Source organism: Emys orbicularis, chromosome 12 (assembly GCF_028017835.1).
Source record: "Emys orbicularis isolate rEmyOrb1 chromosome 12, rEmyOrb1.hap1, whole genome shotgun sequence".
In the NCBI taxonomy this organism is placed as follows: domain Eukaryota; kingdom Metazoa; phylum Chordata; order Testudines; family Emydidae; genus Emys; species Emys orbicularis.
In genome coordinates this window covers 28,345,183-28,487,559 of record NC_088694.1, presented here as the reverse complement: position 1 = coordinate 28,487,559, position 142,377 = coordinate 28,345,183, and the positions used below count along the sequence as shown (strand labels likewise).

At 47.9% G+C, this 142,377-nt stretch overlaps 4 protein-coding genes across 5 annotated transcripts; 2 read left to right on the top strand and 2 right to left on the bottom strand.

The window, feature by feature from the left end:
* Positions 1–31,055: 31,055 nt before the first annotated feature.
* E2F1 (E2F transcription factor 1) lies at positions 31,056–46,916 on the bottom strand. The gene is made up of 7 exons (XM_065414822.1): positions 46,677–46,916; positions 40,652–40,742; positions 39,249–39,468; positions 36,931–37,083; positions 34,949–35,063; positions 34,231–34,435; positions 31,056–31,306 (listed from the first exon to the last, which is right to left on the bottom strand). The coding sequence occupies exons 1-7, from the start codon at positions 46,914–46,916 to the stop codon at positions 31,056–31,058; spliced, it is 1,275 nt and encodes a 424-aa protein (XP_065270894.1).
* Positions 46,917–54,637: 7,721 nt separating this feature from the next.
* On the bottom strand, positions 54,638–60,350 carry PXMP4 (peroxisomal membrane protein 4). Its single transcript, XM_065414400.1, has 4 exons — positions 60,127–60,350; positions 59,412–59,474; positions 58,470–58,668; positions 54,638–57,671 (listed from the first exon to the last, which is right to left on the bottom strand). The coding sequence occupies exons 1-4, from the start codon at positions 60,348–60,350 to the stop codon at positions 57,408–57,410; spliced, it is 750 nt and encodes a 249-aa protein (XP_065270472.1). The 3' UTR covers positions 54,638–57,407.
* A 4,004-nt stretch (positions 60,351–64,354) lies between these two features.
* ZNF341 (zinc finger protein 341) lies at positions 64,355–93,196 on the top strand. Of its 2 annotated transcripts, none has more exons than XM_065414732.1 (15): positions 64,355–64,403; positions 71,885–71,995; positions 72,994–73,181; positions 76,667–76,819; positions 77,614–77,853; positions 78,950–79,130; positions 79,434–79,518; positions 80,388–80,578; positions 81,482–81,675; positions 83,722–83,930; positions 84,975–85,071; positions 87,573–87,705; positions 89,121–89,232; positions 90,574–90,644; positions 92,084–93,196. In XM_065414732.1, exons 1-15 carry the CDS (start codon positions 64,373–64,375, stop codon positions 92,593–92,595), a joined length of 2,508 nt encoding a protein of 835 aa, XP_065270804.1. In that variant the 5' UTR covers positions 64,355–64,372; the 3' UTR covers positions 92,596–93,196. The 2 variants fall into 2 exon arrangements, with proteins under 2 accessions (XP_065270804.1, XP_065270803.1); XM_065414731.1 differs by having other exon boundaries at positions 78,950–79,145.
* Positions 93,197–101,483: 8,287 nt separating this feature from the next.
* On the top strand, positions 101,484–135,239 carry CHMP4B (charged multivesicular body protein 4B). The gene is made up of 5 exons (XM_065414423.1): positions 101,484–101,674; positions 128,315–128,492; positions 130,644–130,758; positions 131,171–131,297; positions 134,306–135,239. The coding sequence occupies exons 1-5, from the start codon at positions 101,485–101,487 to the stop codon at positions 134,371–134,373; spliced, it is 678 nt and encodes a 225-aa protein (XP_065270495.1). The 5' UTR covers position 101,484; the 3' UTR covers positions 134,374–135,239.
* The last annotated feature ends 7,138 nt before the right edge of the window (positions 135,240–142,377 follow it).

Below are 142,377 nucleotides of genomic sequence, written 5' to 3'. Positions count from 1 at the left end.
CCCATTCAGTGCTCTAAGAGGAGGATAGCCATGTCTGTCCAGGCACCCCGATCGACCTCACCGAGGTCTGCCAGCTGAGCGGGGCTGAGCGGGAACCCGGCTGGCAAGAGCCGGCGGACGGAGCCCCAGACCGGCAGCGGGCTGAGCCGCTCACCCCGCTGCCGGTCTGGGGCTCCGTCCGCTGACCCGCTCAGCCCACTGCCTGCCTGGGGTTCCGATCATCCAGGCAGGCAGCGGGCTGAGCGGGTCCGGTGACGGGACCCCGGAAAAAAGGCACGAAACAATTGTCTGCCATTGCTTTCACGGGGGGCGGGGAGGGGGGGGCTGATGACATGTACCCAGAACCACCTGCGACAAAGTTTTTGCCCCATCAGGCACTGGGAGCTCAACCCAGAATTCCAATGGGCGGTGGAGACTGCGGGAACTGTGGGATAGCGACCCACAGTGCAACGCTCCGGAAGTCGACGCTAGCCTCGGTACTGTGGACGCACTCCGCCGAGTTAATGGTCTTAATTGTCTGAAGTGGGGACACACACAATCGACTGTATAAAATCGATTTCTAAAAAATCGACTTCTATAAATTCGACCTAATTTCGTAGTGTAGACATACCCTCAGTCACCATTGCTGGGGAAGCTGTAGAAATGTAACAGTCTTCTATCGGAATCACTCTTCAGTCCTGTATGGTACAATAGAGAATTCCAGCCTTGCCACGGGATTTTTGAAGCATCCTACAGAATTCCCTGGCAAGGACAGAATTCGCTATCCAGTTCTAGTGGCCAGCTCAGAGGTAGCACCGCCGAGTGACTAGGGCAGGGACGGGAGTCAGGAGACCTTGCTTCTATTCCCAGCTGGAGACCCTGGGCAAGTCTCTTTTCCCTCCCTGGATCTTATGTCTGTCGTGTCTAGCTAGCTGTGAAGATCTTTGGAGCAGGGCTGTCTCTTGTTATAGGTATGTGCTCCAGCACACACCAGCCTAACACAGGAGCCAGTCTAGGGCAACGGGCAACAACTGAGCAGCTGCCATTTGAATTCATTCCACAATGATGAGGCTTAATAGAAGCGACCAAGTTAAAAGCCAGGGCCTGCTTCAGTGGGCAGAAAGCCTCTGGTTTTACTGACGCTACACCACCATTCCCGCCAGATCTTCAGCACTTTACAATTAATAGGCTATTGAGAGTGAAGGCCAGGGACATTAAAAACGAAAGAGGTGATGCTGAGTGATGAACAGCTTTAGGATGTGGTTAAAATCAATGGCGCTGCCTTTAGCAGGAGACACGTGGTCAGCTGAATCATTTTAGAGAGGCCACAAGGATGGTCCTGAGTTCACAGGGAATTGCAAATGCCATTTAACTGTTGTGATTTACTTCTCCGACAATCCCGACCCTAGACCCTGACTTGTTGGCTTGGCTTTGCATTGGGTTGCCCCCTGCTGGTACTGCATCCACTCTGCAGGCTTTATTTTCCCTCGCAGTCCACAGACCATGTCTGACTCTTGCTTTTACATCGCTAGTCTGATCATTAGGGGCTGGGCTAGATCTGGTCGGCCACCAAAATTTCTGCTTTGCAGGAAATGCCATGATTTCAAATTTTGTTTCAATTCTGAATCGGGACACAATGTCAGCTTTCCAGATTTCCTGCAAAATGAAATGGTCGGAAAAAAATGGGTTTGGGGGGGGAGGGGTCAGTCGAAAAGTTTCATTTAGACAAAATGGAAACATTTCGTTTTGATGTAATCAACATGTTTCATTTCTAACTGGAGTATTTAAAACAAAATTAAATAATATTTCATAATAAAATAAAATGTGAAACTAAAAGTCACTGAGAAACAAAATGTCACATTTAGATTTTTTTGGTTCAAAACAAAGTTTTGCTGAAATCAGCCCACGCCTGTGGAACATTTTGATTTGGATGAACAGAGATTTTCTGATGGAAACACCTTCTGTCAGAACATTTTCAACCAGACCTACTAAGGTTCAGCCTCCAGCAGCTGGTACTGCTGTAAGGCGAAGCGTTCCACGGCTCCGCTAGAATACAGCTAATCTCCCCCTAACTTCAAACTACAGCCAGTCCCCCCACCGCAGGGCCAAGACTTAGAGAACATTACCTGAGGCACCTAAATGTCAATGTTTGGGCCCAAATTTCTAACCTTTGCTCCTGTAGCCTCTCTATCCTTTCCGCCCATCATTTAACAGTGCTCTGAATGGTACCAATGTTTGCGGAAGTCACTGATAGAGGGATCTGAAGGTAGCTGGATCATTAGTGCATCAACTCTTTCACAGAACCAATAGGGGAGCAACTAAGCAGCAACAAAAGTGCTTGCAACTGCCCAAGGAATCAACTTAATGTTCAGTTCTACAAACCAAGAGAGAACATGGTTACAAAACAGCCCTGGAAATGACAGTTTGACATCATCTGGCCAAGAAAAACAAACCATTTGCCTCCAAACCACTTCCCCCCACGGTCCTGGAGCCTGATAAAGTGACGGATGTCACTAGCTGTGACATGTGGACTTTTAGCAGAGGGCAACCTAATAATAGTCCCATTATCAAACAGGCTGACTCACTGCGCTGGCTGATGAAGATTGGAAGGAAACCCTGGATTATTACCTGGAATTGGTGCCACATTTACAGACCCAGAGACAATGGGCTCTGGCTTTAATAATTGCAGATGGAAAGCAGCTAAATCATCCTACTGAAAGAGCCACTTATAGTTTCCAAACCCTATAACCCCAGACATGCTGCATTTCATGACCCCAGGTGCAGGCCTACTAACAGCTGCCTTCTGAATTCAACCTTGGGGACCATGTCTATGAAATGGAGACCCAGAATTTATATCCCCTTCATAGCTCTGGCCAGCTCCTAGCTTTCTGCGTCAGCCTGGCTGTGCCTTTGCCTCCTCCAGGAGCTGAGTCCTTCACCAAAATGCTGGGAAGCCAGGAAGCCACTAGCTGGAATCTGTCAGCCCAGAAAACCCGAAAAGGATGTATGCTGCCTAGGTGTATGAGGAGACGATCAGTCACTGACCATCCCATCCAATAAGGGAGAATGCCCAGAGGTTTGTTGATGTAGCCGTTCTTGTTATCAACCCAGGAACTATGCCGGCAATTACATCCCACGGTGACGGACACCTTACAAACGCCTAGCCAGATAGACGCTCCTCCAAGGACTGCCATGCTATGGTGCCATCTCTAGCAGCATGCCAAGCAGAGCTGATGAAGTGGTTCAGTCTGTAACACGGCATGTGCCAGCGGGGGCCAGGAATCCTCCAGCCACATGTTCCAAGCATTGATGGCAAAGGGCCTCTTTGGAATGGACCAAAGGGCTGCATCTTATACCCATTGTGCCACTTCCCTCTCCACAATCTCCATCGGATATGGTGGGGTTGGGAGGAAGTTTGCCTGACCTCTATCCACAAAGTAAAGTAAGTGAGGCAGGGGGAAGGGAGAATCAGCTGTGGAGATCTGGGAGAGGTCTACATTACAAACTTACATTGGTATAACTGCGTCGCTATGGGGTGTGAAAAATCCACACCCCTGAGTGATGTAGTTATACTGACCAACCCCCGGTGTAGACGGTGCTCTGTCGCTGGGTGAAGTGCTCCGGTTGACACAGTTTCACTAAAGCGCTACAGCCGCGCGGCTGCACTAGTGTAGCTTTGGAAGTGTAGACCGGCCATTGGGTTAGCAGACAATACAGGACTGCGCCACCCAGGCAATATGACAGGCAAGGAAAACCTCAAAAATAAGCCTCTGGCTTGGTTCAGGAGAAAGCAAAGGGTGCAAAACGGGGGGAGGCCTATTAGTTAATAGAGAATACTTCGAGTACTTAATATACAAATAGCTACAAATATCTTCTCCTCCAACAGAAGTCCCACTCAAACCTAAAATTATCATTAAGAGTAATACAACAAAATGTTATTTCTGAGACCATTGATATGGGAGAGAAGCTGAGCCCTGATTAGGGGGTGGGGCTTCTCTGACTAGGGGTCCTACAAAGGTAGCCAGCCAGTCAGGCAGCGGCACAGGAGCCAGCAAACAGAGAGCTGTAAACGGGGGAGTTTGAGTGGGAGTTTGCAAGGGGAACTTGAGGGGAAGACTAGGAGAACCAGGCAGAGGAACAGACAGGCTAGTGAAGGGAGTGTGTGCTGTTCAGGCAGTGTTGTGGTGCTCGTTGGGGATTTGTTTTGCTGTGGGTGGTGGTGGTGTGGTGTGGTTTGGTTTGTGTTTCCCGGATTTACAGGATTTAGGTGGGAAGCCTATGACAGATACAGAGGCAGCAGTGGTAGTGACCCAAGCAGTGGAAGACACAATGAAGATGACTGGATGTGGAAGCTGTGGCATGTACATGATCCTGGAGGGGGTACCTGAAAAGAGTTTTGTCTGCATGAAGTGCCGCCTGATAGAGCTGATGGAAGAAAAGATCCGAGGACTGGAGATGCAGGTGGAAACTCTGGTTGAGTTTAGAAGGGGGTTCGAGCGGATGATGGAGCAAAGACATGAGGAAGCTGAAGGGAAAAGCTCAGACTTGCAGATGGAAGCAGGCCCAAAGAACTCTGAGGGGAGACTGCTGGGTGAGGAAAGTGGACAGTGGAAACATGTGACTAAGTGAACCAGGCAGAGGAAAAGACGGGCTAGTGAAGGAGAAATAGAGCTCAGGAACAGGTTTGCCGAGTTGGAAAATGAAGGAGCACAGCAGATGGTCGCTGAATGTGAGAAGGCAAGGAAGAAGAGAAGAGCAGCTAGTCCTATAGGAAGAGCGGAAGAGTCAATGGAGATAGCAACACCAAATATGAGCCACAGGAGAATACGGGATGGGTTGCGGAGGATTGCAAGGGAGAATAGGAATCGAGAGGACTTGCAGCGAGTGGGAACGGGATAGACCAGAGAATCGCACCATCACCAGGAAAAGGCAGGTCTATGTGATTGGGGACTCCTTACTGAGAAGAATAGATAGGTTTGTAACCAGAGCTGATCCAGAGAACTGAAGGGTGTGCTGTCTGCCGGGTGCTAAGATACGGAATGTGGACCTGAAGCTGAAGAGGATCCTAACGGGAGCAGGAAAGAATCCACTAATTGTCCTTCATGTGGGAACAAATTATACAGCTAGATTCTCGCTGGAACATGTCAAGGGAGACTATGCCAGGCTGGGGAAGATGCTTAAGGAAATCAAGGCTCAAGTGATCTTCAGTGGGATTCTGCCTGTTCCTAGAGAAGGGCAAAATGGTGTGACAAGATTATGGCGAGCAACAGATGGCTCAGGCAGTGGTGCTATAAGGAGGGCTTTGGGATGTATGGCCACTGGGAGGCATTCATGGACAGAGGACTGTTCTCTCGGGATGGACTTCACCTGAGTAGGGAGGGAAATAGACTTCTAGGATGGAGGCTGGCACAACTGATTAAGAGAGCTTTAAACTAGGAATTGGGGGGAGATGGTTGGGAGATGTCCAGGTAATCTCCACGCCGATTTTAACATTGAGAGGGAAGAAAATGAAGTAAGAAAGGATACAGCCGTGGGTAGGAGAATGGACATAAGGAGGAAGGGTAGTGTAGATACCAGTCTAATAGGTGATACTGGCAGCAGAATGTCTGGGCCTACTCAGGTAAAGAATGTGAGCAAAGCCAAACAGCAAAAATTAAGATGTTTGTACCCAATGTGAGGAGCCTAGGTAACAAAATGAAGGAACTAGAGTTACAAGTGCAGGAAGTGAAACCAAATATTATAGGGATAACAGAAACATGGTGGAATAGTAGTCATGACTGGAGTACAGGTATTGAAGGTGTATGTGCTGTTTAGGAAAGACAGAAATAAAGGCAAAGGTGGTGGAGTAGCATTGTATATCAATGATGAGGTAGATTGTAAAGAAATAAGAAGGGATGGAATGGATAAGACAGAGTCTGTCTGGGCAAAAATCACATTGGGGAAGAAAGCTACTAGAGCCTCCCCTGGGATAGTGCTTGGGGTGTGCTATAGACCACCGGGATCTGATTTGGATATGGATAGAGACCTCTTTAATATTTTTAATGAAGTAAATACTAATGGGAATTTTGTGATCATGGGAGACTAACTTCCCAGATATAGACTGGAGGACAAGTGCTAGTAATAATAATAGGGCTCAGATTTTCCTGGATGAATAGCTGATGGATTCCTTCACCAAGTAGTTGCTGAACCAACAAGAGGGGATGCCATTTTAGATTTGGTTTTGGTGAATAGTGAGGACCTCATAGAAGAAATGGTTATAGGGGACAACCTTGGTTCGAGCAATCATAAGCTAATTCAGTTTAAACTAAATGGAAGGATAAACAAAAATAGATCTGTGACTGGAGTATTTTATTTCAGAAGGGCTAACTTTAAAAAATTAAGGAAATTAGTTAGGGAAGTGGATTGGACTGAAGAACTTGTGGATCTAAAGACAGAGGAGGCCTGGAATGACTTCAAGTCAAAGTTGCAGAAACTATCAGAAGCCTGCATCCCAAGAAAGGGGAAAAATTTCATAGGCAGGAATTGTAGACCAAGTTGGATGAGCAAGCATCTCAGAGAGGTGATTAAGAAAAAGCAGAAAGCCTACAAGGAGTGGAAGATGGGAGGGATCAGCAACCTTATTGAGGTCAGAACATGTAGGAATAAAGTGAGAAAGGCCAAAAGCCATGTAGAGTTGGACCTTGCAAAGGGAATTAAAACCAATAGTAAAAGATTCTATAGCCATATAAATAGAAAGAAGAAGTGGGACCGCTAAACACTGAGGATGGAGTGGAGGTTAAGGATAATCTAGGCATGGCTCAATATCTAAACAAATACTTTGCCTCAGTCTTTAATGAGGCTAATGAGGAGCTTAGGGATAATGGTAGGATGACAAATGGGAATGAGGATATAGAGGTAGATATTACCACACCCGAGGTAGAAGCCAAACTCGAACAGCTTAATGGGACTAAATTGGGGGGCCCAGATAATCTTCATCCAAGAATATTAAAGGAACTGGCACATGAAATTGCAAGCCCATTAGCAAGAATTTTTAATGAAACTGTAAACTCAGGGGTTGTACCGTATGACTGGAGAATTGCTAACATAGTTCCTATTTTTAAGAAAGGGGGGGAAAAGGTGATCTGGGTAACTACAGGCCTGTTAGTTTGACATCTGTAGTATGCAAGGTCTTGGAAAACATTTTGAAGGAGAAAGTAGTTAAGGACATTGAGGCCAATGATAATTGGGACAAAATTCAACATGGTTTTACAAAAGGTAAATCGTGCCAAACCAACCTGATCGCCTTCTTTGAGAAGGTAACAGATTTTTTAGACAAAGGTGGATCTAATTTACCTCGATTTCAGTAAGGCATTTGATACAGTTCCACATGGGGAATTATTAGCTAAATTGGAAAAGATGGGGATCAATATGAAAATTGAAAGGTGGATAAGGAACTGGTTAAAGGGGGGACTACAACGGGTCATACTGAAAAGTGAACTGTCAGGCTGGAGGGAGGTTACTAGTGGAGTTCCTCAGGGATCCGTTTTGGGACCAATGTTATTTAAACTTTTTATTACTGACCTTGGCACAAAAAGTGGGAATGTGCTAATCAAGTTTGCAGATGACACCAAGCGGGGAGGTATTGCCAATACAGAGAAGGACCAGGATATCATACAGGAAGATCTGGATGACCTCACAAACTGGAGTAATAGTAATAGGATGAAATTTAATAGTGAAAAGTGCAAGGTCATGCATTTAGGGATTAATAACAAGAAGTTTTGTTATAAGCTGGGGACGCATCAGTTGGAAGTAACAGAGGAGGAGAAGGACCTCAGAGTATTGGTTGATCACAGGATGACTATGAGCCGCCAGTGTGAAATGGCCATGAAAAAAGCTAATGCGGTCTTGGGGTGCATCAGGCGAGGTATTTCCAGTAGAGATAAGGACGTGTTAGTACCGTTATACAAGGCACTGGTGAGACCTCATCTGGAATACTGTGTGCAGTTCTGCTCTCCCATGTTTAAGAAGGATGAATTCAAACCGGAACAAGTACAGAGAAGGGCTACTAGGATGATCCGAGGAATGGAAAACCTGTCTTATGAAAGGAGACTCAAAGAGCTTGGCTTGTTTAGCCTAACCAAAAGAAGGCTGAGGGGAGATATGATTGCTCTCTATAAATATATCAGAGGGATAAATACCAGGGAGGGAGAGGAATTATTTAAGCTGAGTACCAATGTTGGCACAAGAACAAATGGATATAAACTGGCCATCAGGAAGTTTAGACTTGAAATTAGATGAAGGTTTCTAACCATCAGAGGAGTGAAGTTCTGGAACAGCCTTCCAAGGGGAGCAGTGGGGGCAAAAGACATATCTGGCTTCAAGACTAAGCTTGATAAGTTTATGGAGGGGGGTGGTATAATGGAATAGCCTAATTTTGGCAATTAATTGATCTTTGACTATTAGTGGTAAATATGCCCAATGGCCTGTGATGGGATGTTAGATGGGGTGGGATCTGAGTTACTACAGAGAATTCTTTCCTGGGTGTCTGGCTGGTGAATCTTGCCCACATGCTCAGGGTTTAGCTGATTGCCATATTTGGGGTCAGGAAGGAATTTTCCTCCAGGGCAGATTGGCAAAGGCCCTGGGGGGTTTTCACCTTCCTCTGCAGCGTGGGGCAGGGGTCACTTGCTGGAGGATTCCCTGCACCTTGAAGTCTTTAAACCATGATTTGAGGACTTCAATAGCTCAGACATAGGTTAGGGGTTTGATACAGGAGTGGGTGGGTGAGATTCTGTGGCCTGCATTCTGCAGGAGGTCAGACTAGATTATCATAATGTTCCCTTCTGACCTTAAAGTCTATGATTCTATAAATCACAAGGTGGCTTTGTGAGGCGATGGTGGCGTGTCTGACGTCAGATCAGAAGGCTGTGTGCTCAGATCATGCTAGTGTCCTGTGCTGCTGCTTTGTTAATTTCCCTGCCGCCCACCCCAGGTGGTTTGTGCTCCTTTCTCACAGTGTTGGGGCGGGGAGGGGGATGCTGGGGGCAAAGGAACCAATTTTCACATAGCTGGTCCATGCCAGGGTGATGTCATCCTCTTTCATTGCTCCATTGAGCCAAAAGCAAGAGGGTTTGCTCCACTGGCATCCCTTAGCACTTGTATCAACTGGGAGGGAAACACACCAATAAATGAATAACTACATCTGTCAGTCAGTAGACAACAGGCTAGCACCAAAGGTAGCTGAGAGGGCAGGAGTGAAGGGAAAGAAAAACAGCCAGACAGGAATTGCACCTGAACTACGGTCAGATACCTTACACACTGTGTCACTAGCCTACCACAAAGCCAGCCTCTCCTCCGCCAGATGGGCTCATAGGATGGGAAGCCAGACTCTCCTTGCTCTCCCTGAATAAAGTTCTTCGGCCAGCTAGGGCATTAGGTGCCGAAAGCCAAGGTCTTCATCAGTGTTCCCTGCCGACAAGGTGACCATGGCTGTTTTCTGAATCAAGAGCTGGGACAGTTTTGTGGGGACAGCTTTAGGGGCTGAACTAGTTGCTGACCAGACAACGTTATACTCGGTTGAAAAAGGCGAGCGTGTGTCACTGGTGGGAATTCGGACTGAACAGGGAGATGTAAAAGTGGAAGAGTGGAAGCTGGTTTCCAGGAAAAAGTTTCTCCTGTCGCCCTCACCAGGGGTGGTTAGTGTTACCGAGGTAATCAAGCAACTCTGCTAGCACGGTCTCAAGAGAATGTTTTCTTTTCTCCAAACACCGTTCAGCTGACTGAGCCCTCATTCCCCTGGACTGTTTGCTCCTGGTGAAGATGGAGCAAATGCTGCTGGTTTCAGAATGTACGTGGCAGACCCACGTGAACAGCTGTGAAGGTTTGGATAACTGACATGACAACGCATGACCGTTCAGGCATCCCAAATTCAGCTGCTGTGCCAATGGGACATGATGTGACTAGCTGTGAGTTTCGGTGAAGAAGCAGGACTTATGGTGAGTTTGCCCCCATGAGGCATTGCAAACCCTTCCCAAAACACCCCGCGCTAGATGGTGGCAAGTTGCACAGTGGGATAGGTACTCCCGGCGCACTGCTCTCTGCACCGATGCAAGCGCTGCTAGTGAGGACACAAGCTGCCGACACAAGGAGCGGAGAGTGGACAGGCAAAAGCGATTTAACTACTGTGGCGGCTGTACGTTGACATAACTTAGGTTGATTTAGTTTTGTAGTGTAGACTTGCCCCAAGTGGTCTGTCAAAAGGCTGTACTTTCCCGCCTGCACGTGGCTGGAGCAAAGAGCCTCCTGCAGGGCTATTGATGGGGTGCTGTTGAACTGTGGTGGTCTGGCTGTTTCTTCCTCCTCCCTTTGCCTGTGGAGTGAAGGAGGCTGAGGCTGGGTAAAGGTTTAGTGCAGTTTGGATGCTGTATTAATCCTGTTGCTCAGTGTGTAATGTGGGATTTGGTTGAAGGTGCCAGGAATCCTCAAGTCATGGGCACCAAGCACAACCCTCTTTGCAATGGAGAAGTGGGCACAAAGGGCTGCTTCTAATGGCGGTCAGTGTCTCTTCACACCCTCTTGTGTTTTCTGTGATTGGGAAAGGGCTTTGCCTGACTTCTAGCCACAAAGGCTCATGGGGTCAGAGAGGAGAGTACATGTTGGAGATTCTCTCCCAGAGGGCAGAGGCAAACTAGCAACATCAGTGACCTTGTGGCACAATGGTAGCATGTCTCACTCCAGATCAGAAAGTTGTCTGTTCAAATCACGCCAATGTTGTGTGTTTTCTTCTGCTGCTTTGTTCTTTGGTTTTTAAAATTTCCCTGACTCCCACCCCACCTTGGTGGTTCATGATACCATCTCATAAGAACGGCCATACTGGGTCAGAACAAAGGTCCATATAGCCCAGTATCCTGTCTTCCAACAGTGGCCCATGCCAGGTGCCCCAGAGGGAATGAACAGAACAGGTAATCATCAAGTGATCCATCCCCTGTCGCCCATTCCCAGCTTCTGGCAACCAGAGGCTAGGGACACCATCCCTGTCCACTGTCTCACAGTGTTCGTGAGGTGGGCAGGAGCACAAAGGGTGGGGTGAAGGTACCAGTCTTCCAGGCTGTGAGCTGGGAAGCGAGGTCATCCTATCCCATTACCCCATTGAGCCAAAAGCAAGCACTTGTATCAGCTGGCTGGGAAATAATTCATAAATGAATAACTGCATATGTCCATCAGTAAATCCTAGGCTAACTCAAAAGGTGGACTGCTAGGGCAGGAGTGAAAGGGAAGGAAAGCCCTCACAGGCATTTGGGACTCCAACCAACACTCTTCAGAGCTAAGGAAGATCCTTGTGAAGCTCAAAACCTTCTTCCATCCACCACCAGATGTTGGCCCAATGAAAGAGATTCCCTCACCCACCTTGCCTCTCTCCTCATTTACAGTCAGACAGCTTCCCAAGCAGGCTGTTAGCTCAGTCTCATTAGCGCAGAGGAAGAAACATGTTACAGATGGAAAAAGCCCTGAAAGCTTTAATTGCTGAAATGAAAGCACCTGAGTGTTCAGGGATCCTGACAGCAGTTCCTGGGTCACCAGAATGTGATCTGACAGGCTGCGACTTTCTGTTAAGAAGCAGCAAATGGTGCATTTAGCTCAAGACCGAAGCAGGAGAGCTTTTTCCTGGTCTCAAACCAGGAACCTTTGGCGTGCAAGGTAAAAGTGATACTCACAGCAATACAACCACAGGGCAGCTGCTGTGGGTTCCGAGATGCCCTCTGCTGGAGGGGAGGCATGCTGTTGTTTTGGTCTATTCCACCCTCTCCTACCCCTAGATCCCCTTGTGATTCCACTAACCCACCAGCTTCCCTTACCAGACAGACCCAGCATTAATGGCAGCGCCTCGTTATGTGCCCAGCCTGCACTGACAAGCAGCAGGAGTTGGGAATGAAGTTGGTGTGAGGAGCTGAAATTGTGTGAGGGAGGGACACTCACTCCTTGGCCTCCTTCAGGTGAGGGCTGTAGAACGTTGTGGCTCAGGGGTAGAAATCTCACCTGGCCAGCTCTGGTTCCTGGTCAGCACACTGGGCACTCCCAGCTCAGCGTTATCGCCTCCAGTTTTCTCCAAGCTGTGCTGGTTTGGAAAAGTGTTTGTGTTCTGGAGAAGCCATTGTGATGCTCTCTGCTTCTCCAGCTCTGCTCCCTCTGGACTGTGGCTTAGGTTTGGGGCAAAAAGCTGTACTTTCCTGGCATGCGGCTGGAGCAAAGATTGTCATGCAGGGGCTGGTAAGCTGTGGTGTCTGGCTGCTTCTTCCTCACTTGCTCTGTGGAGTTCAGAATGGCCAGGGAGGCTTCAGGTGGGTAAAAGTTTGTCGCAGTGTTAAGCCCCAGCCCTCCCTGTATGGCATTTGCCAGCAGGGCCAGGAATCCTCTGGCCATGGGCACCCAGTGTCCATGGCAAAGACTAGCTTTGGAATGAAGAGGGCACAAAGGGCTGCCTCCCATGGCTATTGGTCCCTCTTTGTACTCTCCATTGTATGTGGTGATGGGGGAACAGGCTTTGCCTCATTCCAGCTACAAAGGCAAAGGGGGGATAGGGGGAGAGGGAAAATAAGTTGTAGTGATTTGCTTTGAGAGAGACACGGTAACCAGTGATTTTGTGGCACAATGGTAGTGTGTTTGACCCCAGATCAGAAGGTTGTGTGTTCAAATCACACCAGGGCCATGTGTTTCCTTCTTTGACTTTTTAATGTCCCACCCCACCTCTGGAGGTTTGTGATGTCTTCTTGCAGCCTGGGGAGGTATAGTGGGAGTTGTTGGAGGTGGGTAGGAGTTCACAGACACTCAGGATGGAGTACAGCCCTGCCGAACCTGGCATCCTCCCTGGTTTGGAAGACGATCGCATAATGCAAGGTAAACGTGTGAACCGAAGACCATGTGGCAGCCCTACAAATGTCCTGAATGGGGACATGGGCCAACAAGGCTTGCGCCCTGGTTGAGTGCGCCCTCACAATCGGCAGCGGGGGGACTCCCGCCAGGTCATAACACATACGAATACACGAGGTGACCCAGTTGAAGAGCCTCTGAGTGGAGCTCGGCTGACCTCTCATGCATTCAGCCGAGGCGATGAACAGCTGTGAGGACTTCCTGAACAGCTTTGTACATTCCAGGTAAAAAGCTAGAGCCCGTCTCACATCCAGCATGTGGAGGCGGCGCTTCTCATTGGACGCATGGGGCTCGGGCCAGAATGCAGGAAAATGTCCTGAACCACATGGTAGGAGGAGACCACCTTGGGGAGGAACGAAAGATGTGGTTGGAGCTGGACCTTGTCCTTAGGGAACACTATGTACAGGGGTTCAGGGGTCAGGGCCCTGAGGTCTGAGACCCGTCGAGCAGGAAGGCTACCTTCCACGAGAGGTGCGACCAGGAGCATGTAGCTAGCGGTTCAAATGGGGGACCTGTCAACCTGGTCAGCACCAAGTTCAGGTCCCACTGGAGGACTGGGGGCCTAACATATGGGAAGAGACAATCCAACCCCTTAAGGAATTGGCCAGTCATAGCATGGGAGAACACCGTGTGGCCCTGAACCAGCGGGTGGAAGGCCGATATGGCTGCCAAATGCATCTTGACGGACGAGGGGGCTAGGCCTTGGGCTCTAAGGTGAAGGAGGTAGTCTAAAAAGCTGAATCGGAGCAGCCACAGGCGAAACTCCCCGCTCAGCTGCCCACGGGGAAAACAGACCACTTTGCCAGGTAGGCCCGACGTGTGGAGGGCCGTCTGCTTCCCAGGAGGCCATGCTGAACCCCTTCCGAGCAAGTCCTCTCCTCCCGGCCTAACCATTGAGCTGCCGCGAGGTTGGGGTGGAGGAGGCGGCCCTGGTCCTGGGATACCAGGTTCAGTTGGGATGACAACGGCCATGGCGGGACGACCGCCAGGCTTGTGAGAGTCTCGTACCAATGTTGCCTGGGCCATGCTGGGGCAATCAGGAGGACCCGGGCCCTGTCCATTTTTATCTTCTCCAAGACCTTGCCGATCAGTGGGATCGGGGGGAAGGCATAGAGAAGCTGGCACGACCAGGACAGGAGGAAAGCATCAGAGATGGTGGCCGCGCCCAAGCCCCCCGGAGCAGAAGCAGGGACACCGGCGGTTCTGCCGTGTCACAAACAGGTCCACCTGGGGAGTGCCCCACATTTGGAAAATCCTGTGCACCACCTCCGGGTGAAGTGACCACTCATGCTCAGAGGAGAAGTCTTGGCTCAGGCGATCCACTCGAGAGTTCTGGGCAACGGGTAAGTGGTGGGCTTCCAGGCAAATATCATGGGCTATACAGAAGTCCCACAGCCTGAGGGCTTCCTGGCAGAGGAGCGGACCCCCCCTTGCCTGTTGATGTAGAACATCAAGGCAGTGTTGTCCGTGAGAACCCTGATCACTCTGCCCTCCAGGTGTGAGCGGAAGACCATGCATGCCAGACGGACCGCCCTGAGCTCCTTGACATTTATATGTAGGGCAAGGTCCCATGCGGACCACAGACCTTGGGTCTGAACGTTCCCCACATGGGCTCCCCACCCCAGATCTGATGCGTCGGACACCAGCTCCACGAACGGGACCCCATGGAGCATGTTGCCCGGGGAGGACCACCAACGTGGAGAGGTGAGGACTTTGTCCATCCTGTCTCTGGACTGGGAGAACACCGAGGCCAATCAGAGTTGGAGGGCCCTCATCCTGAGCCTGGCGTGGCAAACCACATACGTGCATGCCGACATGTAACCCAGGAGGTGGAGGCACGCTCTGACTGTGGTCACGGGGAACCTTGTGGTTGTGCTGATGAGCTCCCTTAGGGTCTCGAATCTGTCCGGTGGGAGGGAGGTCCTGGCCGACGTCACGTCCAGGACTGCCGCAATAAACTCTATGCGATGCAGCGGGACTAACGTGGACTTGGTGTCGTTTATCAACAGGCCCAGAGTGGCGCACATGGACAGAAGGAGCGCCACATGATCCCGCACCTGCGACCTGCCCTTGACCAGCCAGTCGTCAAGATAGGGGAAGTCTGGACCCTGCGACGTCTGAGGTAGGCTGCTACCACAGACATGCACTTTGTGAATACCCTGAGGCCAGTGGACAGGCCAAACGGGAGGACTGTAAACTGGTAGTGTTCCTGCCCAACCGTAAAATGGAGGAAACGTCTGTGTCCCTCGAATATATGAATGTGGAAGTAGGCGTCCTGAAGATTGAGGGCGGCGTACCAGTCCCCGGGATCCAGGGAGGGAATGATGGAGGCCAGAGAGACCATGCGAAACTTGAGCGTTATGTACTGGTTCAGGCCTCGCAGGTCCAGGATGGGCCTGAGCCCCCCTTTGGCCTTCGGGATAAGGAAGTAGCGGGAGTAGAAGCCCTTGTGTCTGAACTCCTCTGGTACCACCTCCACTGCTCCTAGGCCAAGGAGCCACCCCACCTCCTGCTTGAGCAGGGCCTCATGAGAGGGGTCCCCGAGAAGGAGCAGGGATGGAGGTTGGGCGGGCAGGGTAGAGGTAAATTGGAGGGTGTAGCTCTGGGAGACGGTGTTGAGGACCCATCGGTCTGAGGTCAGCCGTGACTACTCCAGGAGAAAAGCACACAACCGGTTGGAGAAGGGAAGCTTTATTGCAGGTGGATCCCTGGTATGAACTGGTACGTCACACCTCGGCATCCTGTCAAAACTGACGCTTTCCCGCCTGTTTACCCTTGGAGCGCCCAGGTCAGGGCACAGACCGGGATTGCCTCTGCGGGCGTTTCTTATAGTCCCTTGACTTTTTATAAGGGGGCTCATATTTAGAGTGGGTGGCCTGGGGGGGGGGGGGGGGAGCCTGCTGCAGCTTAAACTTGGTCCTGGCCGGGGCCAGGACATAGAGGCCAAGGGTCTTAAGTGTTGTGCAGGAATCTTTCAGGCCGTGCAATTTCATGTCCATCTGTTCCACAAACAGGGCCTTGCCATCGAAAGCAAGGTCCTGTAAGGAGTTCTGCACCTCGCTGGCCCGCCCAGACAGCAGGAGCCATGACGCCCTCCTCATAGACACCGAGGAGGCCATAGCCCGTGCAGCCATATCTGTAGCATCTGAAACTGGCTGAAGGGCCACCCTGGCAGCGGCCGTACCTTCCTCCACCAGAGCCTTGAACTCTTTTTTCCCACGCTCTTGGAGGGAGTCCTCGAATTTGGGCAGAGAGCCCCACAAATTGAACTCAAATCTCCCCAGGAGAGCTTGGTGGTTTGCCACCCTCAGTTGAAAACTCAAGGACGAGTCAACCTTCTTCCCGAATAGACCCAGCCTTCTCTAGTCCTTATTCTTAGGAGTAGGGGCTGGTTGGCCCTGCCTCTCCCTGTGGTTAACCGACTCGAGCCCTAGGGAGTTGGGGGCAGGGTGGGTGTAACAAGTATTCATGCCCCTTGGAGGGCACGAAGTACTTCCATTCCGCCCTCTTAGAGATGGGGGGCAAGGAAGCTGGAGTTTGCCACAAGGCGTTCGAAATTTTTGCCACCCCTTCATGGAGTGGGAGAGCCATCCTGCCCGGTGCCAAAGCCAAGAGGCCATTGAAGAAAGAGTCATAGGGGTCCTCCATCTTCTCAGGATGAACACTCCACCGACTCCCTCCTGGGAGGCTGACCGTCTCTCCGAGGCTCCGGCCACCGAGCGAACCACCACGGGGGGCTGCGTCGGGGGCCACGGGGCCCATTGGCACCATGGTGCCAGCCTAGGAGCCCGGTGCCACTGCACCTGCTGTGGCACCGGCAGAGCAGGGTGTTCAGCCTGACTAGCCTGTCCCATCGACTGATGACTGCGAAAGGAGGCCGGGCTGGCATACGACCTGCCGCTATCCTGGGACCAGGACGAGTGGTAGTGTCAGGAACGGGGCCAACCACAAGACCGTGATCCCAGCGTGGAGGAGCGGGAGTACTGCTGCTAGCAGCTGCTCCATGACCGGCTCCGACGGGCAGATCCGCGAATGCAAGGTGCCGGTGATCGAGGCCTGGGACTGCGGGAGCGGTGGCGCGGCGGGGACCTCGAGTAAGACGAAGAACGGGAATGGCATCAATGCCCGTACCGCAAAGGGCTATGGTAGCCTCTCTGAGACTAGGACCTCCGGTGCCATCTGTCCCGGTCTCGACGGGGCATGCTCTCCTCGTGAGGTCTACGGTCCCTCAAGGCGGAGCAGTGCCTGGAACCCCTGCCAGTCAGTACTCAGCCAGACAACCTGGTGGGGGGCGACAGGGACCGGCACAGACTGCGCCCGGGGCGGTCGCTGAGCGGAGAACATTGTCGGGAACATTCCCTAGACCGCGAATGGTACCGACCAGGTGGCGACTGAGGGGATCCAAGTGGTGGCTTGCCTCTGGACCGGGGAGCCAACGGTGGCGGTGCCCATGGTACCAGCCAGGGAGGTTGGCGCAGAGTGGGTGCAGGCTGACTCAACCTGAGTCAGAGGCCGGGAGGCTGATGGGGACTGAGAACTGCCCAATGCAGGTCTAGTCTCTCCTCCGGTCTTGCTCCAGTGTCTTAAGCCTTTTTGGAATGCCCGTGGACGGGGAGAGGTACTGAGTGGTGGAAGGCACCAAAGGGTCACCGTGCACCAATGCCATGATACCGACTTGGAGCAGCGCAACGGTGTCGGGGTCAAGGCCGACTCCATCAAAATGGCTCGGAGCTGAATGTCCCACTCCTCCTTGGTCCGAGGCTTGAAGGATCTGCAAATCTTGCAGCGATCGCTGAGATGGGTTTCCCCCAGACAGCGTAAACAGTCCATGTGCGGATCACTCACGGGCATCAGCTGCTTGCAAGCGTCGCACGACTTAAAGCCTGGGGCACAGGACATGCCCCGACCTGGGTGCACTAAACTAAACTACTTTAACTACAGGTACTACTAACTCTGAACTAACAGAGTCCAAGAGGGAAACTGCAGCCAAGCTGGAGCAGAGCAGTTCCAATGCACCTTCACTGGCGGCAAGAAGGAACTGAGGGTGGGGGGAGCGCGCAGCGCCCCTTATACGACACCATGGAGGCGCTACTCCAGGAGTTGCTAGGGTGCTCCCCTATGGGTACTGCTAGGGGGAAAACTTCCGGCACTGGTGCACGTGGCGAGCACACACACCTATTGTGGAATGCACATAAGCAATCACTCGAAGAAGAAAGATTAGTTTCAAATGTAGCTTGTCGAGCATAACACAAAAGCACTAAACCTTGAATTTCCTTTTTCTTCAAAGTACAGTGTCACTTTTGTCCTCTGGAAATTTTTGCTTTACGGTACGTTTGTAATCTTCATGGTAGGACTCTGATTCTCCCCCACCCAAAACAATCCACGGTTTACAAATCTCTCAGCCAGAGTTTGGTTTGAAAGCCACCCATGCCAGGAAAACACACACCAGATGCATTTTTAACAGCTGATGCAGTGACTTCAAGTGGCCCTGATGTCAATAAGGTTTCTCTAAGGACAGATCAGTCCCCACTTTGCTCATGTCTATAAAGAGTGGCTGGCTGAGAAAGCTTTTATTTCTAAACTACCAGCCTCTCTTCCTATCGAAGTTAACTTACCCAATATTTGACTATTTTGAGCCTGAAGTCATGCTCAATTCCTTTCATAAACTAGATGCTATTGCTTTCAATAAAATAGCCAACAGACCCTGGAAATAGGGTCACAGTGGGAGAAAATGTTACAGCCATTACAAAAAAGTCAGTTTTGGAGAAAATATAGGGAAGCAATTAAACATGGAGTTCTTAAGGATTCTACAGCTTTGCATAGGCAAGCTTTAGTATTTCTTTCCGCTAATTAAAGCTGCAATAGTTGTATGTTTGACTTTCTTGTCTCTAAAGCATTGCCTATTTTAAAAAAACATTCTTCACCTGCGTCATCTCCCACGCTGACACCATGTCCCATTTTTAAAAAAATTTATTAAAGCCTGTCATAACTATAAAGGGAAGGGTAACAGCTCTCCTGTGTACAGTACTAAAATCCCTCCTGGCCAGAGACTCCAAAATCCTTTTACCTGTAAAGGGTTAAGAAGCTCGGGTAACCTGGCTGACACCTGACCCAAAAGACCAATAAGGGGACAAAATACTTTCAAATCTTGGGGGGCGGGGGGGAAAGGCTTTTGTGTGTGCTCTTTGTTTTAAGGGGTGGTTCGCTCTTGGGACTGAGAGGGACCAGACATCAATCCAGGTTCTCCCCATCTTTCTAAACAAGTCTCTCTTATTTCAAAATTGTAAGTAAAAGCCAGGCAAGGCGTCCTAGATTTACTTTGTTTTCTCAACTTGTAAATGTACCTTTTACTAGAGTGTTTATCTTTGTTTGCTATACTTTGAACCTAAGACAGAGGGGGGTCCTTTGAGCTCTTTAAGTTTAATTACCCTGTAAAGTTATTTTCCATACTGATTTTACAGAGATGATTTTTACCTTTTTCTTTAATTAAAAGCCTTCTTTTTAAGAACCTGATTGATTTCTCCTTGTTTTAAGATCCAAGGGGGTTTGGATCTGTATTCACCAGGAGTTGGTGAAAGGAAGGAGGGGGGAAGGGTCAATTTCTCCTTGTTTAAGATCCAAGGGGGTTTGGATCTGTATTCACCAGGAGTTGGTGAAAGGAAGGAGGGGGGAAGGGTCAATTTCTCCTTGTTTAAGATCCAAGGAGTTTGGATCTGTATTCACCAGGGAATTGGTGAAAAGTTTCTAAAAGCTTCCCAGGGTAGGGAATGGTGGCAGCGGACCAGAACTAAGCTGGTAGTTAAGCTTCGAAGTCCTCATGCAGGCCCCTACATTTGTACCCTAAAGTTCAAAGTGGGGATACAGCCTTGACATGGTGGCAGAGGTGGGATCGTTTTAAACCCAAAAGCCAGTAGGATTTTTTTTTCTCCTTCTAGCTGCTTGGAAAGCAGAGCTGAAGGTAGATGCATATCTTATCTCTCCTTGCCTGAAGGCAGAGGTATTAAGTTTTTTTTAACAAGGTCCTTTGTTAAGAGAAGTGTTCAAATAAGCAAACAAACTTTGACTGGTAAAGGCAATTTACAAGCTGAATTGTTTTTTTTTTTTCTTTTTACATCCTCGGGAGTAGCTCTGTTAACTCAGCAGCAGCCAGAGCTAAGTACATCCCAGTTTCAGTCAACTGCAGAGGGGTGTGACCCAGCACAAAAAAACAGGAAAATAACTACCAAAGAAGTAGCTAACAAAATAGAACTGGCCAAACTAGAAGCAGAAGAAAATAAAAGAAAACATCAAAGACTGCTTCAAATTAAAAAACTTGAAGAGGAGGCCAAAGAGGAGGCCCATAAAAGAGAAGAAAAAGCCAAAGAGGAGGCCCACAAGAGAGAGATGGAGCTGAAAAAAGCCAAAGAGGAGGCCCATAAAAGAGAAGAGAAAGCCAAAGAGGAGGCCCACAAGAGAGAGATGGAGCTGGAAAAAGCCAAAAAGGAGGCGAGAGAAAAAGAAAGGAAGCATGAACTGGAAGCAGCAAGTGCTAGGCAGGATGCATCAGACCATCCTAGCAACTCCACTCCAGGTGCCACTTCCCATCCCAGGAAATTCCCCACCTACAAGGCAGGCGATGATACTGAGGCCTTCTTAGAAAATTTTGAAAGGGCCTGCCTTGGATACAGCATCACTCCAACTCAGTACATGGTAGAGCTGAGGCCGCAGCTCAGTGGACCCTTAGCAGAGGTGGCGGCTGAAATGCCTAAGGAACACATGAACAGTTATGAACTTTTTAAAAACAAGGCCAGAATCAGAATGGGGCTAACACCTGAGCATGCCCGTCGGCGGTTCAGAGCCCTAAGGTGGAAACCCGATGTGTCATTTACCCGACATGCCTACCACATTGGAAAAAATTGGGATGCCTGGATATCAGGAGCAAATGTTAAATCTACGGAAGAGTTGCCCTTCCTATTGCAAATGGAGCAGTTTTTAGAGGGTGTTCCTGAGAAAATAGAAAGGTACATCCTAGATGGGAAGCCCAAAACTGTAACCGAGGCGGGGGAGATTGGAGCCAAGTGGGTGGAGGTGACAGAAAAGAAAAAAGCTAGTAGCAGTTGGAGCGAATATCAGAAGGGGCAAGCCGAAACAAAACTTTACCACCGGGGACAACCCAAGGCCCCACCCACATCCCAAGGGAAACCCCAGACGCCTTCTCACCCCACCACACCAGTCTCCATCAACCAACATCGCCCCGGTGATACCTTAGCAGGGCGATGTTTTAAATGTAATGAACTGGGGCATATAAAGGCTCACTGCCCCCAAAACCCCAACCAATTACAGTTCATTACACCCCAATTACACCAAAGATCCCCAGACGCCTCTCTCATACCCTCGGAGCGAAGGGAAACCTTGAGAGTGGGCGGAAAGAAGGTTATCGCTTGGAGGGACACTGGGGCACAAGTGTCAACTATCCACCAATCCCTAGTGGACCCCAAACTCATCAACCCGGAGGCTACAGTGACAATTCAACCCTTCGTGTCACAGTCTGTAACCTTGCCTACAGCCCAGTTGCATGTCCAGTACAACGGCTGGTCAGGAATGTGGACTTTTGCAGTCTATGACAATTATCCCATCCCCATGCTGCTGGGGGAAGACTTGGCCAACCATGTGAAGCTAGCCAAGAGGGTGGGAATAGTCACCCGCAGCCAGGCTAAGCAAGCTTCCACCCCCATCCCTGTTCCTGAGCCGTCCACCAGGGCCCCGTCTGTGTTACCAGAGACCCAAACAAAGGTGGTGGAACCGGATCCCCTGCCAACGACTGCAACAGCCGTAGTGGATCCAATCCCAGAGACCCAGCCAAAGCCAGTCCCAGAACCGGAACTGGCAACGCAACCAGCACCAGAACCATTGCCAGCACTGAGTCCAGCGCTTGCAAGCCCGTCTACAACTCCAATGCCAGAGGGCACCAGCGAGTCTAAACTGGTGGAAGCAGCAGATAACCCTACCCAAGAGGCTCAGCCAGAGCCTGAAATACCACATAGTGCACCAGCAGACAGCGGTTCACAGTCAATGGAAACAGCCCCAGCACCTGCATCGCTTCCAGAGGGACCAAGCCCCAGTCCACAGTCCAAGGAGGAACTGATGTCTCCAGCATCAAGGGAACAGTTCCAGGCGGAGCAGGAAGCAAATGACAGCCTTCAGAAAGCTTGGGCGGCGGCACGGAGCACCCCACCGCCTCTCAGCTCTTCTAACCGATCCCGGTTGGTTGTAGAACAAGGGCTTTTATACAAGGAGACTCTTTCTGGTGGGCACCAGGAAGACTGGCATCCTCAAAGACAGTTGGTAGTTCCCACTAAGTATCGGGTAAAGCTCTTGAGCTTAGCCCATGATCATCCCAGTGGCCATTCTGGGGTGAACAGAACCAAAGACCGGGTGGGGAAGTCCTTCCACTGGGAGGGAATGGGCAAGGACGTTGCTAATTATGTCCGGTCTTGTGAGGTGTGCCAACAAGTGGGAAAGCCCCAAGACCAGGTTAAAGCCCCTCTCCAGCCACTACCCATAATTGAGGTCCCATTTCAGCGAGTAGCTGTGGATATTCTGGGTCCTTTCCCAAAGAAGACACCCAGAGGAAAGCAGTACGTACTGACTTTCATGGATTTTGCTACCCGATGGCCGGAAGCTGTACCCTTAAGCAACACCAGGGCTAACAGTGTGTGCCAGGCATTAGCAAACATTTTTGCCAGGGTAGGGTGGCCCTCCGACATACTTACAGATTCGGGAACTAATTTCCTGGCAGGGAACATGAAAAACCTGTGGGAAGCTCATGGGGTGAATCATTTGGTTGCCACCCCTCATCACCATCAAACCAATGGTCTGGTGGAGAGGTTTAATGGAACTTTGGGGGCCATAATACGTAAATTCGTAAATAAACACTCCAATGATTGGGACCTAGTGTTGCAGCAGTTGCTTTTTGCCTACAGGGCTGTACCACATCCCAGTTTAGGGTTTTCACCATTTGAACTTGTGTATGGCCGCGAGGTTAAGGGGCCATTACAGTTGGTGAAGCAACAATGGGAGGGGTTTACGCCTTCTCCAGGAACTAACATTCTAGACTTTGTAAGCAACCTACAAAACACCCTCCGACACTCTTTAGCCCTTGCTAAAGAAAACCTAAAGGATGCTCAGGAAGAGCAAAAGGCCTGGTATAATAAACATTCCAAAGAACGGTCCTTCAAAGTAGGAGACCAAGTCATGGTCTTAAAGGCGCTCCAGGCCCATAAAATGGAAGCGTCGTGGGAAGGACCATTCACGGTCCAGGAGCGCCTAGGAGCTGTTAACTATCTCATAGCCTCCCCCACCTCCAACATAAAGCCTAAGGTATACCATGTTAATTCTCTTAAGCCCTTTTATTCCAGAGAATTAAACGTTTGCCAGTTTACAGCCCAGGAAACAGATGACGCGGAGTGGCCTGCAGGTGTCTACTACAAAGGAAAAAGGAATGGTGGCGTGGAAGAGGTGAACCTCTCCACGACCCTGGGACGTCTGCAGCGACAGCAGATCAAGGAGCTGTGCACAAGCTTTGCACTGATTTTCTCAGCCACTCCAGGACGGACCGAACGGGCATACCACTCCATTAACACAGGTAATGCTCACCCAATTAGAACCCCACCCTACCGGGAGTCACCTCATGCCCAAGCTGCTATACAAAGGGAGATCCAGGACATGCTACAGATGGGTATAATCCGCCCCTCTACCAGTGCATGGGCATCTCCAGTGGTTCTAGTTCCCAAACCAGATGGGGAAATACGCTTTTGCGTGGACTACCGTAAGCTAAATGCTGTAACTCGTCCTGACAATTATCCAATGCCACACACAGATGAGCTATTGGAGAAATTGGGACATGCCCAATTCATCTCTACTTTAGACTTAACCAAGGGGTACTGGCAAGTACCACTAGATGAACCCGCTAAGGAAAGGTCCGCCTTAGTCACCCAGGCAGGGGTGTATGAATTCAATGTACTCCCTTTCGGGTTGCGAAATGCACCCGCCACCTTCCAAAGACTTGTAAATGGTCTCTTAGCGGGATTGGGAGAATCTGCAGTTGCCTACCTCGATAATGTGGCCATTTTTTCTGATTCATAAACAGAACACCTGGAGCACCTGGAAAAAGTCTTCAAGCGCATCCGGCAGGCAGGACTAACTGTTAAGGCTAAAAAGTGTCAAATAGGCCAAAACAAAGTGACGTACCTGGGGCACCAGGTGGGTCAAGGAACTATAAATCCCCTACAGGCCAAAGTGGATGCTATCCAAAAGTGGCCGGTTCCAAAGTCAAAGAAACAGGTCCAATCCTTCTTAGGCTTGGCCGGATATTATAGGCGATTTGTACCACACTACAGCCAAATCGCCGCCCCGCTAACAGACCTAACCAAAAAGAAACAGCCAAATGCAGTTCAGTGGACTAATGAGTGTCAAAAGGCCTTTAACCAGCTTAAGGCAACACTCATGTCTGACCCTGTGCTAAGGGCCCCAGACTTTAACAAACCGTTCCTAGTAACCACAGATGCGTCCGAGCGAGGCGTGGGAGCAGTTTTAATGCAGGAAGGACCGGATCAAGAATTCCATCCTGTCGTGTTTCTCAGCAAGAAACTGTCTGAGAGGGAAAGCCACTGGTCAATCAGCGAAAAGGAATGCTACGCCATTGTGTACGTGCTGGAAAAGCTACGCCCATATGTTTGGGGACAGCGTTTCCAACTACAAACAGACCATGCTGCGCTACAGTGGCTTCATACCGCCAAGGGAAATAACAAAAAACTTCTTCGGTGGAGTTTAGCTCTCCAAGATTTTAATTTTGAAATACAACACATTTCGGGAGCTTCTAACAAGGTGGCTGATGCACTCTCCCGGGAAAGTTTCCCAGAGTTAACTGGTTAACAATTGTTCTTGGAATAGAACATATTGTTAGTTTTTATATAATCAGTAGTATGTCTAAAAGTACATGTGTCTTGTTAACTCTGTTTTCTCCTAGAACTCCAGGAAGAAATCACAGCCAGTGTGGAACCGAACGTCCAACACTATCTGTGATTTGGGGGGCGTGTCATAACTATAAAGGGAAGGGTAACAGCTCTCCTGTGTACAGTACTAAAATCCCTCCTGGCCAGAGACTCCAAAATCCTTTTACCTGTAAAGGGTTAAGAAGCTCGGGTAACCTGGCTGACACCTGACCCAGAGGACCAATAAGGGGACAAAATACTTTCAAATCTTGGGGGGGGGGAGAAAGGCTTTTGTGTGTGCTCTTTGTTTTAAGGGGTGGTTCGCTCTTGGGACTGAGAGGGACCAGACATCAATCCAGGTTCTCCCCATCTTTCTAAACAAGTCTCTCTTATTTCAAAATTGTAAGTAAAAGCCAGGCAAGGCGTCTTAGATTTACTTTGTTTTCTCAACTTGTAAATGTACCTTCTACTAGAGTGTTTATCTTTGTTTGCTATACTTTAAACCTAAGACAGGGGGGTCCTTTGAGCTCTTTAAGTTTGATTACCCTGTAAAGTTATTTTCCATACTGATTTTACAGAGATGATTTTTACCTTTTTCTTTAATTAAAAGCCTTCTTTTTAAGAACCTGATTGATTTCTCCTTGTTTTAAGATCCAAGGGGGTTTGGATCTGTATTCACCAGGAGTTGGTGAAAGGAAGGAGGGGGGAAGGGTCAATTTCTCCTTGTTTAAGATCCAAGGAGTTTGGATCTGTATTCACCAGGGAATTGGTGAAAAGTTTCTAAAAGCTTCCCAGGGTAGGGAATGGTGGCAGCGGACCAGAACTAAGCTGGTAGTTAAGCTTCGAAGTCCTCATGCAGGCCCCTACATTTGTACCCTAAAGTTCAAAGTGGGGATACAGCCTTGACAAAGCCAATGTTAAAAAAATTATATAATACAGAGGTTGGGAAAAGAGTGTCTGTACATCTGGGTATAGCGCTTAGATTATCCACAAATACAAAGTTTGTTTTTAAAGTCATATGATACATAGAGTACATAAATCAGCAATAACCCAAATTTAGGTGAATAGATTTAAGAATACAGTTTAGATATTAGAATCCAAATACTCAGGTGCGTCACTCATGAAAAATTGTACAGAGATTTGGTTGTGGAAAGCACAATATGTCAATGAGTGGAGATTGTCCCTCAGTAATTGAGAATTAGATTGTATTTTCTAAATGGACAACCAATCCATGAGGAAAGTTTGTTACTTTCCTGACTGTGCTTCTCATTGGTACTCCAGCTCATCCCTCCTGGTATTGCTGATGTCCAGTGAGGTGTTCTATGTAGATGTCCCTCGACCACCTGATGGCATCTGACACGATGAGTTTCCTTCAGTAAGAGGAAAATCTTTTCAGCAATAGCCATTTGCCCAAAGTCAATGCAAAGAGCCGGTCAGGGTGCCTGCCTGCAACGGTCATTGGTATTTGTATTACCATAGTGCTTAGGCTTCCCCATCATTGTACAGCACCTACCACGAGGGGGTCCGGAGCAAGCACAGACCGAAGACTCTTCATCTCCAAAGCAGCTATTTACTCATCCTCGCTACCCGACAGCGAGTGTGCTGCAGAAGATCGGGTACAAGAAAGGGCATTAGGAGACCTGGTTCTTCTCCCGTGTGACTATGGGCTGGTCACCTCATCGGTGTACCTACAGTGCACCCAGCTGTATGATGGAGATAATGAAGCTGAATCCCTAAAGCACTGAGGTCTACAGCGGAGAAGCACCAAGGTTACCTCAGAGGAGGCGGGTGGGCGTTCTAGAACAGTAGCCCAAGATCAAGTGCATGACTGCAGGCCAGGCATAGCTTAGCTGTGCTGAAGTCCCTGGGACTGAACGGAGCTGCCTGCATCCCCATACGTACAATAGTTTTTCAGCAGGGGACAGATGGGCTCAGGCTGATAAGTGCAGAGTTTGAGGCTCTCACAGGACACAGCACAAGTGCCAAAGGGCCGTCCCCCACTCCCTGTGGACTGCTGCTTCCCCAGCTCAGACCCACAGGGGCTGGGCACTAGAATTGTACAAGCTGGGGAGTGGTCAGAGAAATTCTACAGCACTTTGGTGAGCCAGCCTGGCCAGGGCCCACTCCAGCCCTCTGGCTTCTCAGCAGGTGAGGATTTAGTCCAGTGACCTGCCATGCCCCCCAACAGACGAACAGACACTGGCCCGGAGTTCAGAGACTCAGTAGAAATGTTTATTAAAACACAAAGCACAACAGTACACAAAGCTCATTAAAAGGCAGTAGATGAAAATGCGTTTCCACCTGTGGATTCGATTGTTCAAAGTTCAGGAACTGCAACAGTTCATAGGAGTCCGGGGATGCGAAAGGAAAACCAGCTGCCCGAGCAGGAGAGGCAGCGCTGCCCAGGCACTTAAGATACAAGGGGGGAAACCCACTTCTGTTTTCTTCTGTCCTTTCTTCTCCCCCCCAAACATACATTTGGGTCTTTTCCCTAACCCTGGACCTCCTCTTCCCCGGTACCCCAACCTGCAACACAGAGATCCGTTCCAGTCCTATAATCCCCTTCGGCAGAGGCCTGTGCCACCTTCCTCTTTGGCTGGGCACTGGAGCTGGAGGAACCCTTGTTCTGTTGTGCTTTCAGTTTTATTTAACACCACAACAAACTGTTCACTGGCTAAGCCTGGATAACTCCCTGATAGAGGGGAGCAAGGGCACCAGCACAATTCTCCAGACATTTAGGCCAAAACAACACCATGGATTCTATCCTCTTCCCCCCACCCACCCCCAAAAAGAAAATCATAGTCTACAAGGTTTGGTCAGTTTCTGTTCCAGTGCATGTCAGGAATGTCAAAGCTAATTGCATTAGGTTTGCATTGGGATGGGGACCCAGCTGGTCCTCCAGCCCTCCATGACATCCAGGAAGGGGACAGGCTACTGGTGACAGTTCTGGCAGGATGAGATTTACCCAAGACCCACGTGGAAGCAGCTTGGAGATGCCAGCACACCCATTTTTCTGAGCCTCCATCCATGCTTTGGTCTTGATCCCCAGCTGGAATCCTGTGGGCGACTCTGCTCACAGCACTCTAGGGAGCAGAAAGCACCTGGGAATCCCATGAGAACCCAAAACCGTGCATGCTTATCTGACCCCCCAGGGATCACCCATCCCTACACTAAAATAGCCAGCGAGTCAGCATTACCGTTCTGCCAACCCCATGAAAGCTTTGGTTCATGGCCTGTCCAACTCTGTCAGCAAAGGAGCTGCCCCAGAACAGCCTTTGTATCGGTCCCACACGCTCTCAGAATCCACTCCATACACAGGAACCCACTTTTGAAGCAAGGGGGGGGAACCCCACCACAACAGTTACTTCAGCCAACAGAACGTGCTGCTCACTAGGGCTACTGGCAGGGTCAGCTGCAGTTCCCTGTACTGGGAAGTGGATTATCCATCTTCCTGAGTGTGGGATGGCTCCGGGACTCGTGCAGCCAGGATGGGTCATACCTGGTTGTTAGTTGCTTAAGCTTTGGTGCAGCAGCCTCACAGCCCTACTAGAGTTTGTGCCAGGAGAACTTATCTCCTCTGCTCTACTCAGGCAGCTGATAGCAGTGTAGGAAAGGTACAGAAGAGAACGGGTGGCTGCTCTACATGGTAGAACCAGGTCCAGTTATGGCACTTCCAGCCTGCCTCCCTCATGCAGCCAGGACTAGCGAGAGTTTTGGGTGCTCATGACCAGCCACTCCCTCCAACTCTGCCAGGAGAGCAGGTGGGGGCCCTGCAATGGAAAGGGCCAGGTCTGTGCAGCCTCTCATCTCTCTGTATGAGACGTTAGGAGAGTGAGCCCATGGCCTGGGTATGCTGACGCCAGCACGCAGTGAGAGGAAACGGAGGCAGATCAGAGCTTCCCCTACCCAAAGGATCCTTGTCTCTTTATAAGTGAGAAAACCCCTGCCAGGCCAGGGCCTTGTCTGCCAGATTTCTCTGGCAAGGGAGGCACAGAGCCACACAGGAACTGCACTGGCTGCCATCCCGCCTATGCCCAATGGACAACTGGGCACGAAAGGGTCCGACTTGGTGGTCACCACTCGGCATGGAACACAAAACCCTCCAAGGCTTCCCTGGAGCCTGCTTCGCTTTTCCTTTTAATTATTTCTTCACCCACTTCCCTTCTGTGACTAAGTTGCTTCCACTGCGCATCCCCGGCATCTCCAGGCAGAGATTCCCTCCTGCCTCAGATTCACCTCCCCACCCTTCCCCTCTATCAGACACGTCTGCTACTTGTTTCTGGTCTACAATAAATAGCCCGTTCAGCCCACCAGCTTCCCTTCCCACCAGTCACATATATTTTACCTCACAGAGATGCTACGATGCCCCCTGTTCCGGTCCAGTACCCAGCTAGTGAGCTCCCACACTGTCCCCCTCACCTACCAGCCGGCTTTGCAAGTGGTTTGTATGAAAGGAGCTCTGCGACTCTGTATTTAACAGCTGGCACTCTCTAGACTAACAGAACACAAAATGGCCTCCTTCCCACCCACAATTCCTACTTCTGGCAGTCGCCCACTTGGGGACACACACGTACACATGCACACACACACGCAAGCAAACAGAGACCCCTTCCAGAAGCCTCACATGGACCTTCTAGACCATATAAATAATAAATAATAAACTGCACTTGCCATCTGGACATCCCACAGCGCTTTGCCACAGGTGGGGCTATCTCCCGGGCTCTGTTTGGCAGGGGGAGACAGAGGCACCGGGAGGTTAAGTGACATGCCCTAGCACATCTGTGGCAGAGCTGGGAATTGACTCCTAGCTTTGTGTCAGGATCTCTAGACCACAGCTGCCTTCCACTTCGAAACAAAATCCCCTCAGTACTAACAGCTCCGCCCTGGGAAAGCATCACGCTATTTACCTCCTAGCAGAGCGCTAATTCCTACACAACACAGCTCAACCGCACACATTCCACCTGGGAAATCAGAGCTGTCCCCACGGGAACAAACACACATCAAATAAATAAAATCAATCTACACAGGACTCTCCTTAAAGCTCTAACAAGGAACCTTTGAGAACCAAGAGCCAGTGTCATGCTGTATCTGGCCTTCGCACGCCCCTCCCCGCTTGGATCCAGGAGCCCCCAAGGCCGGTCTGGGAATTTCAGTTCTGCACATTTCCCTTTTACATGGGGAGCCAGAAAGTGGGGCTCTGCCACAGCCAGCTGGCTGTTAAACAGACCCCACCCTTTTTTTTTGAAGCATAAGCCAGACCCTGGTCACAGGCACTACCCAACGGGCAGACATACATACAGTGGTTCCCCTGTACCCCACACCAGCCTGGCACTCCTCAGCAGGCCACCCTGTCACTACTATTTACATTCCTGAATGAGGGCATGCCTTGCCAGGCAGAGGCCAAGAGACAGCTTACCACCATGGAGGCAGCTCTGGCCTACAGGGAGATACCTAAGCAGCAGGGAATTGGTGCTAGGTTGCAGCTAAGCCAGGAGACACACGTCTCCTGCTGCCGATCCCACAGCCAAGTTAGGAGACTAGCAGAGCAAAGCCTCCTTGCCTCTGGTGCTCTAGAGAGGCTGCATCTGCAGGCCAGGTAGTTGCTCCTCAGTGGAAAGATCAACATCACTCACAATCATTAAGGCAAGAGGGGGGAAAATGGCTCCTGCAGCAGGAGGGACGTATCTGGCTCTGCAGCTCGAGAGAGGAGCCTGCCCACAACAACAGAAGCTCTAAGGCAAGAGTCTGAGGTGGTTAGGGGAGAATAAGTTAAGCGGCCTTTGTTACTATGGCAGCGGCCACACGGGCTATCCCCGCAGGGGCATGGACCACAAAGCAGAGCTCCCCGCAGGGGAACGGGCTTGTGGAGGAAAGGCACATGCGTGAGGTGGGAGGAGACAGCGACAGCACTTCGCATTCCCAGGAGGGCGCGGAGCACGGCAGGGAGAGGCGGTGAGGTTTCCCACACCTTCCCCCCTTCCAGCAAACCCCACCCATGCAGCCATTTACCAAAACGCTCACTACCCACAAACCCCATTTGCTTCAGCCCCTGTCTCCAGCGCGTCTGCTCCCGAGTCCCAAGCCTCCTCCAGCCACAGAGCCGGAGTCAGCTGCAGCATCACATTCAGGCATCAGCACCCAGGAGGAGCGGCCCCACCCAGCTGTGCGCTCGTGGCACAGCGGCTCCACGGGAGGCAGTCAGAAGTCCAAGGGTGCAAAGTCCCCGAAGTCACAGTCGAAGAGCTCGCTGATGCCCTCGCCCTCCTCCAGGCCGAAGTGGTAGTCCTGGGGCTGGGGTGGAGACAGGTTGATGAACTCGTCTGGGAGGAAGCTGGAGAAGTCATCCTTGTTCTGCTCCAGCAGAGCATCTACAGAGGCCAGCGGTGAGAGACTCACCTCATCAGCCACGCACTTCAGCGGCAGCGCATTCTCCCCAGGCAGGAGGGGCTCTGCAGGGACAGGCAATGGGTCACTGAGATGGGGTGTGCAGAGCTGAAGGACAGCACTTTAGAATAGCCCACCAGGCTACCAACCCCACCCCAGAGGGCTGCTGCATTGTCCCAACCCATGGGGGCTACAGCATCTTCCTACTGGGCCATCAACCTCCCCATCCACCACCCTGTGGCTGTTGCGTTATCCCATCAGCTACCCACCCCCTGCCCAGACAGGTCTGATCACTAGTTAAAGCCCCACGTGCTCAGTGCTGTACAGACACACACAGGCAGCTCTGCCCCCAGGAGCTCACTACCTACAAGCAGATCCAGAAGAGACACAATGGCAAGCAGCAGCCACCACCAGAGACTTGTGAGTTTGTTTTCTCCCTGCACATGAGACTGCAGCTTGCTCCTGGGGGAATAACCTGGCCCAGGGGCCATGCCTGTGGGGTCTTCCAGGAACACAGGCTTGGTTTAAAATACATGAGGGAAGAACTAGCCTTCCACTGGCTGGAGCGAACGGCTAAGGAAGAAATCCGGAGACCTTGACAGGTCCTATTCACTCGAAGGGTTAAAGAGTTGCATTTCTCAATTCACATGCAGACCTAACCCCAGCCAGGAGCCTGCTATGTAATTAATAGCAAGTGTCTAATATTAGCACCTGTCAATGCTCCAGCAGAGTCATCAGTTCATTTGCAGCAAGGTGATGGTTTTAATTAGAGAGGGGCCGGATCTGGCTTTGGGAGCTCAGCCCTGGGTTATCATTCCACAGCTAAAGTCCATTCCTAGTTTGAATTCTAGCAGCTCTGAAGCAGGACAGGTTACTGCTCTTCACATTGGATGTGCCAGTCCTAGCAGGATAGCGTCCCTCTGCTGGGGGAAGGTTACGAAGAAACCTGTCGCTCACGCTGGTTTGGCATTACCTGGAGCGGTAGGTGGAACTGATTAAGCAGAGGTACTGCCTCAGAGCTGGGCAGCTGCTCTTCTGCCCCTCAGATGGTCTGATGTGGAGTATCGCAAGGATCCTTCACTGCTCCATGTGTGTGCAAAGGCCTGGAGGGAGGCAGCTGTGGGTGGGGCAGTTCCTTGGCTCTCCTAATAACCAGCTGAGACTGGGGCCCGGGCAAGGATCCATCCAGGTAAGATGGAGGAGCTGCCAGTAGCCTGGGGTGGTGTCCAGAACAGACGTCAACACTGGTATTTGCCCCACCGAGGTTTCCACACCTTTCGTCAGGAAGGAGTCAAGTGTGGGGCCCACGACTGCTTTGAGAATACTGACTGAAAATGCCTTTTCCTGCAGCTGGCTGGGCAATCAGCATCCTTCCCTTCTGCGTGCCAACCCCTGGCAGTGACCCAGCATAGCCATCTCCACGATGGGCCATGGTCACCTGCCCAGCAGAGAGCAGGCAGATGCTGCAGGGCCCTGCCCTTGGAGCATGTGACAACGCATGTTAGAGTATCTGCACCGCCTGCTCCTATTTGTGGGGACAGCTCGAGGTGTTCCTTCAGATCTCATGCCCTGAATGGTCTCCTCCCCCCCACCACCAAGCCATTGGGGATAATCAGAGTCCCCTTGTCATGGGCACTGGAATGGGGAGTAAACACCCCCCCCCACCCCCCCGCATGTGGTTAAACAGCTTTGCTAACAGGGAGGAAGCACACCTACCACTCCTCAGAGGAGCAGCACAAGCGTTCAGCCAGGGCGGGGGTGACAGCAGGACTAAGGAAGCAAGCCTTCCCAGAGAGAGCAGGCTGGGGCCTCGCTCCCAGGGAGCAGTACACACGCAGCCTGCACCTTGAAACCCAGGGGGCCGGACAAAGTTAGACTAGGGAGAGGGACGCTGAGGCAGGGAAAGGGAATCTGAGGCTAGAGCAGTCAGGTAATTGGCCCCGAGCATTACCATCTCCCCACCCCCAAAATACTATCAGTGTTCTTAGCTAGTCTGGCTATGCCCCTAACTGCAGCCAGGCTCAGAGGACGGGGAGGCACGTACCCAGCCAGGCACGCCTCAGCCACTAGCACAGTTCTGGGGCCCAGCCCTCCACCAGTCTCTACCTGCGATAAGCATAGCTATGATTTAGAGGGCAAGGCAGGTGAACTCCACCCAGGAGTGACTGTGGCCGAGGGCAAACCTGGCCAAACACACGCACCAGGGGTGGCTCAGGCAGAGCCAAGCTGCGGAGCAGCTCCACCGCTACATACCCAGGCGTTGGGAAAGAGCAGCATTCTCGAGGGGGCTGGGTTTCCCCTCTGGGATCCCAACGTGCAAGCCGTGCTACAGCTAAGGTGTCACTTTCATTCCAAGCCCCTACCAGGGCTGGAGCTTCCAGCCCAACAGGGAGTTTTCAGAGTTGACTTAGAAATCAGTCTCCTCCCAAGTCTGAAGAGCCATGATTTATAGTCCTGACTAAACCTGTTTGGCCGTTTGAGTCATCCAAGTGGGTGGGTGAGGGTTGGGCCACTTGCCAGGTCCTCTCCCTGAGCCATGGCAAGTCCACTAGCTGTGCTTTGGCCCGCCAGACACAGCCTACCAGTCATGGGAACCAGGCACCAGAGTCCGTCAGACCCTCCCCGCATCTGCGATATCACTACAGATACAGTACACAATACCCATCTGCAACTGTCACCCCCACTGTGCAACGGGGACAGTATTTCCCCCCCCATCCCCATTAATTCCCTGTATATTTACTATGCTGCGTTTCTGGTCTGAGACACACACTGTGAAGCTGAGCGTTATTTTGCCTGGCCGGCAGAAGCGCAATTGGATTGTTCCAACCCTGCAGCTCCATGAGCAACCAGAACCAACCCACCCACCGCTGGGTCCCTTTGAGCTGTGTCTAGTGCTGAGCCCACCAAGCCCCTCCACATTCACATTGCACTTCCCCCACTGCGAAGCAGGCTCTGAAAGCCAGGGAAGATGCCCTGTTCCCATACACACCTTGCTCACCAGGCAGCAATGGCAAGTTCACGTCCTGGGTTGGGTGCAGGAGCGGGGACGCTGCTGCCTCAGAAGAACCAGGGGACGATTCCTCAGCAGTTGCTTTGAAAGGACTCTTGACTGGGCTACAGACCCCAGAGCTGTCTTCTGGGCACAGGAACACGTCGATGGGGCCCTGGGTGCTTTTCAAAGAAACCTGGAAAGCCTGGAAGAGATGAGCAAAAAGAACCACTAATAGCAAGGGAACACGGCCTTCATGGGCTTGCCAAGGGCAGAGTGCTTATGTAGGCTGGATGCCCCACAGCCGCGCCAGCTCACGTAGATCCGGAGAGCAGAGCAAGGCATGCCAGAAAGCACAGACCTGACAGCTTCCACCGGCCCCCCAAAGGGGGAGTAAGCCACCAAGCAACCCCCGTGGGTAACGGCCTGCTAAGCTCAAGAGACCAGCCCCTCGTAGGGAATTCGGGCCCCTGCCGGGAGTAGCAGCACGAACGCAGGCAGCGTGAAGTCACCCAGGCTGCCAAGGTTGAGAGGTTAGCGTCAGGTGAGCAGTTCTTGGAGCAGGAGGCTTTATTCCCCCTGCTGATCCAGGCACCTACGAACAGGGAGCCCTGCGCACAGCAATGCGACAAGGTGGGATAGCCGGCTGCAGAAGGACGGCCCTGGGCACTGCACCAGGAAGAGCTGCAATGGGAAGGGGCATGGGGGGAGGGGTTACCTCTGCTGGGTCTAAAACTTGCAGCTGGGTCTCTGGAGGGGCTTTTATCACCATCACCATTTGCTCAGAGGGGTCTGCGATGCTGCGAAGGTCTTGGCAGGTCACATAAGCAGAGGTGCACTCAGTCAAGGAGTATTCACTAGAAGGCTGGTGGCTGTTCCCTTCCATCCGGACCAGAGACAGCTTTACAAGTTGGATACAATAGCTAGCGGGACTCAGGAGCTGGGGAACGGTCAGACCCTAACCACAAGCAGCTGCCTAAGCATTCAACTCACCAACACGCAGGCAGTGACTTACTCCAGGGCGTGCAGTGATTGGGACAGAGGTACACTTCTGATGCTCAAAGCACTTCCCGTTTGACAGTGCACTCAAGGCAGGAACATACTAACCTCTGCAGTGTTACAGAGATGTTCATGCGTGTCCATCCCACACTCTACCCAATACCCTGGTGGTCATCACTGCTTACAGCTATCCATTGTGTAACTACAGCATCTCCACACACACACAGTATCTGAGCTGTAAGGGGACTTAGCCCCACCCCCCTGGCCATGCCCAAAGCCTATAAACCCCTTTCCACAGCCCTGCAAGAGACAGAAGTTGTCTGAATTATTTGTGCTGTGTGACAATGGCAGATGCCTGATATACCTGGCCGAGAAGCCACTCAAATCCTGAGCCCCCAGCCCCGACTTAGGGCAAGAGATTAGTGATTTAAGAATACTGGCATTCACAGAGGCCTAGATGCAGCATTTGGCATTGCAATTCCCAGCTGCAGTCGTGAACTTCTGACAACAGAAGCACTTGGGCTGCACAGCAGATGAGAAATCAGGTAGCAGAAGGGGATGGGGAATTAATGCAGATCTGCATGCTCACTGCTGGTTGCCTACAACTGAAGCGATCTTCCATGTGACTCTGAATAGCTGCTGCTTGCCAAGGACCTGGAGCAATGGCTTCACCCCTCCTCCCATTCTTCACTAATAGGCACGACTCCACTGCATAGAAATGGCAGCCCACAGACCACTTACAACAAAAAAGCAACGTGGCTCATGACACAAGCATGTAGGACACGTAACAGTTGTGAGCCGTTAAAGAGAAGAGCAGAAGTGCTTTGGGGTTTGCAAGGGAGTATGCAAACACCAGCAGAGCCACAAGCCTAAAGGAACTACACCCTGGCTGCAGACTGGCCAGCACAGGGAAGGAATCCAGCCCCAGATGTTTTGGTTTACTATAAGTTTTACAAAACCTCAACATGAACAGAAATGTTTCCACGACACTAGAGATTTAGATATAATCAATTCTGGCTTGAGCCAAACAACCTGCCTCCCCCACAGCGTTCGCAGCCCAGACCTTGCTGAACCAGAAAGCAAAGCTGAAAGGATTTGCCCATGCTGAGCAAAATGCCCAAGAGCAAATCAATGGGATGAACCATGAGGAGTCCGAACTCTAAAGCCCTTCTCCACGTCAGGCACCATGGGTCACAGTAACAGATACGGACACCGAGACTTTTTAGCGTACCCCCTTTAAGGATAAAGTTACCCATTCCCCGCGGGTTGGGAATCGGCTGGTATCATCTGTACTGTGACAATAAGCAGCTCTGTATGGTTTGAACAAAATGGTCAGTGGAGACTACGCTACGGCGAAAGCAATGACCTCACTCGCACTAGAGCGCATACTCCCAGCCACATGGAGCAAGGAACGCAACTCCTTCGCAACACTGCTGCTCCTTAAGCAAACGGGCCCTGTAGCCCAGCCTGAGATCAACTGTCCAAACTATCTGCCAGGTACAGGGCTTTCCATCAGCTCAGAGGGGAGGCAACAGAGACAAGATACCACCCCTTGGCCTGGCATGTTTAGCTCCTTGAGGCTACCCTGCAGATCGGTAGCTCTGAAGCTATTAGAACAGAGCCACACAGAACAGGCATTGCAGCTCCCAGATCTCACTATGTAGTAAAGCAGCTCCCGCAGCGCCACTCAGACAAGGATATTGCTGATTCTCAGGGTCCTCAGTGAGGAGCTTGAGCTGGACGGTGCACATCTGGAGGAGGTCATCCAGCTGCTGCTCAGCCACCTGAAGGTCACGGATTTCCTTCTCCAGCACCTGGTACTTACTGGTGTTCCCCACAGCTGACTGGCTGCCCCTAGGAAACAGAACACTCGGGTCAGTCGTGTTCAGGTACAGGCTGCCATTGCACTTGCTACGTAACAGAGTGTTCTGCAGAGCAATCGGAGGTGTGGGGATTACACCCATCTGTAGCCACCTGTCCCCTTACCACACCCATGAGGTGTCCCCTCCCACACATAGACACTTGAGGCTGCACTCTCTGGCAACAATTGCTTTGTCAGCTGGCAAGCCAGGAAATGAAGTCATGAAACAGGGAAGGGTGAGGCAGGGAATTCCACCTCCACCATGGCAATCTGGTGCCAGTCAGATAGGCCAAGGCAGAGGACTGGGGAAGGGGCTCTAGCTAGTTTGACCCCAAGGGCCATGGCCACTATTTGTTTTCAGTAGCCCCAAGGTGCTAAGCACCACTCAACACAAAGAAAAGTGCAACCCTTCCCTAAAGCACAGGTCCACACTCCCTCCTGTATCAGTGTCCCCCCCATGCACCCAAGTGCAGGGTCTCCCACACCCACCACTGCAAGCACCTGCCTTCCCAAGGGGCAGCGGCTTTGCATGCTGAGGGGCTGCACCACAGCCTCTTGGGTGATTCTCTCCTTCCCTGCCCAGCCCTGTGGTGAGGCGCTAGAGGCTATCCTCAATACAGCATTCACCCCGCAGCCTCCTCTCTTGCACGGCCAGCCACCAGGGGACACTCACCATGAACACTACCCTGCTAGCCTTGTAGGCCTGACACCTCCGACCACATTAGCCTGAGGGGACAGGCTGGAGCTATCCTTGAAACTCAGATGCTGCAGATGCAAATACAACAGCCACACATGACGTAGGCCAGTCAGTGCCCAGAACTGGGAACTGCCCACAGAGCTCCACCCAGGGCATTATTCAGGTGGACGCTTGGACACAGATTCAATAGAGCCATTCTCCAGTGTTGTGGGGTGAGGGCCCAAGTCCCTGCACCCACTATTGTAAGCAACAGACTTGAGCCATTACTTTAAAACACAGACCAACGGGCTTCCCCGCAACATGTTTTGGGCAGGGTGGGGTAAGTTTATTCTGATTTTAGTTGAAGTCACCCACAGCCATTGGCTCATCGAGCTGACCGCGGTTAAAGCGTGTCAGAGCCAATAGGACACAAGGGAGTGATGCGATGCGGCCAGCTTCATGTCTGAGCCCCTTTGACTGCCCTAACCCAACGGATCAGGTTCCTGTTCAGCAGTTGGGTGAACTTTCAGCGTGGGATTGAGCAAGCCTCGAACCCAGGACCTTCACAATCATAATCAAGTGCCTTAACCACTCTGCCATTGCACTTGAATTTCTGATTTCATGCAAATTAGGACTCTTTTTTTAAAGAGCATTTTATGTAGGAAACTTTAGGGTTAAGGCACTGGATTGAAATTCAGAACTGGGTTTAATTCCAGCTCTGGTCACAGACTCCCTGTGTGACCCTAGACAACTCACTTCCCTGTGCCTCGGTTTCCCCATCTGTAAAATGGGAATGATGCCAGCTCAGCTCCCAAGGAAGTTGCAAGACTTGTCTGTGAAGCTCTTTGAGGCTTCAGGCAGAAGGCACCTGAGGACAGTAAAGGGTCGTTCATGGGTCAACAAAACGTAGAGTTATGTACAAAACTGGCCCCTTCTGAGGTCCAAATGCCCAGGGAGAAGTTCCCAGAGAACTCACTGGAGGAAAGGGGAAAAAAAAGACACTTAGTATCCCAGTGGAAGCACTTTAACACAGTAAGGGCAGTACACTTGGGGCATTTAAACATACAGCCAAAAAATGCAGGCATAATCTAGTACCCTCTAAACTCTGACTCAGCTCTAGAGGACTGCACCAGTTGAGCTCACAGAATGACCAGTGCCGGGGAATACTGAGCATGAAAGGGAACCTAAAGATGTGTCTACACAGCAAGCAGAAACCTGTGGCAATGAGCCTCAGAGCCCAGGGCTATAGCACGAGTGCTAAAAATAGCTGTATAGACATTCGGGCTGGAGCATGGGCTCTGAAGCCAAGCCCACCCCGCTCCCTAGGCTACAGAGTCTGAGCTCCAGCCTGAGCCCAAACATCGACACATTTTAGTGCCATAGCTGCCATGGGTTCTGCTTGCCAGGTAGATGTGCTCAAAGAGCCCCAATCAGTTACACCCATGCTGGCCGCACAACAAAGCGCTTGGTGCTCATACGTACAGCCACTGGATGTTGTTCTTGGATTTCTTGGTGATTAGCTGAATGCCCTCCAGGACATTGGTGATGTCGTAGATCCGCCTCTTCTGCACTTTCAGGACCTCCGCTGCCCAGTTGAGATCCACCACCCCATCTGGTGACTGGCTTAGCAGCTCCAGGAAACGCTTGGTGGTCAGGTTCAGAGAGGTTTCATAGCGGGACTTCTCCCCAGGAGATTTCACACCTGCGAGCAATTAAAGTTGCTTGTTACAGATTTATATAGAAGTGACAACACAAAAACTCAGTGAGTGGAGTCTTCCTTCAGCACACCCACCTGGCACCCACTGGAAAGGGGCTCAGCGCCCAGTCTTGGGGGCTCCCGTGTTTACTCTAACATCAGGATTCACTGTGGTCCATTAACACAGCTTTTTTTTTGGGGGGGGGCCGGCATCTGCAGGTTTAACCCCTTTACTGCCTATGCACCTAGATCATGAATGAGCATCATTTCCATTTGATATCTGGGCACTGACCCCACTATACTGCAATCTCATTGCCATTGTAATCCTTTGCTTACAGTCCTTCAGCCAGTTTTCAACCCCTGTGATAATGCCCGCAGGCAAATCAGTTACTGCTTTAACAACTGAAGCCCAGACCTGTTCCATCAGCAACATTCCTGTCATCCCACTTGAGATGGGGCGTTGCATCTCTAGCCTCCACGTGCTGCACATCCACTGCTGAAGCGCAGGGCAGCCTGGCACAGATCTGGGTAGTTTGTCTGTCCAGGCGAGACTTGTGATCACAGGCTCTGCATAGTGTGTTAATTCTGGTGCCAGTGGGATAACATGATGTCATGAAACAAATGCTCCCATGAGGTTCCCAAGTGCTCTAGCCTCAAGGGGCAGGCCAGAATGCGTGAAGCAGTCTGTCATCACCACCAGGCAACTCAAGAGCCCAAGCCCAATTCCAGAGGTACGTGAAGCACCGCTAAAAACCTACAGCTTGATTCCTGGACAGGCTACTGGAAAGCACAAACCGGAACAGGCTGCACAGGAACTCAGCTGCTGAGGGCATGCCTATTTATGCCCAAACCAGTGAGAAAAGGGCAGGCAGAGCAGGACTTAACACCCAAGAGGCTTGAATTTACACCCACCGTCCTTTAGTAGAGTTGGGCCAGCTGAGGAAGTCCCAGAGCTGGCTCTGCACAGAGGGATGGAGCAGGTCAGAGGCTGCAGTGGGAGAAGGGGTAGATGCTGCAACACTGAAGGCCCTGATCTCCTCCAGAGGGCAATGGACTCCATGACCCACAGTCCCAACCATCATAGCTCAGCTCGGCTGGGGATTCAGCCCCATTAGGCCATTTGGAGGGGAGATGCAGTGGCTGGTAAGGACACTGAGTGAGTAGAAGCAGCAGAAAGTGGTACCTGTACCTTTGACAGGGTTTTTCGCTTTGCCTCGGGATGTCTGGATGCTCTCTGCTATGTACTGGTGATCGGTCTCCAGATCTAACTTTCTCTTCACCTGCAAGAGAAGGAAGGCTTGTGAAGGAACAGAATGCCACAGATCACCTCCTCCTGCAGGTTACCCCTAGAGCAGAGATCCAATAGCACCAGCCACATTACTTCCAACTGAAAGTCATGGCCAGTCAGCTATTGGGCCTATGCAATACGAGTCTGGTCTCAGCCTAGTTCCCAGCGGGCAAATGTCTACTGCAGAAGCCACCATCATGATCAGCAGCTGGGCTGGTGGGCTCAGCATAGACCAGAATGGCTTTGCTGGCATTTAATGGCAAATGTTAACTGCAGAGTGTCACCAGAATTTGCATTATGGAGCCAAACCACCACCCCAGTAGCAATGAGAACATAAGAAACATAAGAACAGCCATACTGGCTCAGACCAAAGGTCCATCTAGCCCAGTATCCTGTCTTCCGACAGCAGGCCAATGCCAGGTGCCCCAGAGGGATAAACAGAACAGGTAATCAAGTGATCCATCCCCTGGAGCAGGACCAAAGGTTTTTAGATAAAGAGCCTTGAACTACAGGCATTTAACCTTTCAGACAGGCAAAGCCAACCAAAGGGAAATCTGCCCCACTCTTTGGCCTAGTTGGAGGGGAGCAACACCTACGAGGGCAGGGAGAGTACTTGAATCAGCGTGGCCTCTGTGCGTTAAGAGACTCTGATCTCACAGGAAGGTCACTGCCTGCCATGTAATGATTTGTTAACAGTGTGTGGGTTGCGCTGGAATGGTGTTCTAGCACTTCCTTTAGGAGCCAGAACAGCATCCCCGTACATCTACCCGTGCCAGGCCAGGCAGCTCCTTTCCCTCCCTGGCTGCAGAGCGTCCTCCAAGCTAGCAGATGCCAGGTCAGCAGAGAGAGAGCCGGGGATGCTGCAGGTGGGACTGGGATGGGCGGCGGGGGGGGGGGGGGGGGGGGAGAAACATGGGGCCAGAGCCGCTGAGAGTCCGGGGAGAGCTGAAGCTGAGCAATGTTGGAAGTTGGTCAGCAGGGCCGACCGAACAGCTGCCCCCCCCCGGTGAACCGAAGCCAAGCAGGTAAGGATGGGATGGATCCTGAGGGGAGTCATTCCCTGCTCCCATAGGCCTCCCCTACTGCCCCTCCCATCTTCCTCCAAGCTCCTCCCTTTCCCCCTCTCAGGGCCTCCCCCTGCCCTGGTTCTGGAACACTGTTTCTTAACTGTGTGGCGCAGGCCTCCTTGCTGCAAGCTTCCACAACTCATTCCACGCTCAAAAACTTAAGGCACCATGGACACACAGGGGCCACCTGACTCAGCAGTCTGTCTCTCTGGTGCTCAGCGCTGAGACGTGAAAGTCCCCCAGAGGGGCTGCGAGGATGCTTTTCTGACTCCATGTGATCACCTAACAACTATTGATATCAGCCCTTAGAACTGTATGCTGGTTACACACCCAGTAACAGGTATATCTACAGCAACCATCACCATAGCATCCAAGTGCCATATGTGAACTGGGCATTCAGCAAACCCTCATCCCATCATCTCGATCATTCCTGGACTCTTTCCCCTTCCTCTGACACTCTGGTGATGGGCACTATTAAGTGTTTAATTTGTGCCAGGGCTTGCCAACGCTGAGCCCTGGCACCTCTAGGCTTGGCAGTTCATAGCCCCAGCATCTCTGGGCTCCCAGCCAGCAGCCACCCAGCTCTGAAGGAAGCACCACTGCCAGCAGCAGCGCAGAAGTAAGTTGGCAATACCATACCATGCCACCCTTACTTCTGCGCTGCTGCTGCTGGCAGCACTGCCCTCAGGGCTGGGTGCCCGGTCAGCAGCTGCTGTTTTCCAGCTGCCCAGCTTGAGCACCAGCATCTCTTTCATTACAAATTAAGCACGGGCACTATTAAAATGCTTCATCATAAATCCATCCTTCAGTTCGGCCTCCGGTTGCCTCTGATGAGAGCTCAGTACGGAACTGGCAGGTGGTTTGGGGTGAGGAGCTGCTCTTCTCCTTGCCCTGGTTTTACATTTTCAGTGCTGTGTGGGTAACACCAAGCTAGAGACCAAAAGCATTTTCCATGTGCTAGAGTTTAGAGGGATCCAATTAGAAAGACACGACGCTGTCTTCTAAGCACATCTGAAGGATGCACTATTCCTCCAATGCCTCAGGAAGCTGCTGAAAGATTCCTGCCATCAGCCATTTGGGAACACTTCAAAGCCAAGGAGTCCTTGCTAAGCAGATGTGCCCCAGAAGAGGAAAAACCAAAATAGGACTGGGAGACATTCACCCACTTGCCTCATGTGAACAGCATTTATAAGAGCGAGCTGTCACGAGTGCTCGACGTTTTATAACTCATCATGCGGCAAACGCCCAGTCTGAGTCACCCACCTTGCAGCCGACAACATTTTCTGCAATTCTCTCGTAACACAATCCCTTTCCTTTCACGCAATTCACAAAGGTACAGATGCAAGACAGCATTATCTATGGGCCCCCATCTGCACGTATTTCATTGGGTGCCTTATTCAGACCCTGCACCCAGTTACTAATGGGATGGGATTGGATTTGTTAGCGGAAGTAGGGAGCTCGGGTCTTTAACTGGTACCCAGCTTACTTGCCACACACAAGGATATAAGCTACAAACCAACTGGTGAAAAGGACCTGGGGATTACAGTGGACAAGAAGCTGGATATGAGACAACAGTGTGCCCTTGTTGCCAAGAAGCCTAACGGCATATTGGGCTGCATTAGTGGGAGCATTGCCAGCAGATCGAGGGAAGCGATTATTCCCCTCTATTCGGCACTGGTGAGGCCACATCTGGAAAACTGCATCGAGTTTTGGGCCCCCCACTACAGAATGGATTTGAACAAATTGGAAAGAGTTCAGTGGAGGGCAACGAAAATGATTAGGGGTCTGGGGCATATGACTTATGAGGAGAGGCTGAGGGAACTGGGCTTATTTAGTCTGCAGAAGAGAAGAGCGAGGGAGGATTTGATAGCAGCCTTCAACTACCTGAAGGGGGGTTCCAAAGAGGATGGAGCTCGGCTGTTCTCAGTGATGGCAGATGACAGAACAAGGAGCAATGGTCTCAAGTTGCAGTGGGGGAGGTCTAGATTGGATATTAGGAAAAACTATTTCACTAGGAGGGTGGTGAAGCACTGGAATGGGTTACCTTGGAGGTGGTAGAACCTCCACCCTTAGAGGTTTTTAAGGCCCAGCTTGACAAAGCCCTGGCTGGGATAATTTAGCTGGTGTTGGTCCTGCTTTGAGCAGGGGATTGGACCAGAAGACCTCCTGAGGTCTCTTCCAACCCTAATCTTCTATGATTCTATGACATCAAAGCTTTCCAGCGTAGCCCCAAGTGGAGCACCTGACTCAATCATCCAATTGTGCCAACAGGCAAAGCTCCAGCTCAGACCAGCGCTCCAGCTATCTACCTGGGACCACATGGGCAGTCAGGAGAAGTTGAAGGTTCAAGAGAACTTTAAAACTTTGTACATTGTGACTGTACCTGCCTCTAGCCTCATTTAGCGCAAAATGATCTAGCTCACGAAGGAGCCATTTGGGAAGGAGACTCGGTAATTGGGGCCTATTTTATTACTAGAGGGGAACAGCCTGACAATGCAGAAACAGATGGATTAGACAACTCCCTCCTGCCCAAAGGCCTAGTGACACGTATGTGGTGGGAAGCATCTCAACTTAAGCGATCAGGGAGTGAGTGAGTGGTTACTCTCACTACCCTAGACAGCTGATGGTCAGGTTAAGATACCTAAATCCCAGTGCACTGCTGGGAAGCACCCATGGGAGCTGAAAAGAAGAGTTCTGCCCCCTTTGCTCATGCACACTACGGTGTTTAGAGCTTCACCACACACAAGCACCAGGCTGCAGCCCCGCCAGAGCTGCTGGTGCAGAACAGCCTATGTGCACCAGGCTGCTGATTGCTTATTAAAGAATCAAAGACTGATTTGAACTTCCTCTGAAACAAGCACTTTGCAAACAGCTGGGAGAAAAGCAGCTCATGTTTTGGGGTTTCAAAAACAAGGATCCTCCTTGAAGCAGCAGTCCAACCACACAAACCAGCAACGCCTACAGCACAAAGGACCAAACACTCCTTTCCATCCCAACCACCCACTCCCCACAAGCAGGGAGACACACCAGACAGGGAAAACTCATTATGGATTCCTGACCCAAAGTTAAAACAAAGGATCAGCTGTAAAGCTGCTGCCCCCTGCAAGCCCCTCAAACTACAGTGAGAAGCCTCTGGAAGATGGCATGTTTAACTAGCAAAGCATGTTGTGGTCTTTTCCTCCCTCACTCCCCCCACCCCCCATCTCTATTGAACTAAAAGCATGGGGATTTTATGCTGGGACAGATCCACTCACTAGCCATGGCCAATGTCAGATGATGGCTTAAAACTCCATCTTAAAATTGCACAAGTAAAGAAGGATCCCACACAATGATCTGCTTGATCCTGCCCTGATAGAGAGAACTGCAAGCCCTTGTTGCTTTAGCCTCAGTCTAATTGCAGATGCTAGTATGAGTCATTTAAGTATCTAACTCAACCTTATGAAAACAATTCAGGAAACCAAAAGAAAGGAAAGGCTCTGCTGGTTCACCCTTGCAGTTCTTGGTGCAAAATCAGGGTCTAACAAGGCAAGGGCAGACTCCTGCTTGGAGCCCCATTGAAGACAACGGGTGTCTGCATGGGTGCAAGGGTCAGCCCTGCATACTTCACAGCACAGTCTGTATTTGTTACATTATAGTAGCATCCAGCGGCTCCAATAACAATGAAGGCCCTCTTGTGCTGATGCTGGAGAAGACAATGCCTTCTCCCCACAGCTTATCCTAATGATTATTTAGAAGTTACATGCCTGACTGTGTATGTATACACTCCCACACTGGACAAGCAGAATTTTTCAAGACTCTGGCTTTAATATCCTGAAGCAGGAAATTAAGCTGTGCATTTATAACACTGCAGACTGCTGCCATGGACATTAAAGGGTCAGCACAACAAAGTGAGATCTGAGAACAATCTGAGAAGTGTGTAGAGACAGAATCCACTCAATGGATTTAGTTCTGAAGTGGAGCTGAGAGACATTTTGATGACTGGTGTATGTCCACTAATACAGCACACCATCCCCCAATTAATAATTTATTTGCATATTTTCATGAGCAATTATCATTCCTCTCCATTCTACCAGGGTATGTCACTCCTATACGTTAGCTAACAGCTAATATTTCAGAACCAGACTTCACATGTCCCATTTGAACCTGTTCCACCTCACTACTTAGCCCCGTAAACGATTAACAGCAGAAGTGCTGAATCAGGAACACACTCAGAAAACTGTACAAGCGACCAGTCTCATGTCAGGCCTCACTCACATAGTACTGCCGGTTCCTCCCTCACTCGGGAGCTTCGGAGCTTTATCACATGAAGCCGGAAGACCAAGAGCAGCAGCCACACCAAGGCCAGCTATATGCCTTATCTAGCACCAGAGAGGGCTGTATCTAGGACAGCTGAATGCAAGAAGCGCCCTCTCTTTCAATGATCTCTAAAACTGAGGCCCTAGCCACAGGTGGCCCATTAAAGTTCCCAGGGCACTTTATTTTCATGAGGGTAGAGCCAATGGCCACAGTATGGGGGAAATTGGGCTATTACATCTGCCTTCTTGGATTACCCTGCACTGACGCAAAGTTTCTCTCCATTTCCTTTCTTTGTTTTATTTCCGGGGCTCTTTAGAGCACCATCAGGGGAGCCTCTGGCCTTGTGCTGTGACAAAGCTGCCACGTTTCACCACACACACAATTTTAGCAGTGACAAGGGGGGGGGGGGCAATACACGCGTAGAAAGAACACGCGTGCTCTTCGGGTAGCAAAGGGCCTGATTTTCAGCCGACCAAGCCCGCCCAGCTACGGGCGCCTGGAGATCCCCTGGGGAAAGTAGTGCTGCTACCGAGCTGCAAACGAGAGCGCTAACGTGGCGTTACCGGTGGGCGTCCCAGCGCCGGTCTCTGCGCCGCCGGGCCCGGCCGGGGGGCCTGCGGGGTGGCGAAGAGCAGCAGCTCGGCCTCGCTCTCCGCTTCAGGCGTGGGGAGCGCGTCCGGCGTGGAGATGATCACAATCTGCTGCTCCATCACGTGGAGGCCCCCGGCGCCCCCCAGCAGAGCCTCCAAGTCGGCCACGCAGGCGCTGCCGTCCGGGGCCACCCCCAGGCCCTCCAGAGACATGGTCCGGGCGGCGGCGGGCGCTCACATCCCCGGCGCCCGGCCCTGCTCCCCTCCCCAGCCGGCTCAGAGGGCCATGGCCCTGGGGCGCGGGGCGGCGGCGGCCCGCGGCAGGAGACGGGGCTGGCCCTGGGACGCGCGTCCCATGCTCAGGGAGGGCCGAGGCCCGAGGACGCGCAGCCAGCCGGGGCGGCGGCGGGGTCCGGAGCGAAGGGCACCTAGGCAGCACCCTGGAGCCTCAACCCTTGCCTAGGGCCGCCGCAGGGCACAGAGCGGGGCTGGCCGCCGGGCCCGCTGCTCGCCCCGCTGGGGGTCCCTCGGCTGCCCACGCGCCCCGGCCCGGCCCCGGGTATTGTCCCCAGCTGGTCCAGCCCCGCACGCCTTTGCGCGCCAAATCCTTTTTGCCGCGAAAGCGGCCGGAGCGGCGCATCCGCGCTCCCATTGGCTACACTGGCGGTGAACCGCCTCTCCATTGGCCACAGCTCCCGGATTGAGGCCCAGCTCCGCCTTCCCATTGGCTACGACCCGGACGGCCGTGAGGCGGTGCGGTGATGAAGGAAACCTTCTGACAGCCGGCCAATCGCAGCGGCTGCGCGGACGGGAGGGGGTGGAGCGCGGCCAATCAGCGCGGAGCTGGGGGACGCTGCGCTGGGCAGCGGCGTGGGCGAGAGGCGGTCGGTCGGTGCCGGCTGGTGAGAGGCGTGGGGCCGGGGCCGGTGGGGAAGTATAGCAGGGCCCGGCTTGGAGCGGCTCTGCGGTGGTGGTGGTGTCTCACCGCGCTCCCCTCCCCGGGGGCTCCCCCTCGCCCTGTGTCCGCGCTGCTCCCCGCGCCTGCCCCCAGCTCCTCGGCCTGCTCTGCCCCTCATCCCACCCGTCTCCCCACCTGTTCCCATGGCGCTGCAGCCCCTCCCCCACACTGGCTGGGCATGCAGAGCGGGATCAAGCAGGGACAGACAGCCCAAGACGTCAAGTGCATTGATCTGCTCAGTACGTTTGTCCACAAATACTTATACGTAGCTTTTCCCATTGCAAAAAGCTGAACAGCCTTGGCTGCCAAAGAACGTTTATGAACATGAATCAGCCTTCCCAACGCCCCGGAGGTGGGTATTCTCTCCATCTGACACACCTGAGAGACGAAGGCCCAGCGAAGTGGTGTGGTTGCCCAACACAGATGGGTGGCCGAGCTGGGGCTGTAGCCCTGCTGTCCCAACGACCAGCCCCTTGCTCTGATTCTATCCCCCTGGTTAGTGTGTGTTGTGTCTCCACTCTGGGCCCAATTCAAAGAGAACATGGGTCTTAGATAGCATTCAGCTTGAGAGCGTGGCTCTTCAGCTCAAGCTTTTAGCACTGGCAATCCCTGGCTTAATCCATGGTGTTGACCGAGACAGAGCCCAGCACATAATCACGAGGCCACACTCTGGAATCTCCTTTCCCAAGGATTAAGTGGTAAGAAAATCAGAGATATGTTGGCTATTCTGTGCTTGTGCCTCCATGAAATATGTATTATACAGCAGGTGACGCGCCAGGGTTGAAAAGGCAAGGTAGGAAAAAGATAACAGCAGACTCCTTTAATATCTGTAAATATGCACTGGGCTCTCGTAATACACCCACAAAACATGGCATAGATAGCAGCGTTCCCTCCGTGTGCCTGCTAATGTGTAGGAAGCTGATAAGCCGTTTAGCGAGAAGGCTAAATTAAAAAAGAAATGAACTGGAAAGCATATTTATGAATTGTAGCTTCCCTGGAATTGTAATAACTTATAGAGACATAAAGGCTTATACATGAAAGAATCCCAAAGTGTTTTATAAAATGCAGGCCAGACTCACTGGAACACAGTTGCCTCTGGTATGGAATGTGGCAGCTATTTGATAGTGCACAGCCACACTACATGAGAATTTAGGAGGAAAAATGAAAAAATATTGTCTCTAACAGACTGCAAAGGCGATTTTAAGGAGGCAAAATGTAATAATCAGGATTGGAAGGCGATTTTAAGGAGGCAACATGTAATAATCAGGATTGGAATATGACTAAGATAGGAGGGTTCACCCCCACTCCTGCAAAAAGTACCATGGGATCTTTACTGACCATCAGTGGTCAGAATCCCCTTCTTCTTCTCTCTCATCTGAAAGAGGGACCTACCCACCACCAGCATAATGAGCCTCTATCACTAGCTGGGAGTACTGGTTCATGGCTAACACAGGAAGAGGAGGACAAAGGAAGCCGTAAAACTAGCTTGCCTAGTAGACAGGGATCTTAACTACAGGCTGAGCAAGATTGTACTGGAAACCTTAGGCGTGCACTGAAGTGGGCTCTTGGCAGAGAGGCTTGTCCATTGCTGGAGGTCCGAGTGCATTACAGAGCCCTGACAGCACTTTGGGAGGGCAGTGCCCTAGTTAATACAATGATACTTGCACTAAAGACCACTCAGGACCAAGAACATGGGACTGAAAAATGCAGAGGTAAAGCGGGTTTCTAAACCTTGTAAGGACTGTGCTGTCACACAAAGCAAATAGTCAACTGCACCTGCTGCCTGATTGCAAACAAGGAAGGGTTTTGATGCAAACACAGGCAAAGCCAGTTGGGTTAAAACAAAACCAGCCTTACCACTGTGAGCTGGAGCCGTGCCCCATCTGTACCGAGAAGGGAGCTGTGTTTGAAATCTGGCTGCTAACAAGTCAGCTGGTCAGGGTGGAGTCCAATCTAGGCTCAGACAGGTTCTAATTTAGCTAGGGCTCAGGCATGACAGCATGTTAAACCATGGCACAATGTGCTTCAGGAGCTGTATTTTAACACTGCAGGCAGAGCAGCTTGCCACTTGCCCACTCACTGACTACCAAGAAAGGCTTCAGTCTTGGCCCTTAGGCTGGAGCCATGCCTCTTTAACTCCAACCGTTTCCATGGCTGGGAGGAGGGAGGCAGGAGACTACCAGGAGATAAGTTAATTCCTGGACTGCTGGTCTAGAATAGAGCCTATGCAGGTCCACTGTTCTTGCGTAACAGGCTTCATGCTTTAGGACTCTGTGCTCAGCACTTTCGTGGTGGGAATAATGCAACAGAAGGAGAGCTGGTGTGGTCTAGTGGACTGAGCACAGAGCTGGGTCTTAGAGGGATTCTTAATCCTAGCCATACCAGTGACTTACGCTGTGGCCTTTGACAAGTCACTTAACCTCCCTTTGTCTCAATTACCTCAGCAATAAAGGGGGCATAGCAACACTTCCCTACCTCAAGGGGTGTGAGGCAGTTGAATTACAGTTTGCAATGTGCTATGGAAATGCTACAGGACAAATTCTCTGCAGATCTCAGCACAGGATTTGGCTGCAGCAAAGAACAGGCAACAGTTAGACCACATGTATGCACATTAATTAATGTTTTTTCCATATGGGAAAAACTAGGGCAAAGTGGAATGGCAAGAGTGCTCTCCTTTCCTGCAGGAGGCTCTGTAACTTTCTTACAGTGATCTGAACATGCAGTTTTGGGGCACAGCTGGTGCACCAGCTGTTGCTGCTAGTGCCACAAAAGATGTCATTTTCCCAGCCAGGCAGATCCAGCAGCAGGAAGCTCAGAAATGCCAAGTGGAATTAAAAAGTTTATTTTCAAATCCATGTGGCAGTTTATTCAGGGTGAGCAGAGCCGCTTAACCTTTGGGACAGACAGAGCGGCAGACCCAGGGAAATGGGGGCAGTGTCTTTTTAACAACGCACTGCCTTGTCGTTGCACAAGGAGGCTATCATTGTACATGAGAGGTGGCTGTGCAAGTTATCTGGGATTTTTATGAATTACAACATTGCGAAGAAAATCCACACTAACGAGTGAATGAATCCCAAACTGCAACTGCAGCAAACTCAGGCATGAAAATAGGGAGGGAGGAAGGAATAATTGTATATTCCTGTTCTCAATCTTTAAGGTCACAGAGGGAAGATGAACCTACCCCTTTCCTGTCTTCCTTGCACCATTGTGATGGATGGAAATGAATCCCATCTCTGCACCTCCTTTGTGTCTGTATCAAGGCAAAATGAACCTCCCTCCCCTCCCTTTCCACACCACAGGGATAAGATGAACCTGCCCCTTGATTCTGCAACGTTCATAACATTTGTAGCTTTGCAGGGTAAAATAAAACGATTAAATCTCATCTGTCGGGGCCCCAGCAGATCACTTGCAGGACCAGGAAGGAATCTTCCCACCCCCTTTTGCACCACAATTGGCTTTATGCACGATCAGTTGTTGAGCTTTGTTTTGTGTCTGTGGGTTTTTTGTTTGCCTTTCCTCTGAAGCATCCGGCATTGGCCGCTACTGGAGTCTGACACTGAGCTAGATGCATGATCTGAAGTGATACAGCTACTCTTGTGTTCCCAGATACTTAACTGGAGGGATGCAGACCTACACACACCAAAGAGCCCTGCTCACTGAATCAGTCCGTGGTACTAACCTGGCCCCATCACCACAGTACCAGAGTGCCTCTCGATATTTAATGCATTCATTTTCCCAGCACCCTTGCAAGCTAGGGCACAGCGATTATGCCCATTTTATACTTGTGCAGTTGAGGCCCAGATCCACAAAGGGACTTTGGTGTCATTGGGGCAGAGAGAGAATGAATCTGTCGTCCGGGGTTGGGGTGCCCCATGGGAGCAAGGTGGGAGACCCAGGGCCCAGTCGCCCTGCTCCTACGATTAGTTAATTCTTTATCCGAAGTGGAATAGCTTCAACAGGAGAGACTGAGGAAGCCCCAGCCCAGAGTCTCCCACAGCCCACTTGTCTGAGCACTCTCCTGAGAGGTGGGAAACCCCTGTTCAAATCCTTTCTCCCCATCAGACAGAGGGGGGATTGGACCAGCCTCCCCATCCCAGCTCAGTGCTCTAACCACTAGGCTGACAGCTATAAGGGAAACCCCATGACTACCTCCTCCTCTGTCCACATTTTGAGCTGGGCCTGATCCAGTAGGTGGGCATGGATCAGCCCTGCAGACAAGATAGGTAGGGGAATGCCTGTCTTCCCCTGGCTTGTGGATCACACTGGGGCTTAGATGGGAGGTGGGCCTCTGGTTCCCTACCGTAAAGCAGTGTGCATGCTCAGAGGCCGAAACATAGGTGCCAAGGGCACTTATAGAGCAGAAATGTAGGCACCGGGTGAGTTTAGCTACCTGCAGGGTTAGGCGACAGCTGAGTGGGGATTTTGTGGATTGCTGTGGCATCTCAATCTGGGGTTTAGGTGCCTCAGGACCTTTGCTGATATTGACCAGAGAGACTAAGTGTCTTGATTTGCCAAAGGTCCTAGAGTCTAACGGGGATGAGAAAATGCCCAGTACTGTTATCAACATTTCAGACATCTCCAATAAGAGCAGATTTCTAAACTACACTGCTCTGATCCCTGCCCTAGCTACCTGCCAGCAAATGCATCTGCTTACAGGACCTCGCTTTAACATTCAGAACTCCTAATGGGCTGGGTCCCACAGCTGTTTCCAGGAGCTTTGAACCTTGCATACCATCAGCCAGCCCAGGGCTGTTAGGTTTGTAGATTTTAAGGCCAGAAGGGACCATTGTGATCCTCTTCTGTGACCTCCTGGACAACACAGGCCAGAGGCGTTCACCCAGTCATGCCTGCATCAAGTTCAGTTACTACTGGCATCAAAATGGAGCATAACTGTATTTTTTAAGATATCCAATCTTGAATTAACTATTTAAAGAACTGGAGAATCCATCATATTCCTAGGCAAGTTGTTCCAATGGTTAATTATCCTCATTGTTCAAATGTGCACCTTGAAGAAAGATAGAATCCTGGTTTAGCAGGCTATTTATTCTCAATGTTCCCAGCTGAGCCCCCTTTAAACTGAGCTTTACAATGCTATTTACCAAAGCTCTTGCCACAACATCACTAATACAGAAAAAAAACAAGAAGGTTCACTTATGTTCGAGGCTGGGGTTTCTTTGTGCAAAATGCCTCAAAGGCATTGGAGTACAGATGTCCTACAAACACAATTAGTATTTAGGTTGCTGCTCTACAGTCTGGTTTCAGTGGCTTGCTAACGTGATCTCTGGCTAACTGGATTATCATATGGATTGTGCGGAGCTGTCACAGTCCTATTTTGCTGGAACTACTACATCAGTTTGGGAGGTGGCTTTCCCAGCTGCTTCCCCTGGCAGAACTTGTATTTACCACCTTTTATAGGAGATTGTCAGAAGCTGACCAATATTACACTCTGGGTCATTTAGGGCATGTCTACACTGCAAAGACCACAGTGTGTCTCAGTGCCTGTGTCAACTGACTCCGGCGTGTGCTACAGGGTTAAATATAGCAGTGTAGATGTTCCCGCTCGGGCAGGAGCCCCGTCTCTGAGACTCACCCCTATCACCAGTTTTCAGGGCCCAGGCCCAGCCCGCTACGTGGCTATTTTTAGCCTCGTGAGCCAGAGTCAGTTGACGCAGGCTCTGAGATTCACAGCCACAGCGTTTTTTGTAGTGTAGATGTATTCTTGAACAACTTGATCAGCTCTAAGAGAATGAGCCTGGAGCTATGAGGCAGGTAGGCCCCTGTTCTAACCCCACAACTGCCACCAACTCCCTGGGTAGTCTTTGACTAGCCATGTCTCTTCTTTGCCCCAACTGCAGCCCTTGTTTTAGGGAGGCAGATGAGATTTTTCTGGAGGCTAGAGTGGTTGTGAGGATCAATTCAGGTTTGTATGGCACTTTGTCCAAGGAAAGCACTAGCCCAGGGGTGGGAAAAATCCAACTCATCTAACATTTCTGTCCGGCTTCCTCTGCCCCCTTGCTATCTCTGAGTCTGGGTTGCCAAAAGTTCCACAGGGCAGTCAGGGGACAGGGAGCGAGGTGGGGGAGGGTTGGATAGGGGGTGGTGGTTAGGGGCAGGAGGTCCTGGGAGGGGGCGGTCAGGGGACAAGGAGTAGGGGGGGTTGGATGGATTGGAGGTTCTGTGGGGGGCAGTCAGGGGATGGGAAGTGGGAGGGGGCGGATAGGGGGCCAGGCTGTTTGGGGAGGCACAGCCTTCCCTACCCGGCCCTCCATACGGTTTCGGAACCCCGATGTGGCCCTCAGGCCAAAAAGTTTGCTCACCCCTGTTCTATGTGCTGCTGTGGCAATTTTGGGTGAATGGACCACTCCACGGGCAGGGCTGATTTAGGCCACAGCTGACCTCTAGCAATTGCTCCTGGTTGCAGCCTATTGAAGACCAGGCCTGGCCATCTTCAAGATGCAGCACAAGACTGATTGAAAGCAGGTCTTTCAAAGCTCCTCTTTGTTACGATTTCCAAAGCTAAGACCTACTGGACACAGTTACACTTCCTAGTCTGTACTGATCATGTGTAGCTCAGGAGAGCCCACCTCCTTCCCTAACGTTAGGCAGAGATGAATCACAGCAGCAGCTGGGCATGTTGCTGCCAACGTTCACAGCTGCTAAAACGTGAGAAGGTTCATGCTACCAAAAATACAGGTACATTTTAACCCCCGCTCATCTCTGCAGCCAGTGTCCTCCCCCAGCCAGCCAGCCAGCCAGCCAGCCAACAATACCATTGTTATGAGTCAGGGAGGTTAACCTCTCCGACCATGTGGTCTAATTGGCACTGGCTACAGGACTGGGTAATGTGCAACACAAATGGCTCCAGGATTACAACTTTTTTCGCATAGTATATCTTTACATAGCATTAAGGATACTCAGCAATTAAACTTCACCTAACTTAAAACCAATTTCAATCACTTAACACAAGAATTTAAAACAGATGGACAATCATTTATTTATTAAAGAATGCAAAACATTATACTATCCAAAGATGCATTATACAGAAACCGTGCTCAGAAGAGGCAAATGGGATATCTGCATGGCACTGACACGTTGTCCATAGGATGGAAAAGATGTTTTATGGCTGTTGAGGCAGATACGTCTACTAACTGCCATCTCTTTCTTTACCACAATGCTATTGTTTTACAAGCAAGCAAGACTTTCCCCTTAGCACTCTAACCAGTATAACTAAAATAAATCACCTGAGATTATGTGCTTAATGCATTCTATATTACCAAAAAATTAGCTAGGGTTTCAGTGTGTGACAGTTTCCCATACAGTAATTGTAAATAAAAATACACACAGCTAGACTGAAAAGCATAAAAACAATTCTCTAGTTACAGCATCTGTTGCACTTAGTGATCCCCCTTTGCCCATGTTACAAGTCAGCCATACAAATGTAGAAAATGGACAGCAAAAGCCCCTCAAGCTACAGAACACTCATTTTAATTATAAAACCCACATAATTGTGTGCATTGAAAATTCACAGCAAGTTCTGCTTTCTCCTGCTGGCTGTATTTCAAAGTCAATATTAGAAATAGCACAGGCATCAGCTTGTCCCAGGAAAAGAGCTTTTCAGATGGCAAATAGGAAACATTTACTGTTTGATATTAAGAGATCACATTTGTATTGAGTCGGTACAAATGTGTTTGGAGAACCGACATTTCTTCTAATAGAAGGGAATTTCCACTAAGGGAGCTGACAGTAAGTGGGCTTAAGTCTACAGACAATGAGCCAAATCCTCAGGACTGAGGGGGCTTCTTTGCCTGCATTACCAGTGTAAGCCTCCCACGAGGGTGGCTTACTTGGCCCAGAAGGATCACTTGAGTGTAGGGGTGATTCTCAGGCAGTGTAGAGTTGATGGAGGGCTGTGGCTGGAGAAAAGGGAACATGGCTGCTGATTCTGGGCTCTGTTTTTGGCCTCTTGTGGCCACTGCAACAAGGCTCGAGTTTGTTAGAGCAGTTTGAGGTCTGCTCTAACACAGAGGGCTAGGGGATAGAAAGTCATACAGCGCTACGATCAGGCCTCCTTTCCACACCACCCTCTGACCTGTGCTCTTTGGCCATTCCAGAAGATCCGGCTCTTTATGTATATATTTAGTATTTGGATAGATACTCACGCTAGTTAGTAGTTAGTATATCAACATGCTATGCACTCAGCATGTTACAACAATTGCAATGTTTGTAAGCACTTCTCAGAATTCTCTCCTGCCTCTAAAGTGGCAAGATCTAAAGTGACAACTGACAAGCAGAGATCTTACCCTTCAGAAATGCCCTTCTGCCCTAGGTACTGTACTATCCAAGGACCAGATATGTTGTCAGTGGCATAAAGTCACTCAAATATCCTGAATCCATTTAGATTGCTCCCCTACTCGCATATACAAACCCTGAAGACATCCCTCTGCAATATTAATGCCACGTCTACACTATGGGGTTATATTGGCATAACCCCAGGACAGTAATTATTCCAGCATAATGGCATAACCTCATAGTGTAGACACAGCCTATACTCATGTGGAAGGGATTTTTCCCATCGGTGTAGGAACACTACCTCCCTCTGCAACAGTAACTAGGTCAATGGAAGCATTCTTCACAGAAAGCTTGGTCTGTGAAAACATTGTTAAATCACGTACTGTTAGGATATTTGGTTTTCCTGAGCATTTAGATGGCTCAGATGTTTAGTTTCCTTCATGGTTTGAACCAATTTGGGGAAGAAGATTTGAGCCAACTTTGAAAAGTGTTCAAGTATCACATTTAAAATGTCCTCTGGCTTCTGTCTCTTTGTTCTGCACATTGATATCCCAGAGATACACCAACCTGCTTTGTTTGCAAGGGAGTCCAGGCAAACCAAGGTCTCATCCCACACAGTGCTGAGCCTTCCCTGACGTCGTGGTGAGTGAGGTGGTAAGTTCCTCACATAATTTTGCCCCTGGTTAGAAGCAACAATCCAACTTTGGGTTGTGATAAACATGAATTGTTTTCATGCATTTTGATTTACAGAGATCAGGACTGGAAAAACAGGGTCTCCCTTTCTCATTCTTGGGTGGCTGGCTGTTTTGCAGATGGTTTCACAACTATCTCCTTATTGCTGTTTGGTTTTAATGCTAATAAAAGGAAGAACACAAACAGAAGACTGAATTCCCCAGACAATACATTGGGGTGGGGGGAATGAATGTAACGTATGTATTCAGAAGTCTGCAACAGACAGACAAATTACTTCTAGTTCACTTCCCAATTACACACTGGTATTGTTCTGTCACATCAGTGGCATAAGGGCTTCATCACCATCTATCTGGCGTTAGTAAGAGTGATGTGTGCTGATACCAATGAAGAATTGTTCCAATTACTTCCCTGGAAAAGGGAGAGACTTGCAGCCTAATATCCTACCCACACAGAGCAGGAAAACAACTGTCTTTAAAAAGCACATAGGGTCTCTCGTAGAAAAGCCTTTTTGAAATCAAATTAATCCAGGAACATTTTGCTCTCGTTGTGGCACTGGGACAGGTTTCTATGGAGTCCCTGTGTGGCCAATAGAGAGTCAAGAAAAGATCATTAGGTTACTCACAACATTTTGGCCAAGAAACAAGAGGGAAATTTGTCGTACAGATCCTAATAATAAAAAGTGCGTCAATCAAGGGCAGCAGAAAATCCTTTCCCCGTTGTTGCTGGAATGAGCCATTATTCAAAGATCGCTGGGCATTAGCAAATTACTTTTGAGCGTTGCTTTTGTTATAAATGAGGAAGTCAGAAATGTCGTGCCATACATTACTGTCGTCATACAGGTAAGTCATGGAAGACTGCAGAGAAGGTTGGAGAGTGTGCCGATGATATTCAAAGAGCCACAGAACAATCCCCCAAGTCACAGCAGCAAAGATCGGGAAAGGGTCCTGCTTGGGTTCTGGGATATAACCTTTCTCCACTGCCAGTCGGGACAAGCCAAACAGAATACGAGACAGCAGGTACATGTTTATCTACATAAAGAGAAAACCCAAGGAATATTAGTCTAGTAACATGGCTAGCAAAACTGACCAAATCAAGCAACTTGGAAGTTAAAGACAGAAAAGGTTATTAGCTGACCATAGTTTACTAGCTAATTGCTTTCAACATTGTAGTGTGTGTTTGTATCCTCCTAACATGATTGACACTCTAGTTCTGCTGAGCAATAGGTTTCATCTGGTACAACATCTATCACTTGGAAGATCAGTTGTATTAGCAGTAGATGCTGCTGCTAATACACTTCACAAGGTGGCGTGAAAGAGCTCAGTCAATTGGCTCTGCATCTTCATTTTAAAATCCAATTTAGATAAACTGCATGGGCACACTTATATCAGTTTCATACCGTTTATATTGGTATAACCTGAAACTGTACATTTTACTACGTCAGTTAAACAAATATAAGGCAGGTTAATCAAATTAAGCGTGTCCAAAGAGAGTTCTGTGGCAGTTCAGCTATATCAGTTTCAAAACACAACTTCAGTTAAACCAGTGCAAGTTTGTGCATGTCCAACGAGTCAGTGGCAGAACTGGGAATACAAGGCAGGTCCCCTGGCTCCCAATGCTGTGTGCACTACCCACTGATGCAAACTGTTTTCCTCTAGGCTTTGACAGTAAGTGAGCTATATATGAAGAGTGGCCATATCACATTACAGCATCACTTACCGCATGTCTCTTTTTGTTTTTTAAATCCTAGTCAAACTAGCTGGTACACAACATGATGTTGTTTTTTGGCAAGGTCAGAAAGATCAAACTCCACAAATACATTTGTTTACCTGGCTGTTGATATGATTGTTTTCACCAAACACTAACCAGCCCCCAACACAGGCTGCCACGAAGGAGTGCAACTGAAAGTTCTTTCCCTGTAGTCGGGATTGCAGCGCCATCAGCCCCTTGTAAGTGAACACAAAATACGCCAGGTTTCGGGAATGAGTGTATGTGGCCTGAGCAATCGCTTTCAGTTTCTCTCTTAAACTGAGCAAAGGAACAAACAAACGTTAGTAAAGCAATAACGTGATCATCACATTGTTCACTCTGCTGGTACCTTGTCTACTTAGACTAAGGTTTTTGGGTCAAGAAGAATCTACCACTGTGTGTACAGGACCTGGCACAATGGGGCCTATTCTTGGTTAGGCCGTAGACACTATTGTAATACTTTTCTTTTCTGAATGGGCTCAACAAAAACAAAGCTGTGAGGATGGCTCATTTCACTGCTAGGTCACTGATCAGAATCCAGTCTAGGTCTCTGTGTACACTAATGATTTACCATCATTCCAGAAATTGACAGCCAGCCATTGGAGCAGCTGCATCAGTAAAACTACCCGGTGGCTTTCCTTGTCTACACAATTTGCACTGGTGCAGTTTAACCCTGCTTGAAACAAGGTAAGCCCCACTGGGGCTAACGGCAGTTCTCCTTGTCCGCCCTAGTTACTGTACTGGTGACTGGCCCTCTGGGAAAAATCCCCAATACTGTATAACCAAGGCCTAGCTCAGCGCTGAGATATCAGCTTCCTGAACCTCTGAAACAACAGGCTGCATTCTGCTTGTCATTTGCATTTTTAAAAAGTCACACTGTGAGATTTTCCCATTTAGTTATGAAAACAAGTATTTGATCTGAACATGTCTGGTGTTTTCAAAGGGTTCACTTTTAAAAGATGGATGGCTGTAGCATGCTCTCATCCTTACAGAGAATGCTAGAAAGGAAGAGCTGTCTGTACCTTCCACTCTTGAAGAGAAAGGTCATCACCAGAGCATGGGGGGCACGGATCTTTGCTCCATAGCTGCAAGAGAAAAATTATTATATGCATACACAATGTTTTCAGAGGCTTTTTATTACTGTAAGCCAACTACTGATCTTTTAATCCTTATATTATAGTGGAAATAAACCACAAGTCATTGGTTGATCAGCTTAAATCAATTTCAATACATCGCCTGATAATTCAATCAATGGGTCGGTAGCTTTATTTTTTATTTATACGGTATTTACAGCCAAACAGCCACAGGCTAAGAAACTGTAACTTAAAAATAACGAAGGTAATCAGACATAACACATTCCAAATGGGAATAAAACCAAACCACCTCAACTGAAGTAAATAAATGCTAGCTCTGAGCACTTGAAAAAGGGCATTAGCCACTTTACAAAAAAAAAAAAAAGGTTATGAATGCATCTATAGAGCCCTGCACAGATACAAAATTTGTATCTGTATCTGATCTGCAAAAATGATCCGTGGATATCTGCAGATTTGCAGGGCTTTAGATAAAAAATTGGGATCCACATCCATCCGCGAAGGAGAGAGCGCCCCTCTCCCAGATACAGCCCGGAGGGGGACGGGGGCGGGGGGGAGCTCCTCCCCCGCACAGGCACAGCCCGGGGAGGGGGAGGAGGGCCCCGCACCGTGGTACGGCAGGAGGTACAAGTGTGCCCCGGCTTACACCGCTCCGTTCCGGAAGCCCTTGAGCACGGCCAGCGCCGCGCGGTATCTGCGCTGCTGCAGCAGGGAGTTGACGGTGTAAAGCAGGGTCTTGAGCATCGCCTGGGCCCCCATTGCCGCGACGCTCCGACCGGGGGGCCGCTTCGGTAGCGCGCAGAGCCAATGGGAACTCCGGGAAACAGGGTCCGTGCGGAAAGCAGACGCCACCAAGGAGAGGTTCCGCATCCGCACAGAGCGAGCTCAGTCCATCACACTCGCATAGGCTGCCTCAACTGTCCATCACTTAAGCTCTATACCGTTCACTTTCTTTTTAAACATCATCTTAATAAAAAAATTTAACCCTGAAAAGGTTGTCTTTTCGTCAATTTTAAATGTATTCTTTCTCTCTAGGCTTGGCAGAATCTGATTTTTATTTTTATTATAATTTTGACAGATAATATCAATGTTTATTTTTAAGCATATTTTTAGATTAATTTTTTGTAGTTGTGTAGAATTATTGGTTTTAAGCTTTTATTTTTATCTATTTACATTTTCACATTTGTAGGAAATTATGGAAGGGGCAGATAATAATTAATGACAGTAAATGCTGAGATTCAAAAAGTTAAAGTTTTATAAACTCTTAAAATAAACTGTTAAAAGTGGCAACATCTATCATGTAAATGGGGCCTAAATTAGGAACACCCAAAGTGCAGCCAGAGGGCCAAATATAATCATTTCAGGATTCTTAAAGAGATCATATTTAGCTCTCAGGTTGAACTAGGGTGACCAGATCACCCAAGTCAAATATCGGGACGCGGGGGGGGGGGGGGGGGGGGAGGGGTGCGTGGAGGGAGGGAGCGTGGCGGGGCAAAAAAAAAAAAACACACACCCTTCCTCCACAAGCGCTGGAGGGAGGCCCCGGAGACGCAGGGCCAGGGTGAGTGAGAGTCCGGCCTGGCCCCGAGCAGGCAGGACTCAGTCGGGTGGTAGGGAGAGTAGGGGGGCGGCCCACGGGGCCAGGCGGCGGCTCTTCTCCCCCCCGGGCAGCGGGACTCGGGAGCAGCCGCTGCTGCAGCTCCCACTGCCGCGGGGGGAAGAAGCGGCCGATGGCCAAGCTCGGCGGCTGCGGCTCTGGCACCTGGGCCCGAACCCCCCGAGCCCGGGCCTGTTGCGGGGACCCAGCAGCGCACACGCTGCGCCCAGCCCCTGGCCAGTCACATCTGGACTGCTGCCCAGCTGGTGCTATCCCGGGGCGGCCCCGGAGTGGGGGCAGCAGGCCCCAGCCCCCCCGTCCCACTTCCGGGCTCCGGAGCATTTCCTTGTTTGTCCAGTGTCCCGACCGCACATCGGTCGGGACGCGGGACAAACAAGGAAATATCGGGACAGTCCCGATAAAATCGGGACGTCTGGTCACCCAAGGTTGAACATTTGTCATCCTCTCTCTATAACTGCCGTTTTTTACTGCTTGAATTGAACCAACAAGCAATTTCTGTTCAACGGGGAAAATACACACATCAGCAAGTATTCTAGTCCTGGGTATCTATTTTTACTAACAGTAAATGTAGCTGATACTGTTCTTGAGCTCCTTGGAAGCCGTCACTGCATCACTTGTTAGTGCTTTGTTGGACATCCCTCCACTAAGGGCCAAATGCTGGTCCTATTAAGGCCGCTGGGACTTTTACCAGTGACTTCAACAGGACCAGCATTTGACTCTAAATGGTCAAGCTGTAGCCTGAAGGGTCCTTCCTGGTGGCCAGCATACTGAAATATTTTGAGAAAGAAGCAGTGGGGGACGGGTGGTGGGAGGGAAGCTGGGTTTTTCACAAAGTGGTCTGCAAAATGAAGCAGTTTGAGATCTCCTATATCATTCACGGACAACAAACTATGTTAAAATAGAACCAAGGTTGAGAATGTATGTATTAGTTAAGGGTAAATAACATTACAGGGATGCTGTACTTATCCCAAAACCAAGCATTATAAATCTTAGCATTATTCAGAATTAAGGTTAAACTTAAAAGAAACCCAAACATGTTAAGATAAGAAATAAGCAACAGAGGGTCCTGTGGCACCTTTAAGACTAACAGAAGTATTGGGAGCATAAGCTTTCGTGGGTAAGAACCTCACTTCCTCAGATGCAAGAAGAAGTGAGGTTCTTACCCACGAAAGCTTATGCTCCCAATACTTCTGTTAGTCTTAAAGGTGCCACAGGACCCTCTGTTGCTTTTTACAGATTCAGACTAACACGGCTACCCCTCTGATACTTGAAGATAAGAAATGCACAGTTAAGACACCCAAACAACCTTAGCTCTGCCCTGTAATGACATGATGCAGTAACCACAATTATGATTAATGCTCTTTGGTGGTTGTAGTTCCCTTCATGCTATCACTAGAGGGCACAGTAGTTATTATTTCAAGCACTGACACCCAAGCTAATATGCAGCCATAGAAGCTGGGTCTTAATCTACCAATGAGAACTTTTGACACACATGTCCAGTCTCACTCGACTGAGTCATTACAACCAGTAGACTTGTTGAATGTCAATTAGCTGTAGAGGAGGGGCGGTTAAACTATATAGGCTATCACAGTGACTCCAATTAAAAATTACCTGAGTTGTTGTCTTGAGCTTGTCTGTAGCCAATACAATTATAGTAATTAGATACAATTGCTGATCACTTAGGGTGGGATCTCTAGAATGGGGCTGCAGTGTGCATGCTTAGAGGCTGAAACATCTGCATCTAGGGCTTTGTACTATAAAAACGTAGGCGCTGAGCAAATTTAGGTACCTACAGGGTTGGAGAATGAGCAGGAGTTGTATGGATTGCAGTGGCGCCTAACAGCAGGACTCAGGCATTTAAGTACATTTGTGGATCCCACCCTTAGCCTATTTATACCTCAATTTCCTCAAATATAGCCTATGCACAAGTTCTGTTATGTTTAACCATATGGAACCTCTGAAGTCTGTTATTCCATTTTTAAGATCATTCAAGATAAAGGGCCTGTTTTTTAAAGGTATGTAGGTGCCTAAAGATGGAGATAGGCACCTAGTGGGATTTTCAAATGTACCTAGGGGTCTAACTTCCATTGATTTTGGGAGTTAGATCTCTGGGTGCTTTTGAAAAAATCCCACTAGATGCTTATCTGCATTTTTAGGCACCTAAATACCTTTAAAATTCTGACCCAAAGAACATACTGATTAGATGCTAAATTTCTTAAAGGACCAAGTTTCTAATTAATTATAACTCAAACGAATTCACAGGTTTATATGTACATTCTCAGCAAATTCATTCTTAAAAAGTGCTGTGAGTTTGTGGAGGAGAGATTCTTTGTTTTTACACACACAACATCCCTTACTTTACTCAACTTTAACTATGGAGTTGTAACCCAGGCCTCCATAGTTAGACCAGTACACCAGCTATTGTAAAATGAATAAACCAATTTCAACAAGTCAGGTTAGAATTCAGGCCTGTGCTGCTGGCATCGTATACTTAGTCGAGAAATCTTAAATTAGGGGAGGCACCAACTTTGGCAGATGAGGAAATGTCCACAAGGTTATCTGCATCCCTGTGTGTGTATCTGGCTCCAATTCCTACAAAGGTACCATTCTCAACTGTTTTCAGCATGAACCATTGGGTTTTCATTCTGCCAAGCGACTGGTTTTTAAAGGGCTACGATTCTGGAGCCTTTCAGTGCTCTAATGTGGATGTTCTCTATTGTAACCACAATAGCAATGCACCCCTCGGAGCTCGCTCCCACTCAGTGCTCTGCATTCTGACTCAATGGTACTGAACGGTCCATGCTGATCACATCTAGGGCAGTTCTGTGGCTGTGACCCTTCAATACCAATGACTTGTCCTTGCAACTGGCCGGCTCAGCTGTACTGTCGGCATAGTTACGTCCCTCCGTGGGATATTTACCCACATATAGATACTCTAGTACCCCCATAAGGGCTTTATTCCCTATAGACATCCCCATCGGGCCTTTACCCCACATCTGGACATCCCATCAGGGCACCCCATTCCCCATAGGAGCTCTACCCCCCATATGGACACCCCATCGCCCATAGGGGCCTTACCCCCCATATGGGCACCCCATCCCCCCATAGGGACACCCCAGCTCCTCCACAGGGGATTTACCCCCCATTTCATGCTCCACCGCCCACCCCCTGCAGACCCCGGCGCGAGGCTCCCCCTGGCGGCCGGCCCGGCGCCTCCAATCCCTTCCCACAATGCCCGTTCAGGCGGCTCGGGCCCGGCCGCCGCGGCTCCAAGATGGCGCAGACGATATTCGAGGCGCTGGAAGGTAGCGGGCTGCGGGGCCGGGCCGGGCCGGGTTGGGCGGGCTGCGGGGCCGACACGGCACCTCCCGGGGGCGCCGCAGCGCCAGGCACGGCCGCGGCTCTTCCGCGCCGGGCGCCTCCCCTCCCTCCGCTGCACTGGGGCTCGGCGGCCGCGGGGCCGCCCCAGGCAACCCGGCCGGCCGGGGGAGGGTTCCTGGAACAGCCGCGCACAGATGCAGGAGGCTGCGCCACCCTCCCGCTGCAGCCGCCCGGAGCAGTGTCACCCTCATCCCCGGGGGAGCCGTCCGGAGCAGTGCACACACCCCCGCCCCATCCCCGGGGGAGCCGTCCGGAGCAGTGCACCCTCCCCCCATCCCCGGGGGAGCCGTCCGGAGCAGTACACCCCCCCCCTTCAGACCCGCCAGCCGGAGCAGTGCCCCCCCCCCCTTCAGACCCGGCCAGCCCGGAGCAGTGCACCCCCCCCCATCCCCGGGGGAGCCGTCCGGAACAGTGTCACCCTCATCCCCGGGGGAGCCGTCCGGAGCAGTGCACACCCCCCCGCCCCATCCCCGGGGGAGCCGTCCGGAGCAGTGCACACCCCCCCGCCCCATCCCCGGGGGAGCCGTCCGGAGCAGTGCACCCTCCCCCCATCCCCGGGGGAGCCGTCCGGAGCAGTACACCCCCCCTTCAGACCCGCCAGCCGGAGCAGTCCCCCCCCCCCCCTTCAGACCCGGCCAGCCCGGAGCAGTGCACCCCCCCATCCCCGGGGGAGCCGTCCGGAACAGTGCACCCCCCCATCCCCGGGGGAGCCGTCCGGAACAGTGCACTCCCCTATCCCCGGGGGAGCCGTCCGGAACAGTGCACCCCCCCATCCCCGGGGGAGCCGTCCGGAACAGTGCACCTCCCTATCCCCGGGGGAGCCGTCCGGAACAGTGCACCCCCCCATCCCCGGGGGAGCCGTCTGGAACAGTGCACTCCCCTATCCCCGGGGGAGCCGTCCGGAACAGTGCCCCCCCACCTCAGACCCGGCCAGACGGAGCAGTGCACCCCCCCCCCCATCCCTGGGGGAACCGTCCGGAGCAGTGCACCCCCCCCCCCCGGCCAGCCAGAGCAGTGCATCCCCCCCCATCCCTGGGCGACCCGTCTGGAGCAGTGCCCCCCCTCACCTCAGACCCGGCCAGCCGGAGCAGTGCACCCCCATCCCTGCGGGAACCGTCTGGAGCAGTGCCTCCCACCCCGGGGGCCCCCCCGAGAGACCCGGCCAGCCCGGGACAGTGCCCCCCACCTCTGTGGGGACCCCCCCCACCATAGACCCTGTTGGGCTGGAGCAGTACCCCCCATCCCCAGGGGAACCATCTGGAGCAGTGTCCCCTAACCGGGGGAACCCCCTGTAGAGACCCAGCCTGCCCAGAACAGTACCCCCCTCCCCTGGGGAAGCCCCCCTGAAACCCAGCCTACCCAGAGCAGTGCCCCCTATCTCTCTGGGGAAGCCCCCCCCCTGAGACCTGGCCTACCCAGAGCAGTGCCCCCCTACCTTTCTGGGGAAGCCCCCCCATAGATTTGGTCTGTCTGGAGCAGTGCCCCCCCCACATTTGGGGAATCCCTCCAAGACTTTGCCCACCTGGAGCACTGCCCCCCAACCCTGGAGACCCCCCCAGAGACCTGGTCCCCCTGGGAGACCTCCCACCCCCTGCAAGTCCCCCTAGAGATCTGGCCTGGTACAGTGCCCACCCCCTGGAGAACCTCCTCCAGAGACCCAGACTGTGTGGTGCAGTGCCCCCAGACCTCCTCAGGAGACCCAGCTTGCCCGGAGCAGTGCTCCCCAGGGAGCCCCCCACCGTGGGAACCCCCCCCCCCAGAGAGACCCGGCCCACCTGGAGCAATGCCTCCCTGGAAACTTCCCCTCACCCATGTCCCCTGCTGGGAGACCCCAGGGCTAGGAAGACCCTTTCCTCTCCTGGGACAGCCCAGCCCCGAGGGCCTGGGAGACCCAGCCCCCAGGGAGATCCTGCTCCTGTATGTCCTAGGGAGACACCCCCCCCCATCCCCAAGTTCCCCTTCCTGAGAGACCCAGCCTGCAGGACCCAGGGGATTGCTCCTGCCCCTTCTACTGATTGACCCAGTCCCCTCCTCTGGGAAGTTCCTGTCTCTAATGAGACCTCCCCCACCCTCTCTTCCTAAGAGAACCCCCCCAGGTTCAGAGAGCAGGACTTACCCCCTGGAGATGCACCTCCCCTCTCCCTGTAGGGCTGGGAGCCAGTTCCCTTTCAGCCCCTCAATAATAAATGTGTATCTTTCATTTATCACTCTGTGACATTGGTGTATTATGTGCTGTAAGTGGCAGTGTGGATCAGGTTGGATGGATGGGGTAGCTAATAGATTAATAGATTCAAGACCAGAAGGGACCATTCTGATAATCTAGACCAGTAGTGCTCAGCCAAGGGTACATGTACCCCTGGGGGTACACAGAGGTCTTCCAGGGAGTACATCAACTCATCTAGATATTTGCCTAGTTTTACAACAGGCTGCATAAAAAGCACGAGAGCAGTCAGTACAAACAAATTTCATACAATGACTTGTTTGTACTGTTCCATGACCTATACACTGAAATGTATGTACAGCACAGTATTTATATTCCAATTGATTTATTTTATAATTATATGGTAAAAATGAGAAAGTAAGCAATTTTTATGTAATAGTTTGCTGTGACACTTCTGCATTATGTCTGATTTTGTAAGCAAGTAGTTTTTAAAGTGAGGTAAAAAGTGGGGTATGCAAGACAAATCAGACTCAGAGTCAGATGCCACCAGCAGAACATTAATTTTCTTTTTTGATGGTTCAGGTTCTATAGATTCCGCATCAGAATGTTGCTCTTTTAAGACTTCTGAAAGCATGCTCCACACCTCGTCCCTCTCAGATTTTGGAAGGCACTTCATATTCTTAAACCTTGGGTCGAGTGCTGTAGCTATCTTTAGAAATCTCACATTGGTAGTACCTTCTTTGCGTTTTGTCAAATCTGCAGTGAAAGTGTTCTTAAAACGAACAACATGTGCTGGGTCATTTCTGAGACTGCTATAACATGAAATATATGGCAGAATGCAGGTAAAACACAGAGCAGGAGACGTACAATTCTCCCCCAAGGAGTTGTCACAAATTTAATTAACGCATTATTTTTTTAACAAGCGTCATCAGCATGGAAGCATGTCCTCTGGAATGGTGGTTGAAGCCTGAAGGGGCATACAAATGTTTAGCATATCTGGCATGTAAATAACTTGCAATGCCGGCTACAAAAGTGCCATGCAAACACCTGTTCTCACTTTCAGGTGAAGTAAATAAGGAGTGGGCAGCATTATCTCCTGTAAATGTAAACAAATTTGTTTGTCTTAGAGATTGGCTGAACAAGAAGTAGGACTGAGTGGACTTGTAGGCTCTAAAGTTTTACACTGTTCTGTTTTTGAGTGCAGTTATGTAACAAAAAAAAATCTACATTTGTAAGTTGCACTTTCACGGTAAAGAGATCACACTACTGTGCTTGTATGAGGTGAATTGAAAAATATTTTTTGTTTTATCATTTTTACAGTGCAAATATTTGTAATAAAATAATATAAAGTGAGCACTGTACACTTTGTATTCTGGGTTGTAATTGAAATTAATATATTTGAAAATGTAGAAAAATATTTAATAAATGTCAATTGTTATTCTGTTGTTTGACAGTGCGATTAAAACTGTGATTAATCGCAATTAATTTTTTTAATCACTATTAAGTTTTTTTGAGTTAATCATGTGAGTTAACGGTGATTAATTGACAGTCCTATTAAAAATGTAATCTGGCCCCCTTCACAGACTGAGCTTGGCATTCCTAGCATGAATATTAAGACAGGAATTAGGTTTTAAAAATTCTTGAGCTTCAGTAATTTAAGGTGTTTTAATTATCAACATAAACTATTAAAATAGAATTCTAGGTGTCCAATTCTCTTCTCACTATTCCTGCTGCTTGCTTATTTCCACTTGGACATTGCAATAGACTTGTAAATTTCACACTCTGGTTCTGATGCACTAGCAGGAGTCTGCAGTGTTTCCCTTGCAAATACTGCAGGGGAATAATTGTAAATATATATGTGTATTTTAAAATATTGGTTTCTCTTGAAATTAAACAAAACAACACAAAACATGCATGCTCCTGCAATATTCAGTTCCCTACAGTATGGAAAGGAACGCATACTGGGTTTGTAAAGGAGCATGAATTGTATAACAGCTGCTTTCCCCTCCCTTCTCTGGAGCTGCAGAGCCATGCTGTTCTCAACAGTCTTCCCTCCTATGTGAATCTGATAGAGGAGGGGAGTATGCAGAATCTGCCACTGATGAGAAGAGGTGCAGCTGACATGATGACTTATAGATAAGGCTAAGATTTTGTCACGGATATTTTTAGTAAAAGTCACGGCCAGGTCACAGGCAAAAAGGGAAAATTCAGGGAAGCTGTGACCTGTCTGTGACTTTTACTAAAAATGTCCGGGACAATATGGGGATCTGCAGATCCCCACACTGCCTGAAGCAAGGCAGCTGCGCAGAGGCTAGGAGCTGCCTGCAGCAGCTGGGGGCTGTGGGGTACCCCCCCACACACAGTCTGCAGCTCTGAGGTCCCACGGCGCCCAGGAGCTCGGGAGTTCCCTCGCCACTGCCCACGAGTTCAGGGGTTCCCTGCCACCCGGGAGCTTGGGGGTTCCCCTGCTGCTCCCAGCTGCCACCTGCCAGCTCGGGAGTTCCCCTGCTGCCCCTGGTGGCTGGGAGCTTAGGGGTCCCTCCACAGCCTGGGATCTTGGGGGTTCCCCACAGCAGCTGGGAGCTGCAGGGTACCCCACGTCCCACTGCGGGGTCGCCAGAGGTGCCGGGGGTACCCTACAGCTCCCGGCCCCGCAGGCGGCGGGGAACCCTGCAGCTCCACACTGCTGAAGTCACGGATTCCGTGACCTCCATGACTAAATTGTAGCCTTACTTATAGATATGCTCCTGAGGGGAGTGAGGGAGGGGAAGGCTCTCCACCCACCCTTCTCACCTTTATTCATAGGGGTACTTCTGAAACAAATTGCCCAGCCTCCAGCTGTGCTGTCTGCCCAGCAGGTGTAGGAGATTCTTCACCCTGCATTATGCCTACACACATACAGCAACTGTACTGGGATTCTGGGGAGTCCCATCCCGCACCCTACAAGCTGCCTTCTTAGAAGGGGAAATGAGGAAGAGAGACCGTAGCTCATTAGGCACACAGAACTGTGGCAGAACTGGGACTCATCCTGTCTGCTTCCTGATGGGAATGTGATGAATAAAACAGATCATGCCTCAAAATCAGTTTCTGGGGCAAGGGCTGCAAAATGGGTGATCTCATCTCCTATTTAACAGTTAAAATAATTGCTTAGAAAGAACACCCCCAAGCTCCCACTAGGGGTTGGTGTTAGATACATTGTTATTTGTTGCAGTGTGATGGGTACTTTACAGACACAAGTAAAGAAACAGCCCCTGCTCTGCAGAGCTTATGATATAAGGTCCCAGTCCTGCACATGTCACTGAATGTAGTGCTTGGACTATGAGTAATCCCATTGATGTCAATGGAGCTACCCCCAAGAGTGAGTACTATGCTTGGCAGTAAATGTGTGTAAGATGGAGCCATAGGTTCAAATGAGACACAACAAGGAAGGTTAATAAACAAAAGGCAAGGAAGGGGAGAAATCGAACGGGTCACAGGCAGACTGATCAGGTTACTCAGTTAAGGCATAAGCCGCATTTCTTGATGGTTCTGTTACTTGAGTATATTAACTAGCTCCATGTGGGTGATGCAGAAGTAGTGAGTTCTTAGCTAATCTTTAAAGTGATGTGTATGTGTGCAGTTGGTGAGAGTCCCTCTCTCTCCCTTGTGGAGGCCTCTTGGCACCTGGGATGTCACCCTGGCAGTCCTGGAGAAGTATATCCTGCAGATCTAAATACTCTCCTTGCAGTTTCTGTTGCACATTATGTTCTTCACTTCCTGCCCTAAACCCTGGCATGGAGGGGACCTGTAGGAGGAAAGCAGAGCAGCTTCTCTGTGATGATTCCTTATATCTTTGCAATCAGTTGCAGGATTTTCAAGCCTCTCCTCATGCTGTTTACTAATTGGCTTCTCATCAGGATTTGCCCGTTAGCTGTACTATTTGAAAATTATTTTACCTTGTAAGATTATTTGCTCTTTTTATTGTGGTGCAGCAATAGCATCACCATAGTTAAGACTGTGTTAAGGTTCAGTATTAACAGGAGCATTAAACCTTTAGTTTGTAAAAATCTCATTGAAATGGCAAAAAGCCCAAACATAGAATATAAACTGAGTGCTGTTCGAATTTTTCAGGGTTTGATGAAAAATGAATTGAATCACCCCTTTTGGGCAGTTTCTTCACCCCTTTTACAAGAAATCTAAATCGCTCTGGGAGCTGTCCTCTGGCTGCTTTTTGTTCCTAGAGTATCAGTTATACATCATTAGTGTTTGTCTACAGAGTTTTTAAATAACATTGTAGTTGCAATGGAAAAAATATTTGTGCTAAGGTGAACCTGCCAATTTTTAACTGAATGGCAAATCTCCCTCAGTGTGAATGGCATCACTGGCTTCTGGGGTATGCTAAAATGGGAAAGACACTGAGGAATTCTCTAGCTTAAGGGAAAGTTCCTTGAATTGGGAAAGCAGAGACCAGGAGTTCAAATCTTACCTCTTCTAAATGCTGTTTCAATTCCTATGCAATTCCCTACCCTTATTATTGACTCAAGCCATGAACCTTGGCCCAGAAGACAGGGAAGAACTGCTGCACATTCCTGCCCTTTTAAAAAATACGTTAGCAGAGCGTTTATGCAAGCTCACTGCAGGCCCAGAGCTCAGGTCTGTTAACACAACAAACCCCAAGTCTCAGCCACTGCACCACATGGCTTGTGAGTAACTGTACCGGCCTGAGTTACCCTCTGTGTGACGTGGTGACCTTAAACTAGTCTGAGCTTAAAATCTATGAAATTCCAAATGTTCTTGCACTTCCAAGTGGCAAGTGCCACTGATCAGACCCCCTTCTGCAGCTAAAACTCTTTGCTCTCCCTGGGAATAGCTTCCCCAAAAACCAGCTCCTTCAGCTGCCAGATCTTCTTTTGCCTCTTCTTACCCACTCCTCCCATGACCATATAAAGAAAGATGAACTGGCTTTCTGCTCTTAGGATCTGTTTTCTCTCTTAGGATAACTAGCACATAGAATAGGTGGTGGCGGGGGTGGGGGTGTGGGAGCTCAGTGAAGGAAGAAGAACTAAGCGGGAGATATGGGGCCACTGAGGGGGAGCCACTTTTCAGCGTTACTCGTTTAAGTTGTGTTTACTGTAGGATACATTCAGATGGTGCAGAGTGAGGTTTTAGACTCAGTGAACCAGTTCTTGTCCCGGAGGGCCTGCTTGGATGTCCCAAGGTAGGGTTGTGCTTTCCTGTTAACCCTTGCTTCTGTCTGTCTTTCAGGAATGGATAATCAGACAGTGCTGGCTGTTCAGTCCCTGCTGGATGGTCAGGGAGCAGTTACAGATCCATCCGGTCAAAATGTCAACACCTCCACCACCATCCAGTCCATGGGTGAGCCCCTCTCTTCCTCCCATGTGCAATCAGAAAGAGACTCTTGTGGGCTGCCTTTCCTGCCACGCCCTCTGTCCCAGTGGCCATCAGTAATGGTTTGGCAGAACAGTTGTCTGCAGACTGTTGGTGGAGAGTCACTGCTATGTGCTAATTCCTAAGGACTCACGGTCTGTTTAGTGAAACAAGGCAGAACATAAGGGGAGAGAGGGACAATACAGAACATACTGTGTGGTGCCTGTCACAGACTTGGTGCGGTTGCCCAGAGGAAGAGAGGGTGGGTTGGGGTTGGTCTCAGCAACAGGTCCAGACCATGCACTTCAGGAAAGGCATGAAGGGAGGGGCACTTTCTGCATGTCACAAACACCTCTTGCTGCAATGAACACTCAGGTTGCTCAATTATTTGGGGACAGTGTAGCTAATTTAGGTGAGCAGTCATGGTAGTTGCTGGCTTAAATGCTTATGAAAGTCTGGCTTTTCACTTCAGCCCTTTATCAGCAATACCGGGTTCCAGAGCTGCTCTCCTCAAAACCGGAAGGCGTAGGCCAAACAGTGTTTTATCATGGCTCACTTGGAAGATGCAGAATTATTCTGTGACCTTTCCCCAAACACATGCAAGTGAACGCTGTGTAATCAGCCTCTCCCTCCTCCATGCATTGCGGCTGATTGTTCTGTCTAAAGACAGCTCAGTCTGATCCATGTGAGCCTTTTTGACGTACTCGGAAGGAGCTAGAGGAATGCAAAGTTCAGTTACTTATTTCTCATCCTCTAGGATTTTCTGCAGCTAGAGCTCAGCTGACAAAATAGCTGAAGCTGCACAAGGCAGAATAGAATTCAGCTCACCCTCCCCTAGCTATGACAGCTCGGTGGGGCTAACAGCAGGAAGGCACCAAATTGTATCGTCCCTTTTCTGACCCTAACTGTAGTTGAGGTAGCTCCATAGTCTGAGGAGGAGAAGGATCCTGAAGCCAAATCAATGATCTGTTCCCTTCTGATTCCAGATGACGAGGACGTGTTCCTGTGTGGGAAGTGTAAGAAGCAGTTCAACTCGCTGCCAGCGTTCATGACCCACAAGAGGGAGCAATGCCAAGGAAACACCCCTTCACTGGCCACTGTCTCATTGGCTACCAACAGCGTGTACACTCCGTCCATCACGTCCGTGCAGCAGGCTCAGAGTGCCAATCGGCAGGTAGCTACATGGCATGCTTGGGGGTCTCTGCGCCACTGACTTTGGAGGGCAAGAGAACCCAGGGGTGAACGTTTACTGAATCCAGTTACACCTGGCTAGTGATCTCACCCTAAGGAGGCTGGGTTGGCCCCGCCTTGTTCTTACCTCTTGGAATCTATTTGCAGAGTCCATATAATCCCTTTACTATGGGCTTTCCTTCAGAACACTGTCACTGCTCTTGAACAGCGGGTCAATAAAGAGTTTAATCTTTTATTATAGAATCATAGAAAGGTAGGGCTGGAAGGGTCCTTGAGAGGTCACCAAGTGCAGTCCCCTGCACTAAGGCCAGACCAAGTAAACCTAGACCATCCCTGACAGATGTTTGTTCCACCTGTTCTTAAAAACCTCCAACAATGGGGATTTCACAGCCTCCCTCGGAAGCCTATTCCAGAGCTTAAGTGCCCTTCTAGTTAGACCGTTGTTCCTATTATCTAGCCTAAAGCTCCCTTGCTGCAGATTAAGCCCATTACTTCTTGTCCTACCTTCAGTGCACATGGAGAACAATTGATCACAGTCCTCTTTATATCAGCCCTTAACATATTTGAAGACAGTTGTCAAGTCCCTCCCTCTGTCTTCTTTTCTCAAGACTAAACATGCTCAGTTTTTTTAGCCTTTCCTCATAGGTCAGGTTTCTAAATCTTTTATTGGTCTTGTTTCTCTCCTCTGGACTCTCTCCAATTTGTCCACATCTTTCCTAAAGTGTGGCACCCAGAATTTGACACAGAACTCCAGCTGAGGTCTCACCAGAGCCAAGTAGAGCCAGACAGTTACCTCCTGAGCCTGACATACCCCAGAATGATATTAGCCTTTTTAGCAACTTTATCACATTGTTGACTCATATTGAATGTGCAATCCACTGTAACCTCCAGATTCTTTTCAGCATTATGACCACCAAGTCAGTTACTCCCCATTTTGTAGCTGTGTATTTGATTTTTCCTTCCTAAGTGCAGTATTTTGCATGTGTCTTTATTGAATTCCATCTTATTGACTTCAGACCAATTCTCTGATTTATCCAACTCTTTTTGGAGTCTCATCCTGTCCTCCAAAGTACTTGCAACCCCTCCCAGCTGAGTGTCATTCACAAACTTTATAAGCACACTCTCCACTCCAATGTCCAAGTCATTAATGAAAATATTGAATAGTACTGGACCCAAGACTGACCCCAGTGGGGACCCCACCAGATATGCCCTCCCAGTTTGACAGCAAACCATTGATAACTGTTCTTTCAGCCAGTTTTGCACCTACCTTATAGTAAATTCATCTAGACCACATTTCCCTAGTTTACTTATGCAAATGTCATGTGGAGCTGTGTCAAAAGCCTTATTAAAATTAAGATATATCACGTCTACTGCTTCCCTCCTATCCACTAGGCCAGTAACCCTGTCTAAGAAGGAAATTACATTGGTGGTATGATTTGTTCTTGACAAATCCATGCTGGCTATTCCTTATAACCCTATTATCCTTTAGGTGCCTACAAACTGATTGTTTAATCATTTGTTCCATATCTTTCCTGGTTTTGAAGTTAGGTTGACTGGTCTATAATTCCCCAGGTCCTCTTTGTTCCCCTTTTTAAAGATAGCTACTATGTTTGTCCTTTTCCAGATCTCTGGGACCTCACCCATCCTCCCGGAGTTCTCAATATTGTTAATGGTTCTGAGATTGCTTCAGCTAGTTTCTTAAGAACCCTAGAATGAGTTTAATCAGGCCCTGCTGACTTGAATACATCTAACTTATCTAAATATTCTTTAAACTGTTCTTTACCTATTTTGGCTTGTATTCCTTCTCCCTTGTTTTTATTATTAATTGTGTATCTGGTCACTATTAACCTTTTTAGTGAAGACTGAAGCAAAATAGGCATTAAAAACCTCAGCCTTCTTGACCTCATCAGTTTTAGCTCTCCTTCCCCCTAAGTAAAGGACTTACACTTTCCTTCATTCCTAATATATTTAAAGAACCTCTTCTTTTTCCTTTCATGTCCCTTAGCCTTTCTGATTTTTCCCCCCTACATGATTGTGCTATTCTTTTGTTCTCTTCATTAGCCATTCATCCATGTTTCCACTTTTTCTAGGATTCCTATTGTGGTAGGACTGTAGTTCTAGCTCAGGGTGCTAGTATTGTGGGTCATAGAATCATAGATTATTAGGGTTGGAAGGGACCTCAGGAGGTCATCTAGTCCAACCCCCTGCTCAAAGCAGGACCAATCCCCAACTAAATCCCCAAATTGCCCCCTCAAGGATTGAGCTCACAATCCTGGGTTTAGCAGGCCAATGCTCAAACCACAGAGCTATCTCTCCCAGGACTGTCTGGCCTGCTGCTTCCTACACGACTGGCTGCCGCTTTCCACATGTGGGGGTGGGGGTGGGCCTCACTCCCACCCTTTAGCTGCATCTGGCTCCCATACATAGTGAGAGGGTGCTGGATGTGGCATCCTCATCCCTGGATCTGCCTCCTGGTTCCTTCAGCGCCCAATCTCCACACATGACTCCATATATTCCGGTGTGCCGTGCCTGGGGAGAATTAAAAAAAGCAAAAATCTTCCCCCTACCCCAAACCTACCTTTTGCCGGAATTGAATCCATGCAGCTGTTCTTCTGCTACAGTGCTCCTGTATCCCCTCATACACACAGCACGCTTTCTGCTCCTCAAATCAACCAAAAAGATGGAATTCTCCAGTAATTAAAAAAAATGTGTTTTTTCCCCCCCTTAAAGTGAATCTAGCGCTGGGGAAAGGCGCTGCCGACTCTGGAGGCATCAGTCCTCATCATAACCACTGAACAGGGACAGTGTGAGCAAAATCTTCCCCCATGCTGTCGCCCGCAATGTACCTCAATTGTGACCTGATGGGACCACCTCTAGGGGTGAGAAGGAAGTACAGTCTTCCTGGCCATCTAGTCCCTGGCCTTTCTGAATTCACCACATCACCTGGTTAGTCAGAGCATTCCGCTGAAGGTCTTAATGCTATTTGTTCCCCAGGTCACCTTTAATAACCAACATGGTTTGAATTGTAAACCCATAGCCAACTCCCTATCCCATCTCCAATCCCCTGAGCCATCAGGTCTCCCAGGATTGATTCATTCATAGATTCTGAGGCCTGAAGAGACCACTGTGATCATCTAGTCTGATCTCCTGTATAGCACAGGCCAGAGAACTGCCCCAAAATAATTCCTTTTGAACTAGAGCTTTGGAAAGTCTAGCCCTCGTTTTTCTGAACAGTGCCAGTGTGGTTCCCTGTTTGTTACAGGATGGCAGGATAGACCCATAGGTGAAGATACAAACAGTAGCAACCAGTAGATCTCTAGTGTGGCCAGTCGAGTGAGGAGAGCTGGCGGTAGCAGAGACTCGTCAGTTTAGTAAAGAGCACATCCTCGTTCCTTTCCCGGGAATTTCAGAGATTATTTCTCTTGTTCTAGTGTGGAGCCCCAACACATTTTTCCCCCATTCTTTCAGCAAATTTCCACATACATCACGGTTCCTCCATCTCCGCTGATCCAGACGCTCGTGCAGGGGAATATCTTAGTCAGTGATGAGGTGCTGATGTCAGCCATGTCCGCTTTTACATCCCTGGACCAACCAATGCCCACGGTGCAGCCCTCCGTGCAGGTAAGGGGAGTGCGCTTTCCAAACAGACTGAGTCCCCAGCTGAATAGCAGAGCCAAGAGTTCTGGCTGGCAGTGCCACCTGCACAGTTCAGAGAGCTGCTGTGATGTTGGTGCCTGGGCATCTTCTCAAAAACAACAGCAGAGGTCAGGTTGGAAAACAACAAGTGATGGGCCTATGCCAAGATCTGCTCACTCACACTGCCTCTCACAGCAGATTGTGCCGCTCTTCATAATATGATCATCCCTGGTTCTTTCTTGTGTGCTATGATCCCCCATGAAATGTGTATGTTACCGTATAACCATCAGGGACTATCTATGTAATGACCAGGGAGATCAATGGGACACCTCTCTCGGAGCTGTTGTTTAATGCTGTCTACAGACTTTGGCAGGTGTCCTGCACTGGTTACCCTCTTCACATTCTGAGGGTTTTCCTTGTACTCAGCAGGGCTACAAAGAAAATGAAGCAAATGCTTGGATTCTAGAGCCCAAGATGACCATCAACAGGGAAAAGTGGCAGTATGAGCTGCTGCATACCCTCTCAATCTGACCCCTGCACGGTATATAGGTGGCTGTTCGATTGCTCATTCCTTCCTTAGAAACTAGATACTGTATTTAGTAAGGTGCCCACATCTGTGTTAAAAAGTGCATTTTGCCCAAAGTTTGCTTTGTCTGCCGATCTGACAGTGAATTATGAATTATGTCATGAGTGTGGCCTCTGCAACTCCAGCTGGAGGTTGCTGGACCTGTGCTGCACTTTCAATGCCTTCTCTGTTTGTCTCTTGTTCCGGTTTTCAGAGCAGCTTGAGTATGCACACTGGAGCTGGATACCTTTCCCAGCCCCCACCTCCTCCGCCGCCCCCACCTCCTCCTCCACCTCAGCCACCACCTCCTCCCGCTCAGACACTGGGAGCACCGGGACAGCCCAGCACTGGCGGCAGCCGGGTGGTGGAAGTGTACAGCGCACCTGCTCCTATGGCAGGGAATGGCACAGTGGAGATACAGACGCTGGGGATGCAACCGTATCCGCCCATAGAGGTAAAGCCGTGTCCCTGGCCTCGTATTGCGAGCTTGGCCATGGGTCATCCCTCAGATGCTGCTCTACCTTCTGACCAATACACGACACGTAAGGCTCCTGCAAGCCCATTTCACAAGTTGGGGAGAAGATGCTGCTCATGAGTTAGCTGGATTAGAAATGCCATTTGTCATAAAATTAGAGTCAGGGAAAGATGCGTTAGGTTGTCTTGTAATCAATTAGTATTTCCTCTGCGGGAAAGTAATGATCAGAAAGATGTCAACAAGCTGAAGGGAATCTGGAGAACATGAGAATGATTAAGGGACTGGAGGGATTGATTTATGAGGAGAGATTAAAAGAGCCGAACACATGTAGATGTGTTTGGGGGGGGGGGGATTTCCTATAACTGCCTGCGAGTATTGGAAAGGATATCTGCTGGGAAGGCAGAGACATTGCAAAGGGATTGAGCTAGGAGTAGTGGGCTGAAACTCAGCACAGGGAAGCTTAGTCTGAATATCAGAAAAAATATCCTGACAGTGAGATTCCTCAGGCAGTTAAATAGACTGGGGAGTATGCGGTAGGAGAGGACCTGCCAAGCTTCTCCAGATGCCCTTTTCAGAAAGGGCCCCAAACTGTGTTACTCCAGATTGATGACTTGGGCTGCTTTGCTAACTACACCCTTCGCCTTCCCAATAATATTGTCAGTTTGTTTAACTGGAATCTGCACAGCAGAACTTCCTTCAGAAATCTTCCTGGGGCTGGTAACAGGAGCTTGAGCTTTCCACCTTCAGAGTCACGGGTTTGAATCCAGACCAGGCTGAGGGTGATCAGCTCTGGAGAGCAGAGATGCAGTTCTAAGGGCTAATCGGGGACCAGCTAGCTCTTTGTTTTGAGAGTTTATACTTTGGTATCCGGGTCTTGCTAATAAATCCTGAATACTTGGCAAGGTTCAGCCTGAGAGCTGCCCTTTGTGCATTGGTTTAGCCTCCCTTTGGTTAAAGAAACAGATTACTGGTTTGATCCAGTTAGGCAGGACCCTGGACTAGACAGACTAATGATCCAGCATGGCAACTTCTCCACGGACTTAGCAAATGTATTTTCACTGGTGCATTATTCCAGGTGCCAAGCCAGTGTGTGGAAAGTCCTGTGTACCCCTCCCCTCCTGTGTACAGCCCAGGGAAGCAGGGCTTCAAATCCAAAAGCACTAACACTGCTGCTCCTTTGACCAATGCGGCTGGAGGAAACGTGGCCAGTTTTGATTCCACCTCGACCTCCAAAAATAGGCGTTCCAAAAATGACAGTGGGCTGCAAGAAGGTACGTCTCCTTATGGCCAGCCCCTGCTCTAACCCCTAGACCATCATGTCTCCATTGCATTGCGCTTTTAGATTGGAAGCTCTTGAGGCTCTGTTAGCAAATGTACAACACAGTGTACTCTTACTATGCTATACAAAAAATAATATACAAAAAGTAGAATTGGCACCTATTATTGTCCCATGGGACAAACTCGTGTTGTTGCCAGTCATATCCCATCAAATGTTCCCTGGTCCTGAATGCATCTGAATTGGAGTAGCTAATTCCCATTATGTACTCTTTCTATTTCAGGGAAACCTAAGTCCCCCAAACTGAAGTGCACTTATTGTGACAAGGCCTTCACCAAGAACTTTGACTTGCAGCAGCACATCAGAAGGTAACAGTGAGATGCTAACCCAGATGCGGCAGGGATGGCCAAGTGGGGCAGGCTGTTGATTGCACAGGAGGCGTGAGATGTAATTGCATCTTCTACTTTTTGAGTATGAGCTGGCTTTGGAGTCCTCTTTGCTCACTAGCTGATGAGAACATCCACAGTTCCTGTTATCTGGATGCCCAGACACCTTCACCTCCAGAGCTTCCCCTTGGGAGCGAATATTCAGAGCGATGCCTGAAGAGGAAGGATAAAAACTCTAGTCTCAGACCCTGAGCAAAGATTTAAAAGCTTGATGGGCAGCTAGCAGGTGTCATTTAAACTCCAAGCCCATCCTGGTGACCACCAAGCATCAGAAGTGGCTTCTGGGCTTGGAACAGGAAGAGAGAGCAGAAAGATCTCCCTCCCTGTAATTTGGGGTGGGGGGAAGAGAGAGAGAAGAGGACAGGGTTTCCCTCTTCCTAGGCTGGAAGCAGAGTGGGGGGACAAGAAGGGATCCTCTGATGCTGGAGCAGAAGAAAGGGGTTTTATTCTAAACCAAGCAATGATGGTCAAGTGGCTTATAGGGTCAGTGCAGAAAAACGTGATGATAAATGTTCCGACTCCATTGCAGAGCTCCTCCCCACCCCCAAACTACCCCTGGGCTGTAACTCTGTGTTCTGTATGTAAGGCCTGTTTCTCCTGCTCCACCTACAAAATCCATTGACGCCAGTTGATCAGGTTCCCAGCCCTTTGCTGGGGATGTCCAGGAGCTAATCTGCCAAGCAGCTAGGTTCTCAGTTCACTCGTGGGACAGCTGTCCCCTGTGATCCATGCTTACAGGCCACCACCTCCTGTCATGCATCTTCACTGATGTGCTTCGGTCTGCCCTGCAGCCACACAGGTGAGAAGCCGTTCCAGTGCATCGTGTGCGGCCGAGCCTTCGCGCAAAAGTCCAACGTGAAGAAGCACATGCAGACCCATAAAGTGTGGCCTCCGGGGCTCGGGTGCACCATCTCCCGCAACTCCATCACGGTGCAGGTCATGGCACTGAACCCCAACCAGCAGGAGGACGAGGAGAACGCAGGTGTGCTACCCTTCGAAATTGCCTACTAGGAAGCAGAGCGACACTCCCAGGATCTCTGAACACTCCTCATTCCCAAAGCTCCTTCCCACCCATTTCTCTCTCATGTTAGCTTCCTCTGGAGTTAATGCCATTGATGCCACCATCTGGAGACCGAGCATTTAGCAGCATCTATTAGACTAATCCACAGATCAGACATGTGGGCTAATGCAACCCTGTGTGCTCTGGCTTGCTGTTCTGCACTGCTTAGGGTGGTGAAGTCTCATCTAACAGGCCAGTTCAGAATTCGCTTGGTGTGGAGGAGCTCCCAGCTGGCATCCAGTGGTGTAGCCAATGTTTACACCAATCTCCCCCGAACAGTGGCATGGAGGGTGGGACAGAGCATGACTCAGCTCTGCTAGTTCTCAAGGGGTATGTGGTCCTATAGGGCCATAGCCAGCTGGCGTAAGTTACAGAAGTCTAGGGGCTGCTCTGATGTACACTGAAGCTAGGCAGCTAGTGAATCAGGGATGCATACTTGGCTAGCTGATGCCTCTCGTCTCCTGCACTGAGCAAATCTTGGAGGAGGAGTGAATATGGCCTTAGATCATCAGGTTCCTGTTGAGCTCTCTTTTCAATGAGACAGCTGGCACACAGCTGGGAGCATGACAGGTAAGAATAGTGGGTCACAGAAGGGTAGCCAGAATAATCAGGGCCCTTGATAATCTTGTAAAGGGAAGGTTACGGGAATTGAATTGTCTAGCCCAAAGAATCGGCACTTAGGAAGGGAGCAGAAGGCTGGCCCAGAGACCAAAGCTGAGTGTCACATGGCAATGCAGGACTGGGGCCTTTGTCAGTTTTCAAAGCTGTTAAAAACCTGACCTCAGGGATGCTTCAGTTTGTCTTTCTCTCTGCCCATTCCTCCAGGCTTAAGCCAGGCCTCCAGGAACTCTCCCCAGCAGCCTCAGGCCATGGCCCCCGCAGAAGAGAGCGAGGTTGGCAAACTGGAAGCCAAGCAGGTTGTCCTGATTGATAGCTCTTACCAGTGCCAGTTCTGCCCCAGCAAGTTCAACACTTACTTCCAGCTCAAATCGCACATGACGCAGCACAAGAACGAGCAGGTGGGTGACGCATTGTGGACACTCGTGCTTGTGGGGCCCGCATTGGTAATCAGACTGAGACGTTAGTTTGGCTCAAAGTGGTCTTGGTCTAATTATCAGTGAGGGTCAGGTAGACGTGGAATGAACATGGCAGGTTCTCCCCAGCACAAGGAGATGCCTGTCTTTATAGCGTGCTCGTGGCTCTGTGATAATCGAGTGCATTCACGTCATAAAACTGACTGTTGCAGTGCTGCATTGTGCTTCTTGGCTCTCCTTGTGTGGGTCTGGATTGGAAAAAGAGCAGCTTCAAGCAGAGCCCCAGCCCTGCTGTGTTGCCTGGAAGAAATCAGCCAAGAGGTGGGCTAGTTGGTAGCCGGGCAGAGCTGGAAAAACCAAATCCAGAACACTTTAAAATGGTCAGCAACTATTGAGTTGTGGAGTAGTTGCCTATGGAATCATAGAATACCAGGGTTGGAAGGGACCTCAGGAGGTCATCTAGTCCAACCCCCTGCTCAAAGCAGGACCAATCCCCAGACAGATTTTTGCCCCAGATCCCTAAATTGCCCCCTCAAGGATTGAACTCACAACCCTGGGTTTAGCAGGCCAATGCTCAAATCACTGAGCTATCCCTCCCCCCTGTGAAATCATGTGATCTCATTTCTATTACCCTTATCCTCCCTCCTCTGGCCTGTCCCACTCATTTGCTGTGTGTCTTTGGCAAAGACTGCAGCTTTTGATGTTTACAACGTCCAGCATGCAGGGGCCCCGATCCTGACGGTGGGGCCTCTGAATGCCACAACAATAGAACTAATCATAAAAAGAGGTGGACTTAGCCCAGCTCAGTGGGCGGGAGGGTGTTTGGATTTACCTGTTGGGGCTGTTGCCTTGCTCGTGGGTCCCCGTTAGCCTCAGCTGTGGTAATGTTGAGGCTGCATGTTCCCAGAGTCTTGGCTACCCATTGGGAGAAGATGCTATCAGGGAAGAGCTCCCCAGCATTTGGCTACCAGCTGTGTGTGTTACTGAGTGCATTTGGGCTAACTGGGCTTGGAGACGGCTGGGTTTCCTGCTGCGTGGGCACAGTGGGGCTGAAGCACCAACCCCATGAGTTACCCCTAGGGAAGAGTGAAATTAACTTTCACTCTTGTGCTACTTTCTGGTAGGTGCTGTGAATTTCTTTAGACCTCAGATCTGACCCATAGTAACACTGGTACAGTGTGACTGTGACCATTATGTTGCAGAGCTGTTTTATTTAAAATCTTCTGCCACCATCTCCAAAAACATCTGAACAGAAGGCAGTTAACACATTTAACAACGGCATGTGCTCCTGCTGCTGGCACCGGGTGGGGGTTAGTGAGTGGGTGCTGCTTTTGGAGTACTGCTCCCGTAACGGACGGTGCGTAAACAGCAACTGTGGCATGATGAGACACTCTGGGGACTGAAATTGTTGCTTTTGTTCATAAACACAGCCAGGCTAATTTAGTGCTATCCAAACTAGGGGAAAAACCAATGGTCCAGCAAGAGAAGACGAAATTAGTAGCAATAATAATTTGACAGTGTACAGTGTGGGGAAGATTTTCAAAGGTACGGAGGGAGATAGGGCACCTAACGGCCAATGAAAATCAGTGAGAATTAGGCACCTGACTGCTGTTTGTGGCTTTGGAATCTCCCCCTGTTTCTTTAATTCATGGATCTCACAGTGATTTAATTAAAGCCCCAACGCGTAGATAAATATCACCATCCCCCTGTAACACATGGAGAAAGTTGAGGTTAAAGGTGGGATTTTCAAAAGAACTTTGGTGACTTAGGAGCATGGTTCCTAGTGGCTTTTAGTGAAACTTGAGCTCCTAAGTCACTTAGACGCTTTGGAAAATTGCCCACTCAATGACTTGCTGAAGGAAACAGTATCAGAGCCTGCAAGAGCATACAGGAGTCCTGAGTCCGAGTCTTACGCCCTCACGTTAGAGTACACTGCATCTGTTGGCAGGGGAATTGCACTGTTTTTATTGCCAATGTGCATCACTCTAGTAGCTCTCCCTTCCTCCCATAAACCCCTACCTCTTCCTCCAGGTGTACAAGTGTGTGGTGAAAAGCTGCGCTCAGACTTTCCAGAAGCTGGAGTCCTTTCTAGAGCACATCAAGAACCACCAGGAGGAGCTGAGCTATCGCTGCCACCTGTGCAGCAAGGACTTCCCCTCCCTGTATGAACTGAGCGTCCACCAGTACTCCCACAGCCTGCTGCCCCAGCACAGCCCCAAGAAGGACGTGGCCGTGTACAAGTACGGTAGCAATCTGAACACTGGTTACCAGGCGTGATAGGAGAGAGTGACAGCCTCGCGCTTCAAGCCGAGTGCGTGTGCTCTCAGACCAAGCGCTGAAAGGACACGAGGGGAAGCATGTGGGACCTTGTTTTCAGCCTCTAGGATTCTATTGGGTGCACACGGTGCATAGCTGAGTGCCCCGCTGCCTGGCGACTGTGGCCAAACACTTTGTGCACAGAATGTGAGTCAGAGGGTTTGGGTGCCACAGATGCAAATGTGGCTGTTGGTGTTCGCTCTATTTACATATGGAGAGTGAACTGGCTACAATCAACATCTACAGTAAAAGGTGTCACTTATGTACCAGTGCAGGGGGTGTGGGAGTTGTGTCCAGGCAAACGTGGCCGTTCCACAACAGTCTCATTCTCGTTTTAAACCATAGCGGGCTTTGTTGACCTGGAAAGCTGATAGATTGGTTGATGGAGGGAGCAAGTGAGACTCTTGTGCCTTGCTCTGTGTTCTGTGACCAGCACAGTGCTATGGAAATGCTGATGGGAAGATTGCAAGTAGATTGAGGAGCACAGTGACGTCTTGGGTTGCATCTGGGAGCCTTGTCTGGATTATATACCATTATATTATGTGACTGCTGCTCCTTAGAAAGGCTTGTAATTTCTAGTTGTCCTTGCGCTTGTAGAGAGGCTGGGGTTCATCTTGCAGTGAGTTAAGAGACGAGTGATTTTCTATGAGGGCTGGGCTCTGTTTAGGTTTGATTTCTCCCCTTGCCCCTCCATTCTGTATTTCTTGAAATGGGGTAGGGGAAGGATTCTTAAATTAGCAGAAGCCTTGAAGTGGAAATCTGGGTTTGCAAACTCCTGGGGTCGGGATCGGGGAGGAGGTTATTTCTACTCTCCAAACACTTTGTGTTCTGTTACTGTTTTTAACCAAACATTGGGAAAACTGAATAGAGAAGGTACATGGTGAATAACTGTCTGCAGAGGTAGGGTATGGTTTGGCTGCCGTGGCTGGTCCTTGCTCACATGCTCTCTTCTGTCTCTCCTCATTCAGGTGTGTCAAGTGTGTAAATAAATACTCCACCCCAGAAGCGCTGGAGCACCATCTGCAGACGGCAACGCACAACTTCCCCTGCCCTCACTGCCAGAAGGTGGGTGGGGCTTTTTGCATGAGATGACCCTGGAGAGATGTTTGGGTTTCTGAGGGAATTTGTCTCCCTTTCCTCTCCCTTTCTACCTCAGTACAGACTGGCAGGTCCTCTAGGACTTCTCAAGAGAGGGAGGGTGTGTGTGTGTTCTTGCCCCCTTGTCTCTCTAGAGCAGAGTCCATTCCTCCCCCCAGTGCCAGCTTTTCTGCTGCACCCCATTCACTGAGCAATAAACTTTTCTCCAATTTCCTGCCATCCCCTCAACCCTTCGTCATATTGAGCCCCAATCCTGCAAAGGGTTGAGTGCCCTGAGCCCCAAATACTCTATTGACAGCGGAGGACGCTCAGTACCTGACAGGATCTGACCCTTTTACAATACAGGAACACTGGATGTTACGCTGGCCTGCCTCACCTCCTAGAGTCAGGGATGGCTAGAGGAGCGAGGCCGGCTTTAGTGTGGTTTCCGTGGTTTCTTGGCTTCTCCTTCAGCCCCCACTGTGACCGTTAGCCTGTTCCCTCTTTGAACCACTAGGCACATCCTGCCTACAGGAGGAGGGATGTAGAGCCCCAGCTTTGCTAACCCATCATTTGTCTCCTATCCAAATAAACCTCTATGTGCCCCTCCCACTGTTGCCCTCTCCTCTTTTGAATGAATGCTGTGTGTCCTTGGAAAGGACAAGCCTGTCCTGATAGCATGACTGGAGCTGGACACCCGGGCAGCCTTTGGCTGGGGACGTTCCGATTACATCACCCCCGGGGGTTGAGGGGCAGAATTGTGGGCGTTGAATTCTAATACACTTTGTTTGAAAATCTAGACTAAAATATGGACCCTTGCTCCTCTGTTTATAGCTAAGGAGGTGAAAATCCTGCAGTGGGGGCAGGAACAATCTCAGAGGAGTGACCACTTTGTACTGAGGTAGCTCGGGAAGGGGAAACGCACACCCGCCATGGTTAGTAACCCGTCTTTCTTTATGTGTCGTCTTTTGTCCCCCAAAGAGACAGGTGCTCTCTGTACAAGGCTGTGGCCATGTTAGTGTTCGCTTGCTTCTTTTCACATCTGCATGTAGGGAAGTCCACTCCCCCTCTCCCATTAATCCTTGGGGGACTTCCCAACACGCAGGGACAGCAGCCTGAGACTCCTGCTCTTGGAAAGCCCTTTAGCTGGGCAACTTTTTTTGCTTCTGAGTTTGTGAGTTATTAAGATTGCTTCTGTGTGGAGGGAGTGTAGCGTAGTGGTGAGAGCGCAGCACTGGGAGCTTGGAGTGCTGGGTTCTCTGTCTAGCTCTCGTGCGGACTGGTGGTATTGTCGTCAGCAAATCGTTGGACTGGTGTGTTTTAGTTTTCCCGTGTGTGAAATGAACTGTTAATAATGTTGGCATGGCAAATGTCACCCGTTAATGGACAAGTGCTTTGGAACCCTGTGATGGGAGATGATCGGGGGGGTGCATGGTACTGTTAGTACAGTGGTTCCCAAACTTTAACAGCCCGCGAACCCCTTTCACTAAATTGTGAAATCTCGTGAACCCCCTCCTAAAAATGAATATTTTCAGGGATTTAAGTTTAAATTTCCTCAGTGTGATGGATGCCCCAACTGCCCGCCCCGCTCTTCCTCGGGCTCGGGCTAGGGTTCGGGCTGCCGGCTCCCCTGCTGACGGGGGCAGGGCTCGGGCTGCCAGCCCCAACTGCCCGGCCCTGCTCTCCCTGGGGCTCAGGCTGCCGGCTCCCGCGCTGACCGCCAGGACTCGGGCTGCCAACCCCAACTGCCCGGCCCCACTCTCCCTGGGGCTCGGGGTGTCTGTCCTGCAACCGGGTCCCACCTGCTGTCTCCAATGCCTGGGGTCCTCTGTCCGCCATTAGCAAAATTTTTCTGGCGAACCCCCTGTAATGTTCTGCGAACCCCCAGGGGTTTGCGAACCCCCGTTTGGGAACCACTGTGTTAGTACAAAGTGCAATGGGCCTCTGCCACAGTTGGTCTCAGTACTACCCCCAGGAAGAGGGCAGAGTGGATGCTTCTCAAATATTTCCATCTTGTTATAAAAGCTATTTGCAGGGGTTGCAGCCAGCGCTGCTTTAGCATCTGAAGCTGTTTTAAAGCTGTATTTATGTTTTCCTCATGGAGTTCTACAGGCCTCCTCTAAGCTTCGCTCCTTGGGTTTTATCTAGGTAAAAATCCCTCACCCCTTGCGCTTGCTCCCACAGCGAGAGCTCCAGCCCCCTATGGGGAGCAGGCTCTGAGTCTGTGGGAGCTGCTGGCCCAGCCCCCAGCCCAGGAGGGATTAATGCTATGCCCAGTCTGGTCAGGCCCTTTCTTCAGGACACCATTGATTGGTTGCACTGACAATCTTCAGCAAACCCCAATATCTGACCCCTGGCAAACTACCAGCCCCAACGTATTCTTAATGGGGCTCTGGGCTTCTTAAACAGGGCTGGCTGGGCCCCGGGGTCCCTGGTTCTGACAGGGGCAGACCATCCTGTTACAGTCCCCTCCTTTTCTGTGCTCACAGGTGTTCCCCTGTGAGAGGTACCTGCGACGGCACCTCCCCACGCATGGAGGAGGGGGCAAATTCAAGTGCCAGATCTGTAAGAAATTCTTCCGCCGGGAGCACTACCTCAAGCTGCACGCCCACATCCACTCAGGTACGTGCTTCCTCGTGCATGCTCTCCGCTGCGTCAGGCCTCCTTTGTCTCTCTGGGGAACGCCCCAAGGGGCAGAGCTGTCTGGATGGTATTTAGCAAGGATCAGTATTCAGTGCTCTTTTGATTCCGTTCCAGGCTAGCCGGAGTAAATAGTGAAGTACACAACCTTTGGTGCCGGCTGCTTTTCAGAGTAATCCCGTGCTGCTGAGGCAGGGTTAGCTGTTGAGCCAGCTTGACGATCTCACCTCAGCACCCGCTGGGGGATGGGAGTGCAGCACACAGCCAGCCTCCTCCCTTCTCAGGCTTGCTGGGGCTAGCAGCACTGGCCTGGAGGAGGAGCACTCAATGGGAGGTGTAGCCATCCACCCATTGGCCAGAGGGAGCATTGCTGACATGAGGCCTTTCAGGGAGGAACTACAGCAGGGGTTCGCCAACTGGGGGTTGTGAGGTTATTACTTGGGGTGTCGCGAGCTGTCAGCCTCCACCCCAAACTCCACTTCACTGCCATCATTTATAATTGTGTTAAATATAAAAAAGTGTTTTTAATTTATAAGGGGGGGGGGGTCACAATCAGAGGCTTGCTTTGTGAAAGGGGTCACCAGTACAAATGTTTGAGAACCACTGCACTACAGAGATAGGTGTGGGAGTGGGAAGGAATCACTTCTTTCTGCACTCATGATTTGGGCCTTCCTGTCCTACTTCGGAATCAGAGCACACCCAAATGCGCTCGGGCCTGATGGAGTATGGGGGGTTCTCTCTCTGGGGAACAGGGCTACATGAGGGCGGGCTGGAGGTGATTCGCCTCTGGAGTCTTACCTCTGTTTTTATTGGGCTGGAAGATGATGCTTTCCTATGATTCTTCTGCCTGCCCTGTCATAGCATGGGGAGCAAGTGATGCTGGCAGGTTGGAAAAGCTGCACTGTCTTCAGAAAGTGGCAAAGGGACATGCCCTTTGGGGAGGGAAGTGGAGATTTGTCATAGTCTCCTGTGTCCCCTACCCTGAGTGTTATCACTTCATCACCTTCGGGCTTTACAAACAGCTATCTCCCTGGAACCTGCTGTTAACACGCTAGGGACTGGCCAGAGGTGATCTCCTGCAAACCCCTCGTCTGGGGCTGAGCAGTCCAAGGGGTGAGGAAATACACTTGGCTCCATAACCAGCAGGGCATCCTTCTGCTCCTAGAGCTCTGGGCCAGATGTAGCTAGAGGAGAGGCCTTTGCACAGCATGGCTATCAAGTCTCTGTGCTGAAGTGGGTGACCCAGCTTGCAGGGAAAGCAGGGGACATCACAGAGCAGGAAAGCGGAGACTGACGCTGCTGCCCAAGTGGAGGGACTAAAGTGTTATTAGAACAATGGTAAGCCCTGGGGCCCAGTGCAGCCTGTGTGTCCCTGACTGTGTCTCTGTCCTGCGCAGGTGAAAAGCCCTTTAAGTGCTCTGTGTGCGACGCAGCCTTCAACCGGAAAGATAAACTGAAGCGACACATGCTGATCCATGAGCCTTTCAAGAAGTACAAATGTCCCTTCTCGTATGTACCAAGTGACCCCTGGCAGCCAGGAGCCAGAGCTGGCTTTGTTGTTCCTGAGATCCCACTGTGCTTTGGGAAGGAAGGTCTCCCTCAGTCTGCACAATGAAAGGGCTGTTATAAGCTCTCAGAGTGTGTGGATAGCCCATATCGTGTGGCACCAAACAACCCACTGCTTCTTGAGGAGGCTCCATGCTCTAGCAATTTTGAGCAGGGAGCTGGGAACCAGCAAGTCCCGAGTTCCAACTTGCTTGCCGCACTCCCTTCATCTCTGCCTCAGTTTCTCCCTGTGTAAGATGGGGCTGATCCTACTGCTTCCTGGCGAGGTTGTGAGGTTTTATCACATCACACTGGTAGAGCACTTAAAAGTGCTAGATATTATCAAGGGGTTGCCTGAATTTGTATAAATCCCATACGCTCCGCCGTCAAACGTAGCGTTGCCTAATGCATGAGGCACTTGGGAAGGTTTCTTATTTCCACTTCAAAATGTCTTTAAAGCTTTGACCGAGATATGCCCGTCCCGCCCAAGGTTACATCGTGTTGGCAGGACAGGGTGGGGAAGATGCCCCTTGCTCTCTGCGTGGATAGAGATCTTGGGGCACAGTCTGATGCCTTTTGCTGGCACTGTGTTCACTGAATGTGTCTTCTGTTTAAAAAATGAGCCTCGCAATAACTGTCCATGGTCCCCAGGGGTGGGGGCGTCTGGCTTGGAACGTGGGAAATGGTTGCCCTCACTGCTTGGGCTGGAGGAGTCCCCTACCCTGAAGGGTAATTGAGAAGACATCAGTTACTATGACAAGAGACTGTACACAGAGATACAGCCTATCTCCCAGTTAATGTGGAGTCAGATGGCTTCAGAGCCTTGGTAATGCTGGGGCCAGAACTCCAGCTATAGGCCCTTGCACATCCCAGCACCAATGGGCACGTTTCAGATACAAGAGAGAGGCCCCTGGCATAACATGGTCTTTCTTCAGTGGCCTCAATTCACATGGCTTCTCCCCACTCCTCTCCCATCCCAGTCAGTTTGCAACACTTTTGACACTGCTTCTGCGTGCAGCTGCTTTGAAGCACTGTTAATACCTCTCTGTGAGGGGACCCGTGATGGGCACCGTGTGGCTTTCCAATGGAAGCCATGTGCATCCACATTGCAGCACTCATCTTGTACTACAGTCGGGAGGCTGAAATTGTGGGGCCCCTGTCGTAACACCCGGTGGATACACCCAGAGCTCTCCGCGGCACATGGGTGGTGAGGGATGGTGTCTGAGAGCTAATGTATGTATCTCTTTCTGTCCTTACCACCCCCCACCTGATTCAAGCTGGTTACTGGGATTTTGATTCTTACAGAAGCCACACGGGCTGTAATAAAGAGTTCAACAGGCCAGACAAGCTGAAAGCTCATATACTCTCCCATTCGGGTAAGTGGGACTGTAGCTCTCCCCCTGCTTCCCATAGCTGTGAATGAAAATGCTGCTTGAATTCAACCTAAGTGCTTAGAGAGCCTCTTAGGCAGGAGGCCAGTGTGCATATCTCCTGGCTTTATTTTTCAACCAGAGCAGTAGTAGGGGTAAGATGCCTACGAACTGTCAAGCGAGTGGATTACTAGTACCCTTTATAGCAGTGAATAGTAGGACTCTTGCCCTTCTCGGCCCTGTTGCTGGATAACACTAGTCTACATTGATTCTACCCACTAAATACATTGTCCTAGAATCCAGAGAAGCAAGAGATGCCAGAGCCCTTATGAAATCAATCCGCTCCATTCCCCTGACAATGCAGGATTCTTCCCTGAAGGATACTCTCCTGCTTTGTCCAGCTATGACTTGAATGATGAGACGTCCACCACTTCCCATGGGAGATTTTCCGCAGTCTAATATAAGGAGTTTCCCATGCAGTAAAACTAATAGTGTCACCCACTGGCTCTGCAAACAGCCCCGGCTTTGGGATTTCTACCTCTGGAAGAGCCCTCATTCAGTTTGCAGCTGTGTCTAAGATCCATGCACATTTGAGGCTATACAAATAATAAACAATGTGGCCAGCTTGGGATATAGGAATTCTGAAGCAGAGCCAGGATATTAGGTGTGCTCATTTGCATATTAATACCCAGAATGCTCTTTCTGCCCCATACCCAATACTGCCCCCATGTCAAAAGTAATCTCTTGGGATTCAGATGAGCGTTTGTCTGAGTTCCACATCCACACGCCTAGAAACAAGCTCCCAGGGAGCTCCGCAATTCTTGTCTGACAAGTAGCACAGCTGTAGATCTCTCCCTCTCCTGTCTGTCACGTCCAGAGCCCTGAACAGAGCAGCTGGATATGCACTGTAGATGCAACATCAGTTTGTTCCTCCAATGAAATTAAGGAGTTTCAAAAAATCAGTTCACTTTCTTTACGGTTCCTAAACCAGGAAAATCTTAAGTTTAAGAGCATGTGTTTCACTTTTCACTGTGTTCTCCTGAAATTGCTTCCATGGTATATTGCTCAACTCCTTTTAGGGGCAGGAGCAATGCTGTCCTTATGATAAACCCTGAAATTAGGGTTCCAAATCACTTCAGGCTCCAACCTGCCATACACATTCTCGGCTTACATGCATTTTTTTAAATATAGAAAATGAAAAAATCTGATCTATTTGGGGGGTGGGGGGAATTGTTTTAAGCAGTAAAAGAGCATCAAATAAAAGTGTTTGGGGAGCTTTGGGTGGGGATTTTTGTCTTGTTTTTGCCAAGCCATAGTTAAAAAATTATTCGGCTTTGAAGAGCAGACACAACTATTGAGCCCCATTGCAGTGTGATTAACGGGTCCATCCACCCTGTAAGGAGGATTCTGTAACTAATCTCTTTCTCGTATTGTGCTTGGCTTAGGAATGAAGATCCACAAGTGCCAGTACTGTAACAAGTCCTTCAGTCGGCGGGCCCACATGGTGGAACATCAGCGCTCGCACACTGGAAACTACAAGTACCGCTGCCCCACCTGCAGTAAGGGCTTCACGCGCCAGAAGTATATGAAGGACCACAAGTGCAGGCTGAACTCACCCAAGGACAAAGAGCTTCAGATCAGGAAGGCCCAGAAGAAGCGGGGAGCTCGGCGGAAGGTGGGCCTTCCTCTTCCCAGCCAGCTGGCCCTGGCAGAGCTGAAGGACAGTGCAGAGGGGGAGAACCCCCGGGAGAGTGGCCCCAACAAAGAACAGTTTCGGGAATCAGACGCAGTCCTGTCCATTGTGGTTGGTGGGTCGGCAGCTGCAGATTCGGACCTTGTAGTCCCCGGACAGCCCAGCAGCATCGCATCCAGTCTTGCCCTGGCAGAGTTGCAGACTGGCACAGATGTGCCGTGCGCCATGCTGGCTGTCCCCGTTTACATTCAGACTACGGACTGATAAAACTGTGACCTGTGTGTGCTTGGTGAGTGGTAGGGGATCCGCATTTTCTTCACCCACTGCTGGGGTTGCCAGACTCATGGTGAGATGGGCTGAAGTGTCTGGATCACAGTGATACAGAGACCAAAACTCTTAGGAATGGAGATGGGTAGGGGAGACAATGACTTTCATCTCTACCTACCGAGGTACATGACTCCATAGAAGCCAGTGATGGCCAGCAGGTCCAGAGGGGAATGGTTACATTTTCTTGTCCCCGTTCAGCACTTGTCAATGCAGGGGAGGGGTGACAAGGAGCCCTGAATCAGGGTGGGAAGAACGGTAGAGACCATGAGCAGAAAGCTTTGCAAATCACCGTCTGCCCCATTCATGTTTTTATTGTAAAATCCGTATTATTGCCCCATATATGGGGAGGGGCGTGTCCAAGGGCAAATACATGATCCTTCCTACTGGAAGCAAGTGCATCCTGATATCCTTTGGGAACATTGTTCATAAATACCCTAATAGACACTGCCAGTGTCTCTCTCATCTGTGTGTGTTAGCAGAAAGGCTGTATTATCTGTACTGTGTGTGTATAAACACAATGGCCCTGATGCTGCAGCTGCTCTGCGTGAAGTCGGGATGGCCAGCAGCTGTGGCATTATTCCCACAGTTGTGTGCATGTACGTGTGTGTTCTTCTCTTCTGTTTCAAGTTCTCGCCAGGATGGTCACTGCATTTTAGCCCTTCTATGTCACTCTTTAGCCAAGGATCTCAAAATGCCTTAGACACAAATGAGTTAATCTTCACAACAGCTAAATACTCCTTCCATTGTCCAGCGGGGAACCACAGCACGGCAGGTAAGTGAACTATCCCAGATCACACAGGAAGTGCAGAGCTAGGGCTTGAAGCCAGATTGCCTGACTCCCAGTCTGCTGGTCTACGTGCTATCTCCACGCTTCTCCACGCTTTCCCTCAGAGGTGCTGGAACTAGGGATGCTGGGTGTGCTGCTGCACCCCATGACTTGAAGTGGTTTCTATCATATACAGGGTTTAGTTTGGTTCAGTGGTTCTCAGCACCTCCACTGTACAAATTGTTCCAGCATCCCTGCTAGCTATTAGAATTGCAAGATTCACCGGTGTTACCAGACTGGCCAAACTTCACCTCCAAGTCATGGGCAGCTTCAGTGTGGAAGCTAGTGAACCCCTGGAGCAGGTGTGTCCTCTCAGTGCCTTATGTTACTGTGATTCAGCCTTCAATTCAGCACTTGGTCATTGACTGCATGAACAATGGATCTTTTCCCACTCCCCTTCTTCCTCACTTCCCTGCAGGTGACTGGAATAATCCTGACTCGGCAAATATATTTCTCCCCCAAACCCCTACGCTGCAAAAAGTCAGGTGGTTGCTGGAGGAAAACATCTCTTGAAAATGAGAGGAAAGTAGGGGCCGTGGAACACGTGGTGAATGAATGAGCCCAGAAATCTTCCTCTTCCTGCTAGGACCTTGTAAGGGAAGGGGAGATGTGGTTGTGGGCTGCTGTGTTTTGCATTAGTTTCACTGCTTTGAGCGGATGTGACAACGTGTTGATGGGGATAGCACGGCTATGGCAGGTGTAAACTTCTGAGTAACATGATGCCAGCCCTGTAGTTAGTGCATGGGAGAGACCACGTTCAGTTGCCTGCGCTGACTCCTGCTCCTTGCACCAGTGGAGCCCTTTGCTCCACGGGGCAAGAGAGCTTCTCCCAACCCTCTGTCAGCTGCTCTGATTATGGATTTGGACTGCTGAGCACCGGAGGAACTCCCCTGTCAATCCTTCCCTGACCCAGAGAAGTTCAGTGCAGGCAAGTGGAAAATTAATTTAAAATGAACTTCATTTAGTGCTGGTGAAAAGGGCCACATGAAGAGCACAGGAGACCAAAGTTCTGCCTCCATGGAGCAGGTAGGACATGGGCAGCAAGAGCTGTGACTCCTTCCCTCCCCTACCTGCTAGGATCCCCTCTGCAGATGAGTTTCCATTGCCCAGCCAGTCTTCAGCCTCCTTGTTCTGACAACAGCAGAGCATGCCTGAAACAGATACTTCACTTGCCACAGACAAGGCCCTGATCATTAGGAAGGGGAGCTTGAACGAGAGCACCCTCTTAACCTGTCCTTTGGGATTAGCTCCTACACCCGCTTCTCCATCGCTTTGTCTAATGCCATTTTAGATTACTACAGTGCTGGAGCTTCCTTCTTGGATATCTCTTCTGTGCTGGGCCCTGGATTCAGAGTAAAAGTCAATTGGACAACAATCAGCATTTCCAGCAGTAAGGCTTGGCCTCACTAGTGCTGCAGTATGCCCAAGAGCCGGAAATGTTGCATTTCCTGTAGCTGCTCATTGTTACACAGTCTGTAGGAAGACTGGTGTTGTAGGCTCTCATTTTGGAGCTGTCCAGTGTTCAGAAAAGCTCCTGGCAATGGCGTCTCCTTCCCCAGCCTCTTTCTTGTCTTATACATGAGAAGAGCTTGTAGAAAATCTGCTGAAATGGTGCATAAGTTTCTGACAACCAGAGCAGTAATAATAATGTTACTGTGCAATGGTCTTCTGGACCTGGCTGACCACAAGCATCCTGTCCTGTGTGCAGCAGCTTGCTCACAGCAAGTAGTTCAGGGACGTCCTTCCTGTCTCCTTGTGATTTTGAAACAATTAGTAAAGAATAAAATTGTCAGACACATAGAAGAACATAAATTGTTGGGCAAAAGTCAACATGGTTTCTGTAAAGGGAAATCATGTCTTACTAATCTATTAGAGTTCTTTGAAGGGGTCAACAAACATGTGGACAAGGGGGATCCAGTGGACATAGTGTACTTAGATTTCCAGAAAGCCTTTGAAAAGGTCCCTCACCAAAGGCTCTTACGTAAATTCAGTTGTCATGGGATAAAAGGGAAGGTCCTTTCATGGATTGAGAACTGGTTAAAAGACAGGGAACAAAGGGTAGGAATAAATGGTAAATTCTCAGAATGGAGAGGGGTAACTAGTGGTGTTCCCCAAGGGTCAGTCCTAGGACCAATCCTATTCAACTTTTTCATAAATGATCTGGAGAAGGGGTAAACAGTGAGGTGGCAAAGTTTGCAGATGATACTAAACTGCTCAAGATAGTTAAGACCAAAGCAGACTGTGAAGAACTTCAAAAAGATCTCACAAAACTAAGTGATTGGGCAACAAAATGGCAAATGAAATTTAATGTGGATAAATGTAAAGTAATGCACATTGGAAAAAATAACCCCAACTATACATACAATACGATGGGGGCTAATTTAGCTACAACGAATCAGGAAAAAGATCTTGGAGTCATCGTGGATAGTTCTCTGAAGACGTCCACGTAGTGTGCAGAGGCGGTCAAAAAAGCAAACAGGATGTTAGGAATCATTAAAAAGGGGATAGAGAATAAGACGGAGGATATATTATTGCCCTTATATAAATCGATGGTACGCCCACATCTTGAATACTGCGTACAGATGTGGTCTCCTCATCTCAAAAAAGATATACTGGCACTAGAAAAGGTTCAGAGAAGGGCAACTAAAATGATTAGGGGTTTGGAACGGTCCCATATGAGGAGAGATTAAACAGGCTAGGACTTTTCAGCTTGGAAAAGAGGAGACTAAGGGGGATATGATAGAGGTATATAAAATCATGAGTGATGTGGAGAAAGTAGATAAGGAAAAGTTATTTACTTATTCCCATAATACAAGAACTAGGGGCCACCAAATGAAATTAATGGGCAGCAGGTTTAAAACAAATAAAAGGAAGTTCTTCACACAGCACACAGTCAACTTGTGGAACTCCTTGCCTGAGGAGGTTGTGAAGGCTAGGACTATAACAGCGTTTAAAAGAGAACTGGATAAATTCATGGAGGTTAAGTCTATTAATGGCTATTAGGCAGGATGGGTAAGGAATGGTGTCCCTAGCCTCTGTCAGAGGGTGGAGATGGATGGCAGGAGAGAGATCACTTGATCATTACCTGTTAGGTTCACTCCCTCTGGGGCACCTGGCATTGGTCACTGTCGGTAGACAAGATACTGGGCTAGATGGACCTTTGGTCTGACCCAGTACGGCCGTTCATATGTTATGTTCTTATGATGTATTATGCTAAACTAGAGGCAGTAATGCACAGACATCAGAGACAGAACACAGTTGTCTTGTCCATCCCAGGCAGCCTGTGTCAGATTGTTCCCTCACAGCACATGCGCCAGGGCTGAGTAATGGGATGATGCGACCTCTACCCCTTCCCTTGGGAGACTATTGCACAGTCTAATGCATTTCCTGTCAGGGTGTTTCCTGCTTCCCATCCTACAGGTTCCCTTTGCTCCCAGTGCCCACACCTTTTCAGTATTTACTGCTGCTTTTGTCCGGCTGCCTTCAAGCATTTTGTATGAAACTTCATCTGTTTCAGAGGCAAGATTTTATTTGCCTAAAAGTTTGTTTGAAATACCCAGCTTTCCAGACAGAAGAACCACCACCAGGAAATGGTTTGCTAAATATACCTCTTCTGCTTTCCCTCTCTATCTGCCCACATTGTAAGGCATTATTATGTGGCCGCTAGCACCTATTGCAGCATTACAATCATCCCTGGTTTGAGATGGTATGTGGGTGTCTCATTCTTCCTGTGTATATTACGGCATCCCAGGGATGGCCTTCCATTCTAACCTCTGTTTTCAACCAGTTGTGATCACAGAGTAGCCAGTCAAATGTTCAGCGAGATGCTAAAAGCAATTTTGCCCAATCCGCCTGTATTGAAAGTAATCCAGGTCTTAGAGAGACAATACAAACGGGGCTTCAAGTAACATGATTTTGAAAAGTCAGAGGCTGAGGGATTCTTCATAGTTTTTCACTTGTCTGTGTTTTGGAAAGCTGCCTTATTTTATTACCTTTACATCCAAAAACTAGCACTGACTTCCAAGTGCCAGCTCTCCACCCAGCTTGGCCGGCATGCTTGCTCTTCTAGAGGGAACATCTAAATGCTGAAATAGAGAAACGGGGTTTATAGAAGTCTTGGAACAAGAGAGAAAATGAGCTGTATTTATGGTGGAGCTTCTGTCTCGGAAGCTCTGAGCATGTGAATATCTTGCATGGCTAGTGGAGGCTGCACAATCCAATTACATCTCAGGAGAGACAATGAGTGACTGTGTGTCAGAGCAGCAGGCTGTGCCATCTCTCAGGCTGCACAGTAGCAATCTGGAGCTGGGACAGATGGTTCCACAAGCTGCTGTAATGTCCTGTTGAGACTCCCTCAAGAAATAGATAGATATAGGTGAATCCTATTTCCTTCTGGTGGACGGGGATAGAAAGATGATTGATTTGTAATTTTTTTAAAGACGTTCTCGTGTGCCTGCAGCTCTGCTGCCTGAAATTTAAACTCAGATGTAGAAAGAGATCTGCCAGGAAGAGACCATGGTTTACTTTAGAAAAAAGTCTTCTAAAACATGTGATCTTTAATTGTCTTTATTTGTAATAATATTCTGCATATATGCAGAGGAGCAGTGAAGTGGGGCACAGTGCAGTGTATTACTATAGTATTTTAAAGCCCTAGTCATGGCCAGAATCCCATTGTGCTAGGCGCTGTACAAACAGAACAAAAAGCTGGTCCCTGTCTCCAGGAATTTACAATCTAAGAGATAACAGATGGCTACACACAGAATGCAGGGGGAGTACAAGAAAACAGAGACAGTATTGGTCAACATGCTACGCACTGGTCTCGGTTCCAGTTCCCTCTTATGTGGTGTATGACTGTGCTCAAGTTACTTAAACTGAGCTTTCACACTTCCCTGGAGTTAGCAGGGATGAGTATGAACCATTTTGTCAACTTCCCATCTGCAAAATGGGGCTAATACTTACCTCACAGGCATAAAATCAGGATCCGATTAATGTCTGTATTGTGTGTAAGCACCAGGCACATGCTAAGTATTATTATTTATATTGTGCCTTTTGTCCCACACTAAACAAAGTGCAATGCTAATTCTACACAAGAATTGTCATTCGTAATTGAAATGCAGCTGCCTCTAGTGTGGAACATGGCCACTTTTTAGCAGTATAGTATAATTTTGATAAGGCACTAAAAAGTATATATATGAATGTGTCAAGGGAGTTGAAGGACCCAGCAAAATTGAAATTAGATCACAAAACTGGTGCTAGTGCCCCTCCAGGAAAAGTGCCACGGGCACTGTAATGATTATACCTACTCAGGGCATCAGTGTTATGTCACAGCTGAAGGATGGTCCCCTCCTACACCACCAACACTCCCTAGCACCATCTTTGGACATTAATTCAATAGTGACTCACAAAGAAGATCTTCCAGGACCACTTTCTGTAGCACCTGCATTTTTCTGGGAAGTTTCTCATGGTATTATTGACTTGGCCCCAATCCGTCGGGACAGCCAACATCACAGTTGTAGGTGGTCTAACTCTTGTATGTTTGCTATTACTATGGCACTATTAGAATGAAAGCTGGAACCTTTTTTTAAAGAATTAATTGCCTGCTCCCTACTGACCTGAAGGATGAATTAATAACTAGGGGATGAAGTTCCAGAGGTGGTGTGGTTTACCTCTCTCTCCTACCATTCAGTCTTTTCTGTTCTGCAGGGATAGGCTCCAGACCTCTTTAGGGATAAGTCTGTGCCATAATGGTGTTGCAAGTTCAAGTCTATCCTTTCCTAATTCTCTCGGATTGGCTCCTATGAAATAGTCCAGCATGGGTTGTCTAAACATAATGCTCTGCTTGTTTTGCTCCAACCCAGGGCCGGTGCAAGGATATTTTGTGCCCTAGGCGAAACTTCCACCTTGCATTCCCCTCCCCCCCCCCCCCGCCGCATCACTTATTATAAGCTTTCAAAAATGAATACAGTGGAGTAACATCTTACGCGGGGGTTAGGTTCTAAGGTCAGCGCATAAGAGGAAAATCACATATAGTGAAAATTACCATAAAGTACAGTATACACTGTATACACTAGAACAGGGGTCCTCAACTTACAGCACGCATGCCAAAGGTGGCACGCAAGCCGATTTTTTTTAATGGCAGACTGTGGGTCCCGGCTGCCGCCGAGCCCGCTGCCGGCCTGGGGTTCCGTACACTCAGCCAGCGGCAGGCTGAGCGGGGCCAGCAGTGGCCTGAGCGGGCCGGCGGCCAGAACCCCGGCTGGCAGGAGCCGGCGGCCGGAACCCCAGACCGGTAGTGGGCTGAGCGGGGCCGGCGGCCGGGACCCCAGACCAGCAGCGAGCTGAGCTGCTCAGCCCGTAAGAGCCCGCTGCCGGTCTGGGGTTCCGTCTGCCGGCTCCTGCCAGCTGGGGTCCTGGCCGATGGCCCGCTCAGCCCGCTGCTGGCTGAGTGAACAGCACCCCAGGCCGGCAGCGGGCTCGGCGGCGGCCAGGACCCGCAGACTGCCATTAAAAAAAAATCGGCTCTGTGCCACCTTTGGCACGCGTGCCGTAGGTTGAGGACGCCTGTTCTAGTGTATACTGTACTTTATGGTGATTTTCACTATACGCGATTTTCCTCTTATGCGCTGACCTTAGAACCTAACCCCCACATAAGATGTGACTCCTCTGTAGTGTAAAAAAAAATTGGGGGGCACTGTTTTTTGGCACCCCCAAATCTTGGCACCCTAGGCAGCCGCCTAGTTTGCGTAGTGGTTACACCGGCCCTGCTCTAACCACCAGTTATAATGTCCTAGGCAAAGGGTGGTGATGAGTGACTAGATGCTATGACAACTGGAGCTCTAGGAATCTTTTTCATAGATGAGATCAGAGTGGAGAAACAGAAGTAGGAGGGAGTGAATTAAACAACGAAGAAGTGGCTCCTATTCAAAGTGTGATTAAACCCACAGAGTTTAGCGCTATTCTGATTGACGGTTTGTATAACCATAGCTGCCAGGAGTCTGCAGCGCGCACCAGGCAAAGAATGGGAGTGGCAGGAGGAGGGCAGAAGAAATTTTAGAGATGTCCAGTTATTGGTTTTGAGAGGAGACCCCTGGAGTTACAGCGTAGCCAGGGTCTGGTCCGGGAGCCCCCTGGGCCCCCAGCAGCTCTGCCAGGGAGCTGGTCCACGCTGTAACACGTGTTAACTAGCCGCGAGAGGCTGCAGCCCGTGTGGACAGGCGAACAGGCTGCAGCCCACGCCGGGGGTTTCCGAGCGGCCTCTGGTTGTTATGGATTCAGCGCCCTGACCCAACGCAGGGACCAAGGCTGAAGGGACCAGGCCCCGTTGGCCGGTTCCTCTGCCCCAGGCCGTTCCCTCCTGCCGACCGCACCCAGCAAGCTGAGGGAGAGGCGGAAGTCTCAGTGCGGTTGTTATGGCTTTACCTCTTACGTCACGAAGTTTACCACGGTGGGTTCATCACATGATGATGATGTCATGGTGGGCGAGGGGGGGGGTCAATGTGAACTTCAGCTGCCACGGGGTAAAATGAGAGTCTGAGACTACAGCATTCACTGCTGCCTCAGGGCGAGAGCCGAGGTGGGGATTACAGCTCCCAGCATGCACTGCTGCCCTAAGGCGAGAGCAAAAGTGGGGACTACAGCTCCCAGCATGCAACGCTATCCTGAAGACAAGAGCGGAGCTGGGGACTACAGCTCCCAGCATCCCCTGCTGGGTTCGGTCCCCGGGGGCGGGGTGCCGCCGTGGGGGCTGGGAGACGTGGCGTGGGCGGGGTGCCGCCGTTGCCGTGGTGCGGAGTGACGGCTGCAGGCGAGGCGGTGAGTCAGGCGGGTGCAGCCGAGGCTGAGGTGGGGGGGCCACTGTGTTCCGCGCGGCGCCGGGCGAGGATCGGCTCTTGCGAGGTCTCGGCCGAGGGTCTCTCCGGTGTCCGTCTCCTTGTCCCCGCCGGGCCTGCTCCGCTTTCTCCTCCTGCTCGCTGCCCGGCGCGGCGCGGCCCAGCCCAGCCATGTCGGGGATGCTGGGGAAGCTGTTCGGGACGGGCGGCAAGGGCGCCGGGAAGGGCCCGACCCCGCAGGAGGCCATCCAGCGGCTCCGCGACACCGAGGAGATGCTCAGCAAGAAGCAGGAGTTCCTGGAGAAGAAGATCGAGCAGGAGCTGGTGGCGGCCCGCAAGCACGGCACCAAGAACAAGCGGGGTGAGGGGCCGGCCCGGGGGGGACCGCGGGGGCGGTGAGGGGCCGGGCCGGAGAGGGGAAGCCCGCAGGGGCTGATGGCGGCCCGCGGCGTAGTGGGGTGGAGCCACCGGTCCGTGCCGGCTGGGCGCTGGTCTCTCTGTCTCTCCTGGCGATCCCTGCTCTGGGCCTTCAGCCTCGCCCCGTGGCTGTGCTCTCCTTCAGCACCCAGGCTGGAGCGCCCGTGTGGCCGGGCCTTGGAGCAGGATGGTCTGGGCTGGTGATACCTTGGGGTCCCGAGGCCCTGGGCATGGCATGAGAACCTGCCCAGAATATCCCTTCTTTCTGGCCAAGGCTCAGCCCTCTGCTCTCTCAGCCAGCCCACACAGCCCTTGGCACAGGTGGGACTGTTTTCTGATCTGCCTGGGGAGGGAAGGTGGCCACCAAAGTAGCCTTATGTCTGTCCTACTGATATCTAGTCCTAATTTGAATCTTGATCCCTTGAACAATCTAGCTTGTTTGTGGGTTATAGGATTAAGTTCCACAAGCTATTGGCATTGGCTGCCCTGTCAGGTGAACTACAGGATCATTTCTTTTTAGGTACACTGAAGAGATCCTATCAAATGGTGACTTGTAGGGGCTACTTTCCCAGGTCTTTGTTTTATAAAGCTTCAGTTTAAGTTCCATTTATATTGGTTGACTTCCCTGCTATCAATTGCTGGAGACAGAACAAAACATACCACGGTCTAACCTCGATTCACTGGACCCATTCTCTATACACTGTATGAAGGAGTAAGTTAGTTAGTTATACATTCTTTACAGGAGAAACTCTTTGTCTTTCTGTACAGCACCAAACACTCTGCATTTAGTAAATTTTAACTAGCATTCTGTATGTGCATGAACATTAGGGAAATATTTAGGCTTATACTCTGACAGTGGACCTGTTGCTGACAGTGGGTCTCCCTGCATTTGATTCTGCAAACATTATCCACTAGTGTGGATGAGACAAAATTGTTTTCAGCTTCAGTGCAGTGGGACTTACCACTGATCTCCTAAAACTGGTCCATTTGAAAGTGTAAGCATTCCTTTTTGATAGGGTAGGTGTAAAACCCATCGGCGGTAGCATGATCTAGTGGTTCCACTGTGGGATTGGTTGTCAGGTCTAGATTCTAGTCCTGATTCTGATTGTACCTTGCTGTGTGATCCTGGGCAAGTAACTTCCCCTCTTTTTGCTTTGTTTTCCTGTCTGGAAAATGGGGATAAAACCTAATAAGAGCATTGTGAAACTTAATTAACACTTGTGATTTGAGATCCTGTGATAGAAGGCACTACGTATGTCCTTGAGTATTTATTGATCACTTTGTTTTAATAACTGGGTAACTAGGAGCCTATAAAGCTGTAGTAGACAAAGCTGTAGAGGACCCCCAAATTGAGTCTATGGGAGAGGGAGGTAAGTGGGTCTGCCATAGTTGGGTCTGATCGGGGGCGGGAATCTGAAAGTGTAAAACATACACTATATTAACAAATTTTCATCTATAATGGCAATTAGGAAAGGGCAGGTTTTTATGTTAGGAAGTTCTAAAATATACACTTGATCACATGATGATTATGTCATGATGGGTGAGTGTGGCTCGTATAATGCTGACTTCTATTTCCGTGTAGAAGATAGCCTATTGGAATGTCAGAAAGATAATGCAGAGTTTGAGCTTGGGTGCATTACTGGCAGTGTCTTACAGCTGGGAAACTTAACTTCAAGTAACCAGAAAAGTACCTAGTATAAAGGTTTAGAGCAGACTTAAAAAAAATAACAGATTAAATCAAAGAATTTGTCGATATCTGTATCAGGGTGAATTTGATTTAAATCAAATTGATAGGAATCATGATTTAAATCACTTGTTAGGAAGACTCCATTTAATCATGGATTTCTACATAAAAGTGCATTCTTGTTGGTTGTTATAACCTTAATACATATTCTTCACAACTCAGAGATAGATGTAGGTTTCATTTTTAGAAGGTACACACAATACATTTTTAAAGTGATTTATTTTGAAAGCTTTTCAGATTAGTTTTACAGCTATATCAGAAAATGAATGATTATTTGGTTATTTCATTTACCAAAGGTAATTGAAGCGGATATTTATGAAGTCATTGGGAGGTGAACTATCTCCAATTCAACAGGTTAATCATTAATATTTGGAAGATTTTCTTGCCATGCTGTATTAGGAGGAGAACATCACCAGACAGACATTTAAATTGTTTTATTTAACTAAAACAACAACGTTATGTATTCTGGATTTTTTTTTGTTCAACAGCAAACATATAATATTTTAACAAAACAAGCATATGAATTTTTGAATTTAGTTAAACATTCAAGTTTTTTAAAATCAGGTTTGTTTTTGTTAAAATTGTTTTTAACTAAAATAGTTAAATGAAATATTTTAAAAAAACAACAAAAATTAAATAGACTGTCAGCCTGGTCAATATGAGAAATTTAAATATTGGCTTCTGCAACTAACTCAGTCGTCTTCACCTTCATTTTCCTGTTTGTTCATAATCTGGAAAAGAAAAACAAGCTTTCCTGCTTTTTCAGGTCCCAAACGATTTCTCAATTTGGAATGAATTAGTCCAAAGAAAGAGAGAATATTTTCTATACCAGCAGAAGAAGCTACTGCTGTTAAAAGTGAGATTATCACTTCAACAGCCTCTGAATCAAAGTGCTTAAGTGACTTCCACCAGTTCACTGGCGTGACTTTCTTTAAAACATCAGCAGCAAACATATATTTCTTGAATGGTTCTTATTCCCAAACTGGGTCTTTTTTACGGCCTGCTACCATTATAGGTTTTCCCTTCTAGTGAGAGAATGGTATGGTAGATCTCAAATCAATGCAGGCTACACTGAGACCTCAAAACTTGTGGAATATGCTGCTCAAACAATTTCACTTTTGTTTCTACTGCCTGTCCCTCCCTTCTCACATTTATCTTCAGACTTCTTCTCCTTGTCTAGATCTATTCCTCCCCCAACAACCTTATATTCATTGAACTTTTTGAAACTTTGCACTTTTAGAGAGAGGTAAGGGATTGACTCTGTGTACACAAATGTGCAGAGGGACAATAGGGTTGAGGTCTGTTATTTCTCACCTCTATATATTACGTATGTATGTATTTAAAAACATTTTTTGCTGTTAACAAGCATGTTATCTCTGGAGACACAAATCCACAGTTTGAGAACTGCAAAACTAAGCATCTCTGATGGTGACTGAGCACTGAGTCCCATTGGGTAGATAGAAAGATTAGCCCCTGGAACCCCATAAGATTGGGTCCCTAATCCATGAACTATTGGAACTCATTTACAAACATTTTCATAAACATTACATGAATATATTGTCTCATACTATAGAATTAGAATTTATAATCTCTATTCCATGATGAGATATCTTTGAGCTATAATGTATCTTAGTTTTAACTATCTTTAGATAGGTTTTTTCCTCAAAAAGCATTTTATCAAAAAAATGCAATTGAAATAAAAAGAATCAGATTTTTTTTTTTAAATCATTGATTTTTTTATCCACCCTGATCTGTTCCTTCTTTTGGATTATCATTAAATTGTAACGGGAGATAGTATACAGGGCAATGCTGCTTTGCATTCAGGTGGCTATAAGTTGCTGTTTGCTAAGTGGGATTCCATGTTCCTGGAGAGCTATAAATGTACAGATGTAACAGCATATAGTATAGTCAGTTTCTAGCTTAAGTGATTTTGTTGACCGTTTGAAGTGTCTCCAGGAATATATATCTACAATTTATCTTAGAGAGAGAAGATGGGTCAAGTAACATCTTTTATTGGTCCAACTTTTGTTGGTGAAAGAGTCAAGCTTCTGAGCTACACAGAGCTCTTCTTCAGGTTTGGGAAATGTACTCGGAGTCCCAGCTAAATACAAGGTGGACATTGTTGAGCATAAGTAAACACACGTTTTAAGGGACCGTTCAAGATGAAGTGGCCTGTTAATCCTGCTGCAGTCATAGGACAAAAAAGGGGGGTTAGTGGATTCCAGAGTGTTATAAGAAGTCATAAATCCAGTATCTTTATTAAGACCTTGACTTTTAGTGTCTAGCAAAGTTACGAATTTAAGCTCCCAGGCTCATCTTTTGAAGGCGTTGTTCAGATTTCCTTTGAGGATGAGGACTGAGAGTCAGATATGAAGTGGTCATTTTATGAAGTGTTCACCTGCGGGTGGTAGGGTGTTTTTGTTTTGTCATTTTTCTGTGCGAGTTCATTCGAAAACATGGCGATACTCTGGTTTCACCCTCATAGTTGTTGTTGGGGCATTTAATGCACTGGATGAGGTACACCACATGTTGTGATAGGGATGTGTAGGACCCATGGATCTTTAAAGGTGTGTTATGGGGGTAACGGGCCACTTCACCTTGAATGGCTATTGGTCAAATTTTGGATTTAGACTAAGTAGCCATCTTAACATTGTCCTTAGAAAAGGGTTCTGCTTTGCTCTGTGGCTTTACTGCTACATAGTACGTGTAATATAGGATATTGACAAACTACTGTTGTGGATTGTTGTGCTAAAGCTTTGTAAACACAATGTTGTGAGACAGGTAACCGTTTTTTAAGTGTTTGCTTTATTGCAGCAGCATATGAAAATGTTTGTTTGGAAATATTTACTAGATCAAACAGGTAGGAAGTTTCACTTTTCAGCTTGGGGGCACCTAGGCTCATTAATCCATATCTGAATGCAGTGGATACAACGCTTCCAGAATACACTTCTACTTGATCTTTTCTAGCAGCAACCCAAACCTGAAGTCCTGTTTCAGAATATGAAAGTTCCATGAATCCCCAGAAGTTACAATATGGCTAGTAAACTCTGGCACTTCTGCAGTTGCAGACTTATTCTAAAGACTTTTTGGCGCACAGAGATATTTACTCCTTTGTTGAGCGGTACAGTAGAACCTTAGAGTTACGAATACCTCGGGAATGGAGGTTGTTTGTAACTCTAAATAAAACATTATGGTTGTTCTTTCAAAAGTTTTCAACTGAACACTGACTTAATACAGCTTTGAAACTTTACTATGCAGAAGAAAAATGCTGCTTTCCCTTTATTATTTTAGTGGTTTACGTTTACCACAGTACTGTGCTGTATTTGCTCTTCTTTTTTTTTTTTTGTCTCTGCTGCTGCCTGAATGTGTACTTCTGGTTCCAAATGAGGTGTGTGGTTGACTGGTCAGTTCGTAACTCTGAGGTTCTACTGTATTTCTTGGATCCAGGAGAAGTTGGTATAACTTATTCCCTCCCATCTGTCATCAGTTCTTACTTCTTTGTCTTAAATGATTAACCTTTTGGTTATTCAGATGTTTATGGGCCTTAAGTCAGGGTGAGTGTGTTGAATCCAGAGATGATGTTGGCAGATATATGTAGGATCCTGTGAGGCTGTGGGATTTAATGGCTTTTCTATAGACCCTAATACACATGCTGCATTTCCCACTATGAATTTCTGTAAACTAGCTTTTTCTCCTCTACTCAGGGCAGGGATTCTTTTTTCTTCTAACTGAATCCAGTGTCAGTTTTTCAGCCCTAGAGGCTGAAATTCTCTTTCCACAGAGTGGGTACAAAATAAAGACACTGGATTTATGACTTATTATTACAACAATCTGTAATCCACTAATCCCCCCCCTTTTTCCCCCCTAATGACTGCACCACCTCACCTTGAATGGTCCCTTAGATGCCCTATCAGTGTGCTTCAACCTTGACCTGATTTGAAAGTAGTGAGAGAGTAAGCCTTTTGCCTTGTACAACTGGGTGAGGCAGTAGGACTGTGAGAGGGAATCCATAGCAAATATATTGTACTCTCTGTTTGTGCTGTTCCTTGATAAACTTAAAATGTTCTAATCCTAAATTTGAGGTATTTCTGACAAACTTTAAAACACACTCCATTTCAGGAACACGAATTCAGGTATATGACATTGGGGCTAGGTTCAGCAATGATCATGGAGCAGGAGTTAAGCAGAACAGGCTTTCTAGGACTCCACACCCCAATTACTAGTCTCCCTGTTATATTGCTATTTGTTTTTACGGTACACATATGAAATAATAAAATAATAATAATACTTACACTGAGTGACTAGTCTCTGCTCTTATCATTTTCTAGCCTTAAATCCTAGACCTGATCTACACTACAGAGTTAGGTCGATGTAAGGCAGCTTATGTCGATCTAGCTCTGTAAGTGTCAGTTATACAATGGTACTCCGGCCAATGTAAGTTGCCCGCTACATTACCTTAAGAACTCCACCTCTGTGAGAGGTGTAGCATTTAGGTCAATGTAGTTAGGGCGACACAATGTCTATGTAGACCGGGGTAGTCAATTATTTTTTGTCAAGGTTCAGACCCCCACCCAGCTCCCCTCCCCTAACCCGCTGATTTTCCCCCCCCCCCGCAAACTCCCGGATTGCCTGCCAACTCCTTGCCCGTCCTGCCCAGGGTTGTTAGGTGACCGTAGTTCCTTAAACTGAAAACAGGACACAGGGCTGGCCTGAGCCAGCTGGCATTGCTGCTCACCCCTTCCAAATGTTCCTCCATGCCCCCATTGAGCCAAGTAGCAGAGATGGGGCGTGGCGGGGGGGGGAAGGAATGAGTGTGGGCTGGGATCTGGGCAGCAAAATGGTGTGAATGTGTGTGAGTACTTTTAAGCTTGGAGTCAGGCAGTGAAACTGTTGTACTATGATCCAGCTAGCGGTGAGATGCCCCTTTCAGGGCTGGTAAAGCAGAGGGGCAGGAAGGAGGTGCCAGGTAGCGGGAGGGACCAGGGAGACTCCAGATAGCAGCCTGGGGAGATGCGGGGGAGGCTGGGATGTGGCAGAAGCAGTGCCTGGAGGTGGACTGGGGAGGGAAAGAGGCTGGTTGAGGCAGGGGGTGGGCACTGGAGAGGACTCTGGGAACTGGCCCCAAAGGACGGGGGATAGGAAGGACATGAGGCCAGGGTGGGGGGCTCTGGGGACCGCTTGGGGGCGGGGGGCATGAGGCCGGGGTGGGAGATTGGGCTTCAGTGGTGAGGAGCACGGGATGGGGACTGCTTGGATCACAAACACAGCTATGCATGGCTCCAGCTTAGCTTCAGCCCTCACGCAGAGACGATATGTAGCTGTGGCTAGTGGGGGGGCATGTGCCCCCCTCATTTCTTGGGACAGCCAGAAGCAAGAAGACAGCACTCCCCCTGGCAGCGGCACTCTTTGTGCTGGTGCAGCCTGAGAAGAGAGGAAGCAGCAGGGTGGCTGGCTGAGCTCCTCCTCCTCCTCCCCCTTCCCTGCTGCTGGAGTCCCATGCATTATTGCTGCTTCCACCCCCGACTCACCTCACTTTGGTGGATGGTCTGCAAAGCAGGCAGCAGTGCTGGAACTCCAGTAGCAAGGAAGGTGAAGCAGCCTCTTGTAAGGGGTTGGAGGAGGAATTCAACCAGCGGCCCTGCTCCCTCCTCGGGACACAGAGAGCACTGCTGCCAGGCAGAGTGCCCCTCCTCGCGTCCCCCTTCAGAGGTGTCTGGAGAAATGGGGGTGGGGGGAGCATGTGACCCATGGATGTCCCACCCATGCATCCCCTCTGCCCCAATGGTCCACTGAAAAGCGTCTGGCAGTCTGGTTTCGGACTGCAGTCTGCCTATTGACTACCCCGGTATAGACACTGGGTTGCTTACATTGACTGTTGGCTGTTAGCCTGGTGCCGGGCTTACAGCTGGGCCCTCCCCTCACCCCGGCACTGACAGCCCGAGCTCTCAGCCAGTTAGTGGGTGAAAATCCACAGAAAACCAATTTTTCATGGTGCAAACTGAGGACTTGATCCTATGAGGTGCCAAACCACCTCCATTTCTGGTTGGAGTCAGAAGCTGAGGGTGTTCAGCACCTTGCCAGGCTTAAGCAGTGTGTGAACTTCACTCTTGAACTTGTATCAGAGGGGTAGCCGTGTTAGTCTGGATCTGTAAAAAGCGACAGAGTCCTGTGGCACCTTATAGACTAACAGATGTATTGGAGCATAAGCTTTCGTGGGTGAATACTCACTTCGTCAGTCGCACTCTGGAACTTGTGCGTGTTGGGTTTTTTTTTTGTTTAAATGGATTTGTAGATCTGTATAGAATTCTGTGAATTGCTTTTATATGTGTTTTGTACACATATACAGATATCTGTATAGTAGTGTGAAACATATTTTGTGCACTACTATACAGATATCAAGATTCAGATATCTGTATAGTAGTGTGAAACATGTTTGGTAGCATTTAAAATGGAAACAGTCCTACCTGTGTACTAGTCATGGTATGAAGCTTTTTGAGCTAGAAAAATCACTTACTATATATAAAAACAACAAAGAGTACTTGTGGCACCTTGGAGACTAACACATTTATTTGGGCATAAGCTTTTGTGGGCTATGCCCAAATAAATTTGTTAGTGGGTCTTAGCCCACAAAAGCTTATGCCCAAATAAAATTGTTAGTCTCTAAGTTGCCACAAGTACTCGTTGTTTTTGCTGATACAGACTAACACGGCTACAACTCTGAAACCTGTTACTATATATAATTTAGCTTGGTGAATGAAGCTTCACAACTTCATCTGTTTGTCATTCTGAAACATTTGGGCTTGTATGTACGTATCTGGAGCTCTGCACCTTGGTAAAGTGTTCATTTTTAAAGGAAAGTCAGATTCTGTGTGTCCAGTATAAAGGTTTTAGGCATTCAGCTTTATTTCTAAACCAGACTCTGCAACTTCAGATGCTTAAAGCTGACTGTTGCTCCTCCTCACTCAGTGACCAATTAGGAATCCTATTGTCATCGTCTTCTCTGACTCCTTCCTGGATTGTGTGCCGCCCCTTTCCTTCTCCTCCTGCCAGTGTACGAATGGTCTCGTGCTCTCTTTTCTGTGCAGGAAGCGATCGCAACAGCATTTCCTGAAAGCTTGGTTTTTATTCTTTACAATGTAGAAAACCACACAGTTAAAATGGAAGGTAAGTACTCTGTCTGCAGAAATGCCCTGCAGCCTACTGTACTGGGCTCCAGGTGTTCAAGGATAACTTTTCAGTTACAAGTGCCTGAGAAGGAAAGTCTGCCTCAGTTATAACTATAATATAGCTGCTATTGTGCCATAATCCACGGAAGAGTTATGGCACTGATGCTGCAAGGTTCCCCCTATGTCCCAGAGGGACCACCTCACCTCTGGGACTGAGTGGGGAGTTGAGGTGCTGGCTCTTGTATCATGTAAACAGACACTTGTCTAATCGAAACTGGACGTGGACTGAGATAAGCACTGCTTGGTACATGCCACTGAATGACTAGTTATGCAGCGGTGAATGTTCTGTATCTCTTTTACTAATCTCCTGAGCCATCTGGTGCCCTATAAAATCATATTTAAACAAGGATTGTGCTCAGTGGGTGAGATAAAATCAACCAGATTATCCGATCACTTTGTCTATAACTTGTTGCTGTTGGGCTTTTATACTATTTTAGGGAAGTTCTATGGCCTGTGTTGAACAGGAGGTCAAGCTACAGTGGTCCCCTCTGGCCTTGAAATCTATGCTTTGTTTTTAATCTATACATGTGGTGTTGGAGAGCATATCAATATTTGTTTTAATTAGTATCTCGTCTCAGGAGTTTCTTGACATGTTGAAGATAAATTGCTGGGTCTTACTAGACTGAGAGATCCAGAATAGTTATCTGAGATGTTAAAATATGCTCTAACACTGCCAAACCCCGAGTCTGAGACACCCACTGTTTGTCCTTGCTGCCTTTGAAATGGGATTCTGTTGATGATTCAGACTCTTGTCTGTGATGTGAGCATCAGGAATATGGACTCAAATGTGTATAGAACAGCTAAATTAATGCATACTTTGTTTCAGTTGCCTAAGTTGTTATGTTAAGTATCTGTGTAGAAGACAGTTATACAGTAGTAATCTATACATTTTTTTAGATATTTTTCAAGTATTCATTACTCTGGTGTTTAGGGTTACGATGTGGATTATAGAAACCAGTGGGATCTGTCCAGAAGAGACATGCAAATAGGATAGATGGGTTTAATAAATTAGTCCATTTTATAGTCTTTCTGTATGGATGACAGTTGATATACCCTTATTTTGAGTTTGCTTTTAGAGGTTTTTTCCTTCCAAATCTATACAGTTGCCTCCTTTGTTTGTTTTAGTGGGATGTCTGCTTCTGATAAGATATTTCCTCAAGTTGTCATACTTTCTAGAGTGAAGTAATGAGTAGGTTTAAGTTTAAATTTCTCCTCAGTCTTACTGACCAAAGGTGTTATAACTTGAGTTTCTGCTGGGCCATGTGTCTTTCAGTATTTTTGTATCAAGTATGTGATCCTGTTTTCTGTGGTAAAGAATGGTAGCTGCAGGACAACAGAGATGGAAGCTGTGTAAGTAGTAGGTAGATAAAATCATGAAGGTCAGGCTCGGAGGGAAATCCTGTAAATTCACTTATGTGCAGGTCTTTACTGCGTGTCTGTTTCTGTGTTAAGTAAAATAACAGAACTTTACTCCAGATTCTTCACAGTACTTTTTAATGCAGACAGTTCTTCCGTTTTCCCCAAACCCGACACATTTTCACTTCAGATATCAAAATTGGATTTGTGGGTATATGAAACCCTATATATTCTTAGGTTCTTCAGTTTCTTTGGCAAATTCTAATATATTACCAATAGGGGCATTTCATAAAATTCAAATAAGGTATTTTAAAACTGCTATAAGCAAAAAATAAAATATTAAATGCTAAGGCCCTGAGTCGACAAGCACTAAAGCAGGTCCCTAACTTCACACACAGTGAGCCTACTCAGTCACTTAAAGGTAAGCTTTGTGGATAAGTGCAGCATCTGTGGCTAAAATAGTATTTTTATTAAAATCTTTTTTATTTTTCACTTAAAAAATTGCTGAGGTGTTTATAATGAAAACTTCAGACTTTTATTACATTAATAAAAAGCTATTGTGAACTTTTTTATACACAGGCCAAAATTTTCAAACATGAATCTAAAATTCTGTTCTTAAAGTGGGATTTTCAAAAGTACCTACATGACTTGTTGCATTGACTTCAGACTCCAAACCATGGTAGAGGAGGATAGCCTGACTGAAGCATTTCCCATTTTCTTCCCTTGTGGAAGTTCCTGAATTGAAAGGTGGTGGCGGCTGCAGAGATAGCACGGCTATTTGGTTATCAATCTTGTCTTTTGAATCTGTGGTGTTATCACTGTAAGGTTGTTAATGAGGCCCTGGATTAATCTCTTTCATCATAGTGGAACATTTTAAGTGTGAAATTTTAGTAGAAAAAAATCCTCTGTAAAAACTGAAAGTCTGCTAACAAGTGGGAAAATAAAGAAACAAAAATGTATTATCCACTTTGCAATTGAAGACCTGAAAAAGGAAAGAACTAGCAACATGCTAATAAGTCTGACTTTAAATTTAAAAACCTCCCTCTTTTAAAACTTCTTTTCTTTCAAGCAATTGAAACTGACATTCAAATCTAGCTGCCTCTGATCCAGCTGCTTTTTATTGGTCTTGCCTTCCCTCTGGGAGAGCAGTAAAGGGGCCCTTGTGAATGAAAATCAGGCCCTAGGTCTACTCAGTTTGGAATGGTAACAGGATGACCGGTATATTAAAATAATGATATAGAGAAGTCAGTGCTCCTGTTTACTGTGTCACATAATAAGAGCCCAGGATCAGCCAATCATATTAAAGGCAATACATTTAAAACTAATACAAGGAAATAATTTCTTTTACTGCATATTAACTGATGGCACTTGCTGCCATAAAGTTTTACTGAACCAAAGAACTTAGTAAAATTCAAAATAATTAGATATGGATGACAAGAAGATTTAGTTGAATTCTATCCACCATTACATTATATAGGATAACTTTATAATGGACAGAAATCCTCCTGCTTCAGGTCATAAGCCAAACCACAAACTGCCAAAGGTTAGGCAGAAATATATCCTGTAAGCATGTTGGTGCATAATTAATTGTGGAGGCTGTAAAACTTTTCTCTAGTATCTGCCACTGCCTGAAATAAGAGATTGAACTAGATCAGGGGTGGGCAAATTACGGCCCGTGGGCCACATCTGTCCTGCCGGACCGTCTTGCCCGGCCCTTAAGCTCCCGACCGGGGAGGCTAACTCTGGGCCCCTTCCCTGCTGTTCACCTTCTCCCGCAGCCTCAGCTCGCCGCGCCACCAGCACTCTGGCCCGCCACTTCTGCCGGGCAGTGCGGCGGCATGGTTGGCTCCAGCTGGGCAGCGTGGCTGTGAGCTCCTGCTGCTCTGAGCGGCATGGTAAGGGGGCGGGGAGCGGAGGGGTTGGATAAGGAGCAGGGGGTCAGGGGACAGGGAGTAGGGGGCGGTTGGATGGGGCGGAGGTTCTGGGGAGGGGTCAGGGGATGCAGAACAAGGGGGGTTGGATAGGCGTGGGAGTCCCGGGGGCCTGTCAGGGGGCTGGGGTGTGGATAGGGGTCAGGGGATAGGGAGCAGGGGGAGTTGGATAGGGGTGGGGTCCCGGGGGTGGTGGTTAGGGGTCGGGGGTCCTGGGAGGGGGTGGTCAGGGGACAAGGCGCAGGGGGGGTTGGATGGGTCAGGAGTTTTGAGGGGGGGCAGGAAGTGGGAAGGGGCAGATAGGGGGCGGGGGCCAGGCTGTTTGGGGAGGCACAGCCTTCCCTATCTGGCACTCCATACAGTTTTGCAATCCCAATGTGGCCCTCAGGCCAAAAAGTTTGCCCGCCCCTGATCTAGATGGACTGTTGGTATGGTCCTGTATGACAGTTCTTGTGTGATGGTGCATTAGAATATTTTTGCTGTTCTTTGGTTTAATTCTCTCGGTGAAGAGGGACCATCATGGTCTTGTGAATGCTCTAGTGATGAATCTTTGACTTCGGTTGATTTTTGTTGTTGTTGATTTGTGTAAATGGCAAAATTCTAAACCCACTGGTAACCGTCTCTTCTTATATCAGCCCAGACCTCTTTTTCAGGAGGTGGATATGGAAATCTGTCAGAGCTTTCTACATGATCCTGGTACACTGAGCTAACAATCATTTAAAATGACCACTGAACAAACTCGTGGTATAGCATCTTTCTAAGCCTGTTCCCAGGGTCCTTCCATGCACAGAGCTTCTGTTGAAGTCAAGGGGAGCTCTGTATGCAGAGGGACTGAAGGATTGGGCTGTTAGTAAATGCAAATATCTATTTTCTTCAGAATTTTCTTTGCACAGAAGCAAAAGCACTTTGGGTAATCCTGTAATAGACACACCCTCTGCCCCAATATCTACTTCCCAAAGCCAGCTGGATTTACAACCCTATTAAATATTGCAGCAATGTCTGCGGGCCCAGGTGCTACGTGCTGTACTAACACAGTTACGCTCTTACAAGTATATACTGTGCTTAACAATGTCTTTATTCCGCATGTTCTAATCTCCAATGGAAATGTTAGGTTCCATAAAAATACATAATACTATGTGTACTAAGCACTTCCCAGAAAACACATCAGGTCCCTGCCCCAAAGAGCTTCTCAAATACAGGCTCTTAATCTAAAAGAGTGAGAATGTTTGAAGAAATTGGTGCATTGACAAGAAAACTTAAATCTGTGTTCCCTTCAGGTAACTGTACTGATAGTTACTTTAGCATCAAATAATTTTTTGTCTTGTGTGGAAATTTGTCTGGTTAGTCTAAAGCAGGGATCCGCAACCTTTGGCCCGTGGCCCGTCAGGGAAATCTTCTGGTGGGCCGGGACGGTTTGTTTATCTGCAGCGTCCGCAGGTTCGGCTGATCGCAGCTCCCACTGGCCGCGGTTCGCCGTTCCGTGCCAATGGGGACTGTGGGAAGTGGCGTGCACCGAGGAATGTACTGGCCGCTGCTTCCAGCCGATCCTTGGTCTAGAGAATAAATTTTTAAACCTAATGTGTGGTTACAGTTGTTTCTGCTTAAGCAATTCCACAGTAAATTAAATTGGGTATTAGGTTAGGTTGTCTACTGCTGTAATTACTGTCTTGGAAACAGCAAAGTTTATTAATTAATTAATAATTAATTAATTATTAATTAAATATGCAGATCCCAAGGGCTGACTCTTTCATGGCTGCCTAATGTAATAGCAGTCTTCATAAAGAAAAAATATAACACAGCCCATCTTTAAACTTCAAACATGCTTCTTTATTTTGTGTGTGTGAAATATTGATATGCTAGAGGAAAAATTCATAGGTGTCTTATACTTGTATGAAGTGATGGTAGTGGATTTGGGGGGAAGAGGAGCTACTATCATTACTTCCTGATAAAATATTTATAGTTTTGGCTTCACTGCGAATTTTTTAATACAATTATATTATCTACCATGACAACACATCACAGCTTAATATGTATATATGCAGATAGCAAGGGCTGTTCCACAGGCTTTAGAAAAAGATGGCAGAACTGCTCATCAGTTTTCAGAATTAAACATTGTAGTTGATAAGTTCACATATAGAATTGCTGTAGATCAGAACAAAAACATCTTGAATATACACCTCAGAATAAATACTGTGGTGATCCTAAAGCATTGATTGCAATATATAAAAAGCCTGCTACCACAACAATCGTAGTAAAGACTATAATTAGTTTCCCATTTTAAGTTGAATTTTCCCCCCATGTTAACAGTATTTTCCCCATTCCCTGCAGATATCTTGGTTGTGGTGTTTGCCAGAGGATATTTTTTCACAATTTCTGGTTAGCCACCCAAGACACAGGTAGATACAAGAGTATGAGAAATTAGGTTTTTCACTGTTGAACAATTCATAAATTAAAATACTCCAATCTAAGACAGCTTATTCTTTTGATTTGAAGTATTGTTTTGTTCTGTGCTCATGTGAAATAGTGCATTAAAATGAGAGAGTTGCTTTCCTAACTTTGATGTTTTTAACTGAAGTGGCAGCTCTCTGCAGAGTTCATGAATTAGGACAAGCAGAATGCTTGGAGGACATTTGGAAGCGTGTGAGAACAGCTTAGAACAGGGGTCGGCAACCTTTCAGAAGTGGTGTGCCGAGTCTTCGTTTATTCACTCTGATTTCGCGTGCCGGTAATACATTTTAACGTTTTTAGAAGGTCTCTTTCTATAAGTCTATAATATAAAACTAAATTATTGTATGTGAGGTAAATAAGGTTTTTAAAATGTTTAAGAAGCTTCATTTAAAATTAAATTAAAATGCAGAGCCCCCCCGGACGGGTGGCCAGGACCCGGGCAGTGTGAGCGCCACTGAAAATCAGCTCGTGTGCCGCCTTCGGCACACGTGCCATAGGTTGCCTACCCCTGGCTTAGAATAAATTCTGCACACTTCAAGTTAAATGTGGCCCGTAAAAGGAAACACTTTCTGGCTTCGTACCATTCTTTGTTTCGGATCATGTGTAAAGGAGGTCTGAAACATGGGCGCCAATTCTGTGCGTGCTCCGGGGTTGAAGCACCCACGGGGAAAAAAAAGAAGTGGGTGTTTAGCACCCACTGGCAGCCCTGCCGATCAGCTCCTCCCCTCCCCCCCAGTGCCTCCTGCCATGGATCAGCTGTTCAGTGGCATGCAGGAGGTGCTAGGGGAGGAGGAGGTGGAGTGGGGGTAGGAAGAGGTGGGGCAAGAGTGGGGGCTTGGGGGAAGGGGTTGAGTGGGGGCAGGGCCTGGGGCGGAGTGGGGGGCTGAGCATCACCTGAGATCTGATTAAGATGATGCCTATGGTCTGAAAGGCTCAACCTCTCCTCTCTCCCCTTCCTTCTCCAACCCAAACACAGACAAATACACCCATTTATTTTTACAGTAGAAAGTCACTGCCCAAAAGTTTTCTTAACTCGGTTAAGGCTGCATGGCAGTGCCTCATACCCTTCCAGAACCTTGAGTGCATCTAAACTGAAAGCCTCTAAGAATCAGTCCTTAATTGAATGGGTGGAGTGTGGCCTCATATAACTTTGTTTGGCATTTAGTAGTAGTTAAAAAAAAAAAATAAGTTTTTATCATCTGAATAAAAATCACTTACTCTCCCAATCAGGTTTCACTTCTCTCTATCTGATGTCATAAACCTTAAACAAGAATTGAATTTTTTGATATAAAGAAAAAGCGGAGGAATTAAAAACAAAACAAACAACCTCCTCCCCACCCCACTTTTCAGGCCTCCTTTGTATATCACAGAAATCTCAATTTTCATCCTTCGATGGTCACCTTTAGCACAGCTGTCATCTCAGATCTAGTTTAATCTACATATTTGGGTTCCAGTCCTGCAGTTGAATCGTTATGGTGGACCTTTGCTAATCCGCTATGCATCTGTTTGATAACCTTGGAGAAATACAGACCTTGTCATCATTATACACCAATTTACTTGTGGTAACAAGTGTATAAACTCATGGTGTGGTTTCTCCATCCTTTCAGAGAGTTACAAGTATGAAAATCGCCAATGCTGCAGTTTCTGAACCATGTAAAAAGTGAAAAAGAGGAGGAATTGTGGGGTATCGGGGCTAGATCCATAATGGGATTTAGGTGCCCAAGTCTAAAACTTAGATCCTCAAAACCCCTGCTCAGCTCCTGCTTAATCCTGTAGGCAGCTAAATACCCTAGGCACTTAAGTTTCCACTGGTAAAGTCTCCTAGTCACCAAAAAATCTGCCACTGGGCATGCGTGCATCTGCTTCAGTCTGGTTACCTAGTTTATGCCTGAGCTCCAGTGGGATCCTCAAACTAGGCATTCCCCCATCTATCTCACCTGCAGAGCCCATGTATGCTCGGAGGCTGCCTAACAGATCAGGCCCCATACAAAGCAGTGCTGTCAGAAGAAGAGGTGGTGGTGCCCCCCTTACAGCTTTTAGCCAGTGGTTAGAGAACTTGCCTGGGATGTGGGAGACCTGGGTTCAGTTCCTCCATCTCCCTGATGTGGAGCAGGGCTTTAAACCCACATCTCCCGAGAGTGCCCTGAACACTGGGTTCTGGGATATTCTGCAGTAGGGCGCTCAGTCCTTCCTTTGTAATCGTTCCACTTTGTATAGTCACTGGAACGGGGACGAACTTGGGCCTCCCACTTCCCAGGTGAGTGCCATAATCACTGGACTAGAGAGTCATGCTCACTCTCTTTCTCTGGCCCCACGACTACTTATTCAGACAAAGTGGAGCAGTTTCAACGGGAGGGACAGAGTCCTGCTCCAGAATACCCCATAGCCCAGCAGTTAGGGCATGTTGGGATAAAGAGCCAAAGAGTTAATGGCATTAACATGACTAACTGTCCAACATGAAACAGTTTTAAACAAAGTTAGATATACAGAGACCTCAGACTGTTTAATACCATGGCAATGCATCAGGAAATTCATGCCAAAAATGAGAAATGTATTGATTGAAATACACAAAAGGAAAAGAATACAAACAAGGCAAAAATACTGAAACAGAAATTGAGTTATTATGCAAAACAAACGTAATCAAAACCTATGAAACCAGAACCCTTTTTGGAGAGGGTGAATGTTGGTTAAGGTCTTTTATTCTATCAAACAGCCTTTGTTGGTGGGGAAGAAAGGGTTAGTTCTGTTCAGTTTGAGTTGGGAACGCTATTTCTTTCTTCCTTTAGATAAGACCGACACACAGAAGGGAGAAAAGAGGTAGAATAGTAAATGTGGGGGAAATGCTGCATTTGTTGATCTTATCAGGATATAGGGCAGTTGGTCAGTCACAGACAGATGGTTTGGACGGGGCAGGTCAGCTATGACAGCTGTTGCTCTGGACCCCAGCTTGCCTCTCTAATCAGGGACATTATCTGGTTTGGCCATGTCCCCCTCCATCATTGGTGGTACTTAGGCCTATCAGAGCTGGATGGGCCATTTCATCTTGTGCAGTGCGGTTGATTTCAGGATCAGGTGAAAAGCCAACAGAGGGGGATAGGAGAGGAGCAAGACAGTGGGGGACAGAAAGGGATACATGAGAGACAGGAAGACAGAACAGGAGCTCATATGTACCACCTTGGTTGTCTTAGACAGCTCCCTGTTCATCATGCTGGCGATTGTGGATCCCTTTATTAAGTGACTATCTTTTCCATGCATTGTATGGGGAGCCTGGGCTGAGTATTCCACTAGGCAGCAGGGTGTGTAAAGTTAGGTGTTGCAACACTGAGTCTAAGTCCCCTTTGTGGGGGTCTAGCCTTTAAAGCCACAATATGCTGTAAAGATTGAATGAGGTAATTTTGGCTCTCTTGCTTAGAGTGGAGTGGTGGCTTGGGAATGTATCTGACCGATCAGATTTGAAATGTTATGAAGTCTTACTCTGTGGTATGACAAGTGGAGGAGAGCTTGAGTAGTTTATGGTCAGTGGTAGTTCATAGACCTGTAGCTGAAGAAAGGGGCTGTGGGTTAGTAATCCATATTAGAAATGGAGAAGAGGAACTGATACATCAGTGGATAGGTAGTGGAGTCACTGATGAAGCAGAAAAGACCAGTTAAAATTGTTTAGTCCATTCCCTTACTGATGTAGGATTGTCCCTTACTGCACACTTTCTTGTATTTTATCTAATCTAGTTTTACGTCTCCCAAACGAAAGGACTTCTATTACTTCCCTTGGGAAGCTCCACCACAGGTCTGTAGACCTTAAGGTCAGAAAACTTTTCTGATATTCAGACTGCTTTCTTATTACTCGTGGTTATACCCTATTTTTACTAGTCTTAACAAGTCGTCTCCTTTTCTTGGTGTTTCTGTCCTTTAAATATATGTACGAAGTTACAATGACATGACTTAGCCAAGCAATTGTGGCCTCTTTTGTTGCCATAATCATTTGCTGTCTATCACTTCTAAGTCATAGACTCATAGACTTTAAGGTCAGAAGGGACCAATATGGTCATCTAGTCTGACCTCCCGCATGATGCAGGCCACAAAAGCTGACCCACCCACAACAGAATCTTCCAGCCTGCGACTCCTGCCCTATGCTGCGGAGGAAGGGGAAAAACCTCCAGGGCCTTTGCCAATCTACCCTGGAGGAAAATTCCTTCCCGACCCCAAATATGGCGATCAGCAGAACCCCGAGCATACAGGCAAGATTCTACAGCCGGACCCTCATTTTACCCGCGATGGCACGTTAATGCCTAATTGACTAAAATCACGTTATCCCATCAAACCATTCCCTCCATAAACTTATCAAGCCTAATCTTGAAGCCAGAGAGGTCTTTCGCCCCCACCGTTTCCCTCGGAAGGCTGTTCCAAAATTTCACCCCTCTGACGGTTAGAAACCTTCGTCTAATTTCAAGCCTAAACTTCCCCACGGCCAGTTTATATCCATTCGTTCTCGTGTCCACATTACTACTGAGCTGAAATAATTCCTCTCCCTCCTTGGTATTAATCCCTTTGATATATTTAAAGAGAGCAATCATATCCCCCCTCAGCCTTCTTTTGGTTAGGCTAAACAAACCGAGCTCCTCGAGTCTCCTTTCATAGGAAAGGTTTTCCATTCCTCGGATCATCCTAGTGGCCCTTCTCTGTACCCGTTCCAGTTTGAGTTCATCCTTTTTAAACATAGGAGACCAGAACTGCACACAGTACTCCAAATGAGGTCTCACCAGCGCCTTGTATAACGGAAGCAGCACCTCCCTGTCCCTACTAGAAATACCTCGCCTAACGCATCCCAAGATCGCATTAGCTTTTTTCACAGCCACGTCACATTGCCGACTCAGTCATCCTGCGATCAACCAGGACTCCGAGGTCCTTCTCCTCCTCCGTCACTTCCAACCTGTGCGTCCCTAACTTATAACTAAAATTCTTGTTATTCATCCCTAAATGCATCACCTTACACTTCTCACTATTAAATCTCATCCTATTATTGTTACTCCAATTTACAAGGTCATCCAAGTCTCCCTGCAGAATATCCCGATCCTTCTCCGAATTGGCAATACCTCCCAACTTTGTGTCATCCGCAAACTTTATCAGCCCACTCCTACATTCGGTTCCGAGGTCAGTAACGAATAGATTAAATAAAATCGGACCCAAAACCGAACCTTGAGGAACCCCACTGGTGACCTCCGTCCAACCCGACAGTTCACCTTTCAGTACTACCCGCTGCAGTCTCCCCTTCAACCAGTTCTTTATCCACCTCTGGATTTTCATATCGATCCCCATCTTTTCTAATTTAACCAATAATTCCACGTGCGGCACAGTATCAAACGCTTTACTAAAATCTAGGTAAATTAGATCCACCGCATTTCCTTTATCTAGAAGGTCTGTTACTTTCTCAAAGAAGGAGATTAAGTTGGTTTGGCACGATCTTCCTTTCGTAAACCCATCTTGTAATTTGTCCCAATTGCCATTCACCTCAAGGTCCTCAACTACTTTTTCCTTCAAAATTTTTTCCAAGACCTTGCATACTACAGAAGTTAAACTAACAGGCCTGTAGTTACCCGGGTCACTTTTTTTCCCCTTCTTGAAAATAGGAACCACATTAGCTATTTTCCAGTCCATTGGTACCACCCCCGAGTTTACAGATTTATTAAAAATTATCGCCAAGGGGCTTGCAATTTCTAGCGCCAGCTCCTTCAATATTCTAGGATGAAGATCATCCGGTCCGCCCGATTTAGTCCCATTTAGCTGGTCAAGTTTGGCTTCCACCTCTGATACTGTAATGTCAATCGCCCCTCCTTTATTCCCCTCTGTCCCGCTCCCTCTATTCCTAAGCCCTTCATTAGCCTTATTAAAGACCGACGCAAAATATTCATTTAGATATTGTGCCATGCCTAGATTATCCTTAATCTCCACTCCATCTGCATGCTTCAGCGGCCCCACTTCCTCTTTCTTTGTTTTCTTCCTATTTATATGGCTATAAAACCTCTTACTATTGGATTTAATTCCCCTCGCGAGGTCCAACTCTACACGGCTTTTGGCCTTTCTCACCGCATCCCTACATGCTCTGACCTCAATAAGGTAGGTTTCCTTGCCGATCTCTCCCCTCTTCCATTCTTTGTACGCTTTCTGTTTTTTCTTAATCGCCCCTTTGAGACGCCCGCTCATCCAGCTAGGTCTAATTCTCCTGCCCACTAACCGTTTCCCCTTTCTCGGGATACAGGCCTCGGACAGCACGTGCAACTTCAGCTTGAAATAATCCCAGGCCTCATCTGCCTTTAGCTCTCTAAGTATGTTAGCCCAATCCACTTCCCTAAGTAGTTGCCTTAATTTATTAAAGTTGGCCTTTTTGAAATCGTAAACCTTAGTCACAGTTTTATTTCTGTTAATCCTTCCATTTAGTTTAAACCGAATTAGCTCATGGTCACTCGAGCCAAGGTTGTCCCCTACAACCATTTCCTCAACGAGGTCCTCACTACTCACCAGCACCAAATCTAAAATGGCATCCCCCCTCGTCGGTTCTGCTACTACTTGATGAAGGAATTCATCTGCTAGCACGTCTAGGAACATCTGAGCCCTATTATTGTTACTAGCATTTGTTCCCCAATCTATGTCTGGGAAGTTAAAGTCCCCCATGAAAAGTCAGGTATTCCTTTTTACAATACGCAGGCTTCTGAATGGGTTCAGGGCACATGCTAGTGGATTTGACTGCAGGATAGAACTCGTGTGTCTGGGAATTAGACCCGAGTTTTGGCTGCCACTGAGTCTGGCCTATTAAAGCAGCCTGCAAGCATCCTGAGTGTACATTTTTCAAGTGCAAAAAAAAAAAAGTCTCACTTGTATCTTGATGGTTATTTTATATGGTATAGGTCAAAAGTAAAAAGATCTAGATATAGATTAGAGTTAATAAGGATATTTTAATTCCATCTGAGTTTTGGTTCAGTACCTAACATAAATACTGTGTGGACATGTCTGCTTGGAAGTCGTAATGTTCTAATGTGAAAGATCTGGTGGGGATATTCTTGTATAGCACAGAATGTTCTCTTCACTTGTATTCACAGTCTGACTTCTGTGCCTTGGTTTATCTGTGAAAGCAAAGCCATGAAAAGGCAGAGCTGATTACCGCAAAAAAAAAAAAAAAAATCCTGAATGTGAAATGTATCCTATTGTAGGCGGATAAATGAATTAATAGAGCTCACAGGAGAAAATGTATGTGAAATGACACAGATTAGCCTGTCAGAGTCTCATAATCTCTCCAATTTAATAAGATTCCAGTTGTAAATGGTATGAATTCTAAATTGGATTAAAGCATAGTTGTGGAAATGTATCTGCTATTAAATAACCTCTAAATAAACTACAGGAAGGTGCATTCCTCTCAATTAGAGACATTTCAGTGTCTTGTTTGACCTTTTTGGTACACTTTTTTTAATGCCAGTGCAATGATATTTAACCAGTTGTATAATGTCTCTTTTCACTTCAAAAAAGTGCTTTGCATCTAGATGTTAATTGACTGGGTAAATATTACCCTGAATTGTCCAAGTGTTGAAAAGTGTGGTCCATGTGTATATGAGTAAGACAGCACATATTTGCTCTTACATTCCTATTTGTGTTCCTTCCCACCTCAACATCACTTAAACATAGAAGTCTTTTCTACCATTTTCTCATAGCGTAATCCTGCAGCAGGCAAAATGGAAGGGACTGTGGAAAACTTGAGTAGTGAGATTTAAAATCAAGGTCATGACCACTACTGGGTATAAGGACATTCCTGCTGTTAGAAAAAATGTCAGGGGATAACATGGGAAAGTAGGGCTAATGCTGGGGCATGGACTGTCCCGGATCAGGACGCTACAGATTGACTGGAGAACCAGGGTTGGAGAGAACTTAAGTGTCAACTAAAGCTTACCTGAGACATAACACAGAGCTTTTCATGAGCAGGAGTCTGACTTACTAAAACAGAGGTTTACCACCAGACAAACAAAAAAAACAAGGGAAATTACAAAACAAAAAATTCTCAAACGATTTAAGATTAGTAAGTGCAATTAGAGTGAAATACACTGAACAGACATTCCTGGGGTGGGAAGGGTGGGCGAGAGAAGAACATAGAAATAAATGGAATGGAAATAGAAAGATACGGTTAGAAAATTCTGGTTAGTACCTGATACCTAGTTCATCCGCATACACCATTTAAAAACACATTCTCAATGTTTAGTGCCCATATAGCCCGAGTTCTGCCCTTGTAACAAAGTACACCCAGTAAGTGCAAAGTCTAAAAGAACCTTATGTATTTATCCCATAGCTTTCACTAAGAACTGTACATAAACTCTAATACCGTACTTTTGTTTATACAACAGCTGTTAAGAACTCTGGCCTTGCAGTCTACATATTCCACAAAATTAACAGTTCTGAATATCCTACGTTTGTTTCTCACATTTCCCTCTAGCGCCATCACCACTGAATACAAGCACATCCAAATAGCAGGCTTTTCCTTCTGAGCAAGATAATTTGATCATTCCAACAAATACTAGATGATTTTATTATATGAAAGCCCAGTCAAACTCCCATTCATGTCAAAGGAAAGACTATTGCTATTGTCAATGGAATTTGGATTGGTCCTAAAATAGGGACACCAGTCAAGGGGGGAAGCAGGTCACAGAAATATTTGTTTTAGCAGTATGTGCATGAATTGTGCAAAGCTGGACTCAAAATGGGCGATGTGACCTTTGTTTGATTTTCATACTGGCTGATTAGATTGTTTCAATGGATGTGATCAATGGTACTTTTGATTTGTGCTTGGCAGCTTTAATTGTAACTGTACCTAGTTTTCTGTTTTGTAATGTGTTGCAGAGTAATGATAAAATAATCCGAGGGTTACAAAACGAAAGGACTGTAGTGTGCAGCCACGCAGAAGCCTTGTCTTGATGGGCTAAAAAGGAGTGTGTTTTCAACTAAACACAATTGGATAACTCCTTTTACCCATCAAGACAGGACCCAACGGTCACCTGTGTTGCAGCCACTCATTTATCATGTCACTTGAAACTGTCATTATTCTAGAAAAGGTGACAAGGGAGTCTGTCCCTCTTCAGGAAGGCTATAATTTTGGGGTAGGGGAATCTCCCCCACAATTCAGTTCCAGCACTACAGCCAGGAAAGGCAAATTCTGAAATAGCATTTTTAGGGGATGGGTTTTAGAACTGGATTTTGGAAATTCTCTGTTTTTTCTTCACTTCTAATGAACATGTGTAACCGACAAGTTCTCTGTCACAAACTGGCCCTCGACAGGATATTGTGTGTGTGTATGTCTGAGACTTCTCAATTATACATTTTCTACACCTTTCCCCAATAAACCTCTTTTGATCAGACTTTCACTGAGGCTAGAGACTTGAACAAAAAGGACATTCATGGAGTGAAATGCAACACAGGTCTGAGTTCAAATGTTAAGCTGTATCTTGGAGCAAAGAACTGCCATCATCAGGTTAGGGTCTGAGTAGATGTCCAAGTTGATTCTATTTCTTAAGCAGATAAATGTTCTTATTAAGTTACCAAGTCTATTGTATATTGGAGAACTGGATTATTGATCTCTTTGACAGAAGTAGCTGGAAATAACATTTAGGGTAATTAATTGTTTCATCCAAACAATGACTCTGTCAGAGAGGTTGTGTTGTATCTGTCAGCCAAAGCACAGGTTGGTTGGTTGGAAATAGCTAGAAAAGGACCATGATGGAGGGAGATGTAATACTTGGTCATGGAGGGGCAAGGGGCACTTGTTTCTAATGTAGATTTTTTTTGTAATGTATATCTAAGGGGATAGGTATAGTAGTAATATGCCTATGTGGTTGTGCCCAATATTTTACTATGTTTGTTCCTTTCTTCTTTGTGTGATGATACCCAACCAATCTGTCCTTTGGTAGGTCCTTTTCACACTACAACCTGTAATCAAATTTGTAACTACTTACAGGCACTTTATATCCACACTACAGTTGGTCATAAGTTGGTTTTTTGTTTTTGTTTAGTTATTATTATTATTATTGGAATGATTTTCAACAAAAACTGCCCTTTGCAAAATTTGCTGTGGGGAAAACTTCTGTTTTTTTGTTTGTTTGTTTTTTGTGGTTTTTTTTGGGAGGGGGAAGGGAATTAGTTTTGGGCAGGGAATAAAAATGAGTTGCCTGCTTGGAAGGTCTCTCTTGACAAAAGCTTCACAGGCGGCTGCCAGCGCTGAACGCCTGACTCTCTGCCCCCCGATGCTCAGCTCAGCTCCGCGGGTGCCCAGGCACTCTGCCTGGCCTGCTGCTGGGCTGCAAGGCTCTTGTCAACGTCACTTTCTCAGAAAAATTAAAAATTCCATGTTGGTTCACCTGAAACAGAGCTTTCCTAAAATCCCTTTCTGGGAAAATGTTGCATTTTTGCCATTTTGTCTCAGTTTGGGATTCTATTTTTTTATTTTTTAGAACACGTAATTTTTAACAGGGAGGGATTTCCATTTTCCAGCCAGCTCTAATGCACATACATCCTGAATGATTGATACAGAGCAGCTAGTTGAGTTTCACTTTTGCTAGTGATCTAGTCGGGTGGTATTATCTTCCTGTAACTGGTTGTGCGCATGCACTGGGGGTGGAGGAGTGGAGTGCTTAGTGTGAACTGAAAACCCTGATCTGGTTTGTGTATCCAGTTTGACTGGTTGTCCTTCCTCCCAGCTCTCTGTACAGCAGTACATTTCAGAGTACTCAGACCCATGTGTTGGTGTCTATGGATTTCATGCAAAGGCATTGTGGGATAGCTCATCTGCCCATACTTTCGTAGAAAGCACTTAGCAATGTCTGTTCATGTTTGTGTAGATCTAGAAACAAACGCTTACAGCAGAAAAGCTGCTATGCAGACTCAAACTGAACAGGGTTACAGATACGGAGACAGCTCCTCTATTGGTTACAAAAATCATATTTAGAAGGTTCAATGTGGGCGGGTCCTTACACCAGGGGAGATTTGAAACGTGTTTATACAAGATGAGCTTTCCTTGACCTCTGCTCTTATTCAAACAGGAGCGAGACCAGGAAGTGAGGTACAGTAGAACCTCAGTTACGAACACCTCGGGAATGGAGGTTGTTCGTAACTCTGAAGAAAATGTTATGGTTGTTCTTTCAAAAGTTTACAACTGAACATTGACTTAATACAGCTTTGAAACTTTACTATGCAGAAGAAAGAAGCTGCTTTCCCTTTATTTTTTTAGTAGTTTGCGTTTAACACAGTATTCTACTGTATTTGCCTTTTTTGTGTTTGCTACTGCCTGATTGCGTGCTTCCAGTTCCAAATGAGGGATGTAGTTGAGTGGTCAGTTCGCAACTCTGGTGTTCATAACTCTGAGGTTCTACTGTATGTAATGCTTTCTCCCAGTCACTCCTGCCTAGCTGCAGTTGCTGCCTGAGCCTGCAGCATAGTTAAAACCATGTTTGGCAGTTACTGTACCATGGACTGCTGTGTGTTCCATGGGAAAAGATGGAGGAAGATCCTACTTTTAAATAGGCATGCTTATGTTTTGAGACATGGTGTTTGCTATAAAACACAGTACCCTGTAGCACCATCCATGCTGAGCATCTAGACTGCTAACGTTATTATTGCTGGTTTATAGTCTGTATTTTGACATGAAGTGGACATCAGAGGCTTGGCTACCATTACATTTGTTTAGACAGGAACACAGAACAGTAACCAATTTTAATTAAACTAGAAAGAAGAGCAGATGAGCGATAGAATGAATTAAACATTGTTCTGTTTTGTGAATGGAATTTTGTACACATTTGAATGGCTATTTTGGACACAAATCACATACATCCTGTTTTTGTTTTTGTTTCGTCTAGCTGCTCTTCAAGCCCTAAAACGCAAGAAGAGGTACGAGAAGCAGCTGGCGCAGATAGATGGCACGTTATCAACAATTGAATTCCAGAGGGAAGCCCTTGAAAATGCCAACACTAATACTGAAGTGCTCAAGAATATGGGCCTGGCTGCTAAAGCTATGAAAGCTGCTCATGACAACATGTAAGAAATTTCATATTGTATCCTTGAATGAATGTCCACTCTATCAAAATCAAACCAGAAATTATAGAAAGAGAATAAAGAACCAGGTCCCACGCAGTCTGCTAAAATGCTCTGCATCATCGTGGCATGAAATAACTGATTTTTGCAGAGGTTACAGACAAAGCAGTAAAGTATTTTTAAAAAGTTTAAAATATAATACTAGATGCGTTCGCTTATTGATCAAGCTACAAAAGATGGGATTTTTCAACCCAGAAACATTTTTTGGGGTACGAGGCCATTAATAGCACGCACACAATTTTTGTCTAGCTAAAGTATAGTGTCAATAATAGTCTGAAGTGATTTCAGAGATGTACTGGTCACAGATCCATCTAATACCTGTACACTTTTTAAAAGTCTTGTTTAAAGGGGGTGCATAGTCTGTTCCTTTTTCTACTACTCAATATAATTTGCAAACAAAAATGCCTTTGAGATGGCGTTATGGTTGAGAGTACATATCAGTAACTAAGGGTAAACTACATTACAGAGATGTTGTAATTAACACAAAGCCAATATTTGCAAAGCCAGGAAACTCTGAACTAAGGTTAAATTTAAAAGGAATCCAAACCTGTTCAGATATAGGAATGCATAGTTAAGGCACCTAAATAGTCTTTACTAAGCCATATAGTGACTCCATGTTATTAGGTGTGTAAAATATTCTCCAGAGAAACTTATGAAGAATTGTACTCTTTCAAAATGGCTGGCATCCCCCATTTTTTGCAATGACAATGAGGTGCTGACCTCAGTTAACATGCCCTTTTTCCAAATGCCACCACATTCCATTGCCCCCAATGGGAGTGAAGGTAAACTGACCTCAGGAAAGATGATAGCCTCCTATGCTGTCAGGAGGTGGAGAAGAACACTGAGGAGTAGGTGAATAGATGCAGTGGCCATTTTTGTTAAGGGAAGTCTGTTGCTTCAGTCCCATTGAGAACAATGGGGAAAAGTGACTATTTGGAAAGAGGGTAGTTCTTCGTGGAATTCTCTGAAGTGTATTGAGTTTCTGCCCCTGAATAAACTTGAATATGGAGAATAATAGGTGTGTGAGTGTGAATGACAATGCTAAAAAAAAGAAAACCTTTTAAATGTAATCCATGCACAAGATTTCAGTTAATTAAGTATATGGAAAGTTGTAAAAGTCTGCATTATTCCATTAAGGTCGTTGGGGACAAAAGTATGACAAAACAGGTGCCAGGTTTCTTAAAGGACCCATTTTTAATTTAATTAAAACTAATGAATTTGCTTGTAAATTTTCAGGAGTCATTCTATGCTCTGAGAGTAAGGAGTAGAATTTTTTGGGGAGGACATCTTGTATTTTTCATACATAAAAGGTTAAATCCCAGCTTCAAGTGCAAAACTCAATTCACCCTTAACTCTGGACTTGATGCTGATGATAATAATTTTGTGTCCTGTGAAGGCACTTTTTTTGTCCAGCCTTGACTAAAGCAAATAGATCTGAGTTACACTAAGAATTAGAGTTCAAAGCAAACTGATAATTGGATCTTGAGGGCTTAAAGGATTGATAATAGGGTAACAGAGCCTTTCACCCCTGACAAGTTGAAGCTGACCTAGATCTGTAGTAGTAACCAAAAGTAGTTGCCAGCCAATGGGCATCTTGGCTACCTGATTTTGTGGGATCAGTCCATCTTGCCATGTGTTTATATCTCTTCTGAGGGTAAATGGAAGCTTTTGTCCTCCAGGGCTCAGTCCATCTTTCAGCACTCAATTTCTGCCAAAAAGAAAAATTTAAGAACAGCAAACAGGTGATTTCTAGAATCATGAGGGAGGTAATCTGCTGGGAATGAGGGAGAAAGGGAATGAGCACCTCCTCCTGCCCAATCCACACAGCAGAAATGGCATGTGCTTTAGAAGAAGCTTCATACCTTCCTGCAATGGGTAAAAATGCAAAGATGTTGGCAGGGAGTAGGGAATGGAGATTGCTCAGGGTGGAGCAGTTGAGGGAAGGAGAGGTGCAGTGGCTGGAGATGTGCGGTCATGCACAGCTGAAATGCCATCACAGTGTGGAATTAGCATTGCCACAGAATTAGCAAATGTAGTCAGTGGGCAGTGCAAACCAGGTTAATGACCTAACATATTGTACTCTTCTCTTTACAGGGATATCGATAAAGTAGACGAATTGATGCAGGATATTGCAGAACAGCAGGAGCTGGCAGATGAAATTTCAACAGCTATTTCAAAGCCTGTAGGATTTGGGGAAGACTTTGATGAGGTAAAACAGCTCAAGAGTTGCACTGTTTTAAATTAAAACCCATCTCTTGGTGATCTGAGTTCTGCATGCATTCAGACAACAGTGCAAGTTCTAGGATGTAAAATTTCTCCTAGCAAATGGTCTCTTCCACCTCAGAAAATTGTGCGCATGGCAGCTACAAAACTTGGATGGGACTTCAAACCCCCAACGTTTTGGAGACTTTTGGATCAGAGAATTCTGTGCCCATCAGAAAGTGAAACCATAAATTCAGATCGGGGTTGAGATTCAGACCCTGCCCTCACAGTTTGAGGGTCATGTGCTGGGGTCATTTAGGCCATCCCCAGTGATAATGTACCTAGCTGAGTCTGTCTGTGTTTGTGCTACTTAGTGGCAAGTGTGATCTGAATCATTCTTTTTCCCTTTACAATACTAGGATGAACTGATGGCAGAATTGGAGGAACTAGAACAGGAAGAATTAGACAAAAACCTGCTGGAGATCAGTGGTCCCGAGACAGTACCACTACCAAATGTGCCCTCAATAGCAATACCGTCAAAGCCAGGTAATTGTCTGCCTTTGCCAAAGCCAGCTTGGTTCATTAACATGTGCGTGCATCAAATCAGCAGCTGTTAATAAGGATTTGAATTTTCTGGCTACAAGCAGCTTGTAGAGTTAATATGGAATTGCTTCATGAATCACATGATGTATTATTCTCAAGGGATCCTTCATCTCCTTTCATTAGATCTATGAAAATGAATAGCTGTAACAGGAGCAGTTAGCATGTATTCCTGCACTTCCAGTTTATCCTATAATACCTTAAAAAACAAGGTTCAAGGTAGAATGGAGATGTAGGAGAAAGAAATGAAATGCAAGCTGGGAGTCTTGTACTAATGGCAGCTGATTTAATGGGAAGCAATCCTGACAAGACCAAACACAGAGGTAAAAGCAAGGGAGACTTGAGTGAGAAATAGCCCTTGGAATTTAGTCTTACAAGTTGGTCTCAATGCTCTGATTGAACCATGCTTGCAGGTCTTTGAGTCTGCCTCTCACCCCTGTCCTGGGATGCTGTAGGGATCAGTCCTTGGCCCTCACTGATAAAGTTGGCAGATGATACTAAAATTGGGAGAGTGGTAAATATTGAGGAGGACAGGTCACTAATACAGAGTGATCTGGATCACTTGGCGAACTGGGCGCAATCAAACAATATGTGTTTTAATACACTAAATATAAATGTATACATCCCAAAACAAAGAGTGCAGGCCATACTTACAGAATGGGGGACTCTATCCTGGGAAGCAGTGACTCTGAAGAAGACTGGGGAGTCATGTTGGATTATCAGCTGAACATGAGCTCCCAATGGGACACTCCGGCCAAAAGAGGCAATGTGATCTAGGAATGCATAAAGACGGGAATCTCTCTACTTCTATTTGAGGTTATTTGACCTGTATATTTGGCACTGGTGCGACTGCTGCTGGAACATTGTCTAGTTCTGCTTCCCACAATTCAGGAAAGATGTTGTTAAATTGGAGAGGGCTCAGAGAAGAGCCACAAGAATGATTAAAGGATTAGAAAACATGCCATATGGTGATAGACTTAAAGAACTCAACCTATTTAGTTTAACAGAGAGAAGGTTAAGGGTAACTTGATTACAGTCTACACCTACATAGGGAACAAATATTTAATAATGGGATCTTCAGTCGGAGAGAAAGTTATGATTCGATCCAATGGATGGAAGTTGAAGTTAGGACAAATTCAGGCTGGAAATAAGGCATAAATTTTTAACAGTGAGGATAATTAACCATTGGAACAATTTGCCAAGGGTCGTGGTGGATTTTCCATCACTGATAATTTTTAAATCAAAATTGGATTTTTTTCTAAAAGAACTGCTCCAGGAATTATTTCAGTGAAGCTGTCTGGCCTGTGTTATTCTGGAGGTCAGACTAGATGATCACAATGGTCCTTTCTGGCTTTAGGATCTGTGAATCCTCTTCCCGCCTGGTGGTGGTTCATAGATTGAAAGAGGAAAACAAGTTTTTCTGCTTTTTCAGCTCAGTTGGCTTCTCAACTTTGAATGAACTAGCCCAAATGAAGAAAATATTTTCTTTGCACCTCCTAGCTAACCTGAAACCAAAAGTAATTAAGGTAAAAACTTTTCTGCACAACAGAAACTAAAAGCACTGACATCTGATAAATTTAAATACCAGCATTTGCTCCATTATCAAAACTGAAAATAATACAGATAGTTAATGCAATGTAAGACATTGTGCCATATTTATAAAGCTTCAGTTGAGCTTAAAAATGAATGATGTTTCCCCCAATTCTGTATATAATAAAAAAAGCATCACCCTTAATTCATTAAAATGTGAATGCTGACTGATGCAGCATATTTTTTATTTAAATGATTTTAAGTAGATTATAATAAGTGTAAGGCTCAGCATACTTTGTCATAATTTCACATTTAATTTTTACAGGCTTATTTTTAAAAGAAAATATGTATTTAAATACAAAACTCAATTTGATATTTTTAAAAATCAGTTTTTATTTATCCTGATTTCTACTCTTCCAACGCTGTTTAATCTGGGGGGCCCTGCCAAAGAAGAGAGACCTTGAAACAGACTTACCATCCCTTGGCTCCTCCCCTTTCAAGGGTTGGACTTCAGGAATTTCCCTTTTGTGCCAGCTTTGTATTACAAATTGCGCATGTGCGCGCACACACACACACACACACACACACACACACACATGCATCATACTGTAAGCTACTGTCTGGATTCATTATAGGGAGAGACTGGATATCTTTTAAATTAAAAATAATTATCTTGCTGCATTAGGAATTTCTTTGGGGAAAGTGTAGTATTTGGAAATTTTTACGGTGAGACTTGTAGTACTTAGCGTTCTGCATCTTCAAAGCACTGTACAGTTTTTAACTAACTTTCCCAATATTCCTGTAAGGTAGCTATTGCCTTCATTTTCAGAGAGGTAAACTGAGGGACAGAGGTGAAACAGCACAGGAAATCTGTCCTAGGCTAGGACTTGGCATTTCCTGGCTCCCAACTCCATCTGTTCTTCCAGCTAGTGCTGCACTCAAATCAGTCTAAGACCAATAGCCCCAAATCCATAGTGGTTGGTTTAAGTATGCTGAACAACAAGAAACCAAAAGGTATTGGCATCCATTGCCAACTGGCTACTGCTTAGCTAAATAAACTTTACATGGCTCCAAAGGAGCTCCTAAAATAAACAGGTCTACATCTTCCCATGTTTTGAGATTTGGTGACTGTGACAAATATTGGCAATGCTTGTGTACCACTCTGATTAAAATGCATATTTGCATTCTTCTCACAAACCATTTTCTTTTCTCTTTTTGAAATATGGCCTCGGGAAGTTTAACCCTGGCTGGCTTTTAAAATGGCACATAAGTCTTGTAACTGAAAACCACATGTGGCATATTTGCTCTTCTGTGGGACCTAGTGCCTTGTGCAGTGCAGAGCCACCTGTCCAGGTGAAGCAGGACATTATGGGGTTACATCAAGGTATCCGCTCCTAACTCTTCACACTCTCTTTATGCTACAGCCAAGAAGAAAGAAGAGGAGGATGACGATGACATGAAAGAGTTGGAAGCTTGGGCTGGAAACATTTAACTACAGCAGCAACCATTTGGAAAAACAAAACAGACTTTGGCCACCTGTTATAGGTGCACGTGTAGTGTGTTGGGGACAAAACATTAAGCAAAATGTCTTTCTCTCTTTAATCTTAACCCAAAGCAGTGGGCACTGCATTGCTGTACTCTGCATAGCATGGTCTGCGCAAAGGAAACAAAGAGGGTTGGGGAAAGTTGCCTGCAGTTGATGATGTTGAATTTCTGTAAAATAAAATGTATTTGCAAAATCCAACATTCAGCTTCTGGACTATGCTAATGCCACTGCTGGATCTTCATCTTCTAGAGTTTGGGGCGTATTGAAGCTAAATGACCTGAAATGCAGCCTGTAATTTTAAGTCAGTTGAAAGTGTGTCTAGAAGTCTTGTAAGGCATTTAAAAAGGAAAAGTCATAAGCCACCATCGGCTTCTCATGTTTAGGTATAAGAATGCGTTAGGTTTTTAGTTCTTTGCACTCTGTATTTATTTCCTTTGACTGTGTGATCACCTTCTATCACTGCACTGACCTAGTCGCCGTTCGCATTTTTAATTAGTGAAACTGATTTGAAATTGATAAACACTACCTTGGAAGTAAGGGAGATTTACACTTAAAATCCAGCTGTACATTTTTTCTATGTAGCAGTGCAGTGTTCATTGCTATTTGTGATAACTGATAACCCATTCAGATACATGCACACATCTATTTTAATTAAGAAACTATGGTTTGCACTGTATTAAATATCTTGTTTAATTTTCATTCTCGGCTAGTGTCGTCAATTATCTATTTTTCTTAGATTTAAAGAAATGTAATTTACATTAAATTTGGTTTCTGCTCCTGCGTGATAGAGGAATAAACAGACTCTTTGGCATCAGTTTATCTTTGAATCCATAATTGTAGCTATGGCCAGTATTGTGACAGATGCAGAGTCAGGTCATTTATCATACAAACTCCAATGTTAGCTGAGCAAAATGGTTGGGAGTGTTCCTGTAACTAGTTACTCTTGACTGTTTTAGTGTAATGATTTGCTGGAACAACAGATTGAGACCCCAGTCAGAGGGCCCTAAGCCCTGCTGTGTTTGAGGTAGAAGCAACTGATTTAAAGGCTGAACACATAGCTTTGGCTTGATATTTCTCTGCCTACCCTACTGTAAATTATCATAAGAATTATCTTTGACATTCATGATTTGTTGCATATTCTGTGCTAGTAAGAGGATCTTGTATTTTACAGCGCTAATATTTCCATTAGGATTTATGCTTTGACCACTAAATGCAGTGAAACTTCCTGCTGGAGATTTGCAAGCCTACCTCAAGGTAAGTCGTTACCTTAACATCAGTATTGTTGCCTCAGTTACTGACACCCAAGTCCAGAAACCCGAAATGGAAAGAAGGCAAAGAGGCACAGATGGCAGAACTGCTAGCTGCTCCCAAGCTTGTGGAGGGTAGAGCTAAGTCAGTAATGTGTTCCTATCTGTACCATCACCCTGTTTCTTCAGACAAGAAGAGAATGCAACTCCTGCAATAAAAAATGACTGCAAGAATTGGAACTGAACACCATAACTCCTGTGTGTTGTTTTTTCTGTTGGCCAGGCAGCTGGAACAATTCAGTGGTCTCTCTTGCAGCCCTGCACTTTTACCTTCACCTTAAGAAGTCTCCTCTGAAGACTTATTTTGGTCAATACTGTGTGTCTATCTAGCACGTGTGAGGTTTTTTTAAGGAGCCTTACTTCTGCTCTGTATTCCTGACTCTTCTTCCCCCCTTCCCCTGCCTACATCAGTGAACAGCCAGGAATTATAAACAAGGCTCTTAAAGAATAAAACAAGGAAATAGACATCACTCACTCCTGCTTTTATTAAAAAGTCTAGACTCATTCTATGGGTAAGTCTTGTTTTCTGAAATCAGCCAAATGATGTTGAAAGAAGGTAAACTGTTCCTAAACTAATCTTTCTGCGGCTGTAAATAGAATGCTTATGATTAAGGCTCCGTGTTTGTCATGGATTCCGTGACTTCTGTAGCAGCCCAGTGTGCTTGGCCCTGGGGCCGCCTGAGCAGCTCGGGCAGCCTCCGGGCCAGGCACAATGGCTGCTGCTGGGGTGGTCTCGGGCCCGCCAGCAGCAGGAGTTTGGGTGTGTGGGAGCTCAGGGCTGGGGATTGGGGTGTGGGGCGGTGCTTACCTGGAGGGGGAGCTCCCCTCCCTCAGCTGCTAGCTCCATGTGCTGCTTCTGCCAGCATGCACTGCCCCCACAGCTCCCATTGGCCATGGTTCCCAGCCAATGGGAGCTGCAGAACCGAGGCTTGGCATGGAGCAGAGTCACTGTGTGGAGCTCAGGAGCCAGGTAGGGAACCTGCCCCAGCCCCGTCAACCCTACCCCTACCCGCAGCGCCCCCCCCCCCCTCACTCCCTTCTCCTGCAACGCCTGCCCCCTGGACTGTCCCCTGAGCACCACTCCCTCCCCCTCCCCCCCCCCAAGTTTTAGTCAGGGGTATATAGTAAAAGTCATGGACCGATCATGGGCTGTGAATTTTTGTTTACTGCCTGTGACCTGTCTGTGACTTACTAAAAATTCCTGTGACTAAAACGTAGCTTTAATTATGATTGCCTTTTTTCCTGACTAAGCTAATTCCCCAATGCTAGTTCCAAAATACGCCATTTTGTAACCTGAAATGAGTGTCATGTTGTCTTAAAAGCATTAGCAGTTTTAGCAGGGTTGTGCCAGGTTTGTCTTGCTTATCCACTACTATATATTGCAGTAGCCAAACAGGAGAATGCTAAATCCCTCAATTCACCTCTTAAAGGTACGATTAAGCCTTTATTTTTCCAGCATAAACAGCTGTACTAGCAAAAGCTTAGTTGCTTTATTGTATGTATGTATGTGCAATACCAGCAAAGAACCTCCCAACATTCACAGTAGGGGAAAAATGCAGTCCAGCCTGGTGTATGTCTTTAATGCTTTCCTTCCTAGTGCTTTGCACCTGAAGATGTTTCAGCCCTTTTCAAAGGTGGTAAGTATTATCCCCACTGTACAGATGGGGAAACTGGGACGCAGAAGTTGTGGCTTGACCTTAAGGTCATTTAGCAAATTAATCAGGGAAAACTAGAACGACAGAGAGCGATATGTCTCTGAAGCCCTTTTGTAGCGAAGTGCTGCCTGGTGTTCAGGAGAGCCTGTCATCCTATGATGAGTTTCCTAGACAGTTCTTCAGGCACATGAAGTGTCTATTGTCTGGCTTCAGAGCAGGAGAATAATGCAGAGTAGTACTAAAGGCTGGCCTAATCCACTGAAATCTCCCTGGTTGGAATGGCGTCACGTGCACTGTTGCCGCCTTCCCTGAATTGGCCTGTGTAGAGACTTCCTGCTTGGGTTTTGTCTGCAGAGAGCACCACCCCTGCATGTGCCAGTTGCAGAAGAGGAGGAATGGTCAAACCTCTCAGCCATAACACATGCCCAGACTCGTGCAGTTGGACTTGCAGAGAGGCTGTCACACTTCAGCGTCCCCATTGCACTTCCTGCAGGTGAAATCCCATGAGTCATCTATCCGTTTTAAGGAAGGACAATTAGAGGGTGTAAATGGGTTTCCAGTATCTCGTTAAACTGCCGCAAAAGGGCTGCCTTAGGGTATGTGCTTCTCCCTTTACCAAAATAGCTTCTTCATTCATGGCTAAAGGCTGTGTGAGTAGGCAGTTGGTACCTGGTTCTGAGTAATGACCTTTGGCCCAGCAGAGATTTGCTGGTTCCAGCCTGTGGTATATCCTTGGATCTCTCTGCCTCTCTAACTTCCAGAGCACAGACTGTAACAATTCCTCCTTCAAGCTCTTTACTCAGAGTGGTATTTGCCCATCCGGGTTTGGGTGGTTCAGTTAATACCTTTGCACCCAAAATGAACCCAGGGCAGAGGGATGATATTGTAGGGTAAAGCAATGTGGAGAATTGAAAAGGTAACTCCTACTCCCTGGAGATGTGCCAGGGTATTGCTCTGGTCTGCAGCTTTTGTAAAGCAGAGCAAGGCGCATATTTGGATTTTTCTCAATCTCGCCTGTGCTGCTTGGTAGAGGAAATTCTTACATCTGTTGGAGTGGCCATCCACATGCCTGTCCCTTGAGTATTTGTGGTAATAGTGAGTCATCTCCAAAAGTACCAGCGAGGGTAGCTACGCCTAGAAAATGGCAGACTAATTATTTCATGTGAATTTAAATAAACTAATTCTAAGAGGACGTGCATCTGAGAGTTCTCCTATCTCAGAGCGTGAACAGCAAGAGCATTGGGCTGCCAAGAAGCCTTGCTTTTTCTGAACGCCCTTGAGGGGGACCAGTAAGAGTGGAGACTGACAAATAAGGCTTATGTGGTTGGAGGAGTGGTGTAGGAAAAGTGTGCTGATGGAGATTATTTTATTAATCTCTGATTTTAGGCTATGAGGATGTTAAATCCCAGCTCTAGGCAATAGAAGCTGGCATGAAACAGTGGAGAGAGAGGAAGCAGTAGCTGTTTTCATCTAACTCCTTGGCACTGATTCTGATAATGAAACATATTCTCATTTGGGGTATCTCTGTTTTTGGTGCTGGGGCTGGCTGCAGGTAAACGCCACCCTCAGGTTCAAGGAGAGCAGTTTGTGCTGCTTGCAGCAGGAAATAAAGGGAACTGGGGAGATAAAAGCCCACCTTGGTGAGCCGACACCTGAGGGATTGCAGGTATGAAGGCAGGCCTTGAATCAAAGGATGCAGACTAATGGACCGTGCAGGAGGCCTGGGTTAGGAAAACATGTAATGCTAACCTGGTAAGGACTGAACTCATGGTAGCACCACTGAACTCAAGAATGACTTACGGGGGAGCTCCCACAGGTGATAAAGAGTTAACGATAGACTTTGTCCAGGACCATTTTAGGAACATTTAAAATCCAAGGTTCACCTCAGCTGGTGGCTAAGATTACTTTATATGCATAGAGTTGTTTGATCTTGAACTTTTTCCTCCTCTTTCCCCTCTGGGAGCTGAAGTAGTAAGCTCTGCAAACTGCTTTCATAGGCTTCTTACCTATATACCCCACTCCTGGAGCTGAATTTAGGATGCAACCGCACACTTCTGCATGGGCATAAAGGCTACAACCATTACAAACTCCCTGCATAGTGGAAATGTTAAGTGGGTTGTGGGGGGCTCACTAGGCACTACAACTGCAAATCACCCTCCTGTTTGTCATGACTAAGCGTCATTTACCCTTCCCTAACTGGTTTAATTTAAAATGACCTCACTTGGGTCAAAGCCCTTGATGCTGAGTACAGTGAGAACATTACTGGATGAATTAATGGCATTTCTGTTCATTAGCTGGCAGTTAAATGGCCCACTGTGGCCTGGGCTACACTTAAAATTTAGGTGATCGTAGCTATGGTGACCAGAGGTGTGAAAAATCTGCAGTCCTGAGTGCCAGAGCTAGGCTGACCTAACCCTGGGTGTAGACATAGCTAGGTGGATAGAAGAATGCTTCCACTAACCTAGCTAACATTGCTGAGGGAGATGGTGTTCCTACAGTGACGGAAAATCCTCCTCCTATGGGTGTACCCTACAGGGTTTTGCCAGCCTTGCTCTGGAGCTGCAGCAATGCCCGTAGAGACCCCATAGCGTATACATGGCCTTTGTTTGTGGACTGCGAGAATAATAGCTCCAGTACTGAGAGAATTAATGGTGGTCTCCTTTCTCCCCATGTAAATGGAAGTGGTTCACATTCAGTATGCTGAGGTACTGTATTCTGGGTCAGTTAAGCTTTGTCTAGGACAGGAAAGCGGCAGCCAGTGTCAGTTCCAGGTGTGATTGGACTGAACTGCTGCTGAGCATGTTTTTAACTGCAAGCATAGCAACGGACAAACAGTGCTTGCCTCCTCTTCAGAAAGTTTGGGCAAGAGCTGGGTCCTGAAATGGGGTCGAAGCTTGTTTGTTTTTGTCAGCTAAATTAGGTTCAGCACCCAATGGGTCGCACCTGTTGTCAGTAACGGGTAACTTTCAGAGTGTAGGCAAGGCTTCAAAGTTTAACCTGTTCCTTGGCCCAAATTCTGGTTTGGTGTCTCTCAGGAATTAGTGGTATATGGTGGTAAAACCTTTTTAAAAAAAGAAAAGGTACTCCATCATATACCTAGTAGAGAAGGATGTCCGTGCTCAACAGTGCACGGTAATCACTTTCTCGCTGAGCTAGCCCCCAGGGCAGTACAGCCGGGCCAATGAAAACATGAATTCAGAATTGCAAAAAAGCACCATTGGTACTGGACCTTGGTCTTCTGCAGCAGAGGGCAGCTCCACAAAATGCACAGTTAACCTGTGGAACTCATTGTCATGGGGTGTTGTGATGGCCAAAATTATAACTCAGTTCATAATAGAGCTAGATAAGTTCATGGAGGATAATGGTAAATAGATAATTAATGGTTATTAGCCAAGATGGTCAGGGTTGTAACCTCATGCTTAGGGCTACCCTAAACTTCTGACTGCCAGAAGGGGAAGACTGGTGCATGTCTCCAAAATTGCCCTGTTCTGTACACTCCCCCTGAAGCTCTGGTACTGGCCACTGTCAGAAGACAGGATACTGGGCTAGATGGACCATTAGTCTGAGCCCGTATGGCCATTCTTATGTTCCAGTAGCACAGAACCCTCTGTCCCTATACAGGGTAAGTCTGATTCGGTACTGAGTCAAGGGAGACTGAATTGGTGCCATTTTTAGATTCATCAGCAATCTGGGGTTTCCTTGGCCGTTCATCCAAGTGCTGATCAGCTCTGGTTAGCTGAGGAGACCAGAGCCTGAGCTGAGGCCTGGCTGCAGTAGACTGGGGGAAGGAAAGGAGCCAAAGTGAGAATCCATTAAGGTAGTGAAGGGTGAGGAATCAAAATGAGAAGAGAGTGACTAAGCCAGGTATGTAACTGGACAACCCCTCTCCTCTCAAGTCCCCATCTGATGTGCTACTCAATACTCTGACTTGCCCTGCATGCTATCTCTATCCTTGTAGCACCTCGGTGCTCCATTCAGGAACCAGAGCCATGCTCAACCTATTTAATTGTAAGCTCTTTGGGGCGGCTCTCTCTCACCACATCTATGCACAATGGGACCCTGATCTTGGCAAGAGCCTCTAAGTGCTACTGTAATACCAACCACTTTGTGCTAGGCAGTGTACACATGCTTCTTTAAAAAAGCTTATACTGTAGGTTCCATCAGAATCTGACCAATGGCCAAAAACCGCTGTTTTACTCCTCTGGGTTAAGTGTCAGCTGGAGCTGTGACACTTAATGCTGAGTCTGGCCACACAAGGGGCAGATCCCCACCTTTGAGCCCAGGAATTGGCTGTGTTCTGTCTGAGCTAACCCTGCTTTGTTCTGCTTTCCTGGACGTAAGTGAGGAACAGAAATCTTTTTATGTGCTTGAAGCCAAATGTAATTTTTCTGTGTTTATCACTGAGATGAACAAAGGAATTTTAATTCCAGCCTTCCATGTATTTAATTGGAAAAGACTGGGAGGGAGGGGGATCATTTCCTTCGTTCGCTTTATTAATTGCTGCAGTCTGAGCAAGTGCAGAGCCTGACATTTCAATGTTTCAATTAAGAATTAAAGCCAGGGTCTCTTCAGTGTTTGGGTGGCATAAATCTCTGCAAAATCTCCCCTGGAGCCTTTGCACATCTCCATTTAAAATGCTAATCTGAGCGCCATTTTTCTATCGCTCCTGACCAATGTCCTCCCACCTTCAATCCCGTCCTACCTTCAAACTGCAGCTCTTCTTCCCTTTCAGGAGCTGCCTGTGGTTTGGTAGCGGAGAGGATTGGGAGTTGTATTTCTGTCACTGGCCCAACTGTCTGTCTGTAAGTCACAAATGGCTTCTCCATTTGCTCGCCTCAGGTTTTGAGCTCCTAATTTGACACCTGAGGCTTGATTATTTTTTTTTTCAGAGGTGCCAAGCATCTGTGGCACCCAGTGATGCCAAGTAGAGCTGTAATACGCCCTGGGTACAGGGCTATCTTCACCTGTGACCATTGAGTGCAGCCCCC

What these genes read in the sequence shown, in the direction of transcription:
- CHMP4B (XM_065414423.1), top strand. Translation starts at nt 101,485, where the DNA reads ATGTCGGGGATGCTGGGGAAGCTGTTCGGGACGGGCGGCAAGGGCGCC. An exon ending in TTGGGGAAGACTTTGATGAG is followed by an intron (nt 130,759 to 131,170) that starts GTAAAACAGCTC and finishes TTACAATACTAG; the next exon opens with GATGAACTGATGGCAGAATT. An exon ending in AGCAATACCGTCAAAGCCAG is followed by an intron (nt 131,298 to 134,305) that starts GTAATTGTCTGC and finishes TTTATGCTACAG; the next exon opens with CCAAGAAGAAAGAAGAGGAG.
- ZNF341 (XM_065414731.1), top strand. Translation starts at nt 64,373, where the DNA reads ATGGCGCAGACGATATTCGAGGCGCTGGAAG. An exon ending in CGGTGCAGCCCTCCGTGCAG is followed by an intron (nt 76,820 to 77,613) that starts GTAAGGGGAGTG and finishes TCCGGTTTTCAG; the next exon opens with AGCAGCTTGAGTATGCACAC. An exon ending in GCACGCCCACATCCACTCAG is followed by an intron (nt 87,706 to 89,120) that starts GTACGTGCTTCC and finishes TGTCCTGCGCAG; the next exon opens with GTGAAAAGCCCTTTAAGTGC.
- E2F1 (XM_065414822.1), bottom strand. Translation starts at nt 46,916, where the DNA reads ATGTCTCTGGAGGGCCTGGGGGTGGCCCCGGACGGCAGCGCCTGCGTG. An exon ending in GAGGACCCTGAGAATCAGCA is followed by an intron (nt 35,064 to 36,930) that starts ATATCCTTGTCT and finishes GACTGAGTGCAC; the next exon opens with CTCTGCTTATGTGACCTGCC. An exon ending in AAGTTTTAGACCCAGCAGAG is followed by an intron (nt 34,436 to 34,948) that starts GTAACCCCTCCC and finishes CATCTCTTCCAG; the next exon opens with GCTTTCCAGGTTTCTTTGAA.
- PXMP4 (XM_065414400.1), bottom strand. Translation starts at nt 60,350, where the DNA reads ATGCGGAACCTCTCCTTGGTGGCGTCTGCTTTCCGCACGGACCCTGTT. An exon ending in GGCTTCCGGAACGGAGCGGT is followed by an intron (nt 59,475 to 60,126) that starts GTAAGCCGGGGC and finishes TTTCTCTTGCAG; the next exon opens with CTATGGAGCAAAGATCCGTG. An exon ending in ACAATCATATCAACAGCCAG is followed by an intron (nt 57,672 to 58,469) that starts GTAAACAAATGT and finishes CTCTTTATGTAG; the next exon opens with ATAAACATGTACCTGCTGTC.